This window comes from Barbus barbus (genome assembly GCF_936440315.1).
Source record: "Barbus barbus genome assembly, chromosome: 24".
Classification (NCBI taxonomy): Eukaryota; Metazoa; Chordata; class Actinopteri; order Cypriniformes; family Cyprinidae; genus Barbus; species Barbus barbus.
In genome coordinates this window covers 13,566,364-13,710,542 of record NC_136752.1, presented here as the reverse complement: position 1 = coordinate 13,710,542, position 144,179 = coordinate 13,566,364, and the positions used below count along the sequence as shown (strand labels likewise).

The 144,179-nt window shown below is 36.9% G+C and overlaps 4 protein-coding genes across 7 annotated transcripts; 1 reads left to right on the top strand and 3 right to left on the bottom strand.

Annotated features, from left to right (window-relative positions):
* The first annotated feature begins 25,624 nt into the window (after positions 1-25,624).
* On the top strand, positions 25,625-29,963 carry LOC306844195 (creatine kinase B-type). Its single transcript, XM_079376149.1, has 8 exons — positions 25,625-25,704; positions 26,457-26,661; positions 27,636-27,790; positions 27,873-28,005; positions 28,137-28,308; positions 29,089-29,212; positions 29,301-29,490; positions 29,562-29,963. The coding sequence occupies exons 2-8, from the start codon at positions 26,469-26,471 to the stop codon at positions 29,738-29,740; spliced, it is 1,146 nt and encodes a 381-aa protein (XP_079232275.1). The 5' UTR covers positions 25,625-25,704; positions 26,457-26,468; the 3' UTR covers positions 29,741-29,963.
* Positions 29,964-31,372: 1,409 nt separating this feature from the next.
* Positions 31,373-91,235, bottom strand: LOC306844194 (apoptosis-stimulating of p53 protein 1-like). Of its 2 annotated transcripts, XM_079376147.1 has the most exons (19): positions 90,825-91,169; positions 90,221-90,311; positions 64,275-64,422; positions 60,611-60,730; positions 58,308-58,375; positions 46,943-47,044; positions 44,326-44,500; positions 43,123-43,319; positions 42,579-42,743; positions 42,207-42,396; positions 40,595-40,744; positions 38,598-38,722; positions 38,037-38,514; positions 36,014-36,750; positions 35,308-35,445; positions 35,096-35,229; positions 34,825-34,991; positions 32,949-33,148; positions 31,373-32,608 (listed from the first exon to the last, which is right to left on the bottom strand). In XM_079376147.1, exons 2-19 carry the CDS (start codon positions 90,227-90,229, stop codon positions 32,567-32,569), a joined length of 3,345 nt encoding a protein of 1,114 aa, XP_079232273.1. In that variant the 5' UTR covers positions 90,230-90,311; positions 90,825-91,169; the 3' UTR covers positions 31,373-32,566. The 2 variants fall into 2 exon arrangements, with proteins under 2 accessions (XP_079232273.1, XP_079232274.1); XM_079376148.1 differs by lacking the exon at positions 40,595-40,744 and having other exon boundaries at positions 90,825-91,235.
* A 3,266-nt stretch (positions 91,236-94,501) lies between these two features.
* Positions 94,502-99,170, bottom strand: LOC306843720 (protein RD3-like; the record flags this gene model as incomplete). Of its 2 annotated transcripts, XM_079375359.1 has the most annotated exons (4): positions 94,502-95,138; positions 96,277-96,630; positions 97,331-97,603; positions 98,648-99,170. In XM_079375359.1, the coding sequence occupies 4 exons, from the start codon at positions 98,689-98,691 to the stop codon at positions 94,997-94,999; spliced, it is 813 nt and encodes a 270-aa protein (XP_079231485.1). The 2 variants fall into 2 exon arrangements, with proteins under 2 accessions (XP_079231485.1, XP_079231486.1); XM_079375360.1 differs by lacking the exon at positions 94,502-95,138 and having other exon boundaries at positions 96,273-96,630; positions 98,648-98,691.
* An 8,763-nt stretch (positions 99,171-107,933) lies between these two features.
* rtn1b (reticulon 1b) lies at positions 107,934-139,763 on the bottom strand. Of its 2 annotated transcripts, XM_079376296.1 has the most exons (9): positions 139,166-139,763; positions 129,668-130,390; positions 126,468-127,262; positions 110,713-110,920; positions 110,500-110,638; positions 109,402-109,471; positions 109,212-109,258; positions 109,053-109,111; positions 107,934-108,967 (listed from the first exon to the last, which is right to left on the bottom strand). In XM_079376296.1, the coding sequence occupies exons 1-9, from the start codon at positions 139,386-139,388 to the stop codon at positions 108,925-108,927; spliced, it is 2,307 nt and encodes a 768-aa protein (XP_079232422.1). In that variant the 5' UTR covers positions 139,389-139,763; the 3' UTR covers positions 107,934-108,924. The 2 variants fall into 2 exon arrangements, with proteins under 2 accessions (XP_079232422.1, XP_079232423.1); XM_079376297.1 differs by lacking the exons at positions 126,468-127,262; positions 129,668-130,390; positions 139,166-139,763 and adding an exon at positions 120,791-120,979.
* Between the last annotated feature and the right edge of the window lie 4,416 nt (positions 139,764-144,179).

Genomic DNA, 144,179 nt, shown 5'->3' with positions numbered 1-144,179 from the left:
CAAAGGTCATTTCATTACTGAAAGACACTGGGGTATCATACTACAACATGATGACTGATGAGCTAAAAAGCGCTCCAAATTAAACGGCCAGCGTCCTTTATGTTTTTACTATATTGCACTGTCCATGATTGATTGTTCTCTGTAGAGCCTGACAAACCCATCATGCTTTATATTCATATGACCTGAGGTAACCTTGGAGAGTATCTGCTCCAGTGTTATGTCATTTCTTCTCATTTTTTTTTTATTCATACCCATTTTGTCCTTCTTCTGTTCTCTCTTCCTGAGATAATACCTTCTGTTCAAAATGACCTGGGGACGGAGCACAAAAACTGCAAACACAACAGAGACCATCTGTGATGTCTGAGTCCTATGTATATTATTATGCGTGGTGAAGGTTATATCTAGAGCATAAGGTCCTGTTAAAGGAATAGTTATCTCAAAAATGGAAATTCTGTCATTGTTTATTCACCCTCATTACATTTTTAAAAATAAAGGTTCCAAAAGGTTTTTTTGTTTGTTTTTTCACAGCGATCCCATTTAAGAACTATTTTGGGTTCCCCAAAGAAGATTTCAGTGAACAATTCTGGAAAAAAAACAAAAGAAAAACAAACCCAACATTTTTAAAAGAACCTCATTGGCACAAAAGCAGCTGTTTAGCAGAATGTCCAAGTTGATCTTTTCCATACAGTAAAATTGAAAGGTGACCACAGCTCAGACAATCTGCTAAACATTCCTGTTGCGTTCCATGAAAGAATTGTGTTTGATTATGTAAGTCTACACTGAATCAAAGTGCCACCTGCCAGACGAGGAAGAATTACCGCTGCAGTAAAACACTTCCTAACCTAGTCACCACGATTAGACATTGATTCAGGCTTATCCCAACTATGTAAGAGCTTGTCTCAACTCCCCAAATAGAATGACATTCCACCAAACTAACTGCAAAGACTCTAAGTACATCTGACTAAACCATCAACCGGATGTTTACAAGCACTGGCCGTCCTCCCCATAATTACGCTCTCATTCAAGAGAAGATTCAAGTGTTTCTCATAATCCTAATTACACACAATTACAAACAGAAACATCACTGCAGTCTGTTATATATGTGAGAGAGAAGGACACAACGATGACTGCAAGTCCTGACTCAGAAATAAACCACCAGACAACAAATCTCCTCTAGCAGCATTTCAGTTTGAAGTAATGGGCTAAACTAATGTCAGACTCAGGCTCCAAAATTTGCACTTGCCAAGCACCCAATATGAGTAAAAATAGTTTTTAGTGAAAAATGAAACTACTTGCAATTCAGGAAATTCAACATTATTTTTTTATATAGGCTGCACACTCCCTGCATCCCAATACTATCCACCCTAATTGCCCTAAACAGTATTAAAAATTACTACTGTCACATAGAATTTAGGATGGATAGTATGCACATACGGATTCTCAAAGTCTGGTAGTACGCGGGCTCACTCTAGTGGTATGGAGAGGAATCACTGAATTAAATATAAATTAATGTTAAAACACTTTTAAAAAGTTTGCAAGGTGGCTACATGATGCCTAGTAAATTAGGCCTACAATGCTACTGTATTTTAATATTGGTCATTATGGTGGTACTTGGAGAGTCAAATATTTTCTGAGGTGGTACTTGGTGTAAAAAGTTTGAGAACCACTGGGCTAATATATTTTTTAAATTGGAAAAATAAATAAATAAACTGGTAAAATGTCCAATTTTCTATTGGCATGTGTGTGGCAAAATTATTTTGTGACCCTGTATAAAGATATGTCATATGTACACTACTTTTAATTTTTTTTTTTTTTTAAGAAATTATACTTTTATTCATAATGTATTACGTTGATCAAAAGGGCCAGAAACACTTTAAAATTGTTACAAAAGTTATGTTCTTTTTAACTTTATATTCACATACACACACACACACACACACACACACACATATATATATATATAATTGCCAACACAAGAATAATTAAAAAAATATATATATTACATAGAATACAGTTATTTACAGTTATTTCAAATTTTTACTATTTTTACAGTATTTTTCAATCAAATAAATGCAGTCTTGTTGAAGTAATTTAAGTCATTTTTAAAACATCAAAAAATTCTCACCGACATTTTGAACAATAGTGTTCAGTCCTAAAACCACAGTGGCCCTAATATATGCATACTTCCATTTAATTGTGTTAAATAGGCAGACAGGCAGACAAACCAGACAGGGTAACCAGTCACTCATCAGTCATCCTGGGTCAAATCAATACGGTCTGGGTAGTGATGACAGTGTACCAGTCTTACATTGTTACGGCCCATTTAGCAGAGGCCAAATGAGGGTGTTTGCTATACAGTGTGCCTGCGTCCCAATATGCATACTATCCATCCTAAATTCTATGTGTTATTAGTAATTTTCAATACTCTTTAGGGCAGATAGGGTGGATAGTATGTACATTGGGATGCAGGGTGTGTCTGTTTTAGCACTAGTTGTGGGACCAAATGCAGGTTAGGAAGACATTAATGCTATTCATTGACTGAACACTAGGAGTGTTAAGCATCTAGAATAAAGTTTCAAAAAAACAAAAAGCTGCCTTTTACTTACAATATTTTTTCCATCACATAGTGTTCACACACTCGCAGGCTCAGAATCTGTTCTTCAGCTCACATCTATCAGTTTATTCATGCGTGTGGAGAGGTATCAACAAGCTGTTAGAAAAAGTGAGAACAATCCTTTGTGTCTAGAATGAGAGCCACAGGGGGGAATGAAGCAGACAGTCTGGATATCACAATCAGGAACAGACTGGTCTGTACAATTCTTTAGCATGTGCTGCTTTTGCAGCATTAATACTCCAATCATTTACAAAAGTTTAAAAATAGTAAGACATTTATTCCACTTCAGGACATTTTGAAAATATTCACAAGACTGACTTATAAGAACAAAGACTTGATTGAGTAAGATGGTTTTAAGGCAAAGATCAAGTCATACGCTACACTTTCCCTGAATTGCTTTAAAGAGTTAATCGAATCAGTGGTTTATTTTTTACCACACTGCACTGGGATTAAGAAACGTCAGAGACATTTAGATGAGGAGAGTAAAAGGGAAGGGAAGGAAGAAAGTGGATGTTGAGGTACTATATGTGTATTTTTAACATGAGAACATGATATCACTCTCATGTTTGACTGAAGCGTTGATAAGGGGTATGTGGGTTTGACTGAACCTCTGACCTCTGATATTATGCAACTGTGTCTGACTCACTTTAACACCCCAGGAAAGCTGTGCTATAGGATACTGAACATAATACAAATGTATATTCTCAGATAAACAGCGGAAAAAACAACAACTATGAGCAGTATAAAAATAAAGCAGATAAAACATTTTCTTTTCATCAGATTTGACTAATCCAGTTTGCAGGTGTGCTGACTGGCAAATGTGTAGCAAATGCTTCTCTGCATTTGCAAAGAAGTAATGAAGTTAACATATATACAGAAAATCAATATAGAAAGAATATATAGAGTATAGAAACAAGTTCAGTATAATGCTGATGTCTAAATGGACCATGGGCTCGTTCCCTGATGCTGGCATCTCACCTCTATCTGAGAATGGAAAGGTGTTTGGAGGAGAACTGTGACTCTGTGTACTGACCCCTGAGACTAATAAACATTGTCCAGATGGGGACAGAGGGGCTGACAGAGGGTGCCCAGCAGGACAGGCCCACACATCCTCAGTCAGGGCTCCATCCTTCCCCATACAGATACCTCTCCAGTGTCCTCTATAACTTCTCTCCACTTTCCTCCTCCACGGTCCATAAAGGTTTGTGAAGAATAACAACATTAAAAAAAAAACAATACAAAATATTATATGTGTTTATTTCTCAAATGGGGAAAGTTCTGGAGGTTTCCGAAAAGTGTATAGATGGAAAGCAGCAACTTTCAGCATTGTCATGATAAAGACTATATACACAGCGACAGGCGAGAACTGATAAGAGCTCTTTAGGAGGGTGATAAAATGCTCTCTTTGTTTGATAAGTATGTGATGAGTGCTAATTGTGTGTGGCCATCAAAGCATTCAAAGCCAAGTGTGCAGTTTAACATTTCATTTACATTTATTTTCTTATCAGTGCTACTTCCATTAAAAACAACTAAAGTGAGAGTTTGGATAAAAAGAAAATTACAAGAGAATATAAAAATCATAAAATTCTGAGCTTTTCATTTTGATCTCTAGGCTTAAGAAATCTGTTAAATGTTACTGATACTCAAACAATTTTATGTATTTTATATTTATTTTTATTTTAACTTGTTTATTTGACCCTCTAACTCTAGCACTCTCTATTCTAATTCTATTTTATTTATTTATTTAAAAGCACTTGACTCTCTATCACTTGCTATCTCTATTCATTTTCTAATTGCCTGTTTTTCTTTAAAAAACTATTCTGTCTACTGTGTGTGTGTGTTTATATATATATATAAACTAGCTTAGCTTAAGAGATAATAACATTAGACCATAGCACCATAGCAGTGTCTGCATTGGTGCTTCCTGGTGTGATGATTTATGAATAATGTCATGCCAAATTGACAAACCACCCCACTGCCAGTCCATCTGTACACACAATCAGATAGTATTAAAGCAGTATTCTGTGATCTTTAGACGTACACTGACCATCTGTCCATCATATACAGCCAACTTTCAATCTGTTTCCCCACTCTAAGACATGTGAAGGACTACAAACATCCATTCTGTTTGTGGAAGAGAACTATAGTGTTATAAAAGCCCTTGAAGTCTAGAGAAGTGTGTGTAGTATCCATCTGTACCATTAAAGAGGAGTCTTGTCTCTCTGTGGATGAATGTGCTGTTTCAGCTGGCTGGAAACTAAGGCGAGCTTCACAGCGCTGCATCCAGGGAGCTATTTCTGGCATCCCTTCCTAACGCGCATCGCTGATGACTCTTTAATATGTCCTGTCACTTAGTCCTTTCCAGGAAGCTTTCTGAATCTTATTCTTTAAAGGAAGAAAAGGCAGGTGTCACTATTCTATTCTATTCTATTCTATTCTATTCTATTCTATTCTATTCTATTCTATTCTATTCTATTCTATTCTATTCTAATAGCCTAAAGAAAAGCACATAATAAACATATTAAGACTTTTATAGCTTGATATTATTTACATATTATAGTTGAACATGAGATATCTATAAAAAAAATCATACAGCTTCATATATATATTTAATATACAACATATACATTATATATATATATATATATATACATACATATAGATATAGATATATATATATATATATAGAGAGAGAGAGATCAATGGCTTTAAATTACCTATACATACACACACACACATACAGTATGAATATATATATATGTATATATAAGTATTGGGTGAATGAGTGAGAGAGAGAGCGAGAGAGAGAGAGAGAGAGAGCGAGAGAGACTAATACTAATGCATAATTAAAGATGATATTTCCAGTCATGACATAATTCAGCTCATACATTAACCTGAACAGAGTGCAGAGTCACCTTTCATCGCGTGCCCGACGGCAAGCCACATTTGTGCCAACAGTCGAATCCCTGCACCTCCCCCTGCATCCTCCACAAAAGCAGCTTATGGATTACAGCGAGAGCTGTGCACTGTCATGTGACATGAACTCTGTGTGACAAAACACTGTGTGTCTTAAAAAAAACACTGTAGGCCAAGAAAATAATCACAGTGGTCATGTCATTACTCAGCAAGCATCTGAAATATATGCAGTTTTCATATATAGCATGTTGTGCTGTTTTAGTGTGTGTGTATCCACTGATGGAGCAAGGCTTTATGTAAGAAGATAAGGCAAGGTGAGCGGGTGCAGAGCGGCTGACAGACCAGTGTTTTGTCTCCTGGCTTCACTGCAGACATCCCAATCCACTTTACTCTCACCTGAACACTACCGTGTCACATATCAAAGTGACTAAGATCAGGTGTGCCCAACTTGCCACACGCCATCCGTGGATTAGCCATGATGTGTGACCGAGAGGTTGTTTACATCGTTGTGAGTGAGTGTGTAGGAAAGAGAAGCGGTATGATTGCATTCCTTCTAATCCCATGGCCAAACAGCTTGATTAGCAAGCTAATCGGCAATTAAATACTAACAACATACGTTTAAAGAGATGTACGTTAAAAGAGATGCCCTGTCCTAAAGTCAACAATAAATGAAAATCTATTTTCTAAATGCATATTATAGATTTTTTTCACTAAGCCCTCACTCTGGTGATACAAGCAGGACTTTTACAATCATTTAGTTTGCTTAAACCTTGCTCCATAGCCCTTGAACTACATTTTCTCTTTTTCGATAATCGAGCAATGTTGTAATCGTTGACCTGAACTAAAATGTTTTTGGTAATTGAAATAAATCTGAAATAAAATAAAATATAAAGATTAGATGAACAATGTAAAGTTAATATAGAAATCCGAACTTTCTTAGAAAACTAAAATTACAACTGTTGCCATGACTGCCATGGGTTTAAGTATAAAATTAATAAAATGAACAGAAATTAAAAATAAATTAAAGCTAAATACAAATATTTAAAACAAAAGTAAATCTAATAAAAATGGAAAAAGCAATACATCAAAATTGCTAAAACCTAAACTAAAATTTAAAAATGAAAATATCAAAAAAATAAAAGCTAATTCAAAACATGAATAAACAATAATGAATAACATTAACACTGTTATCTAACAATTTTTCTCACAGAATAAATGCAATATATAGTGCACTTCCACAATGTCATTAGTAATGAAAATTCACAACTCTAAGTGTCAGTTTAAGTTCAAGACCACTGTTTTTGTCTGCCAGCACGATTACTCTCACACACACACACACACACACACACACACACACACACACACACACACACAGTTAAAGACAGTATGTGCAGCTGATCAATTGCTATCATCTCCATTTAGACAGGAAGTGTCTCTCAGACAGACAGGGAAGTGAAAAAGGTAGGTGCTGAGTGAGGCTAAGAGTTAGCATTGTGCAGATGTAACAAATGTAACACATTCATTTCCAGACTCTAATCCCATTACTGCAACATGAGATCAGTATGAAACATGCACACCTGAAAGCCCTAATTAATGTCTAAGTTCTGTCATGAAACTCTAGATGACGCAGGCTGATGGGTTGTTAGAACAAACTGATGATATTTACAGTGTTAAACTACTTGGCACAAGATGATTGGTTCATGTTGCATATGCAGCCAATTCAGTACATCTGAAATCCTCCACCTTCCCCAGCTCCACCTGTATAGATCTGCTACGGGTTATTATATGTGCAGCAGCTGTATGTCTTAATACTCATAGCACCATATCAGCGAATGTATTAGCAGTAGCAATTTCCTGTACTTGCTTTGCAGCAGCAATATCTACAACAACAGCAGCAATTCAGCAGCAGTGGTGTAACAGATTGATAGACCAAATACATTAAAATTGTCATATCCATTACCGTGCTAAAATCTTCAAAGAGTTGTCATAATAGAAATATGTTAACACATATGCAGAGATAGATATATGATCAAAAGCATGCATTCTGTCATAACTGTCTAGTCCTTTTCTGAGAGAAATGTTGCATGATTGCAATGCTATTCATTATCTTTCTCTTCAAAGGGATTGTATATCCGTTAAGTGGGAAACACATACACAACAGTCAATAAATCAAAGTCTCTGACAAAGCACTTTGAAAGACTAGAAAGGAAATGAGTAGGCTGAAAATAAATGAGGCACATTTAGGGTAAACGTACCTATTAAGCACACTTCCATTTTTGAGATCAGACTATAAAAATAAATAATTATTTATTATCCTAATTGATGTCTTAACCAATTGATATGTTTGTTACTATACATCTATAATTTGAAGTCAATCGGATCATTGCACACTGAGATATGGCTCTCCATATATCACAATGTCTGGCGGCCATATTGAAAGCTGTCTAAAAATTGTCACTACAAGAGGAGCCCCTTAAATGTGCATTTTTTAGATGTTTAAGCCTTTATTTTGGGTAAGTTTCTCTACTTAGAGTGCTAATTTTAATTTGTAAAATTAAGAGATTAATGTTCAGACTTTTGCATATTATAACCTGGAACTTGGATGTGGGAAATAATTACATTAGATCCAAAACACAGCGCAGATGCTACAGAACACAGTTAGCTGACTAGCTGTATAAAATTGTGTGCTACGCTAACATATTACTTCACAGGTATTACTGGCTTATTATGGTGCAAACTAAACTGAAACTAACCTGACCAACCAGCTAATCCTGCTTCATGGTACTGGCTTTTTGCTTCATAAGACATTATTTGATGGACTGAAGTTGTGTGAATTATTGTGATGTTTTTATTGGCTGTTTGGACTCTCATTCTGACGGCATCCATTCACTGCAAAGAATCAATTGATGAGCAAGTGATGTAATAGTACATTTTTCCAAATCTGTTCAAATTAGGAAACAAACTCAACTACATCTTGGATAGCCTCAGGGTGAGTCGATTTTCAGAATTTTTTTAATTTTTGGTTGAACTATTCCCTTAAGAACCTATTTCATACTCAAGTCACTGCATGGTAGCCTATTGGCAGAAAAGATACTAAATTAACTAAACAGATTTACAGCAGAGTAAACGAAGCAGCTTTATCTGAAACATTGGCCCACGAGTCCTCGCAGCACAACACAACCTGTCTGGTGTTAAAGGCTGGAAGATGAGAGATGATGCTGGTGTGGGACCTGCTTCCGCCGTTTTCAGAGGCTGTGAAATCCTGAATGGCAGTGACGGAGACACTGAGCCTGTTGCTGCGGTAACAGGGCAGCTTTTGAAAAGGGGACTGACATCTTACTCAATGCAGGCATAGCCATGGGCTGCACGTCGCTTTGCAACGGGCCATAAAGTATGGGGAGACCTGGCGAGACCCTGCGTTCTCTTAAGATACACCGGCGCCTCAGCAAGGAGAGAGCAAAGCAAAATCATTAACGTGAGGAAAACATTCTCTGGGCATTGAGATCAGGACAGAAACTCATTTAATTCCTACCAAAAACAAATGAAAACACCAAACCTAGCTTTTTTCCCACTTATATTTTAACAAAGAAAATTTGCATTTTGTGGATTTTATTCCATGTATGTAGGGTATGTTTACAAGCAACAATTGTACTAAAAACAGAAAAGTTTTTCCTTTGTGTTTTTGAGAAGTTTCATGTACAGAATTTGTCACAACAACCCCCATTTACATGGATCCATGAAAACGACCGCTGTACTATGTCAGTATTTGCCCTAGTGAAAATAAATATACTAAAGTGTATTTAAAATACATTTATTTCATGCTAAGTATACTACAAATACATAAAATATTTGTGCTTAATAAAAATACCCTACAACTTTTAGTATACTAAACTGATATACAGCCAGGTCCATAAATATTGGGACATCGACACAATTCTAACATTTTTGGCTCTATACACCACCACAATGGATTTCAAATGAAACGAACAAGATGTGCTTTAACCGCAGACTGTCAGCTTTAATTTGAGGGTATTTACATCCAAATCAGGTGAACGGTGTAGGAATTACAACAGTTTGCATATGTGCCTCCCACTTGTTAAGGGACCAAAAGTAATGGGACAATTGGCTTCTCAGCTGTTCCATAGCCAGGTGTGTGTTATTCCCTCATTATCCCAATTACAATGAGCAGATAAAATGTCCAGAGTTCATTTCAAGTGTGCTATTTGCATTTGGAATCTGTTGCTGTCAACTGTCACTATCAGTGAAGCAAGCCATCATTAGGCTGAAAAAACAAAACAAACCCATCAGAGAGATAGCAAAAACATTAGGCGTGGCCAAAACAACTGTTTGGAACATTCTTAAAAAGAAGGAACGCACCGGTGAGCTCAGCAACACCAAAAGACCCGGAAGACCACGGAAAACAACTGTGGTGGATGACCGAAGAATTCTTTCCCTGGTGAAGAAAACACCCTTCACAACAGTTGGCCAGATCAAGAACACTCTCCAGGAGGTAGGTGTATGTGTCAAAGTCAACAATCAAGAGAAGACTTCACCAGAGTGAATACAGAGGGTTCCCCACAAGATGTAAGCCATTGGTGAGCCTCAAAAACAGGAAGGCCAGATTAGAGTTTGCCAAACGACATCTAAAAAAGCCTTCACAGTTCTGGAACAACATCCTATGGACAGATGAGACCAAGATCAACTTGTACCAGAGTGATGGGAAGAGAGGAGTATAGAGAAGGAAAGGAACTGCTCATGATCCTAAGCATACCACCTCATCAGTGAAGCATGGTGGTGGTTGTGTCATGGCGTGGGAATGTATGGCTGCCAGTGGAACTGGTTCTCTTGTATTTATTGATGATGTGACTGTTGACAAAAGCAGCAGGATGAATTCTGAAGTGTTTCGGGCAATATTATCTGCTCATATTCAGCCAAATGCTTCAGAACTCACTGGACGGCGCTTCAAAGTGCAGATGGACAATGACCCAAAGCATACTGCAAAAGCAACCAAAGAGTTTTTGAAGGGAAAGAAGTGGACTGTTATGCAATGACCAAGTCAATCACCTGACCTGAATCCCCGATTGAGCATGCATTTCACTTGCTGAAGACAAAACTGAAGGGAAAATGTCCCAAGAACAAGCAGGAACTGAAGATGGTTGCAGTAGAGGCCTGGCAGAGCATCACCAGGGATGAAACCCAGCATCTGGTGATGTCTATGCGTTCCAGACTTCAGGCTGTAATTGACTGCAAAGGATTTGCAACCAAGTATTAAAAAGTGAAAGTTTGATTTATGATTATTAATCTGTCCCATTACTTTTGGTCCCTTAACAAGTGGGAGGCACATATGCAAACTGTTGTAATTCCTACACCGTTCACCTGATTTGGATGTAAATACCCTCAAATTAAAGCTGACAGTCTGCAGTTAAAGCACATCTTGTTCGTTTCTTTTGAAATCCATTGTGGTGGTGTATAGAGCCAAAAATGTTAGAATTGTGTCGATGTCCCAATATTTATGGACCTGACTGTACTTAAAGTCTGCTGAATTGTACTCAATGCACTTTAATTCTAAGAAAATAGATTGTGCTAAAGTGGAACTATTGCATTGCAAGTACACTTCAGGTACACTTTAAATATCTCGCAAAGATCTATATTATTCAAAGATCATACAATCCTAATCAGTAGTGACATTAAAACACATTTTAGGATTAAAATGAAGAAATGTCCAATGTGCATAAGTAGTACTCCAAATAAAGTTTAATTCAAATTTTTGTATGCATATGTCAGCAAATATTTTAATAGATTTGAACTATTCTTGAATGAAATAAATGTATTTTAAATATATTACTTTTATACTACTAAATATGTTCTCATGACATCATTTTCACTAATTCATGTTTTTTTTTTTTTTACACAGACGATAACGTATCAATTTTAAAAAAAAACTTTGAACATTTCAAAACTCACTTTGAAACTCTTTTTAGTTGAAAACAGTCTCATGTAAACACCCCATTAGTTTCAGCTTGACAGTATTCACTTGTTTCAAATAAATATTTGAAATGTACTTTTTCTTCTAGGAAAAAAAATGGAACGACTCAATACACAGATACACAGTGCAATACATAGATTTTTGCCCAATCAGATGCTCTCTACAATGAGACTGTCCCTCCCTCAGCACCAGAAAATACAGGAATATAAATATAATACAGAAATATAAAAACAGAAATTTGTACTGTGTACTTTTATCTTAAATGTACAAACACACACACACACACACACACACATAATAACAATATTATCACAATCTGTTTTTACAAGGCTAGTAAAGCTCCTCTGAGCACAAGCCGTTCCTGTTCAGTTTTTTTATGTAAGTATGTTTATGTAAGGTAATAATTCAGAGTGGTGGGTGACCCCTCGACTGAGGTGAGGCCGTGTGGAGCACACACCCCTCCTGCTCTGGATGTGCTGCTCCATCCACATGCCTCCATTTTGCTGCTGTGGCTGTTCTTCATGAATTAATGAGCCTTGCAGTGCGGCAGTGAGGCCACAATGTGCTGCAATGACTCTCAGAGTCCTGCCGCAACCTGACAGCAATTCAGTTACACCATAAACTACATCTTACATTTCAATTAACAAACTTGACTCAGCTCCAGCATCACTGTAAGAACTGGCTGAATTTTCACAGGATTGAATCTAACCTTTAAATACACTCTGTATTTCTATTTGAAGATATGTTACATGAAAGGAAGGCCAAGGAAGATAATGCCTTGTTAAGGTTATTTCCTGTGCTCATTTGTGTAACAGAATTAAAAACGATATTTTTGAGGCTAAGGATTCAAGCTTTAGGGGTATATTTGCCAACGATTATGAAGTTTAATGTATTATCAGCCACTGCTGTTGTGGGTTACTTTATACCTGCCCCCAACCATATTAAAAATGTACTTACTCACCCTCGACCTGTATGACATTCTTTCTTCATGAACACAAAGATATTTTGGTAACCAGACAGTTTCAGTTCCCATTGACCTCCATTGTATCGACAAAAATAGAATAGTCAATGGGAACCAAAACTGTTAGATTTTCAACATTCTTCAAAATATCTTCTTTAGAGTTCAGCAGAAGATAGAAATCCATACATATTTGGAACGACATGAGGGTGGGTAAATGATGAGAGGATTTCCCTTTAAAGGAATAGATCACCTGAAAATGCAAAGAGGAAGATATTTAAGACAGAGCCAAAGATGTAGAGCAGATGTGAGTTGATGAAGTGCGCCGCAGCAGCTGTGCAGAAGAGGATGCTGGAGGAGGGGTTATATGTGTAACGGGATAGTGGCTGCAGTACTTCTCTTGCTTGTCACATTGCTATTAAACTTTAATGTAATCAGAGTGGCACGGCCGGCAGTGAATGGCCTTAGACCCAGACATGCATCAGAGATGAGACTGATAAAATGGAGTAATACAGGAAAAGGTATAGCAGAAGAAAAATGACACCATGTCTCCTCTTTCACTCTCCCTGTTCCTCTTTAATGCTGACTTGCATCCAATGCCTCCTTTGAATGTAACAAGGTTGTTTTGACCCTGAACTACTCAGACTGGAAAAAGTGAAGTCTGTTAATTTCTGCACAACTAATTTCACCAAATGGAAGAAAAAAAACCCAGCTGTTTTCGGACAGATTTTCTGAACTCTCCCAACATTTTCATAGCATACAATGGCCTTGTATTATAAGATGTAATACTTTAATATATAATCCTGCACCAAATGATTTTTGAGCATTAACTGAAATGTTAGCATAACGTACATTTTAAGATTCTTATATGAACATATATTTTGTAATATTTCTCCAAAGCATATCATATTAACCATCTCTGTGTCAAGGTTATGTAAGGACTCCGTATGACAACAAACATCTTCCTTCATCTGCAGTGGAACAGTGTGTGGAGTGACAGAACAACTGTTTGAAGAAAGGAGAAGAGGATAAAGGACAGGTAAATAAAAGTCATAACAGGAGTGTTAGATGCCCAGGTGCATCATGGGAGAAAGCAGCACTGCAGTGGTAACTGCAGTGGCTCCTCCTCCTAGTGTTTTATACACACACACACACAAAGATTCGCACATATGGACTCACCTTATCAGCTTCGCACATTCACAAGGAGGAGAAAACATCACAGAGGGAGGAGTCTCAAAGGCACGTGGAACAGGCATGAGTGGACAGCGACACACTCTTAATGTACAAATCCAACATGCGGCCTAGTAGATGAGATGTTAAATCATTCATAACTCAAGGCAGACTGTGCCTAATTGCTGTTTCTATCTTCTGCTCTGAAGAAAAAAGCCTTCTGTGTCATGCAGTGCCTCAACCCTTTCAGGAAATAGTGCTATCAGAGATAAAACTGAATAAAACTGAGAGCCTTTAGCTCCATTCCAAAACCTAATGAACATTTTAGGACAGCACTGTGACATGCTCAGCGAAAAAAAAAGAAAAATCATTAGGAATGTAGACTAATAGGGTCTAATTTAATTCATTACTAAAAAGTATTGATAAAAAAATATTTAAATCTAATTAGAATAGTCAGTTTAACATAAGTACATGGTGTGTGTTAATGCAATTAGCTTAGCAGCACGCAAATGTCAAACTCTACCGTGAGCTTTATGCAAAAAGCATAAAAAAAAAATTAAAAAAATTCAATTTAAATATATGAGAAATAAGTATCTAAACGTATCAAAATATATATTTATTTAAATCAGTGTTAATATTGCTAACTAAAATTGTAATATTTTTGGTAGCTGAAATAAAAAAATAAAATTTTTAGATCAAATTTTTAGATGAAAAACTAAAACTTAAATGAAAATTTGAAATGTTGTCTTAAAAACTAAATAAGTTTAAGGTAAGTTAAAACCTAATCCTAACCCCAATTTCTAACCCTAAAAATACTAAAAATTAATATGAATAGTAAATAAAAATAAAGCTTAAAAAAATAAAAAATAAAAAAATATTGTCAAATGTTGTCAAAATTAGCACCAGTTTAACAGCGTTAAATATATTTAACGCAGGGGTGGGGCCAGGTTTGGCCACCCCATGCACAACTGCTGCCTCTGTCTCTTTTTTCTTGACATGAATTGTGTTTATTTAGATGCAGAACATTGACCACATCAAACAAATGAAATCACGAGCATGCGTGTCAAATCTGAGTAACATTCAGCAGCGGCAGCTCTTAAAGTAATAGCAGCCAAATAACCTAATAACCCAGCTGCTGAATAAAAGAACAAAAGAGGATATCAATACCTTTTGTAGCTTTAAAGATTCATCAATATTTAATTTTGAATTTAGTGTTTGATAACTTTATTAAATTTCTATATATTTCCTACTTGCTGAAGGGTACAGGTAAATATGACATTTATTATAATGTGTTTATATGAAGATTGTTTTAATTTGACATATTAGAAGTTATTTTTAAAAAGTCTAATAAATGTTAAAATCGATAGCTCTCAAGTATACTGTAATGCTGAATGGCTATAGTGAACGGTTAAATATTAGAAAAGAAAGAATTTCCTAGAGACATTAGTAGTATTGTGTCAGTGATACTCGCCTTCAGTCATAAAAAAGATGCACAAATAAACAAATATATTAAAAATATACTGTCTTTATGTTGTTTCTACATTCATTTAAAGATTGAATGTGAAATTATTGCAAGATAAAAGTATATTTAAAAACTATACAGTATACTATAGCATCTAAATACTATAATCTATATAAAAATACTAAAAGAGCAAAATATATAACAGCATACATTTTTGGTTACTGTTTGTAAATTTTGAAATATATTTTAAAATACATCTGAAAACTTTTTTTCCATATTTATGTTTGACAGCCATTTTACATGTATTTTGAATCTCACACTGGATTGTGTTGTGTTTTAGAGTTAACAGGAATGTCTGTAAATGTAATGGACAATGTCCTGGTGATGAGTTACCAGTACTGTTTCTGTTATTTTACAGATGTAATTCTTACACTGCTGTTATGCACTAAATACAATATGTATGTAATGTAGCAAAGCTTACAGTTTAAGCCATGAGAGTGCTTGTAGGTGGAAAATGAGCAAAGACACTCAATCTTTCAGACACTCAGGTGGGCTACAACCTTCCCTTCTCTGTCCCAGTTCCTCAGTTCCCTCCATCCTCATGGCCCATTATCCAGAGAGAGAAAGAGAGCAGAGAGTGTGCAGGTTTGAGCACAAGCACCAAACAGCTAAGAGCAGGCAAGTCCAAACTATCATGCAAGAGGATAATTACAGTCAGCAGACACTGCTCCCCATGTCACTGAAACACTTTGCAAGTCTTTGTGAATGCATCTTGTCAACAGCGCTTTGAAATCCTCTGCATTTCTCATGGCTTGGTGGCAGACACAGGTGTCAGATGAGAGAGATTTGATGTGCATCTTGCTTTGAGAAGAACACAGGACGGCATTGTCACATGGACTGTTCGTGTGGGCATGAAAGCCACCGCGTTCCCGTGTGTTAAGCAATGCCAACAGGGTCCAGCGGTCTCTGAAAACTAAAGGCAGGTGCCAAACCAAACAATGATGATCAAGTGTAATTGTTTGGCTAGATGGTCATGCCTTTATTAATTTATAAACCATAAATCATGATCATAACCCAATCTAGATGCTGCATTACAATGAATTAAGCCATGGTGATGTTGGCTGGGATGAAAAGTTAAGTATGGATGCAGCTGGAGGGTCTGAAAAAGGGCAAATTGAAACCATCTGAACACAGATTATTATAAATATAATGAATTTTGCAATCCATTTAAAAGGTATGCAGGCATAATTCCAATATGAGAAGCGTAGGTCAATATAAAATTACCATTTTGAAAGAAAAAGTATTTTAAATGTCTGGGGTCAGTAAGTTTTTTTTTTTTTTATACTTTTATTCATATAAGATGCACTAAATTGCATCTTATATGAATAAGATTCATGAATAAGTTTTTTAAGATTCATATTTCAAGTAAATGATCTTCTTTTGGACTTTCTATTCATCAAAGAATCCTGAAAAATGTAATTTTTCATTTAAACGTATAAAAATGATAATACAAAATGTTTCTTGAGTAGCAAATCAGCATATTAGAGTGATTTCTGAAGGATCATGTGACACTGGAGACTAGAGTAATGATGCTGAAAATTCAGCTTTGCATCACAGGAAGAAATTACATTTTAAAATATATTAAAATAGAAAACAGTTATTTTAAGCGGTAATAATATTTCTGGCTATTACAGTTTTACTGTATTTTTAATTAGATTTCTACTGTATTTTTGAGCATGAGATACTTACTGACCTCAAACTTTTGAACAGTAGTTTAAGCCAACTAGTAACTTTTAATTTGATTTTCACAGAGACAAGATACACCATTCACACAGGCTGTGAAAATAAATGAACGTAAGAGAACCAATCAAGTTGTGTTTTTTAATAGAAGGATGTTTAAGAGGAGGATGTCTCTGACAGTGATGGATTCTAGGTAATAAATGTCCTAGAAGTTGTTAGAAAAGAAGAGATTGAGTACATGAAGGGAATGAAACTAGGGGGTGGTGGAGGTGATGGTGGGGGTTATGACAGAAAAACATCTTATAGCATAAAGAAGGACCTTTTTATGTTTTATACAACTTTCTGTAGACCAATGTATCATAAAATACAGACGAAAAGAAACATTTTGGGGCTGTTTGCATGTTATGCTCAAACAGATTATCTGCTGTTAGCATTTTAGCATTGGGTTGGCAAAGAGCTCTGAGCTCGTTCCGTACCGAGATGAAGGACACTGGCATTAAACATGATTATATAACACTCTTATGGATGTGAAATTCACTGCATGATTGGATGAGAGAGGGGAATGGGGAGAATGACAGAATAAGTAAGAGATAAAAGCAAGCTTTACACTGCACATTCACTGATGCGGAAGAAATCTGCTCAATACTGCACAAAATCCCAGAGATGTGCTGCTTTTGTAAAGCCATGGCTGTCTTCGGTATGGTCTGCTCTCATGCAGTTTTCTGCATCTATAAATACACAAATAACAAAATTCTTATAATCATATTTAATGTAGCCGGTCAGTAACTGATAATTGGCCAGTATATTTATATAACATTAACATAAATACTACTCAGTCTAAATCAGGGAATCCCAAACTTTTTTTGTCAGCCAAGCCCTTCAGACATAAAACAGGTAACACATTAGTATAGGGGCCAATTCTCCCTATAAACTACTTGCTAATTAGCATGCCTATTATTAAAACACAGGTTGTTTATTTGTACTTATAAAGCATACATTTTACATGACCATATTCTACATCCCAAATCCCACCCAATACCTAAACTTAACAATTACCTGACTATTAATAACCAGCAAATTAGGCAAAAATTATTGAGGCAAAATTCGTAGTTAATGGTTTGTTAATAACGAGAATTGGGCCTTAAAAAAAAGTATGACCATAAAATATTTACTTGAAGCACCTTTGAGATTTTGAGTTAATGTTTAAGTAAATTAACGACACATTCATGGTTCTCTGATGATTATGGCCACATAATATACAGGTAAACTGTTAAAATATTTAATGTTTTTAGTATGTGTTTTATTTTTCTGTATTTTTATTACAAAAATATTTAAATGAAAATATGGAATTATTATTATATCATTTTTTCACTAATTATAAAACCTGAAGACCGAAATATATTACTGTTGAAAATCACAATTGTACTGCAAAGTAGAAAAATATGCAAATGTATAATGTTTATCTATTTTAAATGTAATATTACTGATATTAGCTTTTCATCAACCCATGAATGCCTTCACAAACTTCCAGGGTTTCATCTAAAAAATCAAACACTGTATACTAAAATCAAATGGTTTTAACATAAATGGATATTCTTTTTGATTCTTTATTCTTTATTCATTTTTGAGACTTTAAGTGAGTTAAAGTCTCAAAAATGAGACTCAAGAATTTAAGTGTTAGATGATAAAGGTAATCTAAATGTAAAAATAGTTGTAAAATAGTTGAAACATACATGAAAAATCCAATATCAGATCCAATAACCAATAAAATTAAATAAATAGACCTAAATAAATAAAACAACAATACAAACATCAGCAAATAACCAATTTACTACCAGTACATTACACCAGCATCCCTCACTTGCATGAAGTTGCAACCTCCAAAAGCATTTCAGTCTTGTACAACTGCAAGAAAACTCAATACAGAAATGAAAACATCTAAGCAGGGCAATCAACAGGGCAACCAAGCCAGAAAGCTTCTATATCGCATGCCTTTTCAAGACCTTTTGAACAATGAAATGAATCGGTTTAATGTGGCATTTTCCTCCATTCTGCTGTACGGTTGGCAGGGAGACTGCGTGGGCATCCAGTCAGTGCAGAGGCTGGGAACCATGCCTTCACTCATAATGAGCCACTCCACACAGCCTGCTGTGTCCTCTCAGCTAATCTTCCAGCAAGGAGAGGTGAAAGGAGCGCCATGACATCATCGCCGCTTTTGTTCTCATGGCAACAATGGAGGCAATGTTTCATTAATACAGTAGCCATGGCGTTCATATGCAAATGGGCGTCTGTGAATGAATGTCCAGCAGGTGGAAAAGGGAGGAGAGAGCTATTCTGCACTGGTCTAATGATAGCTCGTCTGCAGGAGACAGCGAGAACCACGGAGACATGTAGGCCACAGGCACAAGGTCCAATTTTGTCTCCTAGCCCAGAAATCAATTTCAGTGCAGAGAACGGAAGAAAAATAGCTCTGCAGTCTTGACAGGGCCACACTGCCGCAGGGCAGACCAAACAAGGAGCGGACAGATGAAGGTGACTGGGTTCTTCCCTCTCCATCATTCTCTCTAATAAGTGGTTTTGGGGAACAAGAATTGAACGCATAATCACTGCTGTAGACAGTGTTTAAAGATGCATTAAGGGAGAAATGAGCCTTTCCCTTTCACCCACTCCAGATTAGACAAAACCACTGGAGCTGGAGGAGGGGGGAGAGAGAGATATAGAGGAAAGGCCAATGTTAGACATGCTCCACCACAATTTTACAATAACTATTTAAATTCAAAATAACAGAAATGATTATTTTTTGTTTTTTTAATAAACAATTTGCAGAACTAAATGCTACACAGTAGAGCTGAGTCAGCTGGGCTGTCATGCAGCATCATATGCATGCCTCCACATGTGACCAGCACAGACACCAGCAAACGACAGAGAGAGAGAGAAAGACCCCACCCACTCCACTCCTTATGAAATTCAGATAATATTTCACATCTCGCAGTAAAACCTGATCAGTGTGATCGATACAGATTTGGGGTAGAGCGGTTGCTCCCTTTCATCTGTGTATAAACCTGCTACAGACATGATATTCTCTGATACACACACCAATCCCGCTGCATAGCCCATGCACATCACTGTGACGTTGCATGCTGTGTGACTCAGTGTGTGTGTGTGTGTGTGTGTAATGTTAGTGAATTAGACAATATGTGAGTGTGTTATGTAATGCAGTGTGCTTGTTGCATGCTCCATCCCATCTGCAGCTGAGAGCTGTTTTTCCGTGAGTCAGCTAAGTGCACTACATTAAGCAAAACATGTCTTTCTATAACTCTAAACAATGTACATGTTATTAACTTTGAGACAAGGAAACATTACCACAGAGCTCTTCACAAGCACTTAAGCATAATCCCACTCAAGCATGATACAGAAAGGCTGAAAGTCTTACTTTCACTTGAGATCCATTATAAGAGTGCTTCTGAGTGCTTTTTAATATGCGAGTCTGGTACTAAAGAGACCAACACCCAGCAAAGCATGCTTTAATCAGTCCCATCTGTGAGGAATATTCCAGGTTTTTAATCTTTAAAAGTTTTATCTCTAAAGAAACTAATAATATTTGATAAAACAATTCACCAGGGATGCACAAACAAATAAATAAATAATCAGAATGATGAGATACAAAGTAAAAATTATGATCAAGTCAAAATGACAACAAAAATTTAAATGCTCAATACTAAGTCATAATTATGACAATATCAAAATGATAAAATACTAAGTCATAATTATGAGATAAAAAGTAAAAAATTATGAAAAAACAATTATGACAAGAGTAAAAACGATTTAAAAAAATTATTGTGACAAATGTCAAAATGATAAGTCAAAATGATAAGTCAAAGTCAAAATAATGAGATACTAAATCATAATTATTAGGATAAAAATGACAAATTATGTTGAAGAAAATCATAATTATGACAAAAGTTGAAATTATGACAAGCAAAATTACAACTATGAGCTAAAATGTAAAAATGATGACTAAATAAATTACAACATAAAAGCTAAAATTATGAGAAACTAAGTCATAATTATGATAAATATCATAATTATGACATAAAATATGACAACAAACAAATAAATATATAAATTATGATAGAATTATCATATTTTCATAACCATAAATATTCCTTCAAGATCACACCAGCAAGTGTGTTAACAATCATGCAAAGCCTTTGAACAGCCATACCATATACCTACAGTTCTGAAACAACCCCCATGAGGCAGTTTAAAGCAACCCCATAAACAGTTAAGAGCTGAACTCTACAGTGTGTTCTTGTCCAGCTTCAGTCTCTCAGCTGAATACACTGTTGTTTGGCGCAGCGTCTGAAGGGCAGGCTCTCCACTCATGGATGGGCTCTGTCACAGCAGGAGGGACAGCAGTCTAGATTTATTATTCAAGATAATTGAGCTCTTATGAAAGCCGATGCTGACCTAAATTCATTTGACTGGTTAAAATTTAAATGACCTCTACTGCCAGCCTGTGACCACAATAGGTCGAGAGCAATGGCAAAGCCAATCTTTACTGGGCGCTGAATGGACAAGCTGGAAAATTGGTTGCATCAAGCTGTTGCGTACAATAGTGCCTGCTATTTTGCTCGAAAGATTCGGGCAATCTGCCATGGTTGTGCAGTTGTTTTCCAGTATTACATTACGTCATGCACTAGCTCTGCACATCTTTAACGATTTATTATTCCATATACAGTGTCTTTTCATTGTGAAGTAGTTCAGTTTAACAGCTGAGGAATCCTGTTGACCTTCAGCTCAATGTCACTACACGCATGAGCATTAGGAGGCAGGCCAGATAGATATGGCTTGAACATATGATCATTTGAAGGTGATATATAATGTTTGATGTTCTGCACTGACTTCTCTCATTTCTCTTATTTCTTTCTCATTCAGTCCTGGCAGTGTGTACATGCAAAAATTATGCAAAAGCCTTTGCATAGACATCGCATTCAGCATTTTAGACATGCTTATTAAGTTACAGTTAAAATTAAATTAAGATTATCACATCTTTTTTCCAACAAACTTCATACTGCATTCAAAAGTTGATAAGATCTTTTAATGTTTATGAAAGAAGTCCTTCAACAAGGCTATATTTAATCAAAAATACAGTAAATACTCAATAATCAGGGTTTCAGCAGGGTTTTAAGCTCAAATTTAAGGCTTTTTAAGACCTTTTTAAGACCTGCACAAATAAAATGAATACCATGTGAGCGGGTAGGGCAATGTCTATACATATTAAACCGTAAAATTACTGTAAAAAGCATTTACAGTTCAGATACAAGTTTTCACAAAAACAAAAAGTTTTATAAAATGATACACTTCACATTTCAGTCTTTAAACCATTTTTAAGAAGATGGATGAGTCAAAAATAGTAATTACTATATTATGATTTACTATATTAAATTATTATATTATTTAAATAACAAATACATTTTACTGTTTAGATTTTTAGAAAGCATTATCTTCTTATCAATCCACCAGTTCACATTTACAGCTCTGTGTGTTTGCAAGGTAAAAACATGGGTCGATTCTCGCATTGGTCTGAACGAACGAAAACGATATTCATTCTCTGCCAGCAGGTGTCGCTTTGGGAACATCAGAAATATCCCCATAACAGCAGTACACAAAGCAGCGCAGCACCGGACTTTGAAACATGCAGCGCTCATGTTTATAGAATAAAATCATAGCCTTTTGCAGCTTAATCGTCACATTAAGCCATATCGCAATTCGGGACTTTCCGTTCCCAAATTTAAGACCTCTTGAAATCATTTTTTGAAGAATTTCTTGTACAATTTAAGACTTTTTATGGCCTTAAATTTGATACAACTACTTTTTAAGTATCTGCGGGAACTCTTGTTTGTTTGTTTATTTGTATAGCACGTTTAAAACCAACTCTGAGTAATACTGTGAAATATTATTACTATTTAAAATAAACATTTCATTTTTTTATCTTTTTTTTTTCAAATGTAATTCATTCCTGTGATGGCAAAGCTTACTCTTCAGTATTTCTGTTATTATCAATATTGAAAACAACTGGGAAGCAAAACAATTTGAATTTTTTTCAAGATTTGTTACATTGTAAATGTCTTTAATGTGTTCTTGCTAAATATAAGTATTAATTTCTTTTCAAATCTTGCTGACCTCAACGTTTTGAATGGTAGTGTACATAAGCTTAGCACTGAGGTGCGGTTATATTAAAATCACCTTCCAAAGGAGTTTTGAATAAGTAAGAGATTTGAATACATTTGAATAATTTTTGGTTTCCTGTCTGCGATCATTAAATAGTGCTGATTCGGCCTCTACACAGAGCTTCAGAGAGGTGACTGAGGAAGAGGAGGAGGGGGGAAGAACGGATTAAATGCTCCCAAGAGCGATGCAAATGAGACATTTGAAGAGAGGGAAGGGGTGATTTTGACAGCTCCCTGTCAGGAGGGCTTGACAGACAACGCGGCTGTGGGGAGAGACTTTGTAGGCTGTTAGACTTCTGTGTAAGATAAAATGATCTGAGAAAAGGACTTCATTATTCTAGTAGTGCTTTGTGAGCTTCTCAAGGTGATAATTAGCATGACATGCTGTTATAGCTGCTCTTTTCTTCTGCTTTAGCATACATGTGGTGTTGTTTTCGTTTATCAGTATTCTGCCCAATGCTTTGTATCTATAAAAACGAGCGAGCTAAAGGCAAAATATTCTGCCCTAGACCCTCCATGACATCAGCGTTTGTCTCACCCTGTCAAAATGTGACTGCTGCACACTACGGTGCACTCCCTGAACCGGGGAGAAAAAAACAGTCCATGGGGTTGAGGGGGAAAAACACTGCCATCGTGAATACTCATCAGATGCAGACTTAGGCTTCATTCGGAGACATGTTCTCTCTTTCTCAAATCAAACTTTCTTTGTAAAAGAATTAAAAGAAAATTTCACAGTGCCTTCATTTGCAAGCATGCCAGTTGTTATGCTAATGCGAAGTTGGAAACTAGACATCATGAAATGTGTGAATGTGTGTCGTACCTTCAGTAAAGCATTTGATCGTTCACAAAAAAGGGGTGTGGTCGGGCTTGGCCTTCTGGGATACTACAGACAAACAAAAAGATACAGTAGTACGTTATGTGATTTCTGATAAAGCATGAGCTAGAGGCAGCACTAACAGCATTGAACTACACTAGAAGTCAAGCACTGTGGAGATGGCATTATCTTCTCAGCATGGATGTCTCTCCATGAGCCCACGGTTAAGCTCCTAGGTGAGCTTACTGTACACAGAAGACTATAGTTAAAGATGTGTCTCTAGTAAAAGCACAGCTCAGACTCACAATGGCAACAACCTCACACTTACAGGAGCAGTGTATCATTTCCTTCACAGCAGGTGGTCCCTTAAATCCAGGAAATCCAGAAGGTCCTCATTAGCAATATATAGAGAAGGCTGAAGTAAAGTCTGTCTAAAACAAACAGGAAAGGTCCAAATTATGGTAACATATTCATGCAAAATCCATATGCAATACTATAACTATAGGGTAGATAAACTATTGTTTAAAAGTGTGGGGTCAGTAAGATTTTTGAAAGAGGTATCTTATGCTTACCATGACTGCATTTATTTGATTAAAAATACAGTAAAAACGGAACTATTATAAATTATTACTACAATTTAAATTTTAACATTGTAATATATTAAAAAGTGACTTATTCCTGTGATGGCAAAGCTGAATTTTCAGCAGCCATTACTCCAGTCTACATAGTTTATTACAAAATATAACACACTATAAATCTTTTCTGTCTCTTTTGATCAATTGAATGTGTCCCTGCTAAATAAAAGTGCTTCTTTCAACAACAACAACAACAAAAATGTAAAACAGTAGTGCATATACAAAATCCCAATGATACACTGAACTGAACAGAATATTATGTTACTGAAAGATTTGATTTAGGGTTGAGTTACACTGAAATTTAATGCACAGCAGATTGATGCCTTTGTTTACAGACTAAAGCATTTTGTTAATTCATATTCATTTGTATACAGATACTGCCAAATGTATCATGTAACAGAGCAAAATTGGAGACTGCTTAAAAGGAGACAGAAGCATATAAACTCTGATCTGCTTCATAAGGCAATCTACAAGATGAACACATGAAACCAGAAACAAATGCTAACCAAAATTCATTTCCTGGGAAAACAAAACCACTTCAACACTACATCAAAGTAATGGTGCATTATGGTGATGTATATTAAAAACTACACAAACACAAACAGACAGAAAGACTTCAGTCAGAACAATAAACCAGATTATGGGGGTCCCTCAAAGTATTCCAGGGAGTCTGTGAAGAAGACTATAGCAATAAATAAATACTCACACAATCTGATAAGCATTTAATAATGTACTAATATAAGTTGATTCTCTTAAAAAAATAATAGGCTACATAAATCTAACTTTAAAAACCTAGCATATATTGGGGTCTCTTGGTTTGTAGGTACAGGTTAGACATATTTATGATCGCAGTTATTAAGATGCTAGACAAGAGTCTGATAAATGCATGTGATCGAATTCCACATTGCTCAATTTTGTTGTCAATCATGACAAGGAGAGCCGTCAAGGAAAAACATCATGTGACCAATGTAAGCAAATACTGGATGCTGTCGATGTGATGCGACGCCGTGTCCAATAGAATGAATGGACTCAAATAGCGTCCAATCAGAGGAGAGCTCGGGCTTGATATAAAAACCCAACAAAGCCGCTTATTTCTGGACACCATTATCAGTCTTTGTGTGGGTTCTGGTGGACTTTAGGAGGGATTAATTCCGCTTTCCCAAAAATCAGTATAAGGTATGAATTTTGTTTGAGATCATTAAATCAAGCCTTTATTATTATTATTATAATATTCAGAAAATGTAATAACGCTGCCAGATCAATTTACAAAAACATACATATGTGGGCTGTATTAATGATTAAAGTATGATCAGGAATGCATAGATATTCAAAGGGACGTCGCGTATTTAAGCTCTGTTGACAATTTGCAATGCGCTGTTTGTTTTCCTAAACTCTTTAAACGTGTAGCGAGCTTAGTAACGTCAATTTAAACAGTTTAAATGATATGCTGGCCAAGAAGAAAGCGGATACGTGCATGACAAGGTGCTTTTGTCCCAAACATCATCAACGACCTTGCAGTCAGCCTCCTTCTCTGCAAGGTCTTTGGAGACGTTGCGCATTACGCATTCGCATGCTTCAAGAATAACAAATGATTCCCATACAAGACATTCGTAATGCACCGAAGGCATTACATAACGTGCAATATCTGCATGCATTTGAATGCATTTTGTAACAAGGCGTCCTTTATCGGACGCGCGCTCCGCATTCCATCATATTTAACGTTACTGCCCTGCGTGACAGAACGCGTCACGGAGCATATTTGTTGCTGGAACAGTTTTAACGAATTTAAACACTTCTCCGCTTTAGAAAATGCGCTTTAATGCTGTTACGTCACTGTTAATGCAGCTGAGGTGCTGGCTTTGTCCTTGTACTTGAATCGGATTTTAATTCGCCTTTAACGCGTCTTTGTTTCCAAATACTTGCACCAGGTAGACGCAACCATGCCTTTCGGTAACACTCACAATCAGCTGAAGATGAACTTCACCGCTGAGCAGGAGTATCCCGACCTCAGCCAGCACAACAACCACATGGCGAAGGTGCTGTCGCTCGAGATGTACGCAAACCTTCGGGACAAACAAACCCCCAGCGGATTTACCCTGGATGACGTCATTCAAACCGGGGTGGACAACCCAGGTAAACGACCCGTCTTCAAAATGCCAGTGTGCCCTTGTTTCAACCGGTGCTTGGGTGCAGGGTGACCAAATATCGAAGGATTTGACTTGCAAATTTGAGTTTCGCGGCTTTTAGTCCATGTGTTAGGAAAGTGGGGGGAAAGTGTCCAAAAAAAAAAGATGACTCATCTTGCACTACTTTGATTTTGACCAATCATATAATCTCGAATGAGACTGTCCCTCCCCCTAATACCACCTGCAGCCAACTAGCATGTTTTATTTTGTAATCGACAAGCTATCACAAATCTGCCATGAATAACGAACAAGTGCACTTTTCAGACTGCAGTGTACATGTAAATGGTGCTTTTCAGTACTAGTTATCAAAGAAAGTAAATTTTAAAAAGGTGGCACAGGTTATGCTTTCAAGTTCTTTTGAGATGAAATGGCTTGAATGTATTTCTGGTTGGCTGGTCTTTGAAAAAGCTAGTAAAATCATAGTAGAGATGCAGAACTGCCAGGAACCATGGAGTCCTGAGACTCTTGCACATTTAGGATAAGTGCTTTTTAAAAAAAAAAAAAAAACATTACGAAATGGTCTTATTCAAAGCTTTCTTTGGCCTGATGTGTCCAAAATGTTTAGACTCTGAACCTAGTTGCAGTCTGCCTCTTCTGCTACTAACATTGATTTGCATCCTTTGCGGCTTCCTCGTGCCTCCTTATGGCTATTGCAAGGGTTTTTTTTTTTTTTTTTTTTAGCCCCATGCATTTGAGCTGTCATTGCAACTTTCTACCACCATTTTTGCAGTCTAAGGTGTTATATTTGTGAAGTCCAACAAAAGAGGAACTGTCTTCTTGACTCTCATGATTGGAGCAAGACCAACCATGCAATAAACAGGACGTCTGGCTATATTAAGCAGTTGCCTGTGACAATCTGTTTGCCGTTGGTGTGAAAGTTTCCAAAAATTGTCTCTTCCATGCTGATTTTTTGTGTTCCAGGTCATCCTTTCATCATGACGGTAGGCTGCGTTGCTGGAGATGAGGAGACGTATGAAGTGTTCAAAGATCTCCTGGACCCCGTCATTGAGGACCGCCACGGGGGATACAAACCCACAGACAAACACAAGACCGACCTGAACCCAGACAACCTCCAGGTACACCACGACCGTCTGGTGCATCTAATTGGGTTCAACATTTTAAAATAGTCTGCTGTTAATTTGATGGTGTTTTTAATAGGGTGGAGACGACCTTGACCCCAATTACGTCTTGAGCTCCAGAGTGCGAACTGGCAGGAGCATCCGTGGCTTCTGCCTCCCTCCTCACTGCAGCCGCGGGGAGAGACGGGCCATCGAGGGTCTATCCGTTGAGGGTGAGCTCGTCTAGGCATCGGTTTTCATAGGATGCACATGATTCATAATTGGTCGTTCAAGAGAAGTGGGCAGAAATGAGTGATTTGAGCGTCCACTTTGTAATGATGCAGTTGTGTTTTGGTTTTCACAGCTTTGGGAGCCCTTGATGGCGATCTTAAAGGAAAGTACTATGCCCTCAAGGACATGACAGAGGAGGAGCAGCAGCAGCTGATTGATGACCACTTCCTATTTGATAAGCCTGTGTCCCCACTGCTGCTGGCCTCTGGGATGGCCCGTGACTGGCCCGATGGCAGAGGGATCTGGTGAGAGACTGGCCTTTTGGGTCCATTACTCTTTTCATTAAAAGGAATATTGAAGTTTTCCTTCCTAAACGGATACATTTAGGTGCCATCTTAATACTTTCTTAAATGGAGATTTACTACTACTACTAAATAATAATCGTGTGTTTTTTAATTGATAATCCCAGGTTGATATGAAAAGTAATGTTGACATTTTGTACCTTTTTTATTTATTGTATGCATTTAGGTTTTATTTTTAATATTATAAAATGTATACATTTTTCTCTATTACACTTACTCTTTATTTTTATTTGGTTTGTAGTAGTTTTTTATAATTTTACTTTTTTAGATTATTTTTATTTTGAGCAAGATTTTTAATTGATAAGAAAACATAGCTATGTTGGTGCTAATATATTTTATGGGTTTCTTTTTTTTTTTTTTTTTTTTTTTAAGAAAATGGATCAGTTTGGGCGCCATCTTAATATAATATAACATAAAAAAAATTATTTTATCTAGTATAAAGATTATTTGGTTTTTGCATTTTTATTTTACTAACAACAATTTAATGAATGATTTCAACTCAACATGAAACTTTTGGTGCTAAGATAATAATAAATAAAAAAATATGTATGTAATATAATGCGGTCAACATTTTGAGGTGTATCAAAAAAAAGTTAATTGAAGTTGTCCTAAGTCAAGAACACACTTTGGTTTTTGGACCACTTTGATGAAAGATTTTGATCCCCTTCAAATGTTGACTAGTGTATTTTAAATGACTAAAATATGATTCTTAATGCTTTATAGGCACAACGACAACAAGACATTCCTGGTCTGGGTGAATGAGGAAGACCACCTTCGTGTTATTTCCATGCAGAAAGGTGGCAACATGAAGGAAGTCTTCAATCGCTTCTGCACAGGCCTCACAAAGGTTGGTTATTAATCAGTCCGAGCTCTTCAACATTGCCAGCATCTCCGGTGTTGGCACATTGTTAAATCTTAACATGTTTGTCCTGCAGATTGAGGAGTTGTTCAAAGAGAAGGGCCATGAGTTCATGTGGAACGAGCACTTGGGCTACGTTCTAACCTGCCCCTCCAACCTGGGCACAGGGTTGCGTGGTGGCGTTCATGTCAAACTTCCTAACGTCAGCAAGCATGAGAAGTTTGGCGAGATCCTCAAGCGACTGAGGCTCCAAAAGCGTGGAACAGGTATGTTCACCTGCAGTTCTGTTACCTGTACAGGATGTCATCTGAAATGCTAAACTTGCTCTCGTCTCCAGGTGGAGTTGACACCGCTGCAGTAGGTGGTGTCTTTGACATCTCCAACGCAGACCGTCTGGGCTTCTCTGAGGTTGAGCTGGTTCAGATGGTAGTGGATGGAGTTAAGCTGCTTGTAGAGATGGAGAAACGCTTGGAGGCAGGCCAGTCAATTGATGACCTTATGCCTGAGCAGAAGTGAACACTTCGTGACTCCTAACTTAACTCCTTCCCTGCCTCCACCAGTCCTCCCTTCCTCCAGTACCAATAATCTTAACTACATCAAGGAACATACTCCACCCAAGCGGTAGTGGCACTAAAGTTAGACGAGTCTTCCATCAGTGTGAAGGATTTTGTATCTCAAACGTCCTGCAATGTTGAAGATGGATCTTAACACCAGAAATAAAGTCTCTTTGGCCCATGGAGATTGTTGTGCATGTGTTATTGCTAAAAGATCAACTAAATTTGTTTGCTGTAGTTTTCAATCTTATCACTTCATTTTCTTTGGTTCTGCATGTGTCCAGTTGCCAGAAACAAAGATTCCACACTTTCAACGCTGTTAAAACTGTCTTGTACTGCCACCTAGTGTCCATAATGGGATATACATCCAAAAGAATTATACTTGTATTTATTGCTTTTAATGTTTTTGTTCCGAGTTGAAGGGAAAACCATTTTGCAGAAACCATGAAGTGAGTCTTAACGTTACCTTACAAACATTCATTACTGCAGTCTTCCATATACGAAGAACATCCAATTTTTGTCTCCAAGACGTTTGTACAACGAAGGTAAACTCAAAGATATTTTAATTACATTTTAGGTAGGTAACGAAAAACAGCCCGTCAATCTCTAAAATTAACCGTATCCAGTAATACACTGCTGTGATTGGCCAGACTGTGACCGCGCAGAGAAAATACGCACCATGTTACAACACCGTCACAACTTCACCACGTGTCAAAATATATATTAGCTGAACGATAACATACACACACAGAAAATATATTAAAAAACCCGAATAATCTTAATAGTATAATTTATTTTTTTGAACTGTTGAATCTAATTAAAGACAACATCGGGTCCAAATCCATTTCTAATTCTGTGCTGCACATTTGCTCAAATTCTGCAGGATTAAATAGTTAAATTGAACTGTGTTTCAAGACTGCATTTTAAAATAATCGTCATTATAATCATTCTGATCTTGGGTCTTTGTCATGCAAGCAAATTAATCTTTGCTCATCTCTATTTGGTTCTCTAGTATCTCTCTAGCAGGATCTTGATTCGTAACCCTTCATGAAAACAACCTTCAGCAGGGGTGCCTAATACATCTACCTTCCTGCAAAGTTCAGCTCCAACCCTGATCAAACACCACTTAACCAGCTAACAAACACATTCAGGAGCACTTGATAATTACAGATGGGAGGGTTGGAACTCAACTCTTCCGTTGGTAGATCTCCAGGAACAGGATTTGGTCCCCTGACTTACAGCATGATGTTACTCCTGGGTTGCATTTCCCAAAAGCATTATTAACTACAGTTTGCAAGTTCCACTAAACTCTATAGTAACAAAGGAACTTTTTTTATTTGAGTTTGAGAGCTGGGCTGAATTTGATGTGCCCCAAATACAGTGCTTTACTGTTACCTAGAGAACTTTTACCTCATCTTACCTCAATATATACTTCCCATCAGCCGTCAATGGGTGTTGCTTCTAGTAACCAGGTATGACTACACCGTTGGCCATTTTAGGCCACTGAGAGCATAAAACCAGATGCTAAAATCAATTTATAAAGCAAAAACAGAGGGAGAGACTGAGCAATGAACAACACAAAGTGAGACGATTTCTTGCTACGACTCATTTCTTTTTATTGTGCACATGTATAGAACACAAGGTGTGAGTTACTGTATTTCACAGAAGCCCACACGGGCAGTTTAGTCTAACAGCATCAAGTCAAGCATGTCTCCTCTCCTGTCCTGTCCTCATCACAGTATTTACAAGGTTAAACTCCACAATAAAGCTCTTCACTGCCTTAACGGCAGAATATAAAAATCATTTCACATGACTAGAAACTGGAGTGGAGTGGAATGGGCTGGTATAATATAAAGAAACATTTAAAAACAAAAAAAAGTTTAAAATAAATTTAAAAGCAGAGAAAATTTTCATTTTAATTCATCGGAGCTGTGGCACTCTAGCCAAACCCTCTGCAGCCAACAAACTGACAAAAACGTATAGTGTCAGTCACTGTAAGCTAAATACTTGCTGATTTTATAATGATGGTTCATCTCAATCTTTCTAACACTTCACACACACTCTTCAAAACACTCTTACGCTGTGAAAAACTCTTCTCAGCACTTCACACTTCTGTATAATGCTCACTGCAGCGGAAGAAAAAAAATTAAAATAAAAACTCACAACTTAACCATCCACTCTCACTTACATGCACCTTTATGAATAAAGCCCATCAGTATATGGGATTCCTCAGTCATAGATCAGAATAATTGGAAACTATGTATATTTTGTTCTCTGCTCTCATATACTTCCAGTTTATACACTCATTTTTGTAGATGAGCTATAAAATTCACACACAAGTCCTTTGTTTTAAGCTTATATAAGCTCAGCTCTCATTCATCCAGTTCAATTCCAAGTATACAGAATCTCTCTCTGACAAAGATCTGACCCTGGTCTTCTCAGCAAAGCGTCATGGGTAAGCAACTACAAATAAGGAAAAGCTCTCGTCAAAGTGATTAGTGCTTGATCCCCAAGGTGAGATGTACAGCTATAATACATTTTACAAGGATACAAGAGAGCGTGTGAGGAGTGGAGTGGGACATACAGAGGCCTGGTAGCTGAGCTGATGGGGGCAAGCCGAGAAACCTGAGGCTGCTTGTTTGGCCTGGTGTTCGCTGAAGAGTGTGTTTGAGTAGTGCGGTTAATAGTGCCTCCAGGTTCAGGGTTTAGCAGCTTCACCGCTGTGGTCCAAGTGGCACATAGAGGTGAAAGACAGAGGTTCAACACCTCGAGACATCAGTCCGGTCGGTCACGCCAGAGACCTCTGACGTGGTTTTATTCTGGGGTAAAGCTAGATAGAAACAAATAAAAAGAATAAATTAAAAATTAAATAAATAAATATATATTTATATTAAATAAATAAATTTATATTGTTACAAAAGATTTCTATTTCAAATAAATGCTGCTCTTTTTAACTTATTTATCAATAAACCTTTACGGTTTCCACAAAAATATTTAGCAGCACAATTGATAATGATTACAAATGTTTCTTGGGCATCATCATATTAGAATCATTTCAGAAGGATCATGTGACACTGAAAATAGAGTAATGGCTGCTGAAAATTCTGATTTGCATCACAAGAATACATGATAAAATATACTCTATTGCTATATCCTGTGTGTGTACCTACCCCTAATAGGTTCCGTGGCACATAGCCCTCTTTGTCATTGAGTTTACTCCACCACCACTCTGTCTCGGTATCGTCTTTCCTGCGTAGGACAGTAATGGCATCACCCTCCTGAAAGGAAAGCTCATCTGCGCTCTGAGCCTCATACTCCCACAGCGCGTACACGACTCCCTTATTCATCACTCCCAACTTCTCCTGCACACCTGTAAACACACACAGACAAAAAGGGCTTAAGGCAAGGCAATATCTCATTCAGTATGACATTACAGCATTAACATGAGCACCACACACAAATATTAGTGAATGCTGAGTAATACTATTGAGAAACAGAAATTACTTTTTAAAAGTTTGGGTCCGTAAGATATTTTAATATTTATAAAAGTAGTATCTTATGCTCACCAAGTCTGTATTTATCTGATCAAAAACATAGTAAAAACAGTAATATTGTGAAATATTAAAATAGCTGTTTTCTATCTTAATATATTTTTAAATGTAATTTATTCCTGTGACGGTAAATCTGAATTTTGAACTACAGTCTTCAGTGTCACATGATCCTTCAGAAATCATTCTAATATGCTGATTTGCTGCTCAAGCAATATTTCTTATTGTCAGTGAAAACTGTTGTGCTGCTTAATATTTATGTATAAAATCTGATACTACTTTCAGAATAGGAAGTTCAAAAGAACAGCATTTATTTGAAATAGAAATCTTTTGTAATATTACGAATGTCTTTACTGTCACTTTTTATAAATTTCATGTGTCCTTGCTGAATAAAAGAAAAAAAAAAAAACATTACTGACCCAAGACATCTGAATCATAGTGTACTTAATATGTTAATAGGACCTTTCTAGAACTCTTACAGTACATTGATTATGCCTAAAAGCTCGACAACGATTAAATAGTGATGGGAGAAGTGAGGCTTTTTAAATGTTTAAATAGTCCTGTTTCTAAGCACTCTAAACTCTGAGGACATCTGCTGGTTAAAACAGTGTAAATACAATGAGAACGTTCAATGACATTTTCTACAAACAAATCTATAATATCAACAAATATCAAATAGATATTATGTAGATTTGTTCATAAATTTGTAGCTTTATTTATTTTTGTAAAGAAGTATTTTTGGTCCTTATTTCTTTAAATAAATGTAATGGCAGTGTAATGGAAGTGGTCTTTAAGAGAAGCAGTCTATCAGCGGAAGTTTAAAATCAGCTCGTAAGTGTATTTACTTGACTCAGTGTTTAGCGCATTTGCCGTTGCTAGGAAACGCTTATTTTGTTTACTAGGATGAGAGTTGCTGAAATCGCGTTTGGTCTCGTACTGTATCGTGTATCTTGTCAGTGTGTGCACTTGCTTGGCCATTTGTAGTTGATAAACAGGAAAGTGGGTCCAGCTGAATTGAAATGATCATTTGTTAGATTGGTATAATGAAGGTTATTATACCGCGGCAGCGGTCGCGGCAGTCGTCGTGTGAAGCCCTCTTAGTGTGAAGACCAAAGAGTGTAAAGACCATCGACTCTACCGTGCGACTCCACCGGGCAGGGACACCGGCAAGGGATAGTAGTAGCTTTTTATTTAATTTTTTCATTGATATGTTTATTATTGAAATGTTGTTGTTATATGCATGTGTTAATTTTATTTAATTTCTTTATTTTCTTAAATATGTGGGTAGATAGTATTTATAGAGTTGTAACTTTTTAGTTTTAGTTACTTTTTCTTATTTGTAAGTCGCTTTGGACAAAAGCGTCTGCTAAATGACAAAAGTAAAGTAAGTAAGTAAATAAGCTATTTAGTTTGAAATTGTCAATTTATACAGATATTTTCATACATTGAGACTTGAGCCTGTCAAAATTCCCTCAGAGGAAAAGAAAGGCACTCTTACCATAGAGAAACTGTGAGCACTGTATGTAACCCTCCTCCATCTCCTCACATTTGTCTGCTGCTGTCTCCACATCACTGATAGTGGTGGCAAAGATGGCAGCACCAGACTCCACCAGTATCTTACACAGGTGCACGCTGTTACAGGAGGCGGCACAATGCAAGGGCGTCCTACACATACAGACACAAGTCAGTGGGTGTCAGCTCAAACCCAGTTAGCTTGAACAGACTGATCAATCTCTTTCACACTAACAGACCCAACAAAGTGTCCTCACCAGCCATCACTGTCAGCTGCATTTACATTAACACCAAAGTCCAGCAGGAACTTGACGATGTGGTGGTGTCCGGCACACACCGAGTTATGGAGGGGTGTGATGCCCTCATCGTTAGGGGTGCTGGGATTGTCAACCTTTAAAATGAGAGGAATTAAATGAGAATTTATTAATTAAAAATGGGCAAAATAAAGCAGTATGTTCACATGGCATACCTCATAGATTATCCTTTGTACAAGGTCAAACTCTCCCTCCAGTGAGGAATCCAGCAGCAGAGCGAGTGGGTTGAACTTCACTCTAAGGCCGTGACCCGTCCGCTCTGAGTCAGGTTTCTTTAGGTTCGTGCGTTTGCCCTGTTGAGGACATGGATCATTAAGCTTTGTTCACACAGCACACAATCTGATTTGCTTTTCAAATCTGCTCTTTAGGACTGATTGTCCTCCACACTGTGGCAAGCAATATAATCTAAATGAAATATAATTTTTTTGTAAGCTTATAAATCTCTTTATAGCAAATTCTGCTCAATTTAATGTATACTAGCTGATTAAAAGTATTATTTTCTGTTACTGACCCCAAACTTTTGAACAGTAGTGTAGTCCATAGTGAAAAATAAATATACAAAACTATATTTGAAATACATTTATTTCATGCTAAGTATACTGCAAATACATTTACATATTTATTTGCTTACTAAAAATACCCTGCAATGGTACTTTGAGTATACTAATCTGGTATGTATATTAATATTATATTACTGGTAATATAACTGGTAATATATTATTCTGCAATAATGATGATGATTATTACTACATTTTAAACAGTAAATATTGCTAAAAGGGAAATACTGCAGTGCAGGAAATTAAATCGAAATGGATTTAGAACTAATAATGATTCATACACAAGGTTGAGTTGTAAACTGACCGTGGGCTGGGATGAGGGACAGGTGTCTGCTTCTTCAGGTGTGCTGGCCTCAGCTACAGGACTCGGCAAAATCGCTAATGTTTCTGCAGGATTATTGTTACTGTCTTCTGACGGTTCTGGTTCTGGAGGTGTCAACGTCTCAGCCGCTTGCTCTAGGGGCTCATTATCATTGGCATCACCTTGCGGGACAACATCCTCAGCAACAGCGCCCTCAGAGGGCACGATGGGTGTTTCTGAAGGTGGATTCCCATTGTCTGCGTCAAAGAGCATTTCACCTGTGGCCACGGAGGGCTGGTAGAATGGAATCACTCCTCCACCTCCACTCACACCGCCCATTCCTCCTTCCATCCCTCCAGCCAGGGTGTTGAACCGCTGATAGAGAAGTTTCTGGATGTTGGGCCCATTGGGCCCCTCTGGTTCCGTAATCGAGCTGCGCTTCTTAAGCGGTCGTGGAGCATTGGCCAGTTTCTTGCGCAAGGCCTCCAGCTCAGCATCGCTCTGGTAGCGCATAGGGGAGTGCACCATGGGTGTGAGTTTAGTGGGGCTGAGAGGTCGTGGGATGTGGTCCACGTTGGGTTGGGGTGGCTCAGAAACACCCATAATTTGACCATCAAGGTCCAGCTCAACATCCAACATGTCTCCTGCTGGACCCTGCAGGGCGGGAAAGGCCCCAGAGCCCCCAAAAAGTAAGGGAGAGGGGGGCGTAGAACTGGGAGGCAGGACTGGCTTACCATATACTGGAGAGAAAAAGAAGAACAAAATAGTCTATTACATTGCACTCACAAATAAAACATACTTAAGAAATAAACCACTTCATTCACATACTATAGTACACTCTATTGCATCTGTCTGTGCAGTATTAAATTATTTTTGCTACAAGGACATTGTTGACCGCTGCAATGTTTCTAGCTGTTTTTTTTTTTTCAATCTTTGTTGCTGTGAGTGGTGCATTTTTAAAGACGTTGTGTCAAGTTCAAATGTGCTGTGAGACACCAGCATTCTGCTCCATTCTGTCGCACTGCATCTAGCCTTTTTTAAAAACACGAGACCGGTCCAAAATGACCATTGCCTGTGTAAAAACGCAGATTTATTTTAATTTTATTACTGCACGAATAATACTTTCTTAGAATGCCAAGAGCAACCTTTTACTTTATGCATATTTATTTATAGGTGGATCCAGACCTTTTCTCTCCTATAGTTTTAATGTGCGTTTATTTTTAATTTATAATTTTACAACAATTTTACAAATTATTATAAACCGTTTTAAACACTTAAACTAACTTAATTTATTATCTACACAGCTGTTTCTGGTTATGCTGAGAACTTTATCTGTTGAACTGCACAGCTATTTTCTTTTTGTGTTTCACAATTATATATTTGTAATTGCATAAATATAGAATTATATATTTTTAATTAACATTATATTTCAAAATAAAAATGTACATTAATTTACAATTAAAGTAAAATATATTTATATATTTATGTAAACATTTAAAATCAATTATTATATAATTAATTTAAATATTTCAAAGAATAATACTTTTTATTAATATAATATTTGGCAACACTTTAGATTAGGGAACACATATTCACTAATAACTTAAATATCAATTAAGTTTTCCCTCATTAAACTCCTAATTTACTGCTTATTAATAGTTAGTAACAGTTTTTGTTGGGGTAGAATTAAGGTACCTACAAGGTCATACAGAATAAGGCATTAATATGAGCTTTATAAGTACTTATAAACGTCCAATATGCTAGTAATATGCATGCTAATTAGCAACTAGTTAATAGTGAGAATTGATCTTTAAAATAAAGTGTTACCTAGTATATTTTTTTTACGAAGTATCTAGTATGAAGTCTCCCTGAATAATTTTACACTAAAGGTCTGTATCAATACCCAATCCTGATGTTAACTCCCTGTAACAAAAGACTGAAGGTTCTTTTAACTTAAAGGTGAGCATATACTGTCAGGATAAGTAGAAATTTGAAGTTTAATATTTAATAATTTTCTGATGTATACCTGCTTTGACTGAAGGCTTGATGTTCAGAGGGTAGTTCTTGGGGGCTGCTTGTTGTAGGTACATATGGTAGATGGAGCTTGAGTTCATAGTGGCTGGGCCTTTTCTGGGTGACTGCGGTCTGGAGCCCTTATCTGGGATGAATGGCCTTACCGCTACAGCCAGAGGAGGGTCTGGCCTCTCACTGGGGGGGAAAAAGGGTGGACTGGGCTGGAAGGTGGGACTGGGGGGCACAGAAATGCGCTGCTGGATCTGTTGAGAGGAAGAGCCGGTGGGTGCAGGGGGAACATGGGGCCAGGCTAGCTGCGGCGGTGGGTTGGTGGGTAGGCTGGGCACCGGTCTGAGAGGAACATCCTTGCGTCGGTCCAAAGAGCTGGTGGAACCCGAGTTGGCAGACGAGAGGGGGTGGTTGCTGGTATGGGCTCCGTATGGGGGAGGCTGGGGCTTATTGAGAGGAGCTGAGCCCATTTTACTGAAATCCTGAATTTAAAACAGACACTGTAAAAATCACTGTAAAATTATAAGACGGCAATTTATTTGTGTACGCAGGACGTCTAAGTTACCTTATCTCCAGGAGTGCCTGCAGGTGATGCTGTTTTACTGGTCGTGTCAGTTCCAGACTCCTTCCAGTCAGGTGCTTTGACTGATGTGTTGCTCTTGTTGAGGGTGGGCCAACTGGCAACATTTGCTGAAAATGGAAAGAAAGGAAGCATTAATACAAGATCAGACATGACAGAACCCCTCACAAGCACATTTATTATTAGAACATAACTGCATTGCTAATATAATAGGCATGACTTCTAAAGATGTCTAGGTATGTTCTTGAGTTAGGAGACATGAAGTATAACAGTCTTGCATATGAAAATAAAGTTTGTCTGGAATAGAAAAGAGAGGGGCTCCTCACATCTACAAGAACAGCTCAGATGACTTCTATATTTTACTTTAATTGTAAGCTCAGTCAACTGCATGATATATTGATTACTTCAACAGAGCTTAAAAGCCAGTCCATATGAAACTCAAGCCAAACAAAGAGAAAGACTGATTTAAGCAAACTGACTTGAGCCACCACTCTAGAGACATAACTTCTCTGTCTATTATGTGTGTGTATTTTGTATTAAGTCAACAAGTTAGCTGAATGTTAAAGAATGATGAAATGGAGCCAGTAATTTAGTGAGTTTAAATGTACAGAGGAAGAGGTAGAGAGCCCAGTGAACCTTATCAGGGTAGAGTTTCTCATCCCAGCACACACATTCACTCTCACTCATGAGACCTCATACAATCTACCTCATTACATTCTTACACATACAATCATATACACACATACTCCCAAAAGAGAGGATCAGCAGCTTTTGACTCGTATTGAATTGCAGTAAAGAGCAAATAAACAAGGGTGAATATAATTGACCAGACAGAGGGCTCTAGTATATCATTAAGGTTCTGTTGCTCATGAAAAACTTCTGCCTTAAGACATGTTTTGTCTGGAAAACTGCCACTCTGCAATTTTTAAAAGTGGATAGGAACTTTAACAGAATTACTCCTACTGCTTAGTTAAATAAAGTTGGTTAAATAATCTCTGTAAGAGACCCACAACAATATTCAGTTTGCTTAGAACAAGATACATTGGAGACCAAAGTCTGAGAACAGTGGAAAATTTTATTTGGTTAAAATAAATTTTAGTTTAATAAAGTTTTCATTATGAATTACTACTTTTCAAAGATTCTTTTTTTTTTTTTAAAGAAATTAATATATTCTTTCAGCAAGCACATATTAAATTGAAAAGGTAAAAGACTTTAACAATGTTACAAATATTTCTATTTCAGATAAATACTGCTCTTTTATGTTCAATTTATCTTCAAATATTAATTAATGAAGCCTGAAAAAGTATTATGATTTCCACAAAAAAATAATTACGTCACAACTGTTTTCAATAGTTAATAATAATAATAATAATAATAATAATGTTTCTTAGCACCAAATCAGCATTTCAGAATGATTTCTAAAGGATCATGTGATACTGAAAACTGTAGAAATGGCTGCTGAAATTTCAGCTTTGCCATCATAGAAATAATTCCATGTTAAAATATATTTAAATAGAAAACAATTCTATACATTTTAAATATTTACAATATTACTGGTTTTGTTGTATTTTTGATTAAATGCAGCATGGTGAGCATAAAAACAAAATCTTACCAACCCAAACTTCTGAACGGTAGTGCATATTATTAGCATAACAATGGAGTAACATTTAAATGAAAAAAAAAAAAAAAAACATGAATTTCAAAATGTCTTCGTATTTGGTTTGTCCTTCTTTTCCTTTAAATGACAGCAGCAATCAAGCTGCATGAACTCCACAATTTTGTGTTAAACCTGATGATCATGTTCTCCAGCATGATTTGAGATGATCTAAGGAACATTTTGAACTTCAATGGAAGCAAGAGTCATATGGGTGACAGTAACAAGCCACACTAAGACTTGGTTGACTGCTTTGATCCTGCTCAATACACTGAATAAGGTTCATAGGTCGTTCCTCCTGCCCTCTATCAGACACCTTCCCACTCACGAGAAGAGCCGTCCAACCCTGCTGCAGAGCCGGTGATTGGGGGTGGAGCCCCAGGGCCTGGGCGGGGCTCTGGAGGGGGTGGAGCAATCAGGTCCACTATGAGGTCTAAATCAGAGACCTTCCAGGGGCCGGGAGGCTTTCTCACTCCATCTAATCCCCCCCAACAAATCCCACAACATCAAAGTACAGGGACAGGAAAGAGAAAAGACACACACACACATACACGTATGCACAGCACAGAGCAGAAACGACACAAGAGGTTAGAAGTGAAGAAAACGAGAACTCAACTTCATAAACAGCAATTGAAGAGAGGGAACTCACAGCAGGAAGTGATAGGATACATGCTGTGGTCTTTAAGAGAAGTACCAAACCACTTATTTACATTTATGCATTCAGCAGATGCTTTTTCCTATGTGACTTTCTTTCTAGGTATATATTTAATTAGCTTATGCATTCCTTGGGAATCGAATCCATCACCTTGGACTTGTTAGCAGCATTCTCTACTGTTTGAGCAATAGGAATACTGTAGCACTTAACCGAACACCATTGTAGGAGCTAGTCTCAGTCTTAAGCCCAAAGTATACGTTGGTTTTAACTCATACACTAGGTAGCGTGCATGACGTAAATTTCGTTATCAGCATAGTTTGTACATACTTCAAAATACCCTTTTTTTAGTTGGTCCACAAGGTGGCAATACTAACCCTGGCCATTGTTTCACAGTCAAAACAGAAATGAAAGAGTCAGGACAACAACAAACTACTTGAGACTGCAAAAACAACAGATGCCTGTGTTGATGAACGCTTGTCTGAGGGGGCCAAGAGAGACCTGCAATTTTAGTTTAACAGTGTACAAAGACATTTTATCAGTCATAACTTCTAGAGAGAAACAGGGCAGACAAAGATGAAACTTTCTAATGTTTATGTGTCAAGTGCCTATGTTCATGCAAGCTATAAAATGAAATATACTACGAAAGGATATGGCGTTTAGATGTATGCATACACATCAATCAGTGTTCACATCAAAACTTAAGTATACTTTGGGTTTTAGACACAAATCACGCTTTCAAACCGATTTACTGCCTGGCTGCTACACAGTCCATCACAAGTTCAAAAGATCATCAGATTCTTCAAAACGTTTTGTGTTTGAGGCAAGTTAAGGAAGTGAAGTAGACATTCACAAGCATAACTATTGCTGTGTCTGTCAAATATCTGGTGCTTGTTACTTTTGAGTGATCAAATGCTCTAAGAGATTGTTGCAGCATACACTTCATTGCTTGCTGGGTCTATTAACATAATTGACTGAACTTAAGTGAGAACAAAATAAAATGTGGTTGTTTGCTTTAAATGGCTAAGTGAGCATTCTTGGCAGGAATCCGCTGACTTGGCTAAGTCTGGATGTGCAAGACTAAACGTAGACCTGAACACAGACTGATCAAAACGGATCAAAGCAGTGATAATTGCGGATAAAGTGTTAATATACTGCAAATTTTGTATGCTGATTCACAATATAGGATTCAAATACATAGACAAAAAGGGTTCCATTTATTTGGCACCATTTCATTCCAAATAAATGTTTGACGTTCTCATGCAGATGTCAGTGTTTATGGACTGACCTGATTTGGAACGGGCGTGGTTGGCTGGGGTGTTAACACCCAATGACTGAGGTTTGAGAGGTTCAGGGGGCACTACATAACCCTCCTGCCTGCCTGGCACCGGGACCTGGATGTAGGGTCCCACAGCAGCCACACGGCCGGTGTTTCCGGAAGCCGGCTGGGGAGAGGGAGGACCGTTTACTCTATTCAGCTGCAGGAAGGGGGAAAAGGAAAAAAGGGCAAAAAGGAAACAAAAGAAAAAAATTATTTAGCTTAGTTGAAATTAAAAATCTTTCACAAGCTCCACGTTTGGTCTCTAGATGTCTGGTTTCTGAAAAGATTCTAAAATTAAACTAGGAAGCGTGAGTGAGTGATGCAAACTCCTGGCCTTACTGGAAGGTTTTCTTTTTGACGTGCCTCAGCTTTTCTCTTGTATAGTCGATCTCTGAGCTCATTGATACGCTTGTCCATCAGTGTCACCTCCATGTTTCTCTTATTCAACAGTTCTTTCTGCTGCTGAAGTTTACTGTTCTGCTCCTGATTCAGCTTATTGCGTATCTGATTGGGAAAAAACACAGCAAAGTAATGATCAATATTATCACTGATAGAAATGACAGGCACATACTAGTAACACAGACATACACAGAGTAATAAACAATCAACATCTATGGATATGGCTAACTCCATGTTTCTATACCACAAACGTCATAAGTTTTTAACTAATTTTAATTGGCCCAAAAACATTTATAATATATCACACCCTATTTGTGGAAAGTGCCCTATATCAAAACCAGCAGAATTGTGTTGCAATATATAACATACTAAAAAACTGCATTATTAAAAGTGGTCAAGGCTCTTTTAATAATTTATGGTGAAAAATCACCACAACAAATCTCTTAAATGAAATTAAACACTCGAGTTGAGTGCGTGCTCATACCTGCAGCTCCTGGTAGAGTTTGCGGAGCTCCAGGGCAGCGGTGCCGGTGACCTGACCCCCAAGGGTCTGTAGGCCATTTAGTTTGCCTCTCCTCAGGTCCTCCAGCTGCTGGCTGAGCTGATCCACCCTCAAGACGGCTGTCTGCAGCTCTGTCTGCTTCTCCTGGAACAGCCCACTGATGTGCTCGATCTCTGTGGCTAACAGACCACAGCTGAGTTATACACACGCAAACATGCTGGCAAACACAGGCATACATGAGCCGACATACTTTCTCCATTACTATAGGATTATTAATGTTCAATGAAAATGTAATGTGTGGCTGCACATGTTGTACAGGAGCTTTTGCATAATGCAAAACTAGCAGGCTGAACAGATATATTCTATACCGTAAAACTGACTTTTGTTTTCACCAACATAATATAGCCTAAATGCTGGCACAACATAAATAAACCACCCAGCTGTGGGTTAAAACTGGAAAAAAAAAAAAAAAAAAAAAAGATAATCTTCACCATTCTGCAATAAAGTACTGATAACAATCCACAAAAATCTAATTTTAAATACAGCCCTTAAAAGACTCATTTCCAGCGGAGTGGACAATCCCATCTGGAGTTGCGTGTGTGGAAGAATTTGGCATTATGTGAGATCATTACAATTCACAAACTAGCAAAGACCTAATCCTGACCTTATGGCATGTGTTTTTCTTATGGAAGTCGTGGCCTAATGGTTAGAGAGTCGGACTCGTAATCCAAAGGTTGCGGGCTAGAGTCTCGGGCCGGCAGGGATTGTAGGTGAATGTCCAGCGCTCTCTCCACCCTCAATACCACGACTGAGGTGCCCTTGAGCAAGGCACCGAACCCCCAACTGCTCCCCGGGCGCCGCAGCATAAATGGCTGCCCTCTGCTCCGGGTGTGTTCACGGTGTGTGTGTGTTCACTGCTGTGTGTGTGCACGTTGGATGGTTTAAATGCAGAGCACGAATTCCGAGTATGGGTCACCATACTTGCCAGTATGTCCCTTCACTTCACTTTTATGTGTGCATGTGATCGCAGTTGCAGTTGGAAGCTCAGTGCTCTCTCACATGCAAACGCTTACATGAAGCAATCTGGCTTAATACAGCCGTGCAAAAAAGCCACATCACAATCGCTAGCAGTGTTTCTACTCGGATGATTGCTGAAGTCAGTGGTCAAGCAAGTACTGCACATACACAGGTTGCCATTGATGACTTTGCTGTAGTCCACTTGGCCCCTCATGGCACGGATCTTCTCAAGTTTGGCTTCCTGACTCTCCACCCTCTCCTTTAACCTCTGTAGTTTCTCAGTCTCAGACACAGACTGCTGCTGCCGTCGCTCCTGCTGCTTCAAATAGCGCAACCGTTGCTCCTACGGACAGAATACATACAGAACATGGGCATACAAAAAGAACTGGGGAAAACATAAAACAGTAACCGTGTTTGTCAGGGACATTTAAACAATCTACTGTATTTCTTTATTTTGCAACTCTGTGATGTGTTTTCTTCATTAAATGCAAAAACTACATATATTGTGTCTATTACACATTTTTCCTTTGTAAGTATTTATGATATGTTGATTGTCTGACTTCTTGACACTTGGGTAGATGTGTTGTGTGTGGTCAAGTAATTTTTGTCATAAGGTCAATGCCATTGGACTCACAACTTACTGGGCTTCTATATAAAGAGCCTGTAGGGTCAGTGCCATTAGTGGAGCACAGCCTGTTTAAGCCCGGGGCATCTGCAGTACCCTAACAGAGCAAAGTGCTTTCAGGACCACATGATACGATCCTGTCTTTTTGTTGAAATACAGCACAAGATAGACAATCTAGTGATTTACTGTCAATGTCAAGCATGGAGACATTTGCTATTAAGAGCAACAGTAGTACCTATGGGAAAATATGCTACTTACAGCACTGACTTATTGAGTAACTAAGTGAAAATAAAAGCAATTAAGCTCTTTTTTGAGTCATTTCTTTATCTGCAGGGAACACAAACAGATGCAGCGAAATGGAAACAGTGTCTCTGAGTGAGTGAGAAAACTAAAAATAGCACATGGTGGACTTTCAATGACTGGAGGCTCAGAGTCATCACAGCACATCGACTCAAAGCAATTTTAATCCAAACAGCTCTGAGATCAGTGTTCTCACTGGATCTGATCCCGGAACAGTCTGCAAGTGTGACCACTTGTAGATTCCACATTGCTCTTTGTTGAATGAAGAAACAAAGCTATTTAGCGCTAGTATGGAGGAAAAATGCCTGCCACGGCATACAAAGCATGTCAGAGTTGTCTGCTGCATAATTGGCATTTTTGGTCTCATTCAGCTTCCCGCCTCAGCCTGTGGTTCCCATGACTAACGCCCCTATAACGGTCAGAACAATCTGCTGTAATGACCTATAAATGGCACTGAGGAAAACAAAGATGAGGTCAGTAACTTAAAATAACTAATAACACTGCAAAATGATAATAAAGAGCTTAAGCTGCTACATAAACAAAGTTAGAGGTTTACCCCACAAGCAGCTGTGTTTTGAATAATTACAGGGATACTTAAACCATTTTTTGCCTTTGGTCCGGACCAAATGAACCGAACTACAGATGTGAAAGCACCCTTAAAGTGCTCTAAATTAAATAAGTGCTCTTTCCAGGTGGAATTATGAGTAAACACCCAGAAATGGCAATGTGAATTAAATCACCACTAAATTATATAATTATTTGTCAACAGCTCTTCCTATTTCCTAAGGATGTCTATTTTTTTTTTTAAAGAACATCTACAGTTTACAGAATGAATATCGGAAGACCATTTGGCAACTTTAGTTGCCTGCTGTCTTAAATTAATAAAAGCAGGCTTACGCTTCACCTTTTAATGGTTGCTGACTTGGACCATTTTATAAGCAAAAAGATGTCATTCAACATTCTATTTGAAAAATAACACCAACATTTATATATAGTACTCAAGCACCTTTTTCAAAGACACATACCTACTATTTACCTGCTAACTATTCAGGCATCACACAACTGAAAGCTTGGATCAAGATAGGACAAATGTAGACTGAAAGAAAAAGCTAAAATGATTTGCCAATTTCTGGTAAATGCTACCATGCAATCAAAATAAATGATCACTCTGCTCAAAGGCTAAAGAAAATGATGCTCAACATTCACAACACCCATAAGATCAATTAATTAATGCCAATGTTTGATTAATAGCAACTGGAGAAAATATTCGCATTTATAATTGGTGACAAACTAGTTGATGAATTGCATTATGCCAAAAATACCACTGACAAAACAGTGGGGTACAAAAGCCTGAGACCACTAGTGAAAATGACTTCGCAACACTTTCTAATAGTAATAATAATAGTACTAAATAAAGTTATAAATTTACTGTCATTTGATTAACAAACTAGATTCTTAAATACTCTGGGAATTCTACATTCTATCTGAAAAATAACACCAAAGTGTATAATGATCCTACTGTTCACCTCCTAGCTAGAGTACTTGTACATTTCACAACTGCAAGGTCAGTTCTATCTAGGATGAATGTAGACCAATGAGCAATGAAAAAGCTCAAATTATTTGCCAGTTACTAGTAAATGCCACAATACAATCAAAACAAATAGTCAATCTGCTTAAGGGCTAAATAAAACGACCATAAAAGCAATAAAATCAAAATAGAAACCATGCCATTTCAACGCAAGTAAATAAATGAATGGCACTGTGATTCAACTGCAAATTCTAAACTGGAAGAAATATTTGCAGATGAAAACAATGATCTATAAAAAGATGCCCATCGAAGGACACATCTGAGCGTGTTACCTTAGCGACAAGCATCTGTTGCTGGGCCTCAATTTGCTGCTGCTGACGAGTGGCCATCTCCTCCAGCTCTGAGAGAGTGAGCTCCACGCGAGGGTTTCCCACCTACACACGAGGGGGGGGTGGAGAGAGAGGGAAAAAAAGGAGGGGCAGTCAGGCCAAAAACAAAATATATACGCAAACAAAACAAACAAGGATTCAAAGAGCCATAAATGACACAGAAGACTGTGAGAAACAGACAAGTGTGTATCTGCAGGGCTCATTGTAGTGAGAGCTGGGTGTGAAATGACCTGTGGCCAAGTAAACACTCGGAGCTTAATTATAGCAGGAGTGCTAATGTTAGAGTAGACCTGCTAAGCTCATCGGAATGGCAACGCTTTTAGCCAAAAGGGTCTAAAACAGGCCTGTGTCGGAGATGCATCCCAGAATCCCACTCTGTCACTCTGCATTCTGGAAGATAAGAGCAAGTTGTCTGTCACCGCAGCTGTTGCCAGAGTGTCACCATGGCAGCAGAGCAGAACTGCCGTGTAGCGAAGATTAAAGGCACCAAAATACTCAGATGGCAATTGCCGTGATAGACTGGCATTTAGAGCAATCAAGCAGTTCTGAGGTCGATTCAAGGCGGCACGGTACATGATGTGAACATGGAATATAAAACACTTATGAAATAAAGAGAAGGCGTGTAGGATGACTCACTCAAACCTGAAGCAGAACATCATTTACAACCTGGTTCATGCTGTGCAAAGGTTCCCTTGAAATTCAAATCTTCTATTTTCTGTGGCAATAGCGCAATGCTTCCATTTCCTAAAAAGCCAGCAGTCTGTTTTGTCTCTGGGCTGTCCTAAGCAAAAGCCATACAAGTGCACTCACACACTGTTTAAGGTTGAAGCTGTGCCAGTCATTAAGGTTATGTAAGGACTAGGGACAATCAGGCACATAACATAATATGTTGTTTTGCTAATATGCATGTAATTTATTCCTGTGATGCGCAGCTGAATTTTCAGCAACATTACTCCAGTCTTCTTTTTCACATGATCCTTCAGAAATCATTCTAATATGCTGATTTGGAATTTTTATTTGTAATTTTATTAACAACATTGAAAACAGCTGCGCTGCTTAATATTTTTGTTGGAAACCATGCTACATTTTTTTTTCTGGATCCTCTGATGAACAACTTTTCTGACAAAATTTGACATCCACATCGATGCATCATGGAACAGAATTCAATGGCAATTTATCAGCATTAACATTAACATGCATGAGTGTACAGCATGAGAAAGATACTGTGGTGATGTTTGTGCCAGGTCACCTACAGCCTATGGCTACATCTATTCTTATCCAAGTTAATACCATGATCTATTTCCATAATTCATGGGTAGTATTTTTTCGACCATGATGTGATGGTTGAAAACATGTCTGTAATTATCTCATAGACCATCAATGCTCATGTCTCACAATTTCTTGTTTTTGTTAATCTGCTTTAAATCACTACATGTGAAAATTGCCTCCAAAATCACCTGTTGTTACAGTCCCATATAATTTAAAAATGGATTAAGATAAGAGTGGTTTTAGCTACAGGAGGTTAGAAAAAGGCAAAAAAATAAGGTGCAAAAAAAATTATACCTGACATCATACAAAACAGTTTTGTTTGTCAAGCTCATCTGCTTTTTTGTACACAGAACCATGTTACTATACAGGTCCTTCTCAAAAAATTTGCATATTGTGATAAAGTTCATTATTTTCTGTAATGTACTGATAAACATTAGACTTTCATATATTTTAGATTCATTACAACACAACTGAAGTAGTTCAAGCCTTTTATTGTTTTAATATTGATGATTTTGGCATACAGCTCATGAAAACCCAAAATTCCTATCTCAAAAAATTAGCATATCATGAAAAGGTTCTCTAAACGAGCTATTAACCTAATCATCTGAATCAACTAATTAACTGTAAACACCTGCAAAAGATTCCTGAGGCTTTTAAAAACTCCCAGCCTGGTTCATTACTCAAAACCGCAATCATGGGTAAGACTGCCGACCTGACTGCTGTCCAGAAGGCCATCACTGACACCCTCAAGGAAGAGGGTAAGACACAGAAAGAAATTTCTGAACGAATAGGCTGTTCCCAGAGTGCTGTATCAAGGCACCTCAGTGGGAAGTCTGTGAGAAGGAAAAAGTGTGGCAGAAAACGCAGCACAACGAGAAGAGGTGACCGGACCCTGAGGAAGATTGTGGAGAAGGACCGATTCCAGACCTTGGGGGACCTGCGGAAGCAGTGGACTGAGTCTGGAGTAGAAACATCCAGAGCCACCGTGTACAGGCGTGTGCAGGAAATGGGCTACAGGTGCCGCATTCCCCAGGTCAAGCCACTTTTGAACCAGAAACAGCGGCAGAAGCGCCTGACCTGGGCTACAGAGAAGCAGCACTGGACTGTTGCTCAGTGGTCCAAAGTACTTTTTTCGGATGAAAGCAAATTTTGCATGTCATTCGGAAATCAAGGTGCCAGAGTCTGGAGGAAGACTGGGGAGAGGGAAATGCCAAAATGCCTGAAGTCCAGTGTCAAGTACCCACAGTCAGTGATGCTGGTGTTGGTCCACTGTGTTTTATCAAGGGCAGGGTCAATGCAGCTAGCTATCAGGAGATTTTGGAGCACTTCATGCTTCCATCTGCTGAAAAGCTTTATGGAGATGAAGATTTCATTTTTCAGCACGACCTGGCACCTGCTCACAGTGCCAAAACCAATGGTAAATGGTTTACTGACCATGGTATTACTGTGCTCAATTGGCCTGCCAACTCTCCTGACCTGAACCCCATAGAGAATCTGTGGGATATTGTGAAGAGAAAGTTGAGAGACGCAAGACCCAACACTCTGGATGAGCTTAAGGCCGCTATCGAAGCATCCTGGGCCTCCATAACACCTCAGCAGTGCCACAGGCTGATTGCCTCCATGCCACGCCGCATTGAAGCAGTCATTTCTGCAAAAGGATTCCCGACCAAGTATTGAGTGCATAACTGAACATAATTATTTGAAGGTTGACTTTTTTTTGTATTAAAAACACTTTTCTTTTATTGGTCGGATGAAATATGCTAATTTTTTGAGATAGGAATTTTGGGTTTTCATGAGCTGTATGCCAAAATCATCAATATTAAAACAATAAAAGGCTTGAACTACTTCAGTTGTGTTGTAATGAATCTAAAATATATGAAAGTCTAATGTTTATCAGTACATTACAGAAAATAATGAACTTTATCACAATATGCTAATTTTTTGAGAAGGACCTGTACATAAATACTACTAAGTACAAACAACAGGGATTATTATTATTAATAATAATTATATTTTTTTGAAAGAAATTAACGCTTTAGTTCAGCGAGGACAAAAATGGCTTAAAAAAGTCAGTATAATGGTATAATTTATTTCGAAAATTAACTTTTGAACTTTGTATTCATTGAAACCTGAAAAATTGCATTGTTTGCATACAAATAAGTTCAACTGTTTTCAACATTGATAACAATAAATGTTGAAGGAATGAGTGATTGTGTGACTCTGAAGACTAAAGTAATAGCTGTTGAAGATTCAGCTTTGTTATTAAAGTAATAAATTACATTTTAATAATCACATAGAAAACAGTCATTTTAAATTGTAATATTTTATAAAAATATTGTTTTACTGTTTTTGACCAAATAATAATGCTTACATTATTAATAAAAAATAAAAATTGAATGGTAGTACATATTGATATTTGTCTATTTAACTTTGGCTTTCTAATTACATGTGTTTTAATCTCATAAGCAAGTTTCTGTTCACAAAATAAAAAGTAAAATAAACAAAGTCAAACACTGGAATCACTGGAAGTGTTCTTCAAGTTCAAAGGGATTGTGCTTGTGCTCTGTATCAATACAAAACTGTCCTTTACATTCAATTAATTATTAGCGATTGCTGTGAAAAAAAAAAGAAAAAAAGTGGGCTTTGCCTGGGGCAGAAGACCCAATCAGGTCTGGATCAAATCAACTCATTTCAAATCAGGGTGAGGGATTGAACTTTTTCCCCACTACCATCGCTTTTCTTGAGACTAAAACAGGCTATATGTCAGAAAGACCAAACAACATTACAAACGCCGGTTTTACCTATAGCTCAAATGTGTCTCAAATGCGCTTAGAAACAACATTATTTCAGTAAATGATCAACTTTGAAACAACTTCGTAAGCTCAACACTTACCTGTTTTTTTTAGTTCAGCTTCCCACAGCACAAAATGCTCTTGGCTTGATCAATAACGACAAAGATTTTTGAGCAGTTCCCATAAGCACGAGCTCCATGGCAGATCTCCAAATTTCATTAAAGTTAAAATGACTTGACTCAGTTTGCTAGGGAATGATTCATGGCTTAAAGGCCAATTGTGTCAGCCTCTGTTTACCCACACAGGCGACTCCGTATGGACACATCACATGGGTTGTAAAGAGCCCATCTCCATGGCAATGTGGCACAAGGAGCGGCATACAACAGAACAGACTGATTTGATTATCCATTTCTGAAGTGGTTCTGGGGAGGAAAAAGACTCCTCGGTCGTCTCTGAATATCTGTGGAGGGAGCCCTTCAGTCAGACTGCATGGCATTATCTTGCCTGCTCTTATCCTTTTTTTTTTAAACCAAGCACGGTTGTACAAATATGGCCGTGGATCTCTAGGGAAGGTGTAAGAGATCATTCAACAGCGGGGCGAAACGCAATGCTTGTTAAAACAATAATCGGCCCTATGAGGTCAAGTAAGACAGACGGTTTTTATTTAAAGAGCAGGTTTCATATTTCCTGGGGGGCCAAACTGAAGAAAGGGAGGTAATGTCTTTTTCCTCTGTTAAATATAACCACCAAGACTTTGCTTGCCATTTTCTTGCTTTGTAGGTAGGCAGTACAACAATTTCTGCAAAGCAGTTTCAGTAGAAGACAAAGGAAGCAGGTGTAATAACTTGGACTCCAGGGCCATGTACTATAGATCTTGTGCTACAGAGCTTCCAGACGCTGCGAATCTGGAGTAAATGAAGCCTGGGACAGTTCTATTTCCTAAAAAGCCAATTTAGACATTTTGTTAATAACCACACTCCAAAATACACTAACCCTAAAAACATGAGCAATCCTGAAAGTGCAAAATAATGGAAAGTGTTTCTACAGGACACTTTTTTGCTGTTGCAATGCATATGGCCTTTTAAAAATAGGTGCATTTCCCTTTTCAGTGGTGCCTGTCATGCAGTAGGGACATTTTATGCGTGCTTTTTAAAAAATAAAAAAAATAAAAAAATAAATAAAATAAAGGTCTGAAAGTAACTGCAGAGATTTAGACTAGTTTTAAGAAATTCTCCATACGCCCCAAGCTTGAATCGCAGGACAACTCTGGCATTAAATACTGCATCTCTGCAGGGCAGCGTTTCCCAATCAAAGCCGCTTTGGTGCAATGTTACATGTTGCCAAAGCACATTAGCCAAAGCTGGCTGGTGAAATATCAGATGAAAGTTGAGCTCATCTTTTGACAGAAATATGATTTGGATGGTATGGTGCACAACCAAGACGTTTTATAACAAGTCAAGTGATATAAGCATCCATCCTTCATCACTTCACAGACTGCACCCACATGAACGGTATGTTCAGCTGTGACTCTTGGCATGGAGGAAGTACACACATAATCCGCTTTCCACACCAAGATTTAGACCAGCGCACATTTATTGGCACTAGCCTGAAAGCTGTACAAATCTTAAGAGAGGATGTAAAAGACATTCAAACAATGTTATGATAAGTATACATTAGAATACCAGGGCTGTTTTCTTATTTAACTTATTTAAAGCATAAAAATCTGAAGACGTAACTCTACCACGACCACATCATCCACAACAATACACACTAAACAGGACTGGGTATTGACACTGATTGCTCTATATGGTTTTGCCGATAGACGATAGTATCGCGTATCAACGCAAGTCAGGGATATCACCTATGGCTGATGCCTTTGACTATATCAAGAGATCATTATAATTGTTTTTTTTTTATTATCAGGCTTATCTAATTAATATTAGGGCTTATTTGTTCCATCATATTTCTTTTTACGTGTTTCAGTGTTGCACATTATAACCAATCACACACGTTTCCGTTGAGTTTATGAATGCAATGGCAAATCAGAGGCGTTCAGATGAATCATTGCTGAAAATGCTCTCATCTGCCCTCTCCCGAAGTCTCATAATAAATATATATATGTATATATTAGTGCTGTCAAGCGAGTAATCAGATCCAAAATAAAAGTTTGTTTACATAATGTGTATATTTATTATGTGTATATGGGCCATTCTACAGAATTGGTGCAAACTGCTGTCCCTCATCCAAAAAACAGATTTGAAAAGCATTTAATTATTAAAATCTTAGATGTTTACTAAGATCCTTCAATTATCTATTGAAACCCACAATAATATTTAAGATATCAGCAAGCTTTATATATATAAAATCATCATTTATGGGCTACTTTCAATTGGGAGGTGGCTGTCCCAAACCCTAACCCCTAAATTTAAACTTGTGAAAATGATATTGAAAACATTTTTGCAAATTTTTCCATTCTTGTTTTAAAAAATATATTTTTGTTTTTGTTTTTAAAATGAAGTTAAAAAATATATTTATTTTATATTTAAATCATGAAACTTTATCTAAAAAAACGTGTCCTGCATTTTCATGTCACTACCAAAACAGTGAATGTTGTAGTCCATTGGCTGAGACTGATTTTAACCACACCCCTACATTTTTGATCAGGAAATATTCCTGTGTCCTTCTCTCTAATGTGCTATATGGTGAGTAGATTTGATCCCATCATTTTGAGGTAAATGTGTTCTAAAGTCTAAAAATCTGTGTGTAACTTTAAGGAATGTCACTACCAAACTCATTTTTTCTGCTATTGAGAAAACGTTTTTGGATGTTATTCCATAAAATTTAGTTGTTATATGTGTTCAACTGTTCTGACCAGTGATTGCTAACCATGTGCTGATTAGCATCTTCAAGCTAGACTCAAAAGTATCTAAAATTGCCACTACCAAAACAGTCACAACCGAAACATGTCTTGAAGTTTCGGTTGTGACATTATTGTTTTGGTAGTGACAAAAGGGAACACAATCCTTTATTTGGAGGAATAAACTACATTTTATTACAGTTATGCAAATAATTACTACTGTAGTATGTTTTAGTAGTGTTTTTGTATGCGAGATTCTGTTAAAATTCTGTAATGTGATGAGGTTACAATTACTTAAGGTTGCAGTCCATGATACTAGCTTAGGTGTAAGGTTGTTGTCAGTAATGTTAATTTCTATGATTAACTTGACAGGGAGAATGACATAAAACACCAACATGCCTAAAAAAAATAGAAAAACTACAGCAGAGAGACAGAGAGAATACAAACAAAGGTTGAGGGAAGACCCAGTGAAGTACGAGAAATACTTAAGGAAAGAAAGAGAAAGAAATAAGAAACGAAGGGAAGAAGGAAAGTTGAAGAGTATCAGTGAATTATCTGACAGGGAGCAAAGACATGTCAGAAAAGCATGGAGGAAAAGACAGAAAAGACATTCTACAGAATTGGTGCAAAGTCAGAGTTGGAAACATCTTGAAATTTTTTAGTTTTTTCCCACAAATTTTGCATGTATGCAAATAGTATAATATCCAAGGTGCGCTTTTCTAGTAATTGTGCAGTTCATTCTCATATTGTATTTTCAGAAAATGCTGGAATATTTTCCTTCTCCCCAAATTTGTCACTACCGAAACACAATATTAAATAATTTATTAAGAAGGCTTATAATGACCAATTAAGATTTTGTTTACATCTACCTTATAAATATATATTTGTTCTATTTTTAAAAAATATTTTTACAGGTTAAATCAATAAAGATTATAATTTTAATAATATTGTAATTGTAATTTATGAGATTTAATGTATTTTGAACCCAATCTTTCTTTGTAGAAGGCATAAAGTTTATCGTACTGATTTCAAAGTTAAGGATTCATTAGTTTGAATATGCATTGAACCAAACACTATCATAACATCTTAGTTGATAATTCAATATACTTTATTTTTGTATATTGATTTATATTTATATATATATATATATATATATATATATATATATATATATATATATATATATATATATATATATATATATATATATATATATATATATATATATATATATATATATATATATATATATATATATATATATATATATATATATATATATATATATATATATAAATCCACACCCATGCATGTATATATTTCAGAAAAATGTTGTTTATAATACATTTATTTATAATATAAATTATATGAATATAAATATACACAGAACACACATTATGCAAACAAAAACTTTTGTATGCGATTAATCATTTGACAGCACTAATATATATATATGAAGTATATACCTGGAAGTGGTTTTGGCACTGTGGGCAGGTGCTAAAGTCCTGTTGGAAAAGTTTCATGATATTTTGAAAGAAGTTTTTGAGATGCAGCTGTATATGTGTGTATGTGTATGTATGTACATATAGGAGAACTCATGAGAAAAGCCAACAACTAACAAGCAATCCATAATAAACCTGAAATCATAACGTTGCATTCAAGTTCACACCTTCAATGCATAACTCTTTCAGTGGAAAAAAAATAAGGTAGAAACTAAAAGAATAAAAGATCCAGAGACATTTTAAATACTTAAACTTCACGATGAAAAGCATGAAAATGAACGAAGAAACAGCAAAACCTGGAACATGTGAAGCCCTGGAGAGAGTATCTGCCCACACACAAGAACAGCTTCAACTTTATAAAGCATGATCTGCCCACACAGTTCAGTGTTCTGGAGCTCATAACTCTGTATGCGTGATGGACAGACAGTCTTCCTATATAAGCAGTGGCTCTAGCTCTATTACATACACATAGAGCAACCTATTACCCACTTAATCTATCACAAAGACTCAACACAAGAAAAAGACTGACAGCTCTTATTACTTTCTAAGTACAATGGACCACACACAGATTCAACAACAGCTGATTTAACCATAGCAAAGCATTAGAAGCCTGTGAATGTTCAGAAATGTATTATTGAAAAGAGATCTTGCGTAGCACGGTCTCTTTATGCATTGAGAGCAGAGGCATCCTTACCTTTTAGAATGTCCCTGGAGCACAAAATCAGCCCCGGCTGTGTAGATGAACGAAGTGTGGGATGAAAGAGGAGACAAAATGAACAAGTAGAGGGGGAATGACAAAGAGGACTGAAGGTCCCTGCATGCACCGCCACGCTCCACTGCAGACAGGGCCACGGTGACCCTCTGACACGGCACGCGGTTAAAAAGGAGATTCTCGCTGAAGAAAACATATGGAGTGACAGCGAGAGGAAATGAGAGAAAAGGGGCCACCCACTCTTTGATAAGAAGAAAAATGTTCCCTTTTACAGGCTGGCCACACATTCAAGGATTTACCCTTCTGTGAACACTGGGCGTGGATGTGTGTGTGTGTGTGTGAGTGTGAGAGAGAAACATCTTCAGAGAGACAGAGAAGTCAGAACAGAGAAAACAGCCCTGCTATAAAACCACGGGGATGATCGTCTTAAATGCGGTTATGTCATGAAGCTGGTGTAATCCACAAAATAATAAAGACGTACGGGAGAACAACACAACAGAACGTGTTATGAGGTTTAAAGAATTTTACTCTCTCTCTCTCGCTCTCTCTCTCTCTCTCTCTCACACTCACACACACACACACACACAGATGCTGCTGAATCAGCACAGTGTGCCAGTGAAAACTTGCCTTGAATCCAGGGTAGGGAGGTAGGGATATTACTTTAAGTACAGGGATGGGCTTCTTCTTTGGGATTGTTCATGTTCAGAAGCAGACAGACTAAGATGAGGCCAGAGGGAGAAATTAGATTAAACATCCCAAAAAAAAAAACAAGAAAGGGGGGGGGGGGGGGGGGGGGAAATAGCAGTTGCAAAATATGACAGGAGTTTTGTCTTAGCTGTACTCCGAGGCTCAGAATCAGTCCAAAAGCCGGTCCTGTCTGAGGGTGGACAACAGCACGTCGTCACATTCAAGGAGAATTATTTGACATTAGCCAAGGCAAAATTTCATTCAGCAACGGTAAAACGGTATATTATATTACATTATATATGTTGTTACACTCAAATATCTCAAAAAAGAAATGATAATGTGAAGCAAGCATTCTTAGCTTCTCAATCATTATCTTTTAGGCAAGGCAAGGCAAGTTTATTTATATAGCACATTTCATACACAATGGTAATTCAAAGCGCTTTACATAAAAGGAAGTAAAATCATCATAAAAAAATAAATCACAACAATAAAACCAGAAATTTAAAAATGTTTAAAATGATTTTACAATCAGCTATCTCTTTCAGGTCAACTATTATAATAGCAGAGCAATTGTCATTCTGTCCTCACCCTCTGTTTCTTCAGTGCAGATGGCAAATTAATCCTCAGTTGTCAAATTAAACCATTTAATCAAATTATATTGAGAACATTCAGGATCATTGGCCAAACCAGCCAAATGCCATGGCTATACAAGTTAACCCTCTTGATTCACAAACAAAAAAAGTAAAAATGAGAGCCATATGGCTACCTGACAAGACAGGCAGACAGGTGTGTTGTGTAATAGTCCCTAAAGGAAGGCAGTGCCTGTCAGAAGTAAGTGTGTGCTAAGCACTGTGAGACTGGAGAGACTTCATGTCTGGGTGGCAACAGCATCACTAATCAGCTCCCACACCGACCAACTACCTGTGCCTTCACTCCATCTCTAAAGACTAAGACGGCTGTACAAAAAAAACAAAAAAACAAATGCATTTATCCCTCATAAATGCATGTGTCATTTTGTTCCATACGGTGATGGTCTACAGTCATCTTTCTCCATAAAGGTGGAATTAGTTCCGCTTTCTGGAGCCTGGCTTTTCCCCTGTTGGAATCTGGGCCAGATGGTTGGAGGAGACGAGCGCAGTGGACCACTCTTTGCAGGAAGCCGATCACAAAAAGAATGAGTGATGTGATAAATGCTCATATGAAAGAAAATGGTGAATGACTCTGGGACGTGACAGGTCTAGCTGTGTTTGGCTCAGGTTAAGAGAGAAGAACTGAATAACGTGACATGATCGAAACGCTTCGGTACTGAAGAGTGTCAATTTCAGCCAGAACTTTGCAGTTGCTATTTTGCATTACAGTAAGCGGAAAAGCAAAAGATAACATAAGCATGTGGAATTCAACCCCCCCCCAGGATGCATTTGGAATAACCACAATGCTAAGATTAGAAAAGAAGGCCCACATTTTGATGGAGGATGTGATATGAACTAACCCCGTTCTCGTGCATGTCTGAGCTGCTTCCTCCTCTCCTGCTGGGCTGCTCCTGAGACTGCTGGCTCCCTAAGAGCGGAGAAATAAAATACAATGAGTCTATCAACAAAAAGCACTTTCAGTAACACTTTATTTTTATGTGCACTTGTTACACGTTACATGTACTTACTATTATAATAACAATAAATTATGCATAATTACATGCAAGTAAACCCTAATCCTAACCCTAACCATATAGTAAGAACACGCAGTTAATTAATATTCATCAGTACTTAATTGTATAATTACACTGTAAAAAGGACACCTTCAAATAAAGTGTAACCATTTTTTTATTAACATTTATAAATTTAGTGATTTAATCGGTCCTTCTGCTTTAAAAGTAGTGGATAATAATTTTTTTTTTAAAAGAAATGTAACTATATTTTTAAATGTATCCATGCATTTATATTTTAAACAATGTACAATAGTATAACCTGTATTCATCCATCTACCGTCGGTCATTTTTATCCACTTAAACAAATAAATACACAGATGATCAAAAATGAGCCTGAAATATTGCACAATTAACATTTTCTAAATTACCATTTTGCAATAGATTCATTATTTTACAATAGTCTCAATTTGAAAGTAATTAGTTACACATAAGTTGTATGTATTGTGTTCTTTTCTGAATGTGTGTTTGTACCTGTCCAGTAAAGGCAAGTGTGGACAGATGCGAGGCAAGGCGCTTGATTATATAACCAGTAACACATTATCCCTTCAGCAGTGCTGCCAAAGTTGTGCATTTTTGTAGCCTTGCTCAATTTACATGCTCAGTTTAAGATATGCTTCGAGTTCATTTCAGCTATATCACTTAAATATGGTATCCAGTGTTGGGTAAGTTACTAAAAGAAAAAAAGTAATCCACTACAAATTACTTCTTTAAAGTTGTAATTTGATTACACTACCGATTACTGCATTTAAAAAGTAATCAGATTACGAATTACTTAACTTGAAAAGTAAAGTAAACTTGAAAGTAATCAAACCTAAAAAATACACTACAAAGAGAAACTCATAGTTATTTCATTAATTTCATATTGACTGAAAAAATACATAAGTAGGCCTATTATTTGTATATCCTGATTCACTCCCAATATCAACAAAACTTTTCCTTTTTTTGGTTTTGTAAAATAAAGAAAACAAATAGGATGTGCTTTCTGCATTCTCAGTCTCCGTGAATATCTTCCTGAAACGAGTCACTAGAATGAACGAAAATGACATGAGAAATACAGTATATCTAAAGAAAGCTTGAAGTGTCTATTGTTAAATGAAGTGGGCCAAGTCATGTCGAAAACAAATATTTTCTGATAATATAATCCATATGAAACCAACGCGAGTCTTTCACATCTGAGCTCACCTATAATGTGATCATGCCCACGCACATCGTGCACTATAAGATAATCATCCACGCAAAACCAAGCTTAGCGTGCAAACATGTAAACCCTCATGTCACCTCTGTAGAAAGATTCAAGTTCATCTTGGCTACTTTTCGTTTTTGAATTGTGATGCCGACGCGGTTTAATCCAGCGGTTGATCTCATTCTGAGGAGTCATTTATTTATTTATTTTACTTTATTAGTTTTACTGTGACAAACTTGTACACATTCACTTGTTGAACTTTTCCCAAACTACAATGCAAGACTAAAATATGTTGAGTGCAACATTTTATCAAATATGATGTATGATGAAATATGATGACCTTTCATTGCATCTAAATGTTGTAGGACTCTCATTTTAGCTCGCATTCTCAGGTGATTATTAAAGGGCATACTGACGCGCAAAACATGATTTTTACTTTTTTTAACACTGCATTTGTAACTTAAGTAACGTAATTTTATTAATAAGTAACTGTAATCAAATTACATAAATTTTAAATGTAACTCGTTACTTTACTGCATTACCAGGAAAAGTAATTTGATTACAGTAACGCCTTACTGAGTAACGCGTTATACACAACTCTGATGGTATCTGATATGACTTTACTGTAGCACACTTTTCCCAAGTGACAATGCCTTGCTCACTGTAATCAGAGGGCACTGACACTTTCAAAGCTACTTAGAGATCATTCGTTTTGTGAAAAGCACAACAGAACTGAATCAGGAACAGAACCCTGCATTGTTCGGCCAGGATGTGCTTGTCTCTTTCTTTCACGTGCTGGAGGCCACTGAAAAGGGAATGGAATTCATACAGCCACTGTCAGCCAATGAGAGGAGAGCGGTAGTGGGCGAGACGTGGCCTGTAGCCAGTCAGGTGGGAGTGTTCTCACCCTGATCGCTGCTTTCAGTGGGCGAGTCTTCGTGGCGTAGGTAGAACTTCACTTCCTGCTTTCTGGGCCCCCATTTCTGCAGGTGCTCATACATCATGTGGTCAAAGGGTATGGCTCGCTCTGGAGAGGGGAAATATAAGACATGGCATTAAAACAACAAGCCACTAATTTTAGAAGGGTCAGAATCATAATTTTTTGTTCCTCTGGGAAAAAACATTTGTAAAAAGATGAGGAGATGTGTTCACAGAGAGAGCAGGAGAGAGATATCCTCTCCTGCTGAGGAGCATTTCATTCCAATGTTACACATTTAAAGTCATACCTGAAGAGAAAGAACAGAGGAACAGACACAGTGGGATCAAGAGAACAAAGATGTGAAATTGAATCAAACATGGCGTCCAGCCAGAGGAATGTGGAACAACATTTTGGACATTGCTAACAGGTGGAGGGACATCTGGAAGCCTGGCAGCCATCCAAAGGGGAATAAGTATGAAAGTGGAGAAAATCAGAATAGCACACGGGCTCAGGAGACAGGGAGATTAACAAAAGAAAGTGAGAGTAGCCATATTTAACCCCAAAAAAACCTGGAGCCAGACGCTTCAGCTAAAGGTTTAAAAAAAAAAAAAAAATCAGACTATATGGACAAAAACGTTATATAACTTGTAGGGCCGGGACTTTAACGCGTTAATTTAGATTAATTAATTACACAAAAATAACGCGTTAATTTTTTTTAACGCATTTTAATCGCACTTATTTTTGCACCGCGGAACGTCACTGGATGAGTTTCGGCGGACCGATTATACTGGAGCACCAACTAGCGTTCAGAATTCCAAGAACGCAAAGAACGGACTTGCGTTCTCGTGGAGACCGGTCTTGCCAAGCTTCCTTGGAAGAACTAACTCGGAAGGACGCGAGAACACAGAACGCACACTTATGAGAGTAGGCCCTTTTCACATGACGTCACTCAACGTCCGTTTTGAGTCGAAGCAGGGTATTTTTACTTCCGCCCGCATAGTAAAGCGCTATCGCTACCAGTATGGAGTTCAACCAGACACTTATACGTCTGCCACAAATACGATTAAAGGGTGACTGCAGCTTTCTACTCTCGTCCTCATTCAAGACGAGGCGTCTGGCATCTCAAATGAACTTACCGAATACCTATCAGCGAGATTTGCCGCTTGAAGTCGAGGGAGGAGTTATGAACGGAGAAGTTGTACTTTCTGATTTCCGCGACTCTTGCGCAGTGTTTGCTGTCTTTATTTCTGTTAGATATATTTGTCAAATACGTTTTAGATATTTGCATGTGGTAACAGAAAGACTATACATTCAATAATTTATGTACTGCTTAATACAGCGTCTGTGTGTACAAGAATATTCAACATAAGCCTGTACTATTTAAATATCAATAAAATGGGGTCTATATTTTTCCACTTTATTTTGATAAACATGACACAATTTAATTAATAAATAAATAAATGTGTCATTCTATGGAAATGTCCATTTTTCTGTCCCTAGCCTTTACAGAAATATTACACTTGAATATATAAAAATAATTATTTTTATTTTACAATGAAACAATGTTATTTGAACAGTTACACCTTCTTGAGCCATCAATGTGGCAATATTTGTTTTTAAATTAATTATAAAGAATTCCAAGCACCACAAAACTGCTTGTAACTTACTGCATTCCTGCTTAACTGGCCGCATAGTCTCAGCATAAGAAACGGCCAATGAACAATAAATATTACAAAATGTCATAACTTATTAAAACATTTCATACTATTATAGATATTACTTTCATATAATTGTATTGTTTTATTTTACAGCGTTATATGTTTTATTGTTAAGATTCATTTTAATATGCCAATAAAAATGCAGACTTTCTCCGGGTCTTATAACTTTATTAAAATTAACCAAAACAAAACGATAAATGTTTACTTTCAACTTGAAGAGCCGTTAAGTATTTGTGAGAGCGACTTTAAAGCTTACAGGCTTCCGTACACTGGCCACCCACAGCGTTTTCTGGGATTTCTAACGGCTCGATTCTCTCAAGTCTGCACTCGATGCATCCTCAGTTTCAAGAACATATCCGGGCACTTTCATGCATCCTCTGTACTTGCGTTCTTGAGAATTGGAACTGAACTTCGACGGTTAATGATGACGTAGAACGAGAACACAAGGACGCAAGATCGCTGAAGAAGGCATATTGAGAAACAGCCAAAAACAAACCACAGTGAACATGGACAAAGAAGCTGATGAGACCGCTTTGGTTGGCCCTGTGGATGGGAAATTTAAAAATCCATATAAAAAAACTTACTTCTCACTGTTCTCAGGTCAAATATTTATATGCGATTAAAATGCGATTAATTTCGATTAATTAATTACAAAGCCTCTAATTAATTAGATTAATTTTTTTAATCGAGTCCCGGCCCTAATAACTTGGTTTGATGACTCGTGTAAAAGTCACAGCCATGATGCTAAGATGTTGTGGGTGGTTGTTCCAAAATAGTTGCAAAGGTGGTTGCTAGGTGGCTGCTTATTAGTTCATGTAACCAAAACTTTGATGCATCAAAATATTTCATAAAGACATTGTAAAAGTAATCCATATGAATAGAGCAGTTAAATCAAAGTTTTTGGAAGGCACACGATTGATTTGATGATAAACAGATTTAATTTAGGCTTTTATTCACATAGATAGAGCACATCAAATATGGTAAATGGAAACTCAGCCATACTTGATTGACCGGTGACAACCAATGAGGTTGAGTTTCCGTTTACCATATGGATTAATTTTATGATCTATTTATTAACTTTTTGAAGAAACAAAACTTTGGTTGTGTGGACTTTCAGTTTTGGAATGACATGAGGGTGAGTAATTGACGACTGAATTTTGATTTTTGGATGAACAGTTCAATGTAGTTGTGACTGTTTTAATGATCAATTAAGTACCCTAAATAAATATCAATTATCAATAATTACTAATTTTAAAATAATTATTTTGAGAGTATCATAGAATAGCCTGAGCCACTGAGCACAACAATAAAAGATTTGGTGAGGCAAAATATCCACTTAGTAACCAGACACTAACGACGAATCTTGTGCAATCCATTACCAGCTGTAAAATAACTGGGCTCATCACGATTTCAATGACAGATGCACTTCAAGATGAAAGGACACAGTGCTGATGGAAGGCCTTTTGAAAGGAGGCTCCCTGAGCAAAGATAACATTTCTGGCACACAGCTGTTAATACAAATCTCTATCATCAAGGGAAATGGAAAAATGAAAGAAAAAAAATGGACCCATCTGTCAGAACAGAAGAAGCAGTTATGTCTGAAAGAACTAAGCGTGTTTTTCTTTGCAGCCAGACTCTTCAAAATACTGAGCGTGAGCATCTTTAAGAGAATAAAAAGCACTGAATGTTTTTTACTGAAAGAAACAGCCAGGGTGGGAAGGTGAGAAAATCAGAGGATATTGGAGTCTGTACAAATGATTTCAAGTAAAGCTGAGTGCTTTCACATTGTCAATATTTTTCACTTTTTAAGAACTGTAGTCAATGAAAGACTAATTCTGCAACAGTCATTACCTACAATTACTGTTTTCACTTGCTACAAACGGATAAGGACAAGAGGGATGGGGTTACAAACGTTTTTGTAATGGGGAACTCACCATTTCCATGCCAAACCTCGGCCAGGTGGCAGCCGCTTTCTCCTGGCTCCTTACAGAACTCCACCACATCACGACACGTCGTCTCTGGAGTGATGGGCACCTCCGTCAGTGCCTGCTCCCCATCACTCAAATACACCGTTAAAATCATCTGGGAGAAAAAAAGAGAATATTTTTAATATTTCATACCAAAGACTGAAAAGCAGGCATTCCCACTCACCCATAAGAACACTAGGGGGCAGTGTCATTGCTCAAAAACAACTTAAACATAAGTCATGTATTAATTTGCTATTCAGTTACTTTTCCCCACACAACATCACGTCTACATTTAAAACATTGCTTTTAAGAGCTTTACCTCTTAAGAAGTTGCATACAGGAAGATATGTGACCCTGGACCACAAAACCAGTCTTAAGTTGCTGGGGTATATTTGTAGCAATAGCCAAAAATACATTGTATGGATCAAAATTATCGAATTTTCTTTTATGCCAAAAATCATTAGGACATTAAGTAAAGATCATGTTCCATGAAGATATTTTGTAAATTTCCTACTGTAAATATCAAAACTTAATTTTGGATATGTAATATGCATTGCTAAGAACTTCATTTGGACAACTTTAAAGGCAATTTTCTCAATATTTAGATTTTATTTGCACCATCAGATTTTTAAATAGTTGTATCTCGGCCAAATATTGTCCGATCCTAACAAACCATACACCAATGGAAAGCTTATTTATTCAGATTTCAGATCATGCATAAATCTCAATTTCAGAAAATTGACCCTTTTGACTGGTCCAGGGTCACATATAGCACAAATACAGGGTTGTGCGGTCCAGGGTCACATATAGCACAAATACAGCTCACTGTGCATGTTGATGAGATTCCTAGCCCCTCCCCTCAGCTATAACGCCCTCTGATAGAGGGAGGAGCCTGGGCCTGTCAGATTGATAGTGACAGACAGGTGTGGTGAGCTGGTTAGTGCTGCTCTAAGTACAGTGTGACAGAGGAGAGATGGATGGTTTGATGCAAAACGGAGAGAGAGAGAGCGAGAAAGGAAGATAAAGAGGGGTGATGTAAACATTAGCTCCCTAATGAGGAGAGCATGATCGTCTACTGTCCGCTATACGGTACTGCACTGCCACTTTTAGGCAAGTATTTAAATAAAACACACTATTCCAAACAATGTCCTTTTACCATCCTTGATATTATGAGTATGGACTAAAAAAAGGACACTTCATGAAATGCGTCACTGTGCTGCCTGACAAAGAGTAGAAGACCAGATTCATTACGTCAACCAAATTCAAATTCAAATTTTGTCACATACATATACATACATAGTACGACATGTAGTGAAATGTATTGTACGACTGTCCAACAAAATTAAGAAAAAAACCTCAAGTTTACAAAATACAAATAGAAAAAGTACAGTAAACATATATAGAAATAAACTAGCAATAAAATAAAATAACAAATAGATATGAGAATAAAAATAGATATGAAGAATAAAATAGAATATGATTCTATATAGATTCTGTAAAAGTAAAGTGTATGTCAGTGATAAAGTGTCTGTGTGCTGTGCAGTGCAGTAAAGTGTTTAAGTGAGTAAAAGGAATACTAAGGACAAATGGTATGCAAGTCCCACTCATTTATCCTTACGTGACCTTCTACAAATTAGTGCAGATGTAATGAAAATGTGCAAAGTGGAAGTGTGGGGTGATGTGCTTAGAGTGGAGAGAGGTTAAGACTCCGAATGGCCTGCGGGAGGAAGCTCCTCCTCATTCTCTCTGTGTTCGCCTTCATGCAGCGGAAGCGCCTCCCTGAACGCAGCAGAGAAAAGAGTCCATTGTTGGGATGGCTGAGGTCCTTCACTATCTTCCTGGCCCTGGTCAGGCACCGCTTGCTGTAGATCTCCTGCAGGTCAGGGAGCTCGGTGTGAATGGTACGTTCCGCTGAACGCACCACCCTCTGGAGGGCTCGTCTGTCCTGCATAGTGCAGTTCCCGAACCAGGAAGTGATGCTGCCCGTCAGGACGCTCTCGATGGTGCGTCAACCATCACGCAATCATCTCAACCGGTCACAACAGAGGTCCATGATATGGCCAGTATGACACACGACGACATTTCTCAAGATAGACAAAAGGGCATCAGGATTACGTGGCTGGGGAAACCTTTGTGTGTGTTATATAAGTCTAAAGTATCACATTACCTGACATAATTCTAAATGAGAACTATAAGCCAGACCTTTATGTGGTGCTGAGTCTTAAGAGAGAAGCAAGTATGTCCAAGGCAACTTGATAAATGGGTATTATAATTTTTTTTTTTAGCTACGGGTGATTTTGGCCCCGAGGTCGTAAAGTGTTTTAAAAGAGTTAATATAAGTAATATATTACTGGTTAAGTCAGGTACCATTTCCATCACATCTCAAATGATGTAGTGTTTTTAATAACACACTGTAATGGAAATTGCATTTTAAATATGTGGACTAATCTGTCAGTCTAGTCAAGGTTAATTTTTATAGCTATCTAGCATGTATCCTAAATATACACATTCGTACTTTTAGCATAATTTGACATTTACAGCCTGAAAACACTACAAATATTCGGCTCACATATATTTACCTTCTCTTTTCATTTTCTTCACAAGTCACATGTGAGATAAAATTAGGGTAACTTCATACCCTAAGTGTGCCTGAGACCGGCAATTCTTACAAAACCCATGTAAATCCCCTCTTTCCCCAAAGCATCCAGGAAGGCCAACCCTACATTATTTTCTCTTGAATGGAAGGCAGTTCAAACCACAGGTGAGTATGACAACAAAAAGCTCTTGCGCTGAAGCAAACCTGTCAAATCTAGAAACACCATACTGACATTCTTTTGTGCATAGAGTTGAAAGCAACAATTGGATCAGGTCCGTTTCAGCGAACTCTGTGTGGAGCAACACTAGGACCGAAATATTTAGGCCACACACAAGGTTCTTCGAAACACCAAAATGACTCTTTTGTGTATTCACGCAACAATGGTTTGTGTGTGCTGCAACACTAGAATGGAAATATGTAGGACGTGCACAAAGAATGTGTGTGAAGGACAAAGAAAGGTGTAAACAAAAGTGCACATGGGTCCAAGTGACCTGCGGAAAAGCTGGATAATCTGAGGAAAGCCCCTCAGAGAAGATTTAAACCACTGCAAACACAAACAGGGAACATGGATATTGGGTTCACAAGAAAAAGTCAAACAGGACCATCACTTTATGTGGGTTTAAACGGAGTTTAAACACCAACTAAAAACAATTTAACCCACACATCTACGAAGAAAATGTCTAACTTGGTCTAAACAATGATTCCTTGTACCGTTACTCAGTGAATATGCTGTGCACCTGCTAAATCTACAGCAAAACAAACATGTATTTTGAATGGAGTCTGTTGTCTAAGATCAATGTGAAATGACTTTGTCACAAAATGGTACAAAACAATAAATACAACAAGACTATTGCACTTTCCTTACTGCCAGCATGCAAAACAACACTAGCGTCTGATTCACAAACAAATGGTACTTATGTACTGCCTTTAATAAATTGACCAGAAATTCTAACAAACGCAATCTTTTGATCTGAATCAGAATGAATGACTCACTCAAAACTAAATTTAATTAATGATTCCCATTCCCAAAAGAGTTTGTGGTAACATTTTACAATAAGGTTCATTAGTTTACATTAGTTAACATGAACTAAGAATGAACAATACTTCTACAGTTTGTTTCAGCATTTACTAATGCATTATTAAAATCACAAGTTGTGCTTGTGAACATTAGTTAATGCACTGTTAACTAACATGAATAAACAAAGAACAACTATTTTTTAACTAACGTTAACAAAGATTAATAAATAGTGTAATAAATGTATTGTTCATATTAGTTAATACATTAACTAATGTTAACAAATGACACCTTATTGTAAAGTGTTACAGAGTTTGTAAAATAAAATTAAATAAATATAAATAAATAACATTGACACAGGCCAAGCCATCAGTGCAAAAGCCACCCTGCTGGCATCAGGAAAACGGTGCCCAGTGGGCACATGCATTTACAGTAACCCTCTGGCAGTCTGGATTTAAAGGTTACAGCAGTGAAAGGGTTACACTACAAGATCAAGACACACATACACACACAGAACAATATATAAAACTTTGGTAACAGCTTACCTTACAACAGCTTACAAGACAAGAATGGGTATTGTTTTGGTTTTAGGACAACTTTGATGAAAGGTTTCTAAAATAATTATGTAAACGTATACGGACAGTAAAGTACATAACCGATTCTATGCATTATTTTTCATTCTGATACAGTAAAAATGAGCTAAACAAGGTTAGGGTTAAAAGATTTAATATCTGGTGGCATTTAATATTTAATATTTAAATGTTTTGTTGGCCCCTGAGCATGAAACACATTTATGAAACTAAGCATGTTTCCTAAGAATTACTTGTTCTACATAAGAGTTTGGATTGTGCACTTTAAAGATTTGATCAAATATTTGTTTCCTTTTTTACTGTTATTTTAATAAATCACCATGGCAACACCTATAAGATATCCAAAATCCGTTTGCAATTTAGGTTCCTCAATATTTTGGCATCATGTTGACAAATTTCGGTGTGAATTACTTTATTCTCCTGGTCAGAATATGCTAAATTCCACAGCCTGATTTTTCCAAAAATCACATTCAAACCAAAATAGCCGACTTCCTGTTGGTCATATCTAATGACTGTAAATTAGAAAGTTGTCCGGTGATGAGAACAATATATGTACCGAGTTTGGTGACTATAGCTAAAACTAACCCCCCAACTTTTGTCAAAAGTTTGCGCTATAGAGTGCCTCTTCCACATTCATTTATGAGCTTTTGCAAGTGTCTAACTATCATTAATACTGATGAGTGTGTCAAGTTTCATGAAATTCTAAGCATGTTAAGTGCCTCAAAAACGCCAGAAGAGAATATTAAAGTTTAGCGTGTTAAAGTGTGGCACTTAAAGCAACAGCCTTTAAGTTATCAGAAATCCCTTCACAGTTTTACATCAGCCATGTTTTGACATTATTCCGGTGAAGTTTGAAGAAAATTTAGTAAAAATAAGAGGCTGGTTTCAGAGCATTTTGAAAATGACACACTTCCTGCTGCCAGGTGGTGTCGCTATAACTTTGACTCCTAATAGTCACATCTATGTGATCGGCATTATATAACGAACAAACTGATGAAGTTCAATCAAAATCAGACAAAGTGTTCAAAAGTTATTAGACACTTCCTGTTTCTCATTTCTCACCATAACTTTGTCACCTTCCCACGGCCAAACCGTTCGAAATTAGGGTTGTAACGGTATGAGATTCTCACGGTATGATAATAGTCTCAGAAAATATCACGGTTTCACGGTATATATTAAACAATAATTCTTATCAGTAACAATGACTCTTAAAATAATAAGAATAAGTTATTTGAGTGAACAAATCCTTTATTGCAACAAACTTGAAATCATTTTAATGAAAGTAAGCCTCCCTTCTGAGAAACAAAAAAAAAAAACTAAAACAAAAAACAATTACAAAATAAAGCCATAAGCCTTATGTACATCTATATCACACTTTAACATTTTATTTTTGGCAAAGTGCTGCACAACAGAGGTATTCTAAGTTAAAACATGGACAAACATGATATTCCTTAAAAGTAATGTTTAAATTAATTATTATAAAGAATATTATATTGTTGTTTTCATAACTTTTAAGTACTTTGTACAATGCTAATTTATTTCTGTCCCGGACTTCAAGTTAAATTGAACTTTTATTTTGACAGGTAGCAGTGTGCAAATGTGCATTGTAGCAGACCTTTGAGTTTAGTGTATTTGACAATGTTTTTCTCTCAAATAAAACTGTTTTTCTCTCAGAGCAGCTCTGCTGATGTTCATGTTTATGTAGACGCCGAAAACACCATTAGTGTCATGCATGCATACTTCAGTATGTAGTAGATAAAACGGCGTGAAAAAAGTAGAAAAAATATCTACTTTTGATTTATCCATCCGTCAGATTTCGCGTTTTAAGTGACAACTTCGTTAACGTTATACTGTAAATCCCATTTTCACGACTGCACCGGCATTCCCTCTGCATCATGGTAATTATACAGCCTTCTAACTTGTTATAAATGCGACATACCTTTATCTGCACGGAGGGATGATGTCCACGAATATGAGCGAACATGTTGGAAGTATTGCCTGCTTTAGCAGCCACTTTGAGTCCACATTTTTAGCAAATTGGATTCGTCCAAAGTATTCCCATACAGCAAATTTAAACTTTTTTCGGCGGGGGATGGAGATTAGATACAGTCTCTGTCATTTCAGCAGAGTGAAGCAGCCAAAATAAATTGCATATGCGCAGGTGAGATTATTATGTATATTTTTTTTCCATTAATTTTTTTTTAAAACCGTAGATATGCAAATGTTTGCGGTATGATAACCGTGTACGTTCAAACCGCAATAGACCGTAATACCGGTATATCGTTACAACCCTATTCGTAATATTTATTAAAAAAAATAAAAACTAAATAAAAATAAATAAAAATCGCTTTGCAATTTTGCATCCCAAATGTCTTGAGATCATGTTGACCGAGTTTGGTGGCAATCAATGGACAATCCTAAGACGAGTCGCAAATTCCAGAGCGTGCACTTTTCACACAGCCCTGAATAGCTCACTTCCTGTTGGGCGGAGCCTATGACATGCAGAGCAAAAGTTGTTCGGCTCAATGAGATCTGTGTGTGTACCAAGTTTCATATGTATACCTGCAAGTATGTATGAACTATGCAGCAAGATTTCAGACTGTGTTCCAGGGGTCACTGTAGAACCTCTGTGCCACGCCCAGGTTCCAGCCTCTGCGGCGTCCTAATGACCGCAGATTCCAATGTGTGTGCCAATTTTCAAGAGTTTTTGAGCATGTTAAGGCTCCTAAAAAGCCCTGGATACTTGAAAAAAATTAAATAATCCTTAGAAAAACAATAGGGCCCTGCGCCTTAGTGGTTTGGGCCCTAAAAATATACAAACATACATAGAAATAAAGTATATAGTAAGGACCAACAGAAGAAAGAGAAGGCGCAGGTGCTGCAAAAACAATAATGTAGAAAACACCTGTCAGCAATGAGTTGGCATTACAAAAGCTTGTGTGTGAGAGAGAAAGGCACTTTTGTTCAGCTTATTTAAAAATTCACCATGCTTGACAGATAACGTAAGGTTTGTGATTATGTCAAGGTCTCAAGCGGTGCAGAGAAGTGCAAGAGACAAAAGCATTCGCACCGTTACTGCATCAAACAGAGTGACGCGTTTATCTGAGCACCGGCACTGACCACAGCCAACTTCTGCAGAAGTTACGCACACAGAGTGCTAGATAAAGTCCCAATTTGTTACAGTGCCCTCCAAAAGTATTGGAACAGTAAAGACAAAATTGCTCTGTTGGCTTGGAGTCAAGACATTTACAAATATGATTAAAAGATGAATATGAGACAAAACCACAGAAAGTCACATTTTATTATTGGGTGATTCAAAACACAGGTGTTTTCCCAGCTAAGAAGATCAGCACTTTTAGAGTTTCATCCCTCTATCTGATGTGAGCATAAGTATTGGAACAGTTGCCTCACAGGTCTTTCTAGGTGATCAGCTGTGTCCTGTTGCATTAATTCTTCAGATATTAAAAGCAGGGAATGTGTCGTATCAGTTATATCCATTACTTCTGTATTCTGAATCGTGCATTCGATGATGACACACAAACCAGGATGAAGATGAGGAAGCTGACTTTGAGAGAAAAGCAAGCAATTTGGATGCTCAAAGAAAAGAGGAAGTCAATTAGAGCTCTAGCAAAAACAAAGGGCATGGAGAAATCAAGAGTTTGGAAACCACCAGCGACCAATAACGACCTGATCGGCTGAGAAAACAGTAGTTTATGACAGACAAATCATAAAAGCTGTGAAAATGAATCCTAAAAGAGGTGTCTGTAAAATCAACATCTTCCAGAAAGCTGAGGTGATGCTCTGACAATCTACTGTCCTCGGGTGACTTTGACACAGAATTACAGATGCTACACAGCAAGATGCAAACCTCTGACCAGCACCAAAAATAGAAAGGCAAGATTAGAGTTTGCAAAAAAGCACGAAGGTGAACCAGACGAGTTTTGGAACTGTGTTTATGGACAAAGATAAACCTTTATCTAAGTGATGGGAAAGCTAAAGTGTGGGGGGAAAAAAAAGGGAACTGCAAATAATCCCAAGCATACAGCCTCATCTGTAAAGCATGGTGGAGGTGTTGTCATGGCCTGGGCATGCATGGCTGTCTCTGGAACAGGCCCTCTCAACTTTACTGATGACTTAATGTATGATGATAGCAGAAGAATGAATTTGGAAGGGTACAAAACCATCTTTCCTACCAATATTCAAGAAAATGCCACCAGATTCATTGGGAAGTGCTTCATATTGCATCAGGACAATGACCCAAAACACCCTGCCAGTTTAGTCAAGGAGTTTATAAGGGCAAAGAAATGGAAAGTCTTAGATTGTCCAAGTCAATCTCCAGATTTAAATTCGACTGAACATGAATTTCACCAACTGGAGAGGAGAGTAAAGGCAGAAACTCCCCAAAACAAGCAACAACTGGAATTGGCTGCATTAAAGGCTGGGAAAAGTATTTCAAAGGATGAGACCAAGAGTCTGGTGATGTCTATGGGTCACAGACTCACTGCTGTGATTGTGCGCAAGAGATCTGCAACTAGATACTAGCTTTTAATCTTTATATCTGCCTTATGTTCAACTGTCCCCAAACTTATGATCAACTGTCCCCATACTTATGCTCACATCAATGAGTGGGATGAACTCTAAAAGTGCTGTTCTTTTTATTTGGTAAAATATGTATGTGTTGAAACGACTAATAATAAAACGTGATATTCTGTAGTTTTGTCTCATATTCATCTTTTAATCATGTTTGCAAATGTCTTGACTCCACAGCCAACAGAGCAATTTTCACTGTACTGTTCCAATACTTATGGAGGGCATTGTATATTGTTAAAAGGGATTTCATTAAATAAATGCGCACATCTTTCATCATGAGTGTTCTGAGGTTTATCGTTTGTTTTTTTAATATATACGCTCCACAGATCTAAAGTAATGCCATTGAGATCAAGTTTTGTTTTAAAATATAATTGATAATGAGGATGAAGTCAATTAAAGTTTTTAATTGGAATAAATAAGTTTTATTGGATGAAATGGATTGGATTCAGGAAGCTATGGCAAGAGAAACACACAAAAATACTTGATCGAACTCTGCAGCCTAGAATTCTGCATAAAACAGCAGATTTCCACAGAATTTAAAACAACATGCTTTACAATGTTCTACACATCTCTCATTCCACGTCTATTAAATATTTATTGGGTAAAATACAGACAAGAGTGCAGCACTCACAGTGCATAGAACACGTTTAATCATATTTTAAAAACATTCTTTAAAATTAACAAACGTAGAAAGTGAAAGACATACAGTACATGGAGGGATCTTAATTTTTGGATACTGAGCACAAAACAGGCAGAATGAGGAAGGTCTAGGGTAGAAGTATGAAAACCTTCATACAGCCAAGTTTGAGGTAATGAACAGATGTCCATTTTGAATACGACCGCAGATGTAGATATGAAAATTCCCGAAAAAAGAACTGAAATCATGATTAGAAAAATGGTCTCATATGGTTTTCTAATGAAAATAATCAGCTGAGTTCTGAAGTCTGATCTTTCCAGCTAAGTGATAGGATCTGTTATCCAAGCAAGATCAACAGAGGTGCAGAAATCCCCATCTCAGTCAGTGTGAAGAAGAGCATCCGTTCTTGGCCAGTGACTGTATGATACACAAAAGAAAGTTCAAGCATTTTGTCCTCACAACAGCTCAGGTTTCTGCTTTTCATCAGAGGGGAAAAAAAGTTGTCTACTTCAATCTCTTCCTGCTTTTACAGGACTGCGTCTGCTCTGAATTCTGTCCCCATTCGCAACTCATTGAAAATAAATGGTGTCTTAGAAAGTAACTTTTACAGAGCAGGTCACGTGATATACCTCCTTTCCCCTTTCCTCCGCCATGAGAAAAGTCTCCTCACCTGCTAGAAACCAAAGGTGTGGGAGAAATGCATAACAATAACACTTTATTGAACAGACTCATCAAATTAAAGTCTGTTAAATTAATAAAAAGTATTTATTAATTTATAATAATAGGCTTACTTTGCTCTAGTAATTATATTTACCTGGAACTATGGATGTAACGATTATCGGTTTGACATCATGATCAATTTCCCCACGGTTAGTATTACAGTTTCATATTTTAAATATCATTATACTACGGGGCCGTTGAATGCTTGAATCTGATTGGCTGACGAACGTTCTGAGGTGTGCAATTATTTTCAGGGAAACGCACGGCGAACGTAGTTCCAGGCAGCTTTCTTGACCGCATTACAGTTCCATATCACTTCGCATCGTTGTCAGCGCTGCCCTGACGATTTTATCAGTTAGCCTAGTGTAGCAACTTAAAGGCTACACATGACATTTCTCACTAGCGAGGTAATAACAGCGCTGCGTCTTAAAGCAGACTTACAGTTTAGAGACGGTGCTTCAGAACACTGTTGAGGGACACACAGAGGTAGCCTAATTCATACAAGCTCTCTCTCTCTCTCTCTCTCTCTCTGTTTCTCTTTCTCTGTGTCTCTCGCTCTCTTTCTAATAACTTCATTATTAACTGCATTAGTCTGCTATCAACGGCTCAAGCCTCCATTGCCAGCTTTAAAATGACGTTTTGGAACTAGCAAAAGAGTCGTTGGATGAGATGCGGAAGAAATAATCCTACTCACAATAGCGATTTAAGTAGAAAAACCGGACGAATCCCTTGAAATATATAATCTGATCAATGTCTTGAGGTGTGGCAACCGTAGTATAAGCGGAATAATTGACTCCGGACCGTTGAATTATTAGAAAAATAATGCACACCCGAGGTGTAACGGCCACTCCGCGAAGTGCATTATTTTTCTAATAATTCAACGGCCCGTCGTCAATTATTCCTTACTTAAAACAGTATTCGATTACCACGATTTGAATAACTCACGATAAATAAATATTGTCCAACATAAAGCACAGTTTTAAGTAACAATCTCACGTGCGCACAGTGCGCAGAGTAGTTTCGTTTTGAGTGAAACTAGGGCAGAAAAGCTGGGAGGTTTTAAAAGAGTGCTAAGGGAATTATACGAATTAATATATGAATGAATTAATTATATGAATGTAACTCTGAAGATTCTGACTGTCTTCAAAAACGATTCGATTGCATTGTGTTTTCAACTTTGCTCCATGTTAAACCTAAAGGAAGTGTTCTTAATCGCAATGCTGCTTTGTCCACGGAGTTTGTAACTCCGCTTTTCCATCAGCGCCACCTAGTGTCAGTGAGTGGATTTACAGAGACTTATTTTTTACATTCAGCCTGTGTGCAGTTTCTGTCTCGCCAGAAACGGACCGAATTTGCATGCCCTGCTGTAAGCTGTAAATTTTGACCAGTTAGTGAAAAACAAGCTTGTGAATTCTACACATTTCAAGTCAAGTCACCTTTATTTATATAGCGCTTTTAACAACACAGATTGTGTCAAAGCACTTAACAGTATCAAATTGGAGGATAGAGTGTCAGTAATGTATAATAAGATTAAACCCTCAATTTTCAGTTAAATGCATTTCATTATTGAATTCAGAGATGTCATTGTTTAGCTCAGTTTAGTTTAAATAATATCTGTGAAATCAAATTGACGATCTTCGCTAGAAATTAAACAATTCAGATAAGCTATATAGAATTATTTATGGAGCAGATAAAATACATAATCATTTATTAATAAATTATCATTTTGACATAACACGTTTCTTTATTTAAAGGCTGAAATGTGAGGTTTACCTTTATATGAAACTTTTTCAAAGCTTTATTTGAAAATTTACATTAGATATTTGAACATGGTATTAAACTGGTGTCAGTCAAGTTGTCATTTAAAATCCGAACATCATCGGTAATGTTATTGTTTAAGTGATTATGCAAATAAAAAGTCATTTTATTTGATGTTTGGTGATTTTTAAATATAAAACTTGGTAAAGTGATTTGTGTCGGTACTTTTTGAACATCTCCAGCACATTTAACAATACCATGATAATACTGATAACCGTGATAATTTGTCACACTATAATCTTGATAAGAAATTTTCATACCGTTACATCCCTACCTGGAACAAACATTTTCAGAACACTCTCCACTTTTGGTCCGAAAACAACAAATATTATTAACCTGGAATGAAGGGCAACTTTAGTTCCTCTGTTCAGTTGTGTTATATTATAATAGCTTTGACCAATATTACCAATTAATGATTCCGACCGATTAATGAATAAAAGCTTGTGCATCACAATATAAACAGGAAATGTGTTAATACCCAGTCAAAGAATATGACCTGTTGTTTTGCCACGCAATACACCAAGCTTCATTTTAAAAGGAAGATGCTGTTTTGGTTTTGTTTTTTCCAAAAAGCATCAGTTTGCAGTATCTAAATTTAAAAATCCTCTTGGTGGCACCAAAAGACCAAAACTTTAAATCAGAGAAATGTGACGAGAGATGCACCAAGGTACATCTGAGGTTAGTTTAGTTAGAAATATAAATATGGACCCTCAGAACCACTAAATTTAAACATTTTATTAAAAAGCTATGCATAGCACATCAACTTTTAAGCTCTAGGCTACACTAAACCGTTCATCTGTGAGTATCTGTAAGAACCAAGTCCTGCAACATTATCGCCAGCCGCCTTCTTGCATTTGTGTAACGGAGAGATCTGCTCGAGTAAGCATCCAGCCTACTGGTTTCAAATCTCATAAAAAATGTCTTCAAATGTTGAATACTAAAGCTGATTTCACTTGAAATGCTCAAGCGGGTCAAAAATCTCACAACACTGCAGCACTCCAGCAAATGAAGCGGAAACGAGAAAACCTGCACGTCACAGTTCACAATCTTATTCTCTTGAAAAGTTAATAAATGTTACCTCGGAAAAACGAATTCTTCCTTTCAGCACAGGAAGAGGGCATATATAATTCAGATGTCCAGACAGTCAACTCTTACTTGATTAATCTGAACAATGAAAATTAATAATGACCAATTCTGCCAGCAGAAATGAGAACATCTAGACCCCCAAATCTTTGCAGGCCCCACAACTCCCCTCCCCTGTCACTATCTTAATATATCCGATCAGATCCATAATGCTGAAGCAATTCTATTAAGGGCAATATGACAAAGCCTAGCAGACAGAGATGGAGAACAGAAACTAATGACCGTCTTGGCACAGTGTGTATGAAATCATGCAAGAGATTGGTTACTTTTTGGCAGGAGACTAGACTACATTTTTATGATTAGAGTTATAGTCTCATTGAAAGGCTGTACTATATGTATTATACAATACTGTCAGCAACAATTTTGGATTAATAAAAGAAAGTAGCTCATAAGGTCAGCAGTTCTGAGAAGAATTAAATCTCTCACTAAATTTAAATACAGACATGTTACTAGCACTGACTGACTCACTACCTGAACTACTTGCAATGAAGACTTCATGAAAACACCTAAATGATTTTGCTGTCCAGCCGCATCTGAGAGGCACAGGTTAGTATTAACATTCTACCCCTCTCATCTCTAAGCAGGACATCTATTTGCATCACCTTTCCCCACTTAGATGCAGTCCGTCTTCTTCTGGCCTCTCTCTTCAGCTGCCGGGCATGCTCCTTGCTCCAGGTTTTATCTCCAGGTTTGACAGACAAGCTGACCAGGCCTCGAAGAACAATAGTCACAAACTTCTTCATGTCGCAGGAATCGCTCGTAGCGCTACAGCAAACACATCATTTGAATGTGTCTCGTTCAAACCCACTCAGCAACAGTAGCAGGCAAGGGTTCCCTGCAGCGAAAAGCCTTCAGTAGTCACGCTAGCTGTGTGACTGCTGAGAGCAAGAGAGCGTGTGAGTGAGAGAAAAGGAAAAATCAGAGGAAGACGACGGAGGGAGGGTGCTTCTCTCATCAGAATTGTGAAGGGTGCGTCACCAGGTCCCCTCCAGAATAAGGCTCCCTCGAGAAAGCAGATGGCTGCACCCCAGACCGGAGGCAGCTGATGGGTGCATGCCGTAAAGGATGGAACAAAGATCAGACAAGGATATCATGACCTGTAAAAACTGTGAGATGTGAGATGTTCAACTACATCAACTAAACAGCACAGAACACTGATAATCCCATGATTAAACTAAACAGGTTTACATTTACATTTATGCATTTAGCAGACGCTTTTATCCAAAGCGACTTACATTGCATTCAAGTTACAGTTTTTACATTTTATCAGCTCTTGCTTTCCCTGGGAAACGAATCCATGACCTTGGCGTTGCTAGCGCCATGCTCTACTATTTGAGCTACAGGAAAGATACAGGTTTACTAGCATAAAACATATGTGGGAGTTTTTGAGATTACAATTGACCAATTTGATAAAGTATAAGTGAATTATAAAATTTTTGCAGGACTCTAAATTGCAAGAAAAACATTTTTATACTAACAGTTCATGAACATACTAAATTGGACCACTGGTCGGTCTGTGCTGCACCGAAACAATCTTCTACTCTCAAATATGAAATGCGTTTATGTATTATTGATACTGCCATGTTAAAAAAACCATGAAAAGATGGAAGAGTTGAAACATCAAGATAAAAATAATGGAAATGAAATGACAGACAAATTTTAATAATACATGCTAAAGTGGGTTTTATTACCTGGAGTTATCCTATTTTGAGAATAAAATCTGTGAAACTCAAAAGCCATATGAAGCCTTCGAGAGACAGACATTGTTATAAACCCTAAGATTGGCTTAACTTTATATTTATACAGGCAAATAACTCTGACATGCATATAATTTAACTTCAATCTGCTTCAAAGGAATAGTTTTCATTGTTTTTTCCATAGAATAAATAAGAGTTTTTGGACTTTGTTGACTTTAATTGCAGACAAAAAATGGTTAAAACTAGGGTTGGGCGATGTCTACCAAATTGGCATCGGACGATGTCTACAGTGAAACATTGTGATGGACGATGACATCGGGGGGCGGGGTAAGGGGTGTGCCCAAAGCATGAATCCGTATTCAGAAAGGCACGGAAAACAAATAATGCGTTCTACGGAGCCACTAAAGGGACATGGTTAGCCGTTTGATAGCAGTAGCCTGTTACATTACAATAGCCTACATGAAAATTCACTTAATACATACACAAAGTAAGGAGAGATGACTGATAGGACGATGACGAATGATTTGCAGACCCCGAGCACCACTGACAAACATCTTGTAAAAATGTGTGGTAAGTACTGCCGCTCCATATTATAGAGTCTGGGTGATCGTGAATCTCAGAAGTGAAAGTGAAAGTAAAATGAGAGCACGCATTCAAAATCACTTTCAATGCCCTGCATATTAATAGCGGTTCTCCAATTTATTTACAAAATAATTACCCAACGATATAATTGCGAGAGAAAGTATTGAAATATATATTTTTTTATCCTCCCATCTCGTTTTATCCTCCCATTGTACACTTAATTTTCTTCCCGAACATGGAATTGGGGTGCGGCGGATTGCGAGAGGGGGAGGGGGGAAATCACGATGTCGGCTCAACATCGTGATGTCTGTCAGCCATCGGCGATGGACAATGGCATTGTTTATCGGCCCAACCGTTGTTAAAACATTCTTCAAAATGTCTTGTTCATAAAAATTTGGAACAACATGAGGGTGGAGAAAAAAAAAACAAACAAGGACGGAATGTTCAATTTTGGGTGAACTGCTCCTTCAAGAACCATCCGCTCTTAAGGTTTATTCAGAAATTCATTTGTCTGCATGTGCATGTTTAATATGTTTAACATTTAATAAAATGTTCAGTAATCTAAACGCCCCCTCAAAAGAAAAAAAGTGGACAATGCATAATGTATGATGACATGACATCATGAATTCAATGCCGCTGGCGGCATGAACAGGATATACGGCTGCAAATTTATGTTTATATAAATTAAATATGTTGATCATTTCCCTTTATGTTGTAGTTGTGATTAAAAATTTTAATCAGTAGACCTTACATTAAAATACTTTTTTGTGTGGGGACCCTCAGTATGACATCGCAGTTACAACGTTCACTGCAAGAAATATTACATAGAAAACTGTAACTTGAGACCTAAATGGAGTGCTGTAATCAGCCCATTATGGAGGTAGTGTGGACTAAAATCTTGGATGTTTGTTGACATCAGTGACGTAATGCCATGAGACTCTAACTATAAGTCCCTCACTGCAAATAAGACCCAAAACTGATTAAAAAACAGTTTTGATAACAGTTCCAGTAAACACTACAATTATGATGTTCCTGCAAGACAGCTCTGTCCCAAAGCTGAAATACCAAGTGCTTCCATGAAAACAGTTACTCACCATAAGGTCTAAATCATGCTTGTAGGCCTAATTATACTTAAATAATTAAGTTTAACAAAAAATAAGTTTATATTAATTATGTAATTAATCAAGTGTATTGTCTGGTGAATATCTTAACATAGAAAAAGAGAGATTTAATTTTATGCAAGAGGAAACGGGTTTCATGAGAGCTAAAAGAAAGTCAGCCTCTCCAGAGAAGGTGCTTGATAAATCATAGGCAGTCTCCTAAAAAAGGCTTTTTAAAAGCACAGAACTAGGAGGTTCTTCTTCAAGAGGGTTTAAGAGGACTGTCTCTGTCATACAGTATCTAGCTCCTCGGTCCTTCCCGATTAAAACCCCTTGTGACGGTCACCATTCATATTTGACAAGCTCCTCTATGCATAGGATGACAGTTAAGCAGGAAGCATCAAGGAAAGTGAATGAATTTGTAAAGAGCTCAATGGCAAGAAAAGAGGGAGTAGGAAGAGAGACAAAAAAAGATGACATGAAATAGCAACAACAGCTTTTGAATAATTACGGACTGATTGTTTTATCTTGTTTTTAAGGCCAGACCTGTGTCAAGTTCCACACTGTATGTCAGAAATTTGTTAAATATTAATCAAATCCAGTCATTAATAAACGTAATCAGTGCAAGCTGTCTGTCCCTATAATTTCTGGGTGTCATTTATGTTCTTAGCTCACACTTGCCTTTCAAAAAATAAAGTGAGAAGCTACAGCCACGGGAGGCAGAGGAAGATGAGGTTGTGTCTAGTTCAAATTGCCCCAACAACAGTGTGTTAGCAGCTCAATACACTGGTCTTCATTGGCTGCCTGAGTCACACGCACAGAGAGGATGAGATGAGACGAGAAGGGCACGCTCTCTCGCTGACTGAGGCTGTGACACTGATGCCATTACAGAGCTGTGGGGCAACCCGCCATGCAGGGTAACCTCACATTTCTGACAGCACATTCATGTGCCACTAACATGAAAGCTCATTGGTTGAGGTCGATTCCTCTTTTTGATCAGCATTGGTTAGTCCAACTCAAGGAAAAGTCACGAATGTGTCCTCATGCCCCAACAGAAAGTGTCAAAACAATTCTAAGAGCTCCTAAAAACACCTAAAATGGCTGTGGACAAGACCAGATTTAATAAGACACTATGTATCAAACAGCATCAGGATGAATTACTGTTCTAGGAAACTACCAGATACAACACGAAACCAAATTTCAAAAAGTAACTAGTTGGTAATAATCTGGCTGACAACTGACCATTCACATCCTTGATTTTGTAACTTGCAGGCCACGTGTCTAAACAGCACAATATTAACAATCATTATAATGACCCAGAATTAGTTTTACAGCTTGGAAACTCTCAGTACCAAGTTAAAAGAAAATGAACAGCTGCATCTGAGAGCAGTAAATGAGAATGCAGAGGGGCAGCATCATGATCAATACGCCCTAATTAAAGCAGACACCTACTGTGTGAAACACTCCAGATTAGATGTCAAACCCCAGTAAACACAAATCCAGGACATGTGCATACACACACGTGCAGAGAGAGCCACAAGGCAGAACGGCAGATTGAGGAACTGTGGATCAGTCCAATGCTTTGAATTCATAGTGAGTAGAGCACTAAAGTGACACATTATGAATCTTTCTCCTAATAGGAATGCTATCTAGCAGAGAAGACTAAATGGGTTCAGCTGAGGTTTGGCCATGGACAACAAGGCTGTCAATTCAAATAGAAAAATTTACTTCTAGAATGATGCAAGCTTGATCCATGAACTTGCAGTTTTCAGCTGCACTGTTAGACATTTGTGTAGATTCTACAGTTATTTACTGTATATCCCCCAGTATAATACTGCAAATTCCCTTTACAGTAAGTAACTGTAATACCCTTTGCATCATGGGAATTTTCTTTGAAGTCAGACCCCACATACAGAGACTTACTGTATTTTTTAAAATTGCTGTATGCTACTGTATTTGCTGTAACGACCTCTTTGGCGCCATTCCATTGAGGTTGTTTAATTTTCCTCATTTCTTACATTTGGTTTGACAAGATTTGCCCTACACCGTGTCTGCAACGCCGCAACAGCTTGGAACTGACTATACTGAACGTGTTACATCGCTTGTTCTTCATGTCAGAAACACCACGCAGCTCGCGTCCGAGGAAGACACGGAAGCAGTGGCAGTGCCGCGGGTTTTGCCCGGGGATGAACCAGCGAGAGTGGAAGGGTTCCTGAGAACATCTGCACTGTGCGCACACCAGTTTAATCTAGTAACATTTAACATTTACCCGTTAACATGGTGGTAACAAAACTTTACTATGGCAAACCGCACTGTTGTTTCAAACGACTTTTGTCAGCTTATTGAATTACCGAATTAAAATTATTTTTAACGAGCAGTGCTCATCTTATATTAACATTAAGTTAACTAATGTGAAATTTTGTTCAGGTGTTATTAATGTTGGTCAGTAGCCCACTGAGAAAATAAAATCTTATGTTAGCTAGGTTAAACTAGTTTTATGGCTAGCTGCCTTTCTATTTTTAGAATTAGTTTGCTATAGTTCTTAATGGAATTTAGGATTAACTGCATTTTTGTATGTGTGTTTTAAAGGCAACTGCAATGAAGTATCAAGAAAGACATGAGCATGACAGACAGCCTGTGACTGATAATTCGGGTAAGAGAACTCTATGGTTTAGAGAGGTTTGTGTATTCTATATGGGGTTTGCCTTTTAAAAGGGTGTCATTTCTACTTGTTTTTCAGAGAAGACATTTCTGTCACCAACAAAGTGGATGGTGAGCAAAGGTGGTGGCCACGTTTTGGAGGAGCACCTTGGTTTTGCAGATGGCTATGTATTTTTTTCCCTCATTATGTTTCTGTTGCCTAAAGACTCTTTGTGAGGATAAATCCAGAGGATACAACATAATGCGCTGCAAAAGGTCCTGAGACAGGAGAAATGGTGAAGATGCACGGTTCCAGCATTGGAACACTGTATTTTTAAGTGTTATACATGCAATGTTTTAAATAAAAATTTCATATTAAGTATTTTGTAATAATTTTGTTTTTTTAATTGAATGCCAGTAGGATAAAAATAAAATAAATTCTATATAAAAAAAATTATAAAATCTATATTAAAATGCATGAATTAGAGCAGTATACTGATAAATTTGATTTTTTTACAGTAATTTAGTGTACAGCAGTACAGTTTGCTACTGTGTATCAAATACAGTTTGCTACTGTAAATATTACAGTAACTTACTGGCAACAGTGTTGCTAGTAGTTTACTGCAAAAACCCTTTGAAATGTCTAACAGTGTGGCAATAGTTTTAACTTTAAAGAACATGTCTTGAGATGCAAGAGCTGATAAAATGTAAAAACTGTAACTTGAATGCAATGTAAGTCGCTTTGGATAAAAGCGTCTGCTAAATGCATAAATGTAAATGCATGTTCTGTTGCATAACATTAACAGACATAATGACATAATGCTGGTTATTATGTAAAACAGATCATTAGGTTAAAACACGTATGTGAGTTTAGGCATGAAAGTCATGTGGTTTCATCCATATTTGAATGTTTAATGAACTTCTCATTTATTAACAATGTTTGCTAATAAAAGTCATTGTAAAGTGTTACCCATACCTTGTTTTTGTTATGTTCACTCAAAATAAAATTGAGTGCCTGTGTGCTTATGTTGTAATATTACTTTCGTAAAGACTGTGCCCTGTAACTCTTCATATACAGAAAAAATATTAAACTAATAAAGTCAAAGAAGCTAAACTATTTTTTAATAAAAGAAATTCCTCTGAAGAGGGTTTTCGGTCATACCGGAAAGAAAAGATACGAGCACAGGATGACATTAAAGGATATTACCCTTATTGATTATGCAACACAATGCTGCAATAACAGACTATCCTCATTCCTTCCCGATCAGACACACCCATTTACACTCCCTTAAGTTAAACCATGCTATACATGTTATTTGTGTGTGTGTGTGTGTGTGTGTGTGTGTGTACCCTGCCTGCTTTAGGCCTGTCATGGACAGATGGAAGTTTATATTGTGTGTGATCATTAGTTTACAGCAGTGAGAGAAATAACTTATATCCCCCTGGAAATATCCCCCTAGGGCAGGGCTTGACGCTTACCTTTTCCCCAAGGAGCACATGTGCTCCTAAGTCAAAAAATTTAGGAGCGCATTAAAAAAATTTAGGGGCGCAACGCAAATTTTTCAAATGAGGTGTTTTAGCTTAATAAGGGGATACAAAGAGACATTTACAAGCACAATTATTTAATTGATCAGAATACAGAAAGTACACAAGGTTTTTAAATAATTTTACTTCAGACACTATTAAATAGGCTAATTATTAGTTATAATCCTATTAAACTGTGTCGGTATAAAATTTTCACAATAATCATTGAAACTTTTGTCACGGTATATGTTTTTGTTTTTAAATCACAATATATAATTTCTAAGTGAAAAAAAGTGTTGTCCTCCTAACAGGTTAAATAACTTTAAAGATAATTTACTAAAATACTTTTTTAAAAAATACATAAAAATATAAAGTAAACAAGTGTTTCAAGATTAGAGTGCAAAAGATTGTTCAAATGAACGAAAGAACAATAGGTAAGTAAGTCCCATTTGTTAACATTAGTTAAAGCAGGTTAACATTAACTAAAAATGCTAATTTTTAATAGCTAACAATAGCTAATTGTTGCAGTAGTTAATATTCTTTGTTAATGTTGATTAATAAAAAATACAATTATGTTAGTTAATGTTAGCTCCATTGAATTATATTAAGACAACTTTTGATTTTATAATGTATTATTAAAAGTTGAAATTAAGATAGCATTATTAATAAATGCAGTCATTGTTTTTTTCATGTTAACTAATGGAACTTGTGTTACTGAACAATAATAACGAATCAGTCGTTGATATATAGGTAGGCCCACTGTTCTCCACTGTAGCTTAGAAACAATGTTTGAAAATAAATAGCTCATTAAGTCTTTAAGTAAGAATTATTTGATGCTATTGTGAAGACTAAAGCGAATATAAATATCTAAATGACTGTGAGTGTGAAACATTATTTACACAGTTTTAGGAAAGTAGCGCAGCTGATTTGTTTACTGGGTTACCGGGGTAACGGCAGCGCCCTCTAGTGGCGAATGTGCGTCATTCAGCGCGTCTTCAATTTAACTCGCTCCGCTTTTCTTCTCATCTGTGCTCATTTAAATTAAACCGTTGCCTTTTTAAAGTTCTGTAATCATATGAGGCTGCATCGCAATTTTTCCATAAATAGAATAAATTATTACGTTTGTTATAGGCTGTTTTGTATTCGCACTTGTGCTCCTAAATACATTTTCCAGTTCGCACACATCTATTTTTAGTCGCAAATGCGAGTGAAATGCTCGCACTGTCGAGCCCTGCCCTAGGGGCAATTTTTTCTAACATTATTAAAAGCAGGTGTCAACTTCAATGCCAAATTCTTAAATTTATTCTTACATCACATTAAAATAATAAGATACTATAGGGATGTTGCCTATCAAATGAAACCAGTGTCAACAAAAGCTATATTATTACTGCATCTGAAATGTAATTTAGATGCATTTACACAAATTTTCTGAAGCAGTCGTTCTCAACTCCAGTCCTCGGCACCCACTGCTCTGCAAATTTAGTATGTGTCTCTTAAGCCCGAGACACACTGCACGATTTTCGGTCCCAGATGAAAGATTGTCATCGTGAAACAATCGTGGTGAATCAGAAATCGCTACAGTTGTCTCATGATACCAGGCTTTCGTCTGGGACAGCCAAAAATTGTGCAGTGTGTTTCGGGTTTTATCTTGACACACTCAGTTCAGCTCATGGATCTCTTTCCTAACGAGCTGATGAGCTGAATCAGGTGAGTTAAATAAGGGAGACTTACAAAATGTGCGGAGCAGTGGGTCCCGAGGACTGGACTTGAGAACCACTTGTTTAAAGCAGCTCAGAGGTACTAATAATACTATGAGTCTAATGTTTTAAAAATCAAATTGAATATTAAAATATAAAGTACTGATATTTTTCAAGATTAAACTAAATCAATCTACAAGCAAACAGTGGCAAGTCCGTCAAAATTAGCCAGTCACTGAATCATTCAAATTATTCATTTAAATCAGCTGACTCATTCAGAAGTTAAGTGTGACTGTCTTAATGAATGGGTCATTGAATCATTCACTCAACGAGTTGTTAAAAACTGCAGATTCATCCTGTAACAAAACACGCTTTGTGCTGTTCTGAAACGCAACAATGGTTCTGCTCCGCTTTGTCACTGCCTATAAAAAAAAAAAAATTGTTCCAAACAATGTCCACTCACACCATTAAAACAGTTACCATACAATTGCTATATCGTACACTCCTAATAGACAACAAGATCAATGAGCACTATTAAGAGTTCAAAATGGTGCTACTCATCTGCGCTCTATCTCTCTGAATATCCCTCTTCCAAACCTTATACTACAGCATCAGAACTGCTGTGTGTGTGTTTGCTATATTGCTTTATTAATATCTAGCACTGCGCCAATGTATCAGAGCTTGCTAAACTTACCCACAGGAGCTATTAACTAGTGTGGCAGGCAAAGGGAGTAAAATTCATCACTTATCCACAAGGCCAACCAGCACTCTGCCTGCTCTCTTAGACAATCCATAGAGACTGTGGCGCAGGTTCTGAATACATCAGTAACCCTGTTTTCAGCGCACTACTAGCATATGGCACGCTTCAGTAAACAGTTGACAAATTAAGCACTTTATTATATACACCACAGGAGCGTTTGGGGATGGGCCTCTAGAGTCTGTGTGTCTTTGACCTCTACTGAGGTTTGATGAAGTATGCTCTTAGATCTTCTCATCTACTCAGATTCTTGGCTTACACATTGCTCTAGTTCTCTAGATACAAATAGCCACTAGGCAGTACATATGTAGGCATTTCCCATCATGCATCTGCATCCCAGCATGATAGAGCAATCTAGGTCATGGAGGAAGTCTCTTGTGATCCAAACATCATGTAGGCTCTTCATCACAGTCTTAAATCAAGAGTCCTATACAGGCTGACTATGGAAAAAACAGCTTTCTCACAGTTCATTTAAGCAGACTGAAGATGTCTTTAGTATTCTAGAGAAACCAAAGAAATACATGCCATTCTTCATCACTCAGTCTGTGTAGCAGTTATATGCACACCTGTGTTGCTCCTGAGGTACAATCTAGATGGTTTTACATACAAAGAGTCAATGAGGCAAGAAGTTAATTAGCAAAATACAGAACCATAACCTAATGTACAGCTCTAACCTTATGATGAACTCAACCACACCCTGCTGTGAGTTTGCCGTTTACCCCTCGTTTGGCTGTTTCCATGGCTGTAAGGCAATTGCAGCACAGGCAGCTTAGAAGCTGTAGCTACACTTTAACAATGCCAACATCAGCATAGGGAGAAAGTGTAGGGGCTTCAGCAAGCAGGAAACTGAACCTAACATCCTTTGTTTGAAAGCTGCTGCAGATAACCATGCTTTCAACAGCATACAATTAAGGCTATAGTTTGAATCAATAAATAGAAAACGAATGGTGTGGTACCTAAAAGCCATTTTGCAATTAAGGTAAATACATTGTAAAAAAGTCAATTTAAGACCACCAACAGTAGCACTCCATGTTACATTAAGGCAGTCACATTTACCGCTGAAATTCTACTAGAACATATCATTCATATGTCCTCACAGTCGGTGGAGTATACATTGAAAGGCTTCCACGCTCAACTGCATGAGACATAACATAAAAAAATGAAGTATAACTCATAGTTCTCCTATTAGCTGCCTACTGCTGAATAAAATGTGTGTGCTCTTTTCACTTTATAGATAGGTACTACTGAGATTAGGCTCCCACCCACCATCAATGACAATATCACATCAAAAATCAAAAATTCATTTAAACCTGCAAGACAGACTGAAACGCACCTTTTTTTCTCCATAATCCATATCAGTACAATCACATTTTACTTTGTTTAGTCACAACCAATCAGATCCCTTCCACACTACATCAAAACAGGATATTTTTCAGATGTCATCAAAGGATGGTAATCATGACTAGCAATCTGCTTTCTGCTGATAAATTCAGTTTGGGGACACATTAGAGTAGCATTACAGAGGAAACGGAAATATGAGCATACATACATTTGACATGGTGCTTGGGTTACTAGGGGCATGTAATGATTGTATATTGATTTGTCATAAACAAATAAACAAAAACAGACAGGTGGAGGATGTTAAAGCCCTTTAAAACCTGACAGAGATTTAACTGGCGCCTGAATACCATGAGGATTCTTCTAGATAAGGTTAGTGTGGTAGGCAGCGATTACTTAAACTGTGATAACCTAATAATTACTCAGATGATCCACATCTGTAGAGGAGGTGGTAAAATACTATTTTGTTGATAAACGTAAAGTGTTGTGGGTTAAATGAGCTCAACAAGGTTAATGTTTAATGATATAAAGCTTCCTTTGGAGTTAATGTGTGATCTCAGAGTAATTCACCTGCAGGGTCTAAGTGCTCATGAAAACACACTGATTTTCTGTAAAGCAATTTTGAAATAAAACAGATTATGAAAACAAAGTCTTGGTAAACAATTATTAATTGAAAAATGTTGCCTAAAACAATCCTCACATTTAAATGGATGTGCATCCTTCACTATTTTAGTTCCTACAAATATGAAACAGTTCAAAACTGAAATAAAAAAACAGCAATAAAAACAAATGAATTTTTCAATGTTGCCAAGCACCAAATACTAAGACCCTTTGAGAACTGAGGGGAGGGACACAAAACTGTCAATAATGATTTAGCATAACTGAAACTATTAAGCCATTAGTCTGAAAAAAAAGACAAAACATTCTCTTAACGAGCAACCGCACATCAGCGTCTTAAAACTAATAGCTGCCATTAGTGCACAGAGAAAAAAGGAAATTGACTAAAGCCTTGTCACACAATAAAGCTCCATTCTGAAACTGTTCTGTAATGAAAACTCATTGTTTGCCATCTCAAACAGAGGTATTGTACTTAAAAAGCTAAATGATCAGTCAAACAGCACGGCATGAGGCACAGATAGTGTTTTTGCACAGTGGATATTCCCATCCACGGCCCATTAAGAGCTTTCCGAAAAGAAACCCCATTATGGATCCACTGGCAAGGTTCTAGGTAGATCGCAATGCCACTCTCAGTCTCAGCAATGATCAAAAGTCAAACTAAGACTTTCACACTAGTGTAACGAACCAAGATACTGTATGTGCTTTCCAAAATGTAGTAGGTAGTTTCAAAAAATACTAAACACAATAGTCAAACTGACGCCTCACTATGTGAACCATAAAAATAATCTGTCAGACATAATATAGGTTGTTTTGACTCACTGCTGACAAACTAAATGAAATTGAATACTTACAGGCATCATTTTTGCTTGTGTCAGAGGAACATCTGGTCTTCAACTGTGCCTTTCACAACATCCACAAGGTCCAACCCGAGATTACAGCCCTCTGTACATCAGGAAAACATCTTCATTTGCACTATCACTGACACATGAATGTCCACAACACCAACAAATACAGGCCAAACAGGCCACGGCTCTGTGCATCGTGTTATTTTACTTTAAATAAACGCTTTAACGTAACAAGCAACATCTCCTTTATCAGACCAGTATTAAAGAGAAGCTTTAAAAGACTCGCTAAACTGGAAGAACAGCAGACTGTGAAATGGCAGATGTTTCTATACACCTACTGCGAGCCCGAAACTCATTCTCTCCTCACAACGAATGACTTAAATATACAGCGTGTTGTGAATCAAAACTAAGAGGTTTTAACGTTCGTCACATTTAAAGACGTTTATTCCAAGGAGTTTTCCTCTGTCCGCCCAGTTCGTTTTAACAAGGTTCTCACATCTGTTAGCCAGCTAACGTTAGCACGAACAGAAAACCATCTCGCGGTGTAGTACATTTCAATAAACATTGATATAATATACACCGGCGGTGGATAAAACTACATTATACTCACTTGTCACGTGTAGATATATGCCATAATCTTTTAGAAAAGATACATGAGGTGTTCCTCGTATCCTTGCGGAGTGAAAACAGTAGAGTATCGATTAACTCGCGAGATGGCTAAATTAGTTAGCCTGCTAGGCGAAGCCAGGTAAAACACTGCTTACGCGAAGCGAATGGGAGAAAACCAAACCAGAACTCGCGTATTCCTCTAAATGTAGTCGGATATTGTTGTAATATATTTTAAAGCACCAAAATGAAAGTAATACAAGTATAGCAAAACAGCTAGAACTGGCTGAGGCGAATACAAGCAGCTCGCGCTGTGGTGTTAAGTGATGGCACACGCACGCAGACTCTTAGTGACTTATGGATGTTTGTGTGTGTAGTCATTAAAATCCGTAAGTGACGAAAATCAACTAGGCATAACACGCCCTTAGTTTGTCGATGAGTCACATTAATTGTTAGGAAGCTTAGGAAGTAAATGGTTATTTTAGGAATGGCTTTACTTGCAGGTGTTCAACATGGCATATACTCTCTTATATTACACATGTTCGACACTTTCACTCAGAAGTTTCAAGTCAAAAATATATATTTTTATATTGTATTGTATCATTTCAAAATTATTTTTTTAAGTATTTGAGAAACAATTAAAGGACCCACATTTGTTTTGAAGCTGAGGTGCTGGACAGTCCTTCAACACCCACTACTGATCAATAACATGAACTACATATCATTAACTAGACATTACATAAAATGTCTAAAATGCGAAAACAAAGAGTGTCCTTATTAAACATTAAATGAAAATCGTTAAAAAAATTTGAATAGGTATTTTGAGTGGGAATTTTACATCAGCTCAAAGAAAGCAATTTGTGTCCTTCAAACAAATGCATGCTATTGAAGTACTAGAGTCATTAAAACACTTGTGGCAGGACTTCTTTAATAGTTTAATTCCATAAGTTAACAATCAAATCAAACAGTTTCATGTTTGCTGATTTGAATTTCCAGCAAGACAGAGTGAAAGACTACAAAGCAGTGAATTGTCCATAGTGTGATCCATATCAAGCGGTTTATTGTTTACATAAAACAAAATACAGATATCCAGGGGAAGTTCTTCATGGGTTAGATTTACAGAGAAGACATGGGGAATGACACTCTGGTGGTCCAATTAGTGGGCAGGCTCTGTGAAAAAAGGAAAGTCACATTAGATACAGAAAGTTTTTTATATATCCCATAAATAAGCATTTTTAACAAAGCCTCAAACTATCCTTTATACCAGGGTTTTTCAATCTTTCAGATACTCCAAATATGATCATTCTTGTGCAAGGGAACCCCATCCTAAAATTTAAAACGCAGCTATATACTTCCATGTATAAAGACCCAATGGGGTATGTGTCCAACATCACCTGACCAAACCGGAAAACAGGTCTCATTGCATCTGCTTGTTAAAGAAAGTGTTAACAGCATTATGAACTGATGGTAATATCTATGGACTTTTAAGGTTATCACTTAACCTACCTATTTTTTATTGTTTCCATTGTATTGAATCTTAATATCAGAATGTTAGTGAGAAGAGAGAAAAAAAAACTCCTAGATATCAATTTGCATATGTGAAGAACATCAGTTATGATCATCTTTAGTATCTGCTCTGAAGCAACATTCAGTAAAACAGCTCCATATTTAACAAAACACACGCAAAAGACCTGAACCGGAAGTGATGTGACCTGTTTTACAGCATGCAGAAGTTTGTTGTGCATAACCCCCATTTATAAACTGTCAAACGTTACTACAAATATGTCAAATATTATTTGGAAAATATTGTTTCTAAAATTCTTACTTCTCACTATAATACTTATACATCTATTATTTATGATTTACTTTTACATTTTTTAACCTTCTCTAAGCTTTTTTTTCCACCTAACACCTAAAACTCCCATGCAAAGTTTGAAAGTCTCTCTCCTAGACATTTTTCACCTATGTAAAAAAAAACCCTGCTTATACTTACTTGACTGCACTGCTTTCTTCTTTCCTGCAAAACAGCAATATTATTGTTAATATTTAATAAAAACATTAAGAAGCTCTTAAAATCAAGTCTGTTACTTTGAACAGGACACTAGAAGTTTCTAAAAATATTGTGTAACAAAACTGTCTATGAACATGCGCTATGCTTAGAAGACACATACGAATGTACAAATTAATAATTGAATGACAAAAGCAATGTTTACGAAGTACATTGTTATAATATGAACTATAAAAGAGCTGATAAAATGTAAAAACTGTAACTTGAATGCAATGTAAGTCGCTTTGGATAAAAGCGTCTGCTAAATGCATAAATGTAAATAAAATAAATAAGGGTTTAAGACATTTTGACAGCATGCACACTACTAAAGAGCTCTTCAACAAACTAGACCTCTCACCTCCATATGAAAGTTTGTAGTACATTAAAGTCATGATTCCTACACCAACCCACATCTCCTGGTATGCTTTGGTGTAGTAGGGGGCCACCTTAGTCCACCAGCCAGCGAATGCACCACCTGCCATCTAGTAATTAAAAAAAAAAAAGATGCATGAACATTTGTCAAAAAGGCTTCAAAAACATATAACATATATTATCATGCATATGTTTGAACGTGCAAATGTTATAAGAGACACGTTATAAGAATGACCCATAAAGTAACACGACACAAACAGAACTTTCAAGGACATTAATCATATATGCATAGACCAGCTCGAGAAAAATTAGCGATTTTAATATACGGAGTCATTAAGATGGTGACAAAAAGGCCAAAAACACTCAATATTTCACTGTCAGTATAAAACGAGTTCATGCCACGCTCAGTTCAGTTTAAAGATAACGCGTCACTTGAATGGCAAAAGGAACAACAGCTCTTTTCACCGTCTAATATAGAAACAAAATTATCGCAGAGATTATGAAAAATATTCCGCGATTCATGTGTACCATTCAAGTATCAAGCTTGAGCCATTAACCAATGTTGATGAATTTAAGGCGCTCAGCAAGGCCTTGTCATATTCATATATAGTCCAATAACCGAAACAAATAACGTTTTAAACGACAGGGAATCTTCTTGAAATGGTCAGTGCTTATTTAAAATATGCCAAGTGAAAACATATACATTTATTAAAAGAAAACATACTCACCTCTAGTATATAAGTGCACTGGACCACTCGGAGAAGGTCACTGTTCAGCGCGAGCTCAGTAGGGGAGACAGCGGAAGATCTCTTTGGATTTCCGCTTTGTAATTAAAAGCACCGGCACCAAAATAAACGTCCGTGTGTGAAAAAAAAATGTATTTTTGTAACGCTTAGACTTTTCGTTGTCCTCATTGTGTCTTCTTTAGACAGACTTAAAATGGGATTTTAAATTGGATGAAAATTTAATTAAATTAAATGATAAAAATGTTAGCACCACACAATCGATAGATAGATAGATAGATAGATAGATAGATAGATAGATAGATAGATAGATAGATAGATAGATAGATAGATAGATAGATAGATAGATAGATAGATAGATAGATAGATAGATAGATAGATAGATAGATAGATAGATAGATAGATAGATAGATAGATAGATAGATAGATAGATCTCAACCTTGTCTGAAAAACAAGAAAAATAGTATCTCATAAAAGTTGACTTGGCAACACTGGTGTGAGAAATGATAACTATAAAATACAAATTAAGTTTTATTAAAATTTAATTGTGCAGATATTTTACTGACAATGGACATGAGGATAACAATAAAGCAGGGTCCACAGAAGCAAAAAGATCAAATGAATCATGTTACACAAAAGTATCAGTATCTTTTCTCTCTTTTTTCACTGTAGAAGAGGCAACAACAAAAGTATATGCAGAAAATATAATAAGATGATATTTATGCAATATACTATATTTATTTTGCATCTGCAGGTTTTTGTGGTAATAAACACAGCGTCCACTCTAGAAGAGAATTTCACTTTGTCTGACCCAACACTTATTCAGCCGTCAAGAGTAATTGTCACATGTTGCTTTTTCCCTGTTTAACACTACTGTGAGATAGCTTTATGAACAGCCCTCACTGTGAACAACTACCAAAGCTGTACTTTGTCTGCCACCTTCAGTCCGTGCTACATGACAAACACAGTTCTGTCACTATATGATAAAAGACAAGAAAAGATAGCAACTGTGATCTAAAATGCATTGGAGAGGTGAGAGTGCAACTGTAGGTAGTTCATGGGTACATGCAGCAAGCAGGACCACTGATGAGCAAAGGCAGTGGTGCAATCTTCTCCCCTCAGGATAATCTCTGCTCTGTAATCCAGAAATATAACTCTGAAAAAAATGACAGATTAGGTTGGATATCTGGGTTGACTGCTCTGGGTGTATGTGCTTATGTGTGTGTGCTACTTTCAGTTTGATCATTAGCTGTAGACCCTGGAAAGCTACAGCACAAATAAAAGGTGTTATTGTAATTAGAAACAAATGCACATAAATACAAAGGCAGATCTAAAGTTAGATAACAATATTAATGCAATAATTCTAATAACATTAAATGATCAGAATGAAAATTCTGAAATTATTTACTCACCCTCATGCCATACCTATGTGCGTTTTGATGCTTTATTTTGTCCATACAAGTATTTATTTATTTTTAATTTTTTTTAAGAATGAATATGCTCTTGTCAACTATTCATAATGACCAAGCTCCAAAAATGGCAAAAAAGAAATATAAAACCACAAACAGTAGTCTAACTATAAATAGACACAATTTAAATAATAATAATTATAATATATTTATATAATTATAAACTATTTATTTTAAATAATTATTATGATGCTGAAAAAGTATGTCATATAACCCCCCCCCCCCCCCCCCCCCCATCTTTTTGATTGATTCTGAAAAGATATGGCTCATCTTCAAAATTTTAACATCACATACATTATCATATTAATCACTTTTGATCAGTCTAATTTACTGAAACTTGAGCACAGGATTTGATTTTTCAATGCAAGTGTAGATTTGTGTGAAGATCTGAGACCTAGGGAATTTGCAAACAGGGAAGACATAGTTGCATGGACTTTTCTCATGAGGAAACAGTTATTTAAAGGAACACTCCACTTTTTTGGGAAAATCCGATTCTGAATGGATTAAAAAACGGTAAAACTCAACTGTTTAACTCTTGGGGAGTTGTATAATGAGCCTATTTTCAAAAAAGGGGAGTGTTCCTTTAAGAGGTGGCGATTTCATATGAATTTGTAGGATGCGATTTGTATGAAAATGTATGATTTTTGGGTAAATTTAAAAGGCTTTACGTTAAGGTCCACCCCTAAACCTAACAATCAGCCAAATGCAAGCAGATCATACAAAAACATATAAATGAGAAATGAGACTACAAATTCATATAAATTAGCCACCAATTTGCCAAAACATAATGAGAACATGTTGAAAGTCTACAGTTAAGTGTCTCACAATGTGGTGCTGTAGGTCTCATAAGCAAAAGGATGGCAAAAGGGCAGACTCCAATCTCTGTGGATGGAGTAGGGGCAGGCGGCACGCAAATGTTTATCCACATAACTAGAAATAGTAGGAATTTCCTCCCTGTGCTTCCCTGACTCCTCTGATAAAGAACTAGATGCATTTCCAACAATGCAATTTCTGTCATTACTCTCTGTAGGTGGACTAGGAATTGTTGATGGAGCTGAAGGCGCTGAACGTCTCTGCACGCCGTCTTCCTGTCTCCTCAGGAAGTCTCTAAGAACTTGCTTGAAGACACCCACCAGTTCCCAGGGAGGGATGTCATTGTGGGCCAAAAGATCATGAAGCCTTGATGGAGCACAATAAAAAAAATAGTAAAATAATAAAGTAATATCACAGGAGCACAGTAATCACAGTTGTGCTGATATGTAGATCAACAGCATAATTGCGAGTGAGTACTGCTTTTGTATAGAGCCCTGCATGACATGAATAAATAAACAAATAAAAACAAGATACTGTGGCCACAGATTAAGAATTTGTTCCCTTATCTTTTAATTTGTTCCTTGATTATTGCGCCGGAATGAGAGTATAGTTCCTAGCCATATCGGCCTAGAAAATCTCAACTTTTAATTTTCCGTCAATCTTAGTACATGATGTAACTACAGAAGAGTCAAGTTTTAAATAGGAAAAATATTGAAACTCTTTGGTCATCTTTGAGCAAGATGCTAACGGTCTAATCAGATTCAATGATCAATGCTAAGCTGCGCTAAAAGTGCTACCGCCAGACCCGGAGATCGGCTGAATGGATTCAAAAACGGTAAAACTCAACTGTTTAACTCTTGGGGAGTTGGAAAATGAGCCTATTTTCAAAAAAAGTGGTGTGTTCCTTTAAAGGAGATATCTATATATTGTTTTGGATTTTTATATTGTAGCTATATGTGATTTTTTTTTTTGAGCATTTAAAGACCATTTTAGAGCATTTTAAGAACATTTGAAGAATACCTAGAAATTGAAGCAAGCAAGGCAAGAGAGCGAGATCTTGTTTTACCTGGAAAGTACAATGGCAGTGTGTGAGGGTGGGATGCGGCCACAGAGGCGCTCTAGCTGGCGGTGTTCAGAGGCAGGTATAAGGGCAAGCAGGCTTGGGTATGCTGGGGGGTGACGGTATCCCAGAATGCCACGGGAAATGCAGTACTGGAACTCCTTCTCTTGAATCTGAAGTACTCTTTGTTCCAGCTGCCAAAGCACCTCACGTAGCAACATCCGACCTGGCCCTCCACATCCATTTGTGTGGGGCCAACCTACATAAGGCATGGCTGAACTGTAATGTAGGGGCAATAAGAAAGTGTGTTGGTGTAACACGTGGATAAAACGCTCTATGCCAAAGTGACTTTCTTCTTTATATCATCATCCTAAATTAACTGTGACTGTTCATAAAGAGCTTGGTCTTCAGTAGACAGTCTTTCAGACTATATTACATCAAGCTGTGTACTGTAGTCCATCCTGAACTGGCAGTTAAGTTAATTCAGCAATGTACACCCCCCCCCCCCCCCCCCCCCCCCCATTCAAGCTAATGCTAGCATCCGCAGGACAGTTTTGTTTTATTTGTCAACCAACACATATAAATTTGATTATGATGGATAATTATGTAAATAAGCAGTGATAAACAACTGAGTCATGTTGAGAAAGCCTTAGAGAGCACTTCTGTTTGAAGAGCCATGCTAAAAACAAGCTAACCTATTTGACGGTCAGGCATAAAATGCACTTCACATCAATTTAGCATAGTATTACAAAGCACTTGACATTGCAGGCAAATTTCAAACCATGCCATGCTGAAAATAAATAAATAAAAAACAAACTAAGCTGCTGGTTGTGTTTAGGAAAATGGTAGCTGCATGGTTTCAAGCTGGTAAGGCTAGAAAAAAGTATAAGGTTAGCCGACTTGTTCCGATCTTGTTCCAAAACCACGTTTGTTTGACCAACTGTAGATGGATTGTTGGTGTTCCAAGATGGTCAGCCTAGATAATGACCAGCTAATCACCATCTTGTCCCAGTTAATTACCTTGGACCGGCCAACAAACAGCTTTTACCAGTTAAAATGTTTCAAAACATTAGACCTAAATTAAACGAAAAATGTTAAAATGGACAGAGATAGATAGAAATGGTGCTTTGAGAAAGACATAAGATTGAATGGAGAGGTACAGAAGAGGACAAAAAGCCAGGCAAATTGAAAATAGAAACAGGAGGAGACAGACAGAAAGGTGATGGATGGTGCAGAATTTACAGGAAATGATTCACCACAAAGCATATGGGTAAAGTTTGGCAACAGAAATGAAGAAAAATACAAAAAAAAGGAGATTTTTACCTTGTGGGTCTTAGAGGTTGAGGTCCATGATGCTTTGACTCCATCTGGTACCGCCAAATTACATTAAGTTATGCAAATAAAATATGTAAATGAAGCCAGACTGTCAGATATAGAATGAAAGGATACAAATAAAGCAACCTAAAGAAATAACAATTCTGGCAGAAGACAGTAAGAGAAACTAGGTGTTTGAACAAGAAGAATGACAATCGAGCTGAATCAGAGGAAAAGCAAAGAAAGAAAGAAGAGAGAGTATGTGCCAGTGACACACAGCTATGTGCGTATGACTGCGACGGCTAAAGTTGAGATGAAGAATGTGAAATTCTCCCCTGTTCACTGCAAATTGCCTTCTGTCTCTCTGCTCTGATAACCCAGCCCACTCTGACTCGCATGCCCTCAAACATGCATTAACACACACACACACACACACACACACCATTTCAGCTCATATAACAGAAATAACACTCAACACAAACACTGACAGATACGGTTTGAAGTATGCATCCTGCTTCCCATCTTTCAATACTCTGTCACACATCCTACAGTTTTTTATTCAGCTTGAATTTCATGCCTCAAAACCTGCCTAGGGTAAATCAGTCTGGGGTTCTTGTTTTCCAAAGTAAAATGCTTAATGCAGTGTGGCAGTCGGAGTAAAATTATCTGAAAAATGCACCCTGTGTCAGCATGTAATGTGACCCAGTGCCAAGGGGAATTATGTCAGTATACAAGGGAACAAAATGAGAGTTCCTGGTCTGCTCAACAATGTGACACGCACATGAATAAGCCTGTATTCTTGGGTGGAAGATAACGATTCTCACATCATGGATTCTAAATCATGGATTTATCGAATTAATACAATCATGTATTCAGTCTGAGAAGGTAATTGTAAAAATAAACCACTGTTTATGGTCTTAGAGATCCTTTGTATCTACTAAAAACAAAGTCTTGGGTGTGTGTGTGTGTGTGTCTGTGTTACACTTCACATTTGACTGGAATAGCCTACATGATTGTATATGATTTCTTTGCAACAAAAAAATATCCAGCACCATGAAAATCTTAATAAGACAATAAATATACATATTAACCTGCACTATATGAACTATATTTGGTACAATCATGGTTCATGTTTATGTGGATGAAAAGTGATTTTGCTCATTAGTGTTTGTCACAGATTGCAGTTGGTGTCCATATGGAGGCCTCTGGGAAGGCTGCAGGCTGGATGGTCTTCTGAGACTCATAATCGCAGCCCAGCACCTGGTTCTGGTTCTGGGTCAGGTCAGGGTAAAGCACCAGACTGCTGGCCATGCCACCTGCCCTATGAACATGCCATAATCCCAAAACACATCTAGATTACATGTGTAATACTAAAGTAGTGCAAACTGAAAAATATAAAACATAAGCAACATTGTTGGCAGCATGTATAACCACAGTCATTCTAACTTTTGCATATTTAAATAAAATATCAAAAGTGCTTTGAAAATGCATATGAGAAATTATTCCAGTGTTATAAAATAATATATTAGGGATGTAACGATGCACCCCATGCCAGTTGAATACAAATATGTGACGATTGAAATCGGTTGAGATGTTAAATGTATCGAGATACAATTGGGGGTTCATAGGAATGTATGTCTGAGGGGAATTGACTGTCTAAGATTGGATAGCATTTTCTTTTCATCTTGCCAGTGTATAATGCATATTAAAGCGGAGTTCATAAGCACTGCTTTCTTTACAGCAGCAACTAAGAAAACACCATATCGCCGCTGTTCCATAAGCGCCACCTGCTGGCAGAGAGTAAATTTGTATTCTCATTCAGCCTGTCTGCTGTTTTTGTTTTGTGCAGGTAATTTATGTGGTATAGTTTCACAAAACTAAAGTCAGAATTTTTTTTATTTGTTCAAATTTTTATATATATATATATATATATATATATATATATATATGGGGGGATATGGAAGAGAAATCATCATCACAATAATAATAATGATAAGTATGGCAGTTATAATTATGAAATTTAATTTATTAAAAAATATATTTTAAATTGATAAAAAATTATATATGTCACACTTACTGTGTCGATGAACACGCACAAAGACAAAGATGAAGATAAACAGTCTTTAATAAATTCACAGATAGGTAATTCCAAGGAAGGGTAGGCTACTGACACACAAAATATTAACGTTTAAGGCCCAACCAACTCAAACTGAACAGACAGGAACTTAAATACACAGACCAAATGAGGATAATTAACAAGACACAACTGAACAGAATGACAAAATCAAATCAATAACCATGACAACTAATGAGACGGTGAAGACAGTGTAAACAGAAAGTCCAGACAGTGTGATAGTGTGACAGTATATCATTTATTAGTTTATTTTTATTTTAGTAGGGGAATATAGCAGAGAAAACTCTCCCTAAAACACTTTCTTGAGGTCATCCTACATTGCTACAAATTGTGTTGCTTGTTATACTTCCTTTCCCATTCCTAAGATGTGTGCATGTGTACATATGTGTGAGTTGCAATGCAATTTGTATCTCTTCCTCACAGCCTGAGTATGAAAAGGTAGACCATGTCGGCAAAACACTTCACATCAGATCATTGTCCAGTTATTCCCCTACTGCAGACTCAGACATTAAGACATGACATCACCTGATGTCCAATTATTTCTGTCTACCGTGTCATGTTGTATTATTTTCAAGGAGTGTAGGACACACAGTCTTTCTTCAGTTCACTTTGTTCCTCTGTCTAGCAACAAAACACTTGGGCAGAGATTTGGAATAGCTGGGAACTTGCTGTATGTGAACTTTCAAACACAAAACTAATTTCAGTCATATTTGCGGCCCTTTTTGAACAATTCCCATCTTTAATTGTGAAATGTGTATGTTCCTTTTGTACAAATGGAGAAAGAAATTTGCTGGAAATGGCACAGGACCTTTCACTGCCCTCTCTAAAAACCCTCTGTACCCAGAGGTGATTCAGGCCATCACTGCAGTCAGTCTCAAGTCGTCAGACGGAGTGAATGTAGCAGCCCTGTCACACATACCCACATAGAACGAGGCTAATTGTGAGTGTCAGTCTGTGTTTTGAGGTGGGTGATGTCATTGCCACTGGCAGGGCGCCTGTTCAGGGACAGTGATGATTTGGGACGTGGCTGGTGTGCACACATCGATACACCAGAGGTCAGTGTGCATGCTTACATAAAGAGGGGCTTTATATTCTTTTATATTTTTTTAAATTGTCTTTACTTCAAGAATTATTGCAGCGAAAACACCTCAAACATGCATCTACAAACCACAATGTAACATAAATATTAATTACAACTATTTAACATGTGAACGATAGCAGCGAGTCTCTTCTTTCATCGCAATTTAGTTGTCATCCACCAAACACAAGCTGGATTTGATCACTGGCTCCACTCTCTGTTTCACAATAACTGTATCATCAAAACTTCTTTCTGTCATTGCCGTAATAGTGTCTGCCCTGCATCTGTCTCTCTCTCAGCATCAGTAATGCCGAAACTCATTAGATCACGCTTAGATGCTGTAACTGAGTCTTTCCTCTTATGCAGTACCTTTTGAACTCAACGACATAAAAAATATGCTGCACTCTAAGAAAAAAAGGTACAAAAGCTGTCACTGGGGGCATACCTTTTCAAAAGGTACACGTCTGTACATAAAGGGTACATATTGGCACCTTAAAGGTACATATTAGAAATGAAAGTGTACATATTAGTACCTAAAAGGTACAAAACTGTACCTTTGAAAAGGTACCGCCCCAGTGACAGCTTTTGTACCTTTATTTCTGAGAGTGTTTGGTCAAGCTCAGACACTTAAAATTGAATAATTATAGCTTGACTTTCACAAAAGAGAAAGGGTGTCCGGCATGCAGGTTTACATTATTTTATCAAACAGACTGATTGTTTTACAGTGAGCCAATACCAATATGAATTAATTGCTAACGTTTTCTATGTTTGTGCTCTTGTTTTCCCTCCAAAATGGTGTCATTTCCTAAAGGATGAAATTATGAAAGACCTGGCTTTTGTTAGTTAATTAGGATATTAGGTAAAAGTTGGATGGATATCAAAAACATGAAATGATGTCTTATTGAAACATTTAGATCAGAGAAAGGACATATTATATAATATTTTTCAGTGAACTATAACTTCTTCATTCTCGGTAGTAGGAATCTAAACTCACTTCTACAGGTTTTCTAAAGGGCTTTAGATGTTACAAGATGTTTAGAGAATTACTCTGCATTACTGCAAGGCATAAGATAAAAAAAAAAAGTTAGTAAAGGTTAGTACTGTGCTTCACTAGTGACTCCCAATCATCACACATACTACAAATTCTAATTACTATTTAAAATCCCTGTAAAGCCCGATATATGAAATAATAGTAAGATTTTAATACAATTTTAAAACATTTTTTTTAATACAATTTTGAAAATCATTTTTGAATATCATATTTGATAAATCAGCCTTTTATGGTCCATATAGTATGATATAGTGAGAATATGGAGCTCACGCAGAAGGGAAAAAACCACCAACATTTTATTCAGAGGCCTAAACTAATCAAATTATTTAAATGCTTTGTTTATTTTTATCAAAGCGTTGTTTTGATTTTAATTGTGGAACACAAAACATATAATGCAATGCAATACAATGATGTTTGAGAGATGTATTAAGGTTCCTCTAAAGATTCCTCATTTTAACATGATATATATAAAAAAAAAAAAAGTATGGATAATCAAGTAAACCTGCTTTGGTCCAGTAAATGTTCATATTAACAATATAAAAAATATAAAAAAATCACTAAAGACTGCACAGCAGAAAGACACATCAGCCACAACCTGAAGATGTTTTTAGAATGATACTAAAAGGCCTTTTAATTGCTAAAAAACAGAAACTATCAGAAGGCATGTACATTTTGTACAACAGGTTTTTCAGCAAACTTTTGATCAAGTTGATCATTTGGAGGCCTTAGACATTTGTGTATCAGGCTTTATGAGTAAGCCTATGGACGATTTATTGTATTCTTATGCGTTTTGAGATCCTTTAGTTTGTGAAAGGCACAAAAGAAACCAAATCTATTCTTATTGCTATTGGATTGGGCAGTGGTCTGTTAGAGAGAGAGAGCCAGAGGGAGTGTATGTGTGTGTGTGTGTGTGAGTGAGTGAGACAGACAGAGTGAATCCATTAGGCCTGTCTGACTAACTGACAGCCGCATGTCCTCAGGTGAACAGAGAGGTAAGAGTGTGCATTAAGAGTTTTATCTCTGACATCTCCGCTGGCTCTTTTATGATTACTAACCATTATGCCCAACATTCTTCAAAAGTCTATTTCCCTTCAAAGTTTTTTGAACAGCCCTTTATTTCTACCTTTCTCTAGCCATTTCTGTTCAAAAACAGTTCTGAACCTAATTAAAACTATAACCAAAATATAAATTTTGCATTATGTGGTATTGACAGTCACTTGTGGGGGTTTTCACAGTTACAAGCAAATGTTAAATACTGTACTCTGACTCTGCTAGATTAAAATAGTTTTGGGCACTGTTGGCTTTTTCACCTTGTCTTGAGGTGTATTTGACAAGGAGATATTGGTCAGTCATGTTGGGCTTTTGGTAGTTTGTGTTTGTGAGGGCACACTTGACCTTTGAGTGAGTTCCCAACATACAGACAGGCACCTCAAGGCCATCTTGCTGAACGTCACTGAGTGTGAGCAAGGTGAGAGAAAGGTCTTAAGATTTTAGAGACATGGAAACAAAATAAACACGAATAACTTATTTATTTACCAAATAGAGTAGCTCCAAAGGCCGCAAGGAATTTCACCTTTTATTTGTCGACTTGAGATTTGGTTAATTCTTTGAAAGCATGTAGCTCAATGTATTATATATATATATATATATATATATATATATATATATATATATATATATATATAAAACCTTTTCACCAAACTGCATTTTTACAATATAATAGAAGATGTTAATTAAAGCAATTTAACATGCATAAAGGGGTTAGTTTGGGGTCAGCTTTTTATTAATACTTTGATTCAGCTTATAGTAATGCTTCTTGAGCAGACAATCATCATATTAGAATGATTTCTGAAGGGCCATGTGACACTGAAGAGTGGAGTAATGGCTGTTGAAAATTTTGATTTGCCATCACAGGAATAAATTAAATTTTAAAATGTATTAAAATAGAAAAAACATTTTTTAAACAAATTTTTAAATCACAATATTACTATTTTTACTGTGTTTGTAATCAAATAAATGCAAGCTTGGTGAAGAATTAAAAATAAATAAGTAAAAAAAAAAAAAACATGGAATTTCAGTACTTTAATTAGTCAGTCTGACATCTAGTTAACTCTCAGAAAGCATGTAGTTGAATGTATCATGAAAAATAGACCTTTTCACCGAACTGCATTTTGAAATGATTTAGAAATTAAGGCCAAACCACACTTTGATTTTTCATTATTAACAAAAAAATATTATTTTCACATATTTGGCAGCAGAGGGCACCCCTTACTCAGCCTTTTCACTTCTCAGTTGTGTGCATCTATAGAGCATTTAACATCTTGTGGCTTCAATGTTTCTCAAATGAATGAGCTATAGACCCATTTGGGGCAACACTGAGTTGGAGGTCATGTATAAATGGCTCCTGACATGCTTTTACTAATATTGAAAAGATCCATGTTTCACATCAAAGAGTGCTGTAGCCTACTAATGTGGGACATAACTGCTGTTTATCTCCAAGAGCTCAGATGAGAAGACTGATTACTGACTGAATGTATGCTAAAGTAGGCTAGTTTGCCCAGAAATACAGCAGCACTGCAAAATGAACTTTTCTGGTTTTTCAGTTCCAGTATCTAAACATTGTTAAATATATAGGCTAGACATTTACTTGAAAAGAAAAATGGTGTGACATATAGGAAGTCTTGCTTTCCGATAGATCTGTATACAAATTAAGTGAGTACTTGCTTAAAGCAACTGTTTTAAAGATTTTTACCTTCAACTATTACTTTCAAAGTCATTCTGATGATACACTGACTTCTAATAATGCTTCTGTTTGTTTCCAGTGCTCTAACGGTACGAAATTACTTGAAAAAGGCAGATTGTTTTACGATAATGCATGTGGACAGCTATGCTCAGTAATTACGACAGGCCTTTTAAGACAGGGGTGGATCAGCCAAGTCAGAATAATAAACTTGTTCTAACAAATAAGACAATTTTTATTTTTCTGAACTGGCCTAATTTTGATAAATGTCTGAGAAAACAAGATTTCATATCTTATGTCATTTTGCTTGTCAAGTATAGGTTCAGTTAAAAGCCTACGTGTAGCCTACAGGAAAACAAGACAAAAATGCTACATAAGAAAATCACTTTTTGCAGAATAATAGACTATATGAAATGAAACAACTTAAATTTCAGTCTGGCTTCATAAAACTAGTGTATAGACACTGAAATGTGATATCATCTGATGACATGGCAACCTTTAAGAGGTTTTTATCAAATTTGAACATTGTTTACAAATAAAGAACACATAGTGGAGCAATAATTTCCTGTTTTGGTGATCACAACTCACTTCCAGCCCTTCGGATGCTGAGCACCGCACCCACTGTCAGCAAATTTCCTATTGTCCCTTCACAATGGTCCTACCCCACCCTCCCTGCCTCCCTCCCGTTTCGCCCGTATTTTGGGGTGCGACACCGCCTCTCTCTCCTCTCTCTGAGGCGCAGTTCTCTGTCTCACCAGCAGAGGACTTGAACAGCTCATCAGAGAAAGCCTCATAGTCATCTATGTTTAATAAGCTGTTTTTGTTCTCCAGAGACAAAGGTTTTTTTTGTTTTGTAAAAATGCAGAAACTTTTCTGTTAGGGTTAGCTGACTGTATTTATAACTAGCTTATAAAAACAACTGAAGTCTATGCAGTTTCTCCAGGTAGATACCTAAGCAAACGTGTGCGAGAGAGAGAGAGAGTGTGTGTGTGTGTGTGTGTGTGTGTTGCAAGTCATCCCTGCGAGCGGAAACAGCGCTGTTGTCCAAGTCCGTCCCAACTGTTCCTGGGGCGAAGATACTGCATTTGGACAATAGACAGGTACACTGGGTACACCCAACAGTGCCTGCTGACAGATGGGCAGCGTCCTAATTTAAGAGATTCATTATTCATATATAACACAAACATCACTGATAGGTAGGCTACAATTGCTTGCTGAAATATAGCACTACTTTGAGAGTATTTCTAATTCTTGTAATAAGAAGGCTTGTTGAAATTTGTAAGCTGTTTAATATTTTCCTTTGAATGCAATGTGTTTTATTTTATTTTATACCCCTATCTAGTAATTTATTTTTGTTTTAATTGTTTTTATTTAATTTTCTTTTTATTATTATTATTTTGTATTTTTGTACTGTAACTGCTTTTTATTGTTTGACAATGTTCATAATAATAATAATAATAAAAGGTAGGCTTTCCCCAACTTCCTCAGAGTTATATATTCTGCTCTACATCTTTCCCAGTTATATAAAGTAAAATGTTTAATCCGTCATGCTAGTAAACAGTTCTTATCATTGTTACTGTAGGCTACACACACACACCCCACACACACGTTTGTTTTTGTGAAAAGTGGGGACATCCCATAGGCGTAATGGTTTTTATACTGTACAAACTGTATGTGCTACTGCCCTACACCAACCCTACACCTAAACTTAGCCCTCACAGGAAACTGTGCCTTTCAACCTTCCCCCAAAAAACTCTGTATGGTGTATAAGCGTTTTGAAAAGTGGGGACATGGGACAATGTCCTGAAAAGTCACCTTCACCTTGTAATACCTGTCATATCTGTGTCATTATACAAATTTACAAACACACACACACACATATTTACATACATACATACATATAAGTGCATCTAAAAAAAAATTGAATATCGTGAAAGTTATTTTTTTGTAACTTATTTCAAAAAGTTAAACTTTCATATATTCTAGATTCATTACATATAAAGTAAAACATTTCAAAAGTTTTTTTGTTTTAATTCTGATAATTAGAGCTTACAGCTCATCAAAGTCAAAAATCCAGTCTATTGTTCAAAGCTTGATCATGTTGTGTAGGCTAATTGTTGTTAATACATGATTTAATAAAAACAGTTTAAGTTTGATAATTTGCAGTTTTGTTCTAAATGATGACTTTCAAAAATATTCAATGGTATTAACCTTCCCACTCGTTATAGCACCCCTGCATAGCATCACTGGTTACGACAATATTTAAAGATGAAAGATGAGCCATAAAGAAATACATTTAAGAACATTTATTTTCACATTCAGTATTGAGTACATCTTAAGTGCAAATAGTTAAGAGTCAATGGCTAAAAGAATGAACAACACTTAACATAGTACAAATATTGACAGATTCTAGCTGGCAATCACTCACTGAAGCTTCCTTCTCCTCCCTCTCTTTTGTTTTGTATCATTTAAAAAAAAAGAAAGATCAATGACAGCACCTAAAAGCATGAGTCTCTGTAGCGGAGTCCTACGAAAAAGAAACATACTGTAATGCTACGAGTGAGCTGACCATATCTAATCAGAACATTGCTAAATAGTTGCGTTTGTGCCCAGATATCATGAACCTCATGATCCATGCGTCTAGCTGACAATGACGGCTATGTTAATTATGTTCACAGATATAATGATGGAAGAGGAAAAGCCCCACCCAACGCCCAACACACAAAAAAGCTTTTTTTTTCCCAAGAAGAGAGTGTCACTGGAGAGCAATAAAGCTGGAGAGATCCTTCACATACTACAGAGATTTTCAGCACAGCTGAGAAAGCACACAAACTTAAAAGATAAAAAGAGAATTCATCAGCACTTAAGACTCTTGACTTCATGCACTTTATGAGCAACACATCACACACAAAAAAAAAAAAATCACATCTAGTCTTTTTGCCAAATTTGAATTATATGTTTCAAGGTTACTTCTACAATTCATTGAGTAGTTGTACTTCTGTCTAGATCCTGATTTGAGGGACAGCACGCTTTTTTTCTTTTTTTTCTCTATGGTTACAAGGCGAGGATGGGACTTCTCCTGCACAGCTCAGCCGTTGCTCTAGATGTCACAATGTGTACAAAGTAGAACCATGTTCCAGTGATGTTTATTTGTGTCTGATTTCTGTGTGTTTGTGTGTGTGTGTGTGTGTGTGTACAAAGAGGAACCCTTGATCATCTTTCAGCTCTCCCAATAATGGGGCATTCAGGGGGTCATAACCTCCTAAAGGGGGCTCTGTGGGGCCTATTCAGCCTTTCGTTTGGCCCCAGGAATCTTCTCCTGGATCCTGTATCAAAACACACATTCATATTATATTATACATATTATGTTATATTATATTATAATAATAAATGCTTAAAACGAGTACTTACTTTCCTACCACAGAGTTGACTTGGGTTCTTATTAGGTCCAGATACTGATCAATCTGTGCCTAGAGACAGAGAAAGATTTAAAAAGTGAGTCATTGTAGTCATAGTGCTTATGAATTATAAATGATTCTGTAGTCATGGTAACAATGGTGCCACTCTGACCTGGTATTTCTCATAGACCACAGGCATCGAGAACATGGACACCACCACTGAAGCAAGATGCAATGTAAATGTTAAAAAACGGGACAAAAGAGTGCATAATCTGTAACTGCAGTAGCCTGCCATTTAAAAAGCATCCATTCATCTATAATTCAAATCACATGTGTATATGGAATCAAAAAAAGGTGCTCACCCATAATAAGAAGAGTGAGTCCATTGAAGAGGGCTCCCACATAGGTCAGCAACCACATCAGCACTGCAAACTTGAGTCAAACAAACACAACCAGCAGTTCATACACACAAATACTGTATGCAGGTGTCATATGATTTAAGATGCTTTTCTGTGCCAGTACTGTGACAAACTAAACTAATCGCTAAACTATAGGATTGTAGAAGTCCATAAAGTGTTAAACTGCGCTATACTAATTCTTAATGTACTACTATTATTGTTTATGTAGCTCATAGGTCACCAATTAGTAAACAACACTTATGATGCATTTCTTATTGATACAAATTTTGTAACTGACAACCTTAAAATTTACAAAGAACATTCGTGAAATGCATAGATACTCTAAAATTCTAAATTTTGAGGTCAGTAAGATTTTTTGTTTAAAAAAAAAAAGAAATTAATGTTCAGTAAGGATGCTTTAAATGTATCAAAGGTGACTGTAAATACATTTACATTGTTATAAAAACATGCTCTTTTGAAATTTCTATTTATCTAAGAATTCAAAAATGTATTCCACACAATAATAAACCTAAGCAGCACAACTGTTTTCAACATAAGAGAAAATTAAAAATATTACTTCAGCACCAAATCATCATATTAGAGTGATTTCTGAAGGATCATGTGACTGAAGACTGTAGTAATGATTCTGATAAGTCAGCTTTGCAATCACAGGAATAAATTCACATTTTAAATAATTTTAAAATGTAACATTTAAATAAAATGTTAATTAATTAGGTTTAAATTACACTATAATAATTCACAATTGTACTGTTTTTACTGTATTTTTGATCAAATAAATGCAGACTGGATGATCGTTAAAAAAAAAAAACATTTTAAAAATCTTACCAACTCCAAACTTTAGTAGTGTACAGCAGGAAAGTAGTGCAAATGCTTTGTCATGCGTGCTGTATCTATGTATGAGCAACCTATTCAAATCCACCCTAATGTAATTCCTTTCTCACCTCCCATTATTTCTAAACTTTCCTGTTAGGTATCATTTTAAGGAAAATTTGTCAGCTAACTGAATAACCCCAGTGTAGATTAAATTGAACAGAGGGTCACCTTTAGTGAGTCCACCAGATCCTGCACCAGAAACAGTCTGCGCAGTTCTTTCAGTGTGCTGTTGATATAAAACTGGGCGTTTTCTGCGTACTTCTGCATCTGATCATGGGACAGTGACATCTCCACCTCCAGATAAGCTCTGCATCCGCAATAAAACAATGTTAGTAACTGATCGAGTGACACACACAGTCTGTGCAAACAGAGCAGGCTTACTTGAAGGGATGTCCCTCATCAGTTTTCTGCACAGCCTGCAGCACAGACTTGTAGACTCTGAAGCTGACGGTCGCAGAGAGGGTGGCCAGGGCCAGATAGGCCACCACGCTGACCACACTGAACTGCGTCAGAGAGAAAAACAGTAGCAGTAAACTGCCAAATACCAGCCCGCTCTGCTTCAGGTTCCGCCAGTACAGCAACTCCATCACTGGATGAACAGAGAGAGAAAGAAGATCAGGTGGGGTCAAAATCATGCAGATAGGATGGGTGGTAGTGGTTTACAGTAGGCATAAATCCGTTTATCATTGATTGTTTTAGGATCCACAATTCAGCATCCACTGAATGGCATGACCTATGATGATGTAACATCTAGAATCACTCTGAATCAGCGCTGAGTCAGAGATAACACAATTAGAAATGATTACACAAACAGACAAGAGTGTGTTCAAATATATGCCTGGATTCAGCCGGCAGAATGAGACAGAAGGCTTATGTCCAAATATGTGTATGTCCCTGCTTCATTATATGCAAAAAGAAGTCAAATGAGCAGAATGTCTGAATACTCTTTATTTGTGACAGAACAGGCAAAAATACAATATCTGCTTCAGATTCTGAAGTGTAAACCAGTGAATACTTTGTTATGCCATAAGACCATGGGAGCAGAGGAGATTATAGGGATAGATCACCCTCATGTCATTCTGATATGTCTTACTTTCTTCTGTGGAACATAAAAGAAGATTTTTTTAAAGACTTTGTTTGTCAATATAATGGAAGTTAATGGTAACCACAACTGTTTTATGTTCTAAATTATCTATCTATCTATCTATCTATCTATCTATCTATCTATCTATCTATCTATCTATCTATCTATCTATCTATCTATCTATCTATCTATCTATCTATCTATCTATCTATCTATCTATCTAACAACTATGTTGGCATTGCAACATAATTCCTAAAACTCCAAAACAACAATAAAAAGTCAACTTTACAATTTTATCCAGATTTACTAAAGAGGGCAAATTAGTGTGAGACTGAAATCCCATAAAAGTGCCAATGGGAGTGTAAAGTTCTGCATTTCCACTATGACCAACACAACAATCTACCAAGAGCAGTGCAAATTAGCATAGGGTTGCAAACAAGCAGAGCTGATCGTAATCACGTGTGTGCAATCTACTAATGAGACAGGGGCAATGTGGGTTAAGACATGCTTTTTTGGGTGTTAAATAACGGCACAAATACCAGTAAATCTTAGTAAATCACCTTGAATTAATCATTTAAATACTCTCCTCCCAGAAATGTTGTATCTGAAAGGGACACTCCAACAAATGCATAGCCTATTCCAGTGGTTCTCAGACCTGTCCTGGAGTACCCTCAGCCTTCAACATAACTTCTTTCCCTTTAATCTATTTTTATTTAACAATAATTGTATTTCAAATGTGTTATAAATTCACTATGAAAGCAGTCATAGTAGTAGGAGTCACAAGAAGAAAATAATAATAATTTCATCATCTACTGTCAGAGCAATGCATGTCTTTCCATGTCTGTCTCTGTGGCCTTTCTGCACAAATTCTCAGAAACATTAAATTCTGGCCAAATGACAGCATGGTGGCCATGGCAACAGACTGAAACTAGGTGCACAGATCTGGCAGTCCATGGTGCCTCTTTTCAAATGTTATATCCATCTTTAATCTGCCAGACCAAATGTGACAGTAATGCTATAATTGTGTCTGAAGCCTAATGTCTGAATTGTACTATACATAATGGTCATTTAATAAGCAGGGTTTTAATGCAGGCCAATAAGATGGTATAATTTCAGTCTTACAACAAACGGGACTAAAGGCAAAGTACACCCAGAAAAATGAAAATTCTGTTATCGTTTACTAAGCCTCATGTATGATATTACTTTTTTTTCTTCTGTAGAGCATAAAAGAAGATAATTTGGGAACGTCTCTTTTTTTTTTTGTCCTTTTGGTAACCTAAATGGTTTGGTTACAAACATTCTTCAAAACATTTCCTTTTGTGTTCTCCAGAAGTTTGGAAGAACATGATGGTTTCATTTTTTGGGTGAACTTTGAAGAATGCATAAGGTCATAAGGACAGCGCATAAGTGTGCTTTTTTAAAACATTTTGAACAGGTCTTAAAATAGTTTAATCTAAAACCAATAGGCTAGATTTAATTTTTCCTCTACTTGTAAACACCATTACCTTCATTCTAGCAGCTTATTAAGTGTTTTTAAAGTTAAAAACCTGAAAAGCCTTACAATGTCATAAAACTTTTCTTGCATTGTCAAAAAAAAATTCTGCGCATAATTAGTGCCTTGTTGCAGCTACATGTACTCGCAGTGATTTACAATGTGATTTAATTGATCTGCAATATTTAACTGACATGCCAAAAGACCCAGGATTCTGTCGTAAATAAATATGTGGTAACACTTTAGTATAGGGACCAATTCTCATTATTACCTATTTGCTTATTAGCATGCCTATTAATAACCTATTGGCTCATTTGGCTGTTTATAGTACTGTGGCGGGAGGAGCAAACGACAGACACAGTGGGTGTGGCGTCGAGCATCGGAGAGGTTTTTATTAAACAATGAAAGGTAAAATAAAGTGTCCAAAGGGGGAAAAGTGTCCAAATAAACGGGGAATCTGGTGTCCCCGTGGCGGCGGCGTCTCTTGCGCGGCTTCTCCAACTCCTGGGTTCCCGGCGCTTCTGGGGGATTCGATGGCCCGGCATCCTGGCCCGTTAGCCGTCTCACGGGTGCGGCAGTCCTCCTCCTCGACGCACCCTTTCTGGACCCACGAGGACACCAGCGTGCATGCACGGGGAAGAGACCGGTCTCCCGAGGAGAGGCGCGCTCGGCATTTAACGGCGGCGGTGATGAGGCTCCATTCACATCAGGTGCGCCTCATCACACGCCGCCAGCCGTGGCTATCCAGCACCCCTCCTCTCTCGCACACCCACTCCCGTCGGGAGCCTGGTGAAGGGCGGCGAATACGGGACGGGGTGGTGATGATAGAAAGGGGGGGAGGCAGCCGACTTGTCACAGTACTTATAAAGCACATATTCTGCATGACCATATTCTACATCCTTAATCCTACCCAATACCTATACTTAACTAAGACTAACTATTAATAAGCAGCAAATTAGTAGTTTAAGGAGCCAAAAGCCATAGTTTATGACGTTTATGGTTTGTTAATAGCGAGAATTGGACCTTAAAATAAAGTGTGATTATTAATATATTTAATATCATACCAAATTTAAATTTAAATGTAAATTTATCTTAAGGATTTTTAGGTATTTTACTGAGAAAAGGATAGAAAATAAGCATAAAACAAAATAAGCCTAAAGTGGAGTTAAGGATGTTGAGATATTTTTACTGTAAAAAGACAAAAATGCTGATTAAGAAAATTATTATTATAATTTTCTAATGTCATTAAATAAAATAAAATTAAATAAGCAAATGTAGAGATGTTTATGCTTAAAACAAATCTTAATATCTGACCCAATTTTGCTTCTCACAAAAATGTATCTTAAGGATGTTTAGGTATTTTACTGACAATAATACAAAAATAAATACATATACTGATGTTACCAGTATTAAAAACCTGAAAGCCGTAAGCTCGCAAACATAAATTTCCTAGCATTGCCAGGATTTTTGTGAGCATCATTACTGTATTGTTGTCCACATTGTCACAGCTATATACTGTGCATTACGTGATTTAATTGATTTGCAATATCTAACTGACATGCCAACAGACAACTGGGGGCAAGGATTCTGTTATAGTCGCATAACATCAATCCACACCCATTCCAAACCTCTTGCTTCTGAAGCTCTTTATTTTCCACCCAATTTAAGATGATGCAACATAGAGACTGAACTCAAGAGATTAAAAAATAAGCAGTTTATCTAGCTCATAATTATAACCTGATAGCAGCATGTCACTGTAATCTCAGGTATCTAGCGGAGATTCATGGTCTAGACAGAGTCCTGTCATACTCACTGCCTGAAAACTAGAGCATTATTTTGGGCTGTGCTAAGTTAGAGCTTTTCCTATGGATCCCAACAACACCTCGGTGGGATTCTTTGTTTGTGTTAGGTGTGGCAGACCCTCCTTTATGCAATATGCAAAGCTTTATGCGTCATAACTCTATAGCTCATTTTAGCCAGTGATCAATATTCAGTCCTTTTCTATGCATCAGAGGTTAACAAATGTATCTCTACTTATTTTCAGGTGCAATCGACACAATAGGACACTTGCTCATTGCGCCCACTCTTTCCCAGCATGCATTGACACATGCTTGTTTATGGGGTCATTACGGTGAGCTTTGTATAAAATGTGTCGGTGTGAAGTTGGCAGTTGAGCTCTGAGATGAAGGGAGCCGGTCGCCACGGAAACTGAAGAGATGGGTGCAGTGGAGTGAGCAGTGATGCAGTTGCCATAGCGATGGAGCTTGCCCACCCACCGAGCGCTGCCTGCCAGACAGAGTAATAAGGTGCTGATGACATGATGGGGGAGGGGAACAGGAGGTAACACTGCTATGACAGACACACAAGCAAAGACCTTCTTGCTAAAACACTCCACTGCTGACTACAACATGCTCCTCGTTCATGCAGGACCTTCGCTTTTTATCAAGCTAAAGGACAACCGCTAACAACCGTCCGGACCTTGGGGGCAAGAATGGCTAAAAATAGCTAGCGCTGTGTGACTGCACTGGAAATAATTTCCTTAATCATTTTTGGTCTTGTTTTCCAGTATATACTTGAGAAGTAAAATTGTGTAAGATGTTAAGACTTGTTTTTAGAGAATATATAAAGAATTCTGCTTATTTTGCATACTGTAAAATTGGCATTTTATTTCTTGTTTTAAGTAAATTTAATCAGGGTTGGTCTTTAAAATGTCTTAATATCTTACTCAATTTTGCTCCTTAAATAAATATATCTTTATCTTATTTCAAGGATGCGTATTTTACTGCAAAAAAGACAAAAATACTTATTATTATTATAATTATTTATTTATTTATACATTATTATTTTTACTTTGCAGTGATAAATTAAATAAATAAATCTAATATCTTACCCAATTTTGCTTTTCAAGTAAATTTATCTTAAATTTTATGTTGTATGTTAACATATTTTACTGAGAAAAAGCTTGAAAATACAGACATTATCAAACAAAATATGTACATTCATGTTGCTTTAAGGATGTTTAGATATTTTTGTAAAAAGAAAAAATATACAGATGAAGAAAAATACTATTATTAAAAATATTATTATTATTTTGTAGTGTGGTAAATAAATGAAATAAGTTAAATAAGTAAAAAAGAAAAGTACGTTTAGTGATGTTTAAAATCAGAAAACTGATCTTAAGGTATTTTACTGACAAAAAAAAAAGACATTTTGTGTAAATCCCAAGTTCTGTCATGAAACTCTAGATGGCGAAGTCTAACAGGGCAAACTCATCAAAATGACATCATTATCACGTGGCACAGCTGATTGGTTCTTTTTGTATCAGCAGCCAATGAGTTTGCGGTTCAACATTCAAATACTTGGCTAGTGCTTGTTGTAGCAGTTGCAGTGCGCTTCAGGAATCCTCCACCTTCCCCAGCTCCACCTGTATAGATCTGACTGCAGCAGCAGTATAGCAGATCGATTCCACCAAGACCAAACACTTTAACATTGTCATGTACATTAGCCTGCTAAACTCTCCAAGAGTTTTTATAGGAAAACAAAAATATGGATTTTACATTTTTTTCTGCAGTGCGGTAATAAAATAGATGGATGCTTTCAAATACTAGGCTGAACATGGGAACAGGAACTTTATGAGAAATATGTCAACATGATCCCCTAAAATTTGAGATGTAGTTTGAGTTTGAATTTAAGTTTGAGATGTAGCAGGACAGTGATCTAAATCTAACTCAGGTGGGATTCAAATAAAACCCATGTAGTCTTAACTTCACTCTCAGAAAAAAGCTATGACAGCTGTCACTGAGGCAGTACCTTCTCAAAAAGTAAATTTGTGTGCTTTTTAGGTATTAATATGGTATTAATACACTTTAGGTATTGATACGTACCTTTAAGATACCAATATGGACACCTTTGAATAGGTACCATCCTGACAGCTTGTGTACCTTGTATTCTGAGAGTGTTGTATAACTTCTCACAAATAGGACTACACAACAGAGCATGCTGTAGGCTTACATAATACATACCGTACCAGAAAAGAATACTTACAGACAGGCATAAACAATTTATTTATAAACAATATATGTGTATACACTACAAGCCTGAATGCTGATTGTATAGTTCTTTTAAAGTCATGCTCCATGGCCTGCTCTTGACATCAGTGGATCATACTCCTAAAACAAAACGATCACTTCAGATAGCCTATGACTAACATTATCACACACTACACACTAATCTGGATGACAACAATCTTGGCATGGGACAAGGAGCTCCAGAAAGACAGAAGCAAATAACATTTCTCTGCTAGCAATAATAAAAGCTCTTTGAAAGAAGTGTCACATGCTATGACATCCCAAACAGCCCCCAGATAAACATACAAAATGGGCCCGGTAAAACAGCGAAGAAAACATTATGGATGCCACAATGAGACAGAAAGAGATTCAAAAGTCAGCAGTAATTAATGGCTTAGTTTAATCACTCTCTAGACTGGTTCATCATACTGCCCTATATGGGACAGCATAAGTCTATAGGGCATACATGTATACGCTTACAATTATAACACAAGTTAGATTTGAAATATTAACTGCTAGCTAGCATGATAAAACTCTGCTGCATAGGATCCTTCCTATCCTAAATCAGTCCCCCTCCGAATCCACTTTGCTGACCTAATCCTGCATAGACTATTACGCAGCAGAGCCCGCATCAGAAAGTACACATTGAGGGCACAAAGGGGGCACTCCTGAGCTCTTTCTAAAACCTAAAATGTCTATTGGGATGCTTTGCAGTCTTGTGCACTTAAACATAGACACTGAGCTACCAAGACAATAAGACCACAAGTACATGTCATTTGGGATGTGAATATGCATAATATGAACTGGTTCATATAAAAATGAAAATTCTGTCACCATTTGCTGGCTCTCATGTTGTTTCCAATGAACACAATTCAAGATATTTTGAAAAATGTCTTTTTGTGTAATAAAAAGTGACATTTTGGACCCCATACAATGAAAGTTACAATGACATTTATTAAGGGGTCCAAAACAGTTGAAACATTATCTTCTTTTGAGTTCCACAGAAGTAAGTTACACTCTTAAAAATAAAGGTGCTTCGCGATGCCACAGAAGAGCCTTTTTGTCTAAATGATTCCATAAAGAACCGTTAAAATCTTTTTGTTTCATAAAAGTTTCTTTGTGGCAAAAGAAGGTTCTTCAGATTATAAAAAGGTAAAAAGAGATTGTTCTATGGCATCACTGTGAAGAACCTTTTGAAGCATCTTTATTTCTAAGAGTGTACAATGAGGTTCTATATTATTATGGGATTTGCCATGACAGTATGTTTGATGTGGATATTCTGACCCACAGAAAGGACCACCACAAACAACTGAAGAACCAACACCAAACAACTTTCTCAAATTTAATTATCACATAGTGATGCGCCTTGTAATTTCACTAAGCAAATTGGGTTAAAAGGGGATGAATACTCAAAAATAGACCTTCGACCTACATACACTCTTAAAAATAAAAGTGCTTCACTAAGCCATAGAATAACCTTTTTGTCTAAAAGGTTCCATAAAGAATCTTTAACATCCGAAGAACCTTTCTTCGTTCTTTGTGGTGAAAGAAGGTTCTTCAGATTATAAAAAGGTAAGGACGAGATGGTTCTTTAAAGAACCTTTGACTGAAAGGTTCTTTGTGGAACCAAAAATGGTTCTTCGCTTGAAGAACCTTTGAGTGTAAAACTGTCGTTGTAGTGACACCTAAAAAAAAGGCTAAATAGGATGTTCTGCAACATCCTACTCTGATCACAATCTAAAAGATGATACGGATCCAGGATCATAGACACTGTGCTGAGCCTAGCTGTCAAATGCCTCTTATCCTCTGAATAACCACTAGTGTTTAACACATCTTGAATTCTAGGTTCAATATTTCCAGCGTAGGTTTATACATCGTATAAGAATATCTGAACCTAATAACTGCTATAAAGGGTTTTTATGAGGTGGGATGTAAGTTGGAACGTACCATTCTTATCTAATCCAATCGGTTCCCAGTTTTTATTATTAAGAATGGCACTATAACTGACTAAAACATTTGTCAATTTGAGGAGATCATATCTGTTTTATGATTTGCAGTTAATGGAAGAACTGACAGAGATCATTTTGGCCTAGTACCAAATGACCATCAAGACAGTAGCGGCTAATGTGGGGATTCACGCCACGGTTTTGACTAAACCGCATACTTGAGAGAAGACTGTGAGGAGAAACAGAAACTGCTGACTTAAGAAAAGCCAGCCCCTTTCCTGCAGTTTGACTTTATAGCATTGAATCAATACATAGAGGACACAGATATTAGCAAACCTGAGCCAACAGGCATGACTAAAGGAAGAAATAGCAACAGAATACACAACCCTGTGCTGACACAGGCACATCCTCATCAAACAGTACAGCATATTTGCCATTTACAGCATTAAAAAGCGAGAAAGCTTTGTTTTTATCATCTTCATATTTGTTTAAATTTTTTTAATGGCTTAGTGTAGCAGTGCCAACAGAGCACTTTAAAAGAAAATGCACACAGGAGTCTTCTCCACTAAAAGGAGGCAACAATGAATCCCAAATGAATCCTTACTGAAAGGCCTCAAAATATCTTAATTCAGGTATGCATTAATGACAATAAGTAATTAAATGATAAAATATAATTATGACACTGGATAGATAGATAGATAGATAGATAGATAGATAGATAGATAGATAGATAGATAGATAGATAGATAGATAGATAGATAGATAGATAGATAGATAGATAGATAGATAGATAGATAGATAGATTAACATTACCCTAATTGCCTTAAAAATGTGTTCATTGTGTTGACACATTAGTAGGCTACCTAATGTGTTAAATAATTGAACCTTATTGTAAAATGTTCCCAGAAAACTTAAACATGAAAGGAACAAAGACTGAATGTCATAAATATTTAAATACTCTCACATAAAGAAGCACAACATTCATTGATGTAGATCTATTTGTGTTTATAAGCCCTTGAACTGTCAGAGATGTTAAATGCTCAATATATAAATAGCCATTACCAGAAACCCTCTCTTTTAAATCGTTCTAGTTTTCTTCCTCCTGCACGAGTCCCTCTAATGTGATCTAGGTATTGTACTTTAATGTGATAGTCTAGGTACTGGATTTAATTAGGGATGGATGCACAGTTGTCTTTCAGTGGATAATAAATCAAACTCACTATGATTATACACATAAACACACATGCACATGTATCCACATCCATTCTTTCACAGAATAAACAACTGACATAGACAACACTATGAGCTGACTGTAGAGTCAGGTAGCCACACCCCACACATCTCTCTTTCGTCTTTTCGTCACTTTCTGCTCCCAATGCAGCATGAAGGCCTTTATGATCAACACAAGCAAGCCAAATGTGAAGACACTTGAAAAGGCATTCGACAGCTCTTTATGGAACTATCCGCATCCAAATGTGCATCTGACCTGAAAATAAGGCACCCAATTTAAATTTTTAATAAGGCACATCAATGCTTATTAATTCTAATCATACACACCCAGAGTCTATAAATTCAGGATGGACCCCCTAAGTACAACGAGGAGGGAAGAGAGAAAGGGTGTGCCCAGCTGTCTCAAACCCCCAGTCTGGCTCTCATATGCCCATGATGGCGGTGGCCTCGATGCAAAAAAAATAAATAAAAATTGCATGTGTTTGAGGATCTTCCAGAATCCCACATGCACCTCCCCTAAAAAATCCAGCAGCCTCAAAAAAAAAAAAATCAAGCCCAGACATGCACATGCATCCTCTCCATCCCACAACATTCACCCTCATCTTGCATCCATTGTACCCCAGGACCCCCTTCCTCCTACCCTGGCACTTCCAGTTGCTCCAGAAACCTTCCATCTTGGTCGAATCTGCGGCTGCCATGGTGCTGGCCTGCATACTAGGCTGGGTGAGGGGAAGGACTGCGAATCACTTTCTGCTAACGCTACTGCTACAGCCTCTCCGCTGCTTGTGCTGTATCTCTCTCTCTTTCTCTCTCTCTCGCTCACCGGTTCACACTAGTGCATGAATGACCCATAGGAGGAGGAGGAGACAGATAAGGGAGGAGAGGCAGGGATGGAGGAGAGGAGGACTGCTGCCTACTGGTGGAGGAATTGAGGAATTGAGAATCGATTTTTTTAAAGGCAGACATGTGGGGGAGGGGCAAATCATCACGACTGACAACTTTAAAAGAAATCAAAAAGGATGCTGATTAAAATACACCCAGTTTTTTTTTACATTTTTCGAGTTTGACAGTGCATTTATTTTCATTGTATGGAAAAGAGCAGCAGTAACATACTGCTAAACCTCTCTTTTTGTGTTTTACGTAAAAAACTATAAAAAACTATGACAAAATTGTAATTTTTCGGGTTAACTGTCTATTTAAAACCCTGCAGATAGACTCTAAAGTGGGGGGATGAAATATTTGTTTTCCTTTTTCATTTTAGATGGGAGACTAATCCTAACTAATCCTTTTGAGGAGGTTCAAATCTGGTGGTAAACATTGTTGCAGACGCATTTTGCTTGTTCAGTGCAAAGGCTCATTCCATACTCGATGCATCATCTCTGACAAATTTCGCTCTAGACTGCAATAACAGTGAGCGTGAGTGTGTGTATATGTGTGTGTGAGGAAGAAGACATCATGAGGCAAGCCTCATGAGATATAGAGAATGACTCAGCGCTCTCGGTTAAAAGAAATGGGATGAGCTCACAGGCAAGCGACAGTCCTGTCCAGTGGTAAGAAATGGACTGACCATATGAACGTCAGTGGGACTTTTTCTGACCAGGACAACTTGTGGGCATGCTGTCAAAACTAAATCTTTATCAAAAGTAAACATTACTAAATTTAAAGATATATGTTTCAGTATCATCAGGCCTGCCCATTAAAGGTGGGGTAAGCGATTTCTGGAAGCCAATGTTGATATTTGAAATCACCAAAACAAACACGCCCCTTCCCCCAAAGTGTCTCGCCCCTATTTTGATAGCTCCGCCCCACACATACGTAGCTTACGCAACCCAGGCAACGATTAGTTCTGTGAAACAAAGCAAAACCAATGTTAGACCGTGTCTATGCGAGTGGCTCAACAAAATACTATAGAAGTCATTATAATCAGTCATGCGGTCTACACTGGATGCTGTGCGGCACGACAAATCCCCCACATTCTAATTATGACTTGCTGACACAAATTTCAAATGATTTTCAACGGTTGCTTTATCGCGTCCAGTGTGGGCAGACTTTAGCTGTTGCGGCACGGCGCATCCAGTATAGACACGGTGTTACTCACCTATCGAGAAGAACCACAGTAACCTCAGTGTCCGATTGCAGGCCTTCCGCTCCTTGAGTTCTCTCCAGTGCTGGAAAGCTGATCCGATATTTACACGGGTCCTACTTCTTGCCTTATTGTTCCGCAACCGTTTTCCTCTTTTGTTTTTTTATCTGCCATCTCTATCTTTCTGTCACTTGGCTCGGCTGTTCACTGAACGCTTTCTCTTCAATAGCATGAGTAGACACACCCCTTACTGCTGATTGGCTACAAGTTTGTTTTGGTACTTGGCCCCAACTCAGTTTTCTAAAGCGTTTTTGAAAAATTACATACCTCACCTTTAAAGTGGCATATATAATGTGTAATAATATGTAAATGCACACACACTTCTACACATCATTAATGACCTGCCCCACAAAAATATATTAGTTATTATATTATTCATTTTTAATATTTCCTACATGTTATGTTAAAATCTCATACTACAGTGTATAATATATAAATTGCCTAATCATGGTCTCTGATTCTAATCATGATGGGATGGCAGACTGTAATGAGACACTTCAGTGCACAGAGAATCTCCACCATGATCCCATATGTCATGTACTGTCAGAGATAACAGTAACTGCATCAATTTATCATGCAAAAGAATAGCACTTCAATGTGAATTATGCATTATCTTTGACGTTTTGCATGACGTTGTATACATTTAAACTTTTATGTATACAAAAAAAAAAAGGGAAATAAATGCACATCCAAACAATGGCAGTTAGCCAATGGCAATTAGCATATGTGTAATGTCTTTGCCTCAGCTTCCAGTTAACTCATGACACATGAATTGCCAGGGGCTTTTAAAAGATAAATGATTAATAGAGACAGAATGAAGCAGAATAGAAATAGAGAATGACAATGTAATGATTAATCATTGGTTTACCTAAAAAAATTTGGAATGATCTTGCTATAGATTGAATGGTAAATTGACCCCCTACAATCACTGTTTTAGTGTGGGTACAGAACCCCATAATAAACCCAAACCCCTAAACACATTGCATTAATTAGAATTTAAGGGGAACTGCTGATAATGATATAATTTCATGAAAAAATGTGATGAATCCAAACCTGTTCTGTAGAGGAAATTGGAACATTTATATTTTTTACAAAAAGTCCTGCATAAAATCTATATTCTAAATGCTGTTTTACTTTTTATTCATCAGAGAATCTTGGGGAAAAAAATATTTCACAAAAACATGAAACAGAACAGAATCATTTCTGAAGAATCATGCAACTTGGCTGTTGAAAAATGTTCAGCTTTGCCATTACAGGAATAAGTTACATCATATATATTCAGATAGAAAACAATTATTTGATATTGTAATAATATTTCACAATATTATTCTAATTTTGATCATATGCAGCTTTGGCGAGTATAAGAGACTTCTTTCAAAAACAAAAGAATGTTACTAACCTCAAAATTGAAAGCAGTAGAATAAACACAATTAACGAACACAGAAGCACACACAGTCAAGAAAACAGTTTTTGCCCTTTACAGCTCAGTCAAAAATCTCTATTTTATCCAAACACTCATACTAATAATGCATTACAACCCCTCTATGGTCTGGCCTGACAGCAAGACAAAGAAAGCATGTGGTAAACTGAGCCCTCTGCTGGAAGAAAATTGCATTTTTCTTGATACCCATCCTCAGTATTTGTACATGCTGTAACAAATGCCATCTCATTTCTAGAGGCTTCGGTGAGACATTGAGCTCAAGAAAGGAGGGGGGAGAGGGAGTGCAGCCAGACAGACTGTGGCACCATACCTAATTTGCAACAGACACACACACACACACATAGATCGGTCAGCAATCAACAACAGTAAAGCTGATCTCTTTTCACAAACACTTATCCTTGGTTCAAAGTGCTGTAAAGACAAATATATTGACTGACAAGCATCATATAAAAAAATTATTGTATTAGAAAATTAACTGAATATAAGACAAACTGCTTTTGTCAAATTTCCAGTTGCATCAGTACTGAACGTCAGGATCCAAGCCACTTGCCAAGATATATTTAAATGTTCATCTGTCAAGAATCGAATTATGAACCACAAATGAAATGATAACCAAGCCTTTTTATCTCACTATATGATTTGTGCAATTTTTCCTCCTCCCATGTTGCGGTTTGGCTATGTAATCACAAGACGGCAGCACTCGCTGGTCACAAATGTAGCAGACAGAAACTGACCTGAACCACAGGGGGATGCTTTGTTCTGAAATCTTCAAACAACAGTCCAGCCCCGAAGCCAGAGCATTAATAAAAGATGGAGACTGCCTTCAATAGACACAAACAAATGACGTACTCATCTACTAACACACAACGATCATTATTTATTTAGTCAAAACTATAATTGAAAAATATTCAAATGTATCTAACTGATTAAAACAAGATTTAATTGTTTAATAATTAAAGAATAATTAAAGAATATATATATCACTTTTTTCTCACTATTTCTTATAAAATGAATTGTTAAAGCAATATATATATATATATATATATATATATATATATATATATATATATATATATTTTTTTTTTTAAAATAGTGATTAGGATTATATAAACAGCAACACAGCCATCCATTTTTCATTATTTATATCCCTAACTCATTACTGGGATGTGTTCCCATTACTGAAGGAATGAAAATGTTTTCCATAAATCATATGGTTTTAACTGCTGTAGGTCAGCCAGATCTTACATAATAATTTTTCACAGTTTCACACATGATATTTCCACTGAGCTCTGCTGAATCCTGAAGACACAAACAACAGATGCAGGGAGCAGTCAGGTGTGAAAAAAATCTAAAACATTAGTCACCCATCTAAAGGCTCAGGGGACTGTGTGAGAAATGTGTCTTGTAAAATTTATATTTCATGTCCATGACCTTCTTGAGCTCTGGGGATGATTAGAAATGTCATCTAACATTGTATTTCTTTGGACCACGTCTGTTGGATGATGAAGAAAAGCAATGACACATGTGCAGTGAACAGTTAAGCAAGAAATACCTCTATGAAATCTGAGTCTCATCACATCCTTCTTTTAGTGCAAGTGCACAAATTAAAATTCTGAACAATCACATTATCTAGGTCTGTTACTTTCAAAGTCATTACAAATGCATTGATATCTAATGGAAATTGTATTAAATACCACATTACCAATTACCCTGCCTTTATATAATATTAGGAAAATATTAGATGTATGCTAGCCTGTGCATGCCCAGTAATGACTGATTCTCAAGGGAATGATGCATTGAAATGTTTTTTTCCTGCTGTTAAAGCCAAAGGGGGTTTCCAGGGTGAGGCCAACAAGAGTGAGTCAGTTTTTATTTTAATTTCAGGGATAGTTAAAGGGATAGTTCACAAAAAAATAAAAAATAAGATAAAATAAAATAATGTCTACTCTAATCTACTTAGAAAGTCTTTCCAAAACTGCATGACTTTCTTCTGTGGAACATAAAAGATTATATATTGAAAAATGTCTCTTGTTTTGATCACTGGTCAACAAATATTACCAACAATTCAAAACATCACCTTTTATGTTTCACTAACATTTTATGCTCTGCACCTTGTTTGCATTTAGAGGAAAGCATCGTGGGACTCTCCAAAATGGCGCTAGGGTGATGCAGAGGAGAAGAATTATTGAATAAAGTTGTTATTTTTGTTTTCTTTGACCACAAAAATTTTCTCGTAGCGTCATAAAATTACGGTTGTATGACTGATGTCACATGGACTATTTTAACAATGTTCTTTCTACCTTTCTGGGCCTTGAATGTGGTAGTTGCATTGCTGTCTATGGAGGGTCAGAGAGCTCTCAGATTTCATCAAAAATATCTTAATTTGTGTTCCGAAGGTCTTACGGGTGAGGGTGACACGAGAGTGAGTAATTAATGACAGAATTTTCATTTTTGGGTGAACTATTCCTTTTGAGTTGATTGCAGTTGGTATTTTCTTAAAATATCATGAAATTCTAACAAAATTTCTGCAAACTTTAGCAGGAAATAAAATCATCCAAATGTTTGATTATAAATTGTGTCGTGTATTTGGACAGACAGATGAGCTGTAGCTCAACTACGCAAAAACCCTCTGTTGTTCAACCATTACTGTGCTCAAATGGAATAACTCAAGATAGTGACCATAAGAACTTGTGTTTTGAGGTGAATATAAGTTACTGGGGAACATGCTTTTACCTTTCTCCCTGGTTAGACCCTGGAAGACGACGGGTGGTGCAGTCGTTCTCTCCGAGCCCCTGCGGGCTTGACTGGACCGTCTTCTTTCTCTCTGGTGCACCTCCCCAGCAGGATGCTCCACCTTCAGCTCTGGCAGAATGGGGGTTGTGCTGCTGGGCTTGGGCTTCTCTTCCATGGTGGATGTCTTTTCTTTAGGAGCACTGGTTGGGACCGGAACAGTCGGAGAAGGTGCAGTGGGAGTCACGACTGGTTCTTTAGTTGCCAAAGTCGCGGTTGTGGGTTTTTTGACTGGCTGTGGGCTTTCCTTGAAACCCTTTGTGGAGTCATGGGTTAATTTTTTGGGACTTTCTTCTCCGCAGGACTCCAGAGCCAGTTCACTGTCCAGCTCTGCTTCACGTTCCTCCCTCAAGATGCTGTACTGCATTGCAGGACTCGGGGCAAACGCAAGTGTAGAAGACGGGGCGGGCACTGTGGAAGGTACTATGGTTGATGAAGTGGTGCTGGGACTCTTACTGAAGCTCATGTAGCCAGTGTTGGAAGCTCGTGGACTAGTCTCATCAGACACAAGCTCAATCTCAGAGTCTCCAGATTCGGCACTGCTACCCTCGGCATCCTGGGGGGAAGGAGGCAAGGTGGGTTTTGGGGAAGGAGACTTCATCTCTATTGGGGAACTCTCCTGCTTGGAAGTAGGTGGAGAGGGTGAGATGGGAGATGTTTGAGTCTTGTCTTGGGTGGAACTCATTATTTTAGTTTCATCAACCTGGATGTTTGGATCCAAAGGAGAATCAGACTCTTCTATTAAGAAAGAGAAGGAAAGATAAAGGAAGATAAAGGGAGTAAGGTAAGGTGCCTTGTGGCCATCTGGTCCGCCAAGGCATCCCCATATTACTAAAAAGGTAACAGCCAGTAATAGTCAATGAGCCACTGCTCTTAAATATTGGGTGTTTCCCCAACTAGGGCACTTCTGACCTGGTGGATTTATAGAAGATCAACTTGCCAAGCCAGACATGTTCCTGGATCACCATCTTTTGTTGATTCTGGGATGACATTACTGTCCAAAAATATAGACCGAACCCTATACCTACCCTTAAACCTAACCCTACCCTTACGAACAAGACGTTTATTCAAGTGTGCTATTAGTATACTTCTTTTAAACTAAAAATAGGAAAGTATACACTTAGTTACTTTTTATGTACTTCTCAGAAATATACTTGAAATGACATTTAAGTATACTTGACTTATACTTCGAAAAAGTCTAAATATATTTGAGCTACACTTGTGCTCAGAGAATCTGTATTTTCATTGTTATATGGTAGGGGGAGCTAGTACACAGAATTTCCAAAAAAAAAAAAAAAAATAGTGAAGAAGAAACCAAAATAACAGTACCTTCCACGTGTTAAAACAGCATCAAAACTTTGTAACGTTATGGAATAAAATGTCAACCACTGAAGAGGTAATAATGACTGTCAAGCTTTGGGGTGTTAATTGACTCCATCTATGTTTTGATTATCATTCTGAATCCAATTCATAGTCTAGTTTCAGCTTTTTGTTCAAAATGTTGTTTATTTCTTTAATTTCTTTTTTAAAATTTATGAAACTCACCCACATTCAAGTTTAAAAAAAAATAATGAATGACACTAGAATAAAATGTTTTTTGTTTACAAGCAGATACCCTGTACTTTCTTTTGATGTTTTGTATGTTCAGATATTCATACAACAAAATTAATACCTAAATAGGGACATAGTGGTATACTTAATGTATGATGTACAGTTCACTTAAAGAAAACTTACGAGTATACTTGCAGTATAAAGTATAAAACTACTAAACTAGTAGTTTACTGAGACTATGCTTCAAAATGTACTAAAATGCTACTACAAGTAAACTATCAGAATACCTAAAAGTTCACTTTTAGTAGTTGCAGTACAAGCTAAAAACTTTGATGTAAACTAGTTGTGTACTCAAAGTTTACTACTGTTATACTTAAAAGTATACATTTATATACTAGAAAGTGGGCCAATTTAGTCCCAAGGAGTATTGAAATAGTAAACTTACAAGTATACTACTAGTACACTGATATTTGTATACTTACTACATAAAGTATACTTAATAAAATAAGCTTGAAGTATATTACTTTTTGGTAAGGGTACCCATAATTTATCCCTAAAATCAAAGGGAAATGATAGCTGAATAACCCTTGTTGTAAGCCTAAAAAGCTTTCCTGTAAAGCCTTCCTGTAAACTTATTCCTCAAAATGGATTGGTTGACTGGGATGTTGTTCCAGGGTCAATCAGGGTGTTGATCCAGGAACATGTTGTACTTGGTGAAATCACGTTTACCATTCAAGCAGACTTTGGGCTTGGGATAAAGCTAAAACAATAAAATCTAAATCTAAAAAATAATTTGAAAAGTTGCGAAATAAATGATGAAGGCATAATGTCAGCTTCATGTAATAAAAAGGAAAAAAGGCTGAATTCCATTTGTTTTAAACTCCTCAATCCCTAGGGCATAAAGAAGCACCTGAAGTTGAAGAATCACCAATTTATTGATTTTGAAAATGTTTCTGAATGCTCATTTTCGCTACCTCAGTAGCTTAATGATGTTTTGTCTTATCGTGGTGAACTTTTGAACAGTACTCTGCCAACATTAACTGATGTTTCATTGGGCATCACCCTTTTTCTGTCCTAACTTGAACTTTTCCAAAATATTTGGAACTGGTTTTGCTGCTTTTTCCACCAGATTTGGTGGAAAAATTATTAAAATTTTTATGAAGTGAAGTGACGTTCAGCCAAGTATGGTGACCCATACTCGGAATCCGTGCTCTGCATTTAACCCATCCAACGTGCACACACACAGCAGTGAGCAGTTGGGGGTTCGGTGCCTTGCTCAAGGGCACCTCAGTCGTGGTATTGAGGGTGGAGAGAGCGCTGGACATTCACTCCCCCCACCTACAATCCCTGCCGGCCCGAGACTCGAACCTGCAACCTTTGGATTACGAGTCTGACTTTCTAACCATTAGGCCACGACTTCCCTAATTATTACATCATAGAACTGCTAATTTTTCAGTCTCTTTAGATAAAAGCAAATCAAATGAAGAAATTTAAATGTATGAAAGTCTCCAGATTGACAAATACACCTACACAGAAGCAAAGAGTCAGCTAGCAGAGGAAGTGAAGTGCTTGTGTGGGATGGTGATACCCACCTGTAGGGGGTGTAGATGACTCAGGGCTTTCATCCTCAGGCTCTGAGAGAGTGACGGTTGGCACTCCCTCCAGCCCCAGACTCAGAATGCTCTCCTTCTCTGACACTGTAACTGTGGGGCTGTGCTGGACTGTGGTGGGTGATACAGATGTAGGTGGAATTTCTGTCAGAGTGATTTTTACTGGGCTGGCACTACTGCCGCTACCTGGAGACCGATAGGGCTGGTAGTCAGACAGCTCTTCATCAGATGGTTCCTCCACATATGGGAAGCTCTGAGAGTCCAGAATTGCAGCAGAGCCAATGTCTTCCACATCCACTTCTACCGGTGATGGGCTCTTCTCTAGTTTAGTGTACTGGGTGGGCTCTGAGAGGTCGCTCATCCTCCAGTCCTCAAGGGGGCGCTGTGAACTACAGGAGTCCTCTTTACGACTGATGTCCATATAGTTGTAAGAAGAGTCAAAAGCTTTCTCAGAGTAATGTATCTTGTGAAAGCTGTCAGTCTGGTCTGCACTGGGGTTCTTGATGCCGGAGTCCGAGTTCAACTGGAATTGGGATCTAGAGGTGAAATCTTCTGCGCTGGATGTATTTTTGTCACCAGATCTGCTCATGCTACCAGAAAAGTAGGAGGTGTCTTCATGTGAGGCATAGCTTTGATTGGACAAGAGGGAGGTGTACAGGTCGTCCCTGTCATCAGTGGACTTCTGGAAGATTAAATCTGATTTATCTGCATGAGAGGAGAGACACAAGAGCAAGAATTTTAACATACTTAGAGTGACGATGTTTAAACAATGATTATTCTATAAAAATTAGTGTTGTTATTCTGACTCAAATCTAGCACCCCCAAAAAAACCTACACACCATTTACACCCTTTTCTAATATGACACTATGGCCCATAAAGGGACTTGGTGATAGGAAAAAAATGAGATGGTAGCAAAGATCAATATAAATGCTTGTGCACTCACTCACAAAACTGTTGCATTCCCCCTGAAAAACTTAACATTCTCAAAGCAATTAGTGTTCTTTCGCAAACATTTTATCTTCACACGCAATACTTTGGCATCCATGTGCTTCATATTTGCGTTCACTAGCAAAACTTTTGCATTCACTCACAAAGCTGGAGAACAAATGCATGGAAACAAAAATGGAAACGAATGCATAGTTTTTCTGGGAATGCAATATTTTTCGGAAAGAAAAAGTTTTCCAAAAAAACAAAGTTTGTTATGGAAAATGCAAAACTATTGAGAAGGAAAACAAAAGCAATAAAATAGGATTATAAGTTTTTCTCCCATCTCATATTTTTCCATTACCATGTAAAGGGAACTTAGTTAATATCTAATTTAACTGTTGTCTTTTTATTAAAAATTTCCTCTGAAGTTCTTGTCGCAAATACAATGGAATATTTTCATATTTTTATTTGTTTGCATATTTTCATAAGCCATATTTTATGTTTCTATAAATATGATTAAACATCACTGTACTGTTTTGTTGCAGCTGTATTATATTGTTAAATTAATAGAGCATCCTAGACGAGAGCGGCACACCAGAGCAGCAGTTTGACCTGATCTGTAACGGCATTCTGTGCCTCACAAAGCTTCTTACATCAAGTGACCTTGAGGTGAATTCGACCGTGTGCATGTGTTGTTTGTGAAATTCAGATGCTAGAAAGAGAATACGTATTTGTATGTGATTCAGGTGGAAATATTTTTTAAAGTGTCCTCAAGAGGGCTTTACTGGAGTGTGGCATTGACAGCTTTCATCAGCAGTTAGTGACGGCACCACCACACCCCCTCCACACCGATTCTCCTTGTCTCTATGTACTTCTCATCACATTGGCCACTCCTCTTTGTCTCTCTGTCCTTCTCTCTATTACTGCGGCTATTTGTGGCAAATGACAGTTTTCCAGTTCAATGTTTATCCGAAGGTCAACAGCAATGGTGTCACAAAAGGGCTTGAGAAGCACAAACACACACACACACACACACACACACACATCAGGGATCAGAAAATGAGCAGATTGGTGGTGACACCTGAGTATCTCCCTGCCTCAGTCTACAAAACAAGAAGAAAACATACAGTGATATTTACTGTAAAAACCGGAGAATCCTTAATCTTTCCCTAATTGTAAAGTGTCATTTTGTAAATGTTAAAATACTGCATAAAATGTAAAAAAAAAAAAAAAAAATCCCTTTCTGATGTTTTATGTGCTGGGTCAGAAATGATCCAGGCTTGAGGCAAAAATGCTACTAAAGTGATAAACATATCCCAGATATTAAAACATGTGTAAGCAGAAAGGTCTCTGTGGAGTTTTAATCTGTTATCTAACATTATTTATATCATACAGAATATTATTACTTATAATATTCCATTCTAGCCAGTGTAGTTATTTTCTTAATGACTCAGAAAATATCACAGTACCTCGTAGCTGTCAGATTCACTGATTCAAAGAGCGCTTGTTGTTGAATGTTAAGCTAAAAAGTGTCTTTTCTTGAGAAAAAAACAACTAAAGTCAGCCCTTACAAACAATTCCAACAACTGCAAAACCAGAAACAGTGCTTATATCAAAATCAACATATTGCTATACTGTATAATCTAATATGACAGAGTAAGATGCACTCCAAACCTGGTTTTGGTTTCAATCATTATACTTTTGGTTCCATGTGGTGGCACATAATACACATTTAAAACAGATATTTACTGTTCATTAAAAAGACTATAGATATCACTTTAAAAGTTTGCTTAAAAAAAGGTTAATTTAATTATCAAGTAGTTAAAAATAATGTGATATTATACCTAGAGATAGCTTACAGTTTTTCACAGCTTCATTGATTCTGATCATGCTGGGTGACTGAACAGATGGAGAGGAGGAGAGAGGTTAGGAGATGGATGGATGAGCAGGTAAGTGTGTATTATTTTGTTATCCATATCAGTCTCATTTCAGTTAATTTTAATCCACTTGTTTGTTTTGAAAATGACTTTCACTAGGTTAATTTGAGTTTTTTCTCTCTCTGTGTTGTTGACGTTCCCGCCACACTACAGATGTAACTGTGTTTAATTGTATGACTCGTGTAGATCACCATACCAACGTGACCCCACTTCATCAGAGAGCCTGTGCCTCTGTCTCTGTACTGCCCTACATTCACTGGGCAAACTGACTCCACTGGGACTCTATTTTTAACCATCAGTGGCTAAGAAGTGTGAGGATCTATGAAAAAAGTGCAGAGAGAGAAGAGAGCCACTGATACCTCAAAAACAAAAACCAAATCATATCACAACCTTCTTTATCACATTGATAAGTAACACATCAGGTTAACTGATATTGTAACAATAAGTACCTGCAACCACATAGCAATAGTATCAACTCAGCGACGGTCACTGAAATGTCTCAGTATGTGACGGACGATCCTGCATGAGTTCGTAGTTTGCACCACACAATCTCCAGCCCACATCTCTCACCCTCAACATCTAAGCAGCATGCAAGCTATGACTCATCCTCTCAAAAACACAGTGATAGCGAGAACACATGGTGGCCTTAAGTGCTGAACTTTCATTTACATTACCTGTTACTAAAATGTCTTTCACAAAGACAGCGCTTAGATTTTGAAAAACTGACATATACAATTTGTTGCTTCTGCCAAACCCTATTACACTGGTAATTCTCTAACTGCTTAATCGAAGCAATTGTTTTCTTTATGTTTGAAACTAGTCATGTACTACAGTGTTTTCCAGTGTGATCCTCTGACAAGGACATTATACTTTTAAAGACTCCATGAAACCAAAATTGAAGTTTTGTGACATTTGTCCTTCTGTTTGCTTGGACATCTATATGATAGTGTACTCCTACAAGTTTAAAACTAACTTTTAATTATATACATAAATAAATATATCTCTTGTATTTAACTTATTGCAGTTTCTGCAGCAAAGTTAAAAAAAAAAGTTAATTGTAAGATTTAAAGTTTAAAATAGTCACATACTGTTCAAAAGCTTTTGATGTTAGTAAAAGTTTTTAATGTTTTTTTAAGTGTCACCAAGGCTGCATTTGCATAATCAAAAATGTACAGTAAAAACTGTAATATTGTGTAAAACTGTAATATTTATATATTTTAAATGTAACTTATTCCTGTGATGGTAAAGCTGACTTTTCAGCAGCCATTCTACTCCAGTCTTCAGTGTGAGTCTAATAGTCTAATCAGTCTAATAGGCTGATTTGCTGCTCAAAAACATTTCATATTATTATCAATATTGAAAACAGTTGTGCTGCTAAATATTTTTTTGTGAAAACCATGCTACTTTCCTCACAGATTTATTTGATGAATTCAAAGTAAAAAAAACAGTATTTATTCAAAAATGAAATCTTTTGTAAAAATGTACAAGCCTTTTTTGTCACTTTTCATAAATGTAATGCAACTTTGCTGAGAAAAAATATCTAATAAAAAAATCATACTGACCCACAAACATGAAAAATAAAGTAGCAAATGTAAAGTCAGCTTCCTGTTTCAAAAGGAAAATCGTCAACAAAAAAAGAAGACTGAATTCAAGCCATTGAAATTGGGTATTTATTTACTAAGCCAATTCAATTCAACTCAAGTTTATTTGTGTAGCGCTTTTCACGATACAACTCGTTGCAAAGCATCGAAGTTTCACAAAAGGTTCTTTGTGCTGAAAGAAGGTTCTTCAGATTATAAAAAGGTAAGGAAGAGATGGTTCTTTAAAGAACCGTTGACTGAATGGTTCCCCTTCGGGAACTTGAGCTGCGTCGGAAACGCTTTGGGAACGCCCCTGTGCTCCTCGAGAGCTGACCGAGCGTGGATATTTTTCTTACAAAAACGCATGGATTCGTTACAGGAGGCCTTTATTCACCCCCCGGAGCTGTGTGAGGCAGGTTTTATTATGGATGCGCACGCTTTATTTGACGTCTTATGGACTGTTGAACAGAAACACCCGCCCACTGCAATGAGAACGCTTGGAATAGCCAGGACAATTTTTAATATAACTCCGACTGGATTCGTCTGAAAGAAGAAAGTCATATACACCTAGGATGCCTCGAGGGTGAGAAAATGTTGGCAGAACTACCATCCTGACTAACTAGCAAGATCAGACTAGCTCTGATCTTGCGCTTTCACAATTCATTGTTTTGGATGTACTCTATTATATATGATGTTTTGATTATGTTGGCCCTTTGACACAAGTGTGTAATCTTCTTTTGGCAAGAAGTGAATTTCTCTTTCCTTAGCTGAGTAGCTCTGACTGTTTTAACTGAGCTTAGAAAGATCAGTACATTGTGAGGACTTCCTTCCTCTAGTCTGTGTTATTTCTGGTCAGCGCCAGGTCTATCTTCACAGGAAGACACTGATGAAGCGATACTGCAGACTTTCCTTAACAAACAATTGTGACAAAAAGTGACTGGGAGGGAAAATATGACAGGGGTTATGTTTCAAAGCAGCATAATCATATCTCACAATTTCATTTTATTTATTTTTTTAATAGAAAAGCTCTCTAAGTCACTAAGATGGGCTTCCGTTCAGACCCTCATCTCTGCTGTGCCACCAGCACATATCTCTGCAGAACAGTACGTCTGACAGAAGGGAAGATCAGGATGGTTTGTGGCACATGAGGAGGAGTTGGTGCCAACTTCAAGTCACTGCAGGCACACTTTCACATGGTTACTCTATGTGTATGTGTATGAATTCACCGGATTTACTTAATCAGAACAGATGGAGAGCCAGAGGCAGCTGTTGGAGGTATTTCTCTTGTACCTGAAAACCAACTGTTCCGACATGCCTCTGCAGGAATTGTGGGTTTATGGTGAAAAAAAGGGCAAAGCACAGTAATCTCAATATTTAAAGAACAATGCAGTAATTATATAAAATTAACCATCAATAGTGGTTTTAAAAATCAGCAGCTTCTGAAATCCATTAGGTTCTACATTCATTTTCTCTGAGATTTAAAAAAATATATATAACCATTATTTTCTCTGCATCACTGGGGTCAATTACCATAGAGAACAATCTGTCATGAAAAGAAGACAATAATCTGTCCACCTCGTAGGGCTGGACAAATGAGCATATGTTTACAGCTTTTACATAATCGCTTTAGTCTATGATGCAATATGCTTGCTGCATTGAGATTCATTCCTCACAACAAACAGTACATTGGCTATACACACCTTATGATTGGCCACTAAGCTTGTTTCTAGCATTTGTCCTACATGTTGAAAATATTCCACAATGCTCAGTAAAGGACAGAAAAAAAAATTAAGAATAAGTATGAAAACTACAAACAATATTGTATTTAAATACGCTAAATACTGGAGGTTGGGGTCTCTTTTCTTTCTAGACCCAATTTACTTATGATGAAAAACATTTATTATATGTCAGTATATTTATATGGGAAAAAACTCCACTGGCAATGTTTTTTTCTTGTTTTAAGCATAATACGATGCCATTTTGCTTCTCAAAGCACTAGAAAACAAGAGAAATGTTCACAAAAATTAACATGAACAGAGCAGTAGAGTAACATTTTTAAAATGATACAATATATAATATTGTTTAATCAAATTATTGTAGAATGTCAGTATATAGAAAGCAGTTTCTTAACTATATAAGCTTTTTAAAATCATGGCAGCAAGTGCTGAGTCAGTGCTAATGAGGTGAATGTGTTACCGCAAGGGGAAATAGATTCTTTTAATCTTGTTATGGTTCTTAGTACTTTCTGATGCCCATGTGATATCCTGCAACCAGCAACGCTTTCTGTATGTGTGTAAAGAAGAAAGTGAACTTGCATTCCAGTGTCCCTAATGAATCACGGTTCACTGAAGCGAAGACATTAAAAACAATGAACAGCCTGTCTGTATACAACTCAAAAGGCTTTCTGATTGGGGTACCGTGAAAGACAACACAGTGGGGTCTCTCCAGTACACAACCAACACCTCATATTGCTCATTATATGTCTTAAATCAAATAGTGTTGCCAATAAGCCAAAGAAGCCATGCAATATACTGGTGAACTGTTTGTAGAGAAAAAAAATGTTTTATGAAAACAGGAGGAAATTATCAGGTTTGTATATGTTCATGGTAAAAGACATTCACTCTTAAAAATAAAGGTGCTTCATGATGCCAAAGAAGAACCTTTTTGTCTATACGGTTCCATAAAGAGCCTTTAACATCTGAAGAAACTTTCTGTTTCACAAAAGGTTCTCTGTGGCGAAAGAAGGTTCTTCAGACAATAAAAAAGGCAAGAAAGAGATGGTTATTTAAAGAACCTTTCGCTGAATGGTTCTTTGTGGAACCAAAAATGGTTCTTCTATGGCAATGCTGTGAAGAACCTTTTAAGCACCTTTAACTGCATTGCAAGCTAGCAAATTGTAACAATTAGTTGCAGTAGTAGCAGATGTGTAGAATTAGTAAAGATTATAACAGTATAAACACTAATGTTTGCTCTTGCTCTGACTTATCTGTTATCAAAAAGAGGATGTTTACACATTAACTGCATTCTGTCCGAGGTTATCTTTCATGTCTGTCCACTAAATTATTCATGTACAAATGGTATTGCTAAACTTATCAAAAGTCAAATAATAATAGAGTTAGTATGTGCTCTCACCTAAAAAATCAGGCTTAATTCATGTTAATATCAACATTAAGAATGAGTTTAACAATGTGCTCTAAATGTGAGGCCAAGTATCACATCCTTTAAGAGTCAGCACTGTGGTTCAATAAGCACTGGGATAGGCTGTCATTCAGCTAAAGAGATTCAGTCTGATTAGAGGATTTTACTACAGGACTCTAAATTTCGTTCACTTGTCAGTGTCAGTCTGGTGATTCAGATACACACAAAACAACAATCACTTATCAGTGCTTTAGTGTTGACATGCATAGGTTCGGAAATTTCACAGTGGCCACAGGAAACCTCACTGAACCTTTTATCCAGTAGTTCTGAATCTGCACAAGTCTCAGATATTAAAATGTTCCAAATGTCCTCATGTTTGGTTAATAAAAAACAGAAAGCTTAGACTGCCGTTGAAGCACTTTTATTGCTGTTTTACTCCTGTAATACATGCTGATTTGATTTATTTTTTCCCTTATCACCTAATACCATTTACCATTTTAATACCATTTTGTGTGTGTGTGTGGGGGGGGGGGTTGTTATCCAATGATAGCCTACCTCTCCATCTTTCTGATACCCACATGAAAGACTGTTACATAATATCACTTTCACTCAACAGTCTACAGCATTAAGGTACATCAAACACAGAAAGACAGGCTTGTCTAAAGCTACAACTGAAAAAGAAAACAACTTTAAGAGGCGTGCAAATCTGAAAAAGCTTCTTATTGCATATAGTATTAGAATTACTTATCTCTTATTTTTCTGTCTGGCTGTAAAGAGTAATTTTAGACTGGTGTTTTATAGAAATGGAGCGACAATCTCATTTCACTAAGAGAAAAAACCGACCACATGACAAAAGACTAGTCTGAACAGCTCTGTCTGTCCTTCATGGGGTTTCTCTAGTAGCATAATGCCATATAACACAGATGTTCGATCCAAGCGTGAGATGTTCAAATGGCAATGTCAAGTATTGATCTATGCAGTAAAGGACCTGTAAATGTTACTGTAAAGTGTCTGGTCTGAAAAGCAGCTGAGGCACAATGAAATAATGGCGACGATAAAGAACCAACAACTGAAGGGGGGAAAGCAAGTTATACAACATCTTACTAACACCATATTTTGCATTTGCAGTTTTTTATGTTATGTATAACACTATAAATCATAGTAAGTAAAAGTAGTTTTTAGTAACCAAAGTGTTTCAACAATAGGTCTCAGACATGAATATAAAAACTAGATTTATGGAGAACAAATAAATGCCTTCATTTTGTGATATTGGATGAATATAGTATATTTAGCACTTAACTGTCACAAAGCAACTTTTAGAATCAAAAACACCTTTGATTCAGCTGGATCAGTCACCAAATTAAACTGAAGTACTTTTTGAACCAGAAATTATTATGTCATGTCAGACTGGAAATGAACCAAAAACTGTTACCCTTGCTTATCCACTTAAGTCAATTAAAATATCAAATTACAAACTGATTGTTACACATATGTTCGAGATATTATTCATAATGTGTATAAAATAATCTTAAAATATGTACACATAATAAGTGATATTTTGTTTATTAATCATTTTAATACAATGCATAGTTAGAAAAGAACCATATGCCACTTCTAAAAAGTGTTTTGAAATAAATGTATTTCTTATTTGTGAAATTTGATCTGCTGAAATTTAAATGTTTGAATTCCTTCCTCAAAAATACTAAAAGAATTGAGAAGAATTCAATTCATTACGATGTCCATCCGTAATTTCAATAAAACTTCCACTCCAGACAGAGCGAGCCAGCAAGCCAAGGTAACTGCTACCTGATAACCAGGCCCCGGTCGACAGAGAAGTTAAGCATCAAGGTATTTCAAAGCGTTGCATATATGACGATGTACATTAAAATCCCAGTACCTGTGGAAGCAGTTTCCATGACAACAGGGAGCGGTTGTCGGTCGCTTTCGGGATGGCTGGAAAACTGTTTCTCTTCACTTGATTCGTCCTCCCAGTCTCTCATCTGCCGCTCCTCTCCCAAGTCATCCCGCCGGACGGCGGAGGTGCTCCCGAAGCGGTCGATCTTCTCAAAATCGTCCCCGTACCAGCTGCCCTCCGAGTCTGCCTCCGGCTTCACGGACATGTTTGAGCCTTCCGTCTGTGTGCGATGCTCTTCAGAGAAACGCGGTCACTGACGCTGACAGAAGAAGAGCAGGCAAAGCACCGTTCAACTTCTCGGATCAGACGCGGAGTAACTATCAGAAGTGTCTTGAGCTCATAGTGGCACGCAGCATTTAAACACACAGAGCTGGAACTGGGCGTAAAATAATGCTTTCGGATAATAAATGAAGATACAATCGTTTGAGAGAGTAAGCTCACTCTATGGATTGGATTCAGATTAAAGTAAAAACGAGTTTCAGTAAAAAAATATTCTTAAGTAGCTAACGCAAACACGACTAAATGTACTAGGTGGATCTGAGCATTATCCTGAAAGTTACGCTCGATAGGCTATTACTGCGTAGTCATGGGTCTTACTAGGTTTTTTAGGAAATGGTGGCATCTTGTGGTTTCAGAGGTAACTACAGCAGACCTTTTTCAGGGTTGGTAGTCAAAAAAAAAAATCCTCTTTGAGACATAAATGTGCCTCAAGCTAAAGAAACACCCTAAATATTGTATAAAACAATCAGTCTTAACTAAATAAATGACATCGATACTTACAATAAAGAAACTCTTTTCATTTACAGTGGGTTCACCATAATCCATACATTTTCTGTTATATATTACATACCAAGAGCATTTCATTTACTGTGCATTTACTGTTGAAATACAACCAATTCCTCATTGTGTCACATTGCATTTTACAGACACCTAGTTGACTGCTCTTGAAAATGTTTTCTATTAGTACAGTGCAGATTTCACTTATGAAAGAAGTCTGAAATCTGAAGAAGAAGAAGAAAAATGAAAGCTAGCTTGGTCACAAATGAATGTAAAACCAGGATAGAAGAAACAACAGCAGCAACAGAATGCTCTGCACTCAGTCTAGCATGCATGCAGTGACCTTCCTCTCCATCTCTTCTGAGCAAATCATAAGTGGATGGTGTATTGCTCTGCCCTTGGACCATTATGGCTTTTTTCACTTGTCTCATGTCATTAAATGCCCCTGTAAACAACTATTCATTATAACTGCTCTTTCACTGATGAATTCAATAAAACCATCTTTCTGACCCTGACCAGATCCACTCAAACACTCAACATAACATTTAAATTATGGAGAAAAGAAATGACGATCCTTTGTATCTGACTAAACTATTATTAAAGCTAGAACATTTAATGTTGTTGCATTTTGTATTGGGTGGCATTGTTATAAATGTATTCATAATTATTATAAAAAACTGTTTTCTCTATAATAATTATTATTAGAAGAGTTATATAATTAAATATTAGTGCAATAAGAAAAATAGCATACAATGTAAAGCATACAATAATTAATAATTAATTTCAATTTAATTTTTATTCATTTTATAGGTGATATTTAATGTATATTAAACATATTTATTTGTTTGTTTATTGCATTATTTTTTGCATTTAGACATCATGCATTTCAAATAATTTATTATTAGAAAGATTATTATTATACATAATAATTAATAATCATTTAAATTGTAAAAAAAAAATACTGTTAGAGGTATTGCATTTAGTAGTTACCACCACATTGTCACTAGGTGGCATCAGCTACCCTTTGAAATAAAATAAGGTTCTCATGATCAGTGTGGTCAAAATAATTGTTAATAAAAATAGATGGATTTTCACAATTGTTCTAGTTTAATTAATGTGCAATGTCATGGATGTAGTCATGTAATCATGCACATATGCACTGACGGAAATACAGCATCTGTCGATTTTAATACACACTGATAGCACTTAAAAATATGGGCAGGTCAGCCATATGCATCAGTAATAATACACTTTCATTTTCTGTAATAAGTGCACTTTCATTTTTCTGCATTAGTGGCTGCTTTTGGAAACTGCAGTCTGAGGAGTCAAGCCTCCTGATTTGTTCACCATTCTGACTATGCAGCCTCACATCAGTGGAAGCTGATGACCAATCAAGTGAGAGAGTCTAAAATTAATTCACATACACATGCCTGCACATATGCAGTGCCAAGCTGACTATATGAACATGTCAATGAGCTACTGCTTTCCACTAATTTGAATTTACATAAAGAGCATGAATAGTTTAATCAGTTGCAGCAATGCTCCACTTCTCAAAAACTGCACTCAACTTATTCCTCTCCTTTATTGTTTTCTCTCACCTCCCTCCTATGCATGGATAATGAGCTATTCAATAGGATGGAATATGTGTGAACATTACAACTATTATGTATAAAGAAGAAACATTAAAAAGGGAAATTAGTAATTTTCAGTTAGACCTGTCCAAAGTCAACATTCCAGTTAAGGAAATCATACAAAGAATGTATAGTTGTTTTTTTTATTATTGCTGTGTTTGTCTTCCAGCTTTGTGATAAAATTACAATATGGTGTTTCATAGTTCTTAGCAAAAATATTTATTTGATAAAACTCTGATCTACTGATAGAATTCATTGTTTAACAATCATACTTATGTTTTATGAGAAATAAAACATAGGCTACACACTGCTCTTGATGTTAAAGTGGGAATTCCTGTCATAAATAAAGGTGGAATTTACACTCAACATTTCATTATGTTTTGTAAACATTTTCAGTTCATTTAATTAATTAATTTATTTTAAAACATTTTTTATTAAGTTTTTTATACTTTAAGTATAAAATATATAAATAAACTAAGTATAAAATTTGAATTGCTTTTGTTTATGCTTTATTATTATTTTATTCATTTCATGTCATACTTCATAGATAAATATATTATTTTAAGTTTTCACTCCTGAAATATGATATATATATATATATGTACATATCTAAAAGCATTTTAGTAAAATTTGTGTGTGTGTGTGTTTCATAATAGACACTTTTGCTACCACAGTACTGTCCACCAGAAAAAGAAAAAAAAAAACACAATTTAAGATACTGAAAGACAAAAACAAAGGGAGTTAATCCCCAAAAAATATTGTTTTGTTGTTATCTTCACATAGAAATAAACTCAGCTGCTGTCAACTGCACTGCAATGCACAAACCATCTGAACTCTCTGTGTCAGATTAGAATTACAGCAAATAAACAAGTGTAAAAATTAGGCCATGGATTTGTGTGTGCCATTTTACTTGGCCCGTATTACAGCGGAGCCCAGTTGGTATTGATAATCCAGTGTCTTTAGATTGTAATCCCTTGCTGGAATTAAGGACACTGGAAAGGACTTTTACACAGTATTAAGACCAAAAATGATCTTGTGTCATTAAGTCTACTACATCTAATATTGTAGTTGTTCATTTGGGTGATGTCCATTTGGTTGGTCTTGTCAGGGTTCAACAACAAAAAGAGCTGAGATGTCTCCTTTTGTTGTTTAAACGACATGCATTGTGGAGCAATAGTGAGGGGTCATGTGAAGATTGAATATGAAACATTAATCTCTAATCTTAATGTTAGTTTTGTAATGGCAAAACACTTTAAAATAATTGTTTTTGGATTTTTTTTTTTATCACTGATCATCTGGATTTTTGTATTTTTAATAAAACAAAGCATCTTATCACATGTTAATGTTGATCCTAAATACAGACAGAACAATTGTTTGTTGCAAATTTATGAGGAGAAAAAGGCAGACAATTTAATAATAATAAATAATAATACATAATGCAAAACAATGCAAAAACATGGCCATGAGACAGAGAAAGTGTCTTTTTTGTCTCTTTATTGAGAGCTTTTCAGTGCATAAACGGATAGCAATGTGGCTCCTTTGTCCTTGAGAAAAGGTGGAGAGGAGAAAAGATGAAAGGGAGAGATTGGCAATAACATTTCAATTATGGCCTGGCAAAGAACAAGGCAACAGCCCAACACAGGTGCAGTTTTCATGATCTCGACAGACAGATAAAGTTTTTGTGTGTCATGTTACCGACTGTACTGAAAATGACCCCCAAGGACTTCAGTATTAATATTATATTGTAGTGTCCTTTTTTTTTTTTTTTTTTGCTAAGCTAATGTTTTTATATCAGTTTCTTCAGGTGTTACCCTGTTTGTATGATCTCCTGAGACAGAAGATGTTTTTAAGAGTGATGACAGTAAACTGTGAGTCACTTGGTTAGCCTCACACATTGCCACTTTCACTGCAGCTGTTATTGTTTTAGACAACAGGGTCCAAATACACTGTCTGGAATTTGGAAAGAGGGCGTCATTGTTGTGGCACGTTGCTCTGGATACTTCACCTGTGGTTGGCCATTTGGTAGGCAGTCTGACAATTCAGTGGTTGGTGTTCATACATCTCTTTCTAAGTCATTCATCCAAATCATTCTGTACATAACCTTCATACTTGCTTCATATCTGACATGCTTCACATGGTCAGAGAATCAAGAAGAGTGGCATTTTTATAGCTAATTCCAGTGGATCTTTACTGGTCAGTCACAACCCCAAAATGGGTTGTTGCAGGTCTGTTCTGATAAAATGCAGCTTAAGATAGCAATAAAAATATTTTTGTGCAGTGAATTATTGGCTGCCAAGAACATTTAGAAATTCTGTGAATGTTTAAAAACTGAATTTCTCGCGTCTCCTGTGCAGCCATATCATGTTAATAATTTTGCATATTTTGGGGCTTATGGTCAAATTAATCTCTCTGTTTGAGTGCATTTTGTTTCATTTTTGTATGGTAAACAGTTTTGGTACAATGCAGATGTCCACTGTTTATATGTGCCCTGAAGCAAAATAGGACATATATTAACACAGTGTAGTGGAAAATCCTGATAATAATAGCTTTATGGAAATATTTGTTTCAGTATATATCTTGGAAGCAGT

What these genes read in the sequence shown, in the direction of transcription:
- LOC306844195 (XM_079376149.1), top strand. Translation starts at nt 26,469, where the DNA reads ATGCCTTTCGGTAACACTCACAATCAGCTGAAGATGAACTTCACCGCT. An exon ending in AACCGGGGTGGACAACCCAG is followed by an intron (nt 26,662 to 27,635) that starts GTAAACGACCCG and finishes TTTGTGTTCCAG; the next exon opens with GTCATCCTTTCATCATGACG. An exon ending in TCTGCACAGGCCTCACAAAG is followed by an intron (nt 29,213 to 29,300) that starts GTTGGTTATTAA and finishes TTTGTCCTGCAG; the next exon opens with ATTGAGGAGTTGTTCAAAGA.
- LOC306844194 (XM_079376147.1), bottom strand. An exon ending in CGAGGTTTGGCATGGAAATG is followed by an intron (nt 60,731 to 64,274) that starts GTGAGTTCCCCA and finishes TCCCCTCTCCAG; the next exon opens with AGCGAGCCATACCCTTTGAC. An exon ending in GTCAAAAAGAAAACCTTCCA is followed by an intron (nt 42,397 to 42,578) that starts GTAAGGCCAGGA and finishes CCCTTCCTGCAG; the next exon opens with CTGAATAGAGTAAACGGTCC.
- rtn1b (XM_079376296.1), bottom strand. Translation starts at nt 139,388, where the DNA reads ATGTCCGTGAAGCCGGAGGCAGACTCGGAGGGCAGCTGGTACGGGGAC. An exon ending in GGGTCTAACCAGGGAGAAAG is followed by an intron (nt 110,921 to 126,467) that starts GTAAAAGCATGT and finishes CTGTTCATCCAG; the next exon opens with TGATGGAGTTGCTGTACTGG. An exon ending in GTCAACTCTGTGGTAGGAAA is followed by an intron (nt 108,968 to 109,052) that starts GTAAGTACTCGT and finishes GTTTTGATACAG; the next exon opens with GATCCAGGAGAAGATTCCTG.